This window comes from Thamnophis sirtalis, unplaced genomic scaffold, assembly GCF_051295495.1.
Source record: "Thamnophis sirtalis isolate CommonGarterSnake01/CBP01778 unplaced genomic scaffold, rThaSir2_p1.2 scaffold_7, whole genome shotgun sequence".
Taxonomy (NCBI): domain Eukaryota; kingdom Metazoa; phylum Chordata; class Lepidosauria; order Squamata; family Natricidae; genus Thamnophis; species Thamnophis sirtalis.
The window spans coordinates 45,175,055-45,277,492 of NW_028261387.1; the positions used below are offsets into that span (position 1 = coordinate 45,175,055).

The following is a 102,438-nucleotide window of genomic DNA, read 5'->3' on the forward strand; positions in this document are numbered from 1 at the left end:
ACTAATTCTATAAGTTGCATCTGTACAAGCTTCAAGTTTGTGTTGCCCAGTTTATGATTCGGGATGCTGGGTGAACAGGGTCCCTAGACAGAAAAGGATTTGGAATAGGGCTCCCTGAGTTCAGCATTATTGTAATAAAAGAGGCACACATCACAATAGCAGGGAGGTGAACAGAGTGTTAAATTATGGAAATAATAGGCTGCCTCATCCCAGTTCCGTCAGAAATACATTTATGTTTTCCAGTTTAAGTTTTGGCAACCCTGCCAAAGTCTACATGCCATTTATCTCCTTCAATTCATTATGGGGGAGAAAGGGTATGGGGAAAAAGGGTGTGATTAAATGTTAAAGACTGGATGATGGATTTCTATTTTAGAAGGTGCTATAAATAATTTGTTCTAAGTAGCTGTATTGATTGAATTAAAACAAATCTGGTTGTGTTTCTCTAAGCAACAGCTTAATCAGTGAATTACATTTCTTTTCTACCAATACTTAACAGTAAATCTTTTTTATATTAACATATCAAACCTTGCTCCTCCTATTTAATAGTAAACTCAATAGAAAAAAATCAACCAGAACACTGTCCTTGGGCATTTTCTGATACGTCCATGGATGTCTGCAAAGCGTGATGAAAAATAAGTAAAGAGCTCAGCTCATTTTTTAAGGGAGGCACATAAAATTTGGCAGAGCTTTAATCATTTCATTGTAGCTTCCACCTTGACTTTTCTTGACCACACCCTGCATATACTCCTGGTATCACCAACTAATGTCTAACCTTCTGTCAAACATTTTTCTAGGAATTTATTTGAGTTAATGATCTTGCATATACTTGGTTTAATATGTAATCAGAGTGTTTAGGGTGAGGGTGAATTATATGCAAAATAATAACATTTGCAATGGGCTGTTAGATAGCCAATTTGAGGTAGTGATTAAGGTATCCGTTTAGAAAGTGGGAGACTGTGAGTTCTAGTTCTGCCTTAGGCATAAAACCAATTGGGTGACCTTGGACAACTCTCTCTCAGTTCTAGAAAGAAGGCAATGGCAAATTTATTTCTAAAATGACCTGTCCAGGCAATTGCCAGGAATCAACACTGACTCGAAGGCATTAAACACACAGACAAATACACACACACACACACACGCACGGACACATGCACTGTTCACTGTTATTAGTGAACAACATAGATTGTAACATCAATACTGGATATGTTGCTTATGGATTTTATGCTGAACATTATGCAAATGAATTTTTTCTTACATTTTTAAAAACTTGTATGTAGTTTGTATTGCTGCAAATTACTTATGTTATCTTCTAGGACCAGTGTTCAATTTAATAGAGGGAGATCATGCAGAAAAAGAAAATGTTCATATCCAAGTTAATTGCCAATAACTGCCCATTCATATTTGGTTCAATAAATTATAAGATTCTTTAGAAACATTTTATTAGTATAAGACTATACTTATATAATGGGTTTGCCAGTGTACTGTCAAGCACAGATAGTAAAAACTGTGCAGCTTGGTAGATTTTTATTTTTTGCATAGATTGATACAAGCCAATTGGTTGGTTCTTTTTGAGGATGCTAGTTTTGAATGCAGAATTACTTACCATTATGGAGCAATAGGACACTGTTCTTTTTTGTTGTCTTCATATTACATACACAAGAAACCTCAGTGAGTTCATACAAATAATCCAAAGTTGTCCTCATGGGACAATTTTTTGAATGAGAGTTCAGGCTTAACATGTTTGCACTCAAACGTACTGCCATATTAAACCAATAGTCTAACTTTTAGTTAAAAAGACCCAACACAGAGGTTAACTGAAATTCAAACAACATATTAAATAAGTTTAATAATTGCACATAGGAAGCTAAAAGAGGTGCCAATTCATGCTTACTGAGGCTTCTGCTTCATGCACACACATCTGAGATTATACCAAAGGTGCTTTTTCAAGAGGTAACTGGACTTTGTTTTTCTTCCAAGATGTTTTGCTTCTCATCCAAGAGGCTTTTTCAGTTGAAGAAACTTCTTGGGTACGAAGCAAAATATCTTCAAAATAAAACCAGAAAGTCCAGTTGCCTCTTGAAAAAGCACTTTTGGGACAACCATAACTTGGAGGACCGAGACACACCTGAGATTATTCATAGCATGTCAGCTTCTCAATAAAGATATTAATTACAATATAAAGCGTGGCTTGATATTAATCCTGCTGAAGTGTTCTCCATTGTGTCATTAAAAAATTGGAAGCAACTAAATGGCTAAACGATCACCATTAATCAAGGGTAAATTATCCAAGGCACATCAGATGACATAGCAATTAATAATTAGCTATTGTTTCTGTTTATTCCCCTTTTTGACTGGTATCTGAATTGTCTTTGTGATAGCCATCTGGCACTTCCTTTTTTTAAAAAAGGAGGGCATATAGTAATTGGGGATAAAGACTGAATCTTGCCTTGCAGGCTTTTATGTCTACTGCTCATGTATGCACACCATGCTGAGGGCTTGTGAGAAATAAAAACAAAGCCAGGTGAGAAGTGATTGGTATATATGAAAGCAAAAGGAGAACTCCTGTTCTGGGGTCTGAAAACATGCTAGACTTAATCTTAAAGTAAGTCAAATCTAGCTATGGCTACAGATTGATATTGGGATTACAATATCATGAATTTCCAACTCAGACTGGGCATATCTGCAGGACACCAGACTTGGAAAGACTCTTCTAAGTCAACTACACATTGATTTGTCTTCCAGTGTGTTACAATGATGTGTCTGTTCAAATACATCAAAAACCTGCTTATCTAAATTGCTGTCCATAAGAATTATCTCAAAGGAAAATGCCTAGTGGCCTGGGAGAAAGAATTATTTTAAGAAGTCATACGTGGAAATTTCATTGTCATTTACCTTGACATAAGAGTGTGACTGATTGTTTATTCAGTGAATTTACAAAGGAACCCATTTCCAATCTTTCCCTCAACTCAAAAGACATAGCTCTTTATTTGATAGTAATTATTAAAAGCTTCTTGTAGAAATTAGAGTTGAGAAATTGATTCTTACTCTGACATGCATATCCACCTCTGTATTGTATTGATTTTCTAAGTGTTTTTCTTAATGCATCCAAACTAGTACAACCAGTGACTAAGGCATCAATAGATTCAGGGGATCCTATAATGGAACAGGAGCATTTGAAAGAAAACCATACAGAAAAAGTCCTATAGCAGGAGTGTGCTAATTGTAATGGCCCCGCAGTCACAGTTGGTTTTGAGTGATTTGTCATAAAAGGATATTACTTTCCATGGAATGAAGTGGTTAGACAACCATAGTTTTTACCTTATACAGTAGTGTAGAAAATCAAAAACCAGACTGAAGAAAAGTAACATTGACTTTTAGAAATGTATCAAATATGAGGAGTCATGATGATACAGAGCAATTTGGGTTGAGCTTCACCAAAGACCACTTCCTTTAGAAGCAAAAAATTATGAATGTTTGCATATTGTACTTTAGTCATAGAAACCTATTAGTATCACTGTTAATTCACAATTGATATAAGAGAATGTAGCCCAGGGTTGAGCTGTAACAAACCATGATGAACTCAACACATACCATTTGCATTATGACACCATAATGCAAATGGCATGATTATGTATTGATGCCATGACTGACAGAAATCCATAAACCATGTCATTTGCATATTTGTAATTTGCCCCAACATAGAACCTCTGCGCTAAGAAACAGAACCTTGCCTCCCTATCAGACTGAAGTAACTTTTCCCATCTGTCTTGATGGATACTTAGTTCTGCTAGTATGTTAACCCAGATATTGTCATGGACTAAATTTAATTCTTTATTGACAAAGAAAAAGAGGGATAAATCAGTTGGGTAACACTGAATATGGTGATGAACATTTTTAAAATGTATTTTCAGGCCTTCTTGCTTATTCCCATCTGACCCCAGTCCATAATGAGCCTTAAAAAAAACACTTGAAACTGCTATTAGAAAAAATAAGCAGAAATACACTTGCCTGAAAACAAGCAGACTTATGAGCAAGTCCTGCAATTATTTGTAAGGAGCCTGGAGTCACTGAGAATGAGCTGGGCCCCCATGTAAATTGACTTAAATAAATATTTGGTTGTCTTTACATTATTTATTCTTAAATTATTCCTGTGTTCTTCTTTCGGCTTTTGCCTGGTGAAAAACAATAACGGTATATAAAAGAAGAACAGAGCTACAATAAGACAAAGGGCAATAATGGTGCAAGCCCAGAAGTGAAGCCTCTGCATGCATTTTAAAAACTGCCCCATGGCAATAAAACAGCAAAGCAACTCCTGCTACTGAGGTCCCTTCTAGCCAAGTTCCTCCCTTTGTAACTCTAATTTATAATTAAATGCTTTGACATGGAAATGATTCCTTGGACAGCTGGAGAGATGGTTGCTTATTGCTCCAGGGTTTCCAGTAGCTCAAGCAGACTGTAATCAGAGTTTGGCCTCCAGAGAGAAAAGGATTTGCTTTAACAATCCCAACCCCCTTTTTCATAAGCATCCCTTTATCCATTCTCCTTTTACGAGTTAACAAATAAAAACCCAGAGAGCAGCTAGGCTCTGTTGATTCAATACCTCTCCTGGGATGCATAATTTCTCATTTGAATATCTATTAACCTTGAGAGGAAACCTGTTCTGGAAGAAGCTGGCTGCAGGGATTGGATTCTTATTATATAAAGGAGGTGAAGATGACGTGGCAGGTGCACTGACAGAAAGCTACAGCTAAGCAATAGCTTTGGCTGCCTTGTAAAGGGATTTAGCTATTTTTGGCTGCTTTTACAGCAGAGGTGCTAACTGATGAGAAAAAAAATTGCCTTTCATAGCCATTTCATTTATGTAAAGCAATCAGAAGATTTAAAAAGTTATAAATTTATCATTGATATTCCATCTTTCATATACTAAAATTATAGCAGATTAAGCTGCTACTATTAAAGCAGAATGTGATTTTTAAAAAGTTTATAGAAACTGGATAAACCTAATATAACACAATCTGAACAACAAAATATAAACCAAGAATATGCAGTGATTTAAAGATCTGAATTCTATAATGTAAAGAGTTGGAATTTAAATTTACAGATTTCCTAACTCACTATAGTTGGAACAAAGTTGAACAACTTTCTAAATATAGATTTGGAAATTACATGTAATCTTTTAAAGTATGAATGTTTTAATTTAAAGGTCTTTAATTTCTAAAATTTCAATGGAGTCCCAAAATTGCAAACTATTATGAACCCTAGGAATAAAATGAGATAAAAGTCCAAATTCATACATAATGTAAAATGTATAAAGTGTAATTTAAATGTTGAGACACATGCTTCAAAATTGAAGTACCTTGTACTGGGTAAAATACCGTATATTTTGTCAATGGCTTTATACCAGCTTGGAGATTTAATATAAATAAGCAGTAAAATTCTTCTTCCCTATATTGGATTGTATGAATGAATGTCTATATACACCATTTTTCTAAAAAAACAAAAACCAACCAAGCAAACTGATCAGTCTCTCAATTTCACTGTTTGTAACAACCATTTAAACTACATTCAAATCTTTTGAAGTTTAAAATATATCAATGAAAATTCAAATGTATAAAAAAAACCATTTGGGTACTTTCTGTTTATTAAAAGTGTTATTTTTTAATCATTTTTGCTTTTTCTCCATTTTCTCCAATATAATTTAAAGGCATTTTTCAGAATCCTTGCAAACTGCCAAAGGGAAGAAATGTTACAATACTTTGGAAGTATGTGATACTCCATCTAAATTACAGGCTATAGATGTTATGAGACCTGGACGAGCAACAGATTCTCTTTTCACCTGTGCAAATCTCTCTAGGAATCCATTCTTAAAATCTCTCCTAAGGCAGCCAAAAAACCCTCTCCTTTTTCCATCTGCCATCTCTTCTGCTTGCCTATCAGGCTGGAAATCAATCAGGTCACCATGAGCAGATTGTGTAGCGTTTTCATGGTAATCACCCCAAAACAACAAAAGTGGCTACCACTATAGAGCAATACTGCCAAAAAAAAAAACCCAGTGGAAAGGCCATGTTATAGGCCCTTTATAGAGATGAAGCTGAGCTTTTCCGTCTCTCCAACAGCATGGCAGCTGTGTCTTCCACATCTGTCAGTTCTGCTTGGAAGGCTGCAACCATCTCATTTCTTGTCAGCTTCAGAAAAGAATCATCTTTAGCTAGGAAACAAAGTCCCTCAGAGGCCAGTGCCTGCATTGAAGAGGGGGGGAAAGGATTAGCGTTTGGGTAAAATAAAATTAAATCATAGTCAGCATATGGCCCCCCAACAATATGGGCCCTCATTTTACCCAAGTCAGAAGGATGGAAGGCTGAGTCAACCTTGAGCCTGGTGAGATCTGAATTGTCAAATTGCAGGCAGCCGGCAGGCAGCTGAAGTAGCTTGCACTACTGCACTCTAACCACTGCCACCATGGCGAATGAATGAGAATGGCCTATATCTTCTCAGGTATTTCAAAGTATCCTACTGCTGGAAGGTATCTTTGAGATCATCTGAACGTAGTCCTCAATTAACAAACGCAATTAGGATCAGTAACTTAATTGCTAAGCAATGCAGTTGTAAAGCATATCACATGACATGCCTACTTACAACAGCGGTGGTGGCAGTTCTGGTTGCCATTGTTAAGTGAATCCCATGCAATCATTAGGCCCGATCATTACTTCCTGCCCATTGATTTTGCTTTTTTGAAGCTAACACTGAAGATCGCCAAGATGCAGTCAAGTGACCATCACTTGACTGGAAAGCTGTGGCTGTCAAAATTGCAAGCCAATTAACTGAATCACCATCATGACTGCAGGGCTATTATGACAGCCACAATTACAAAGAAAAGGTGCAAATATATTCAACATTGTTGTAAGTTGCAATGTGTTGTAACCATCACTGAAAAAGTGGTTGTTAAATGAGGACTAGCTACAAATCAAATCTTCCCCCAAGCAAGGATTTGCAACTACAGCATTTACTAGTGCCTGGCTTACAATAAAATAAGATAATCTTTATTGTCATTTTTTTCCTCTGGGCACTCTGGCACACATTAAAAATGAAATTCTGTTGCCTACTCTCAAAAGTGTACACATACATAACACACATATGGATATCCTATATACATACATATGTATATATCTACAACCTAACATATAAATACATATAAAATTAATCACTGTTCATTTTGAATACATAGAGGAGAGAGGAAGTCTGAGAGTTGACAAGGTTGATACTGTAAATTATTAATACTGTAATATTATTCTAACTCTTAATTTGATTTCTTGAAAAAATTTTTTTTTTAATTTCATGCATATAACCACAAGTATAGCATTACATCTGAACAGAAATTATTTTGTATTGTCCATTATTATATCATTCTCTCGACCCAGAACACCTATCATTTGCTCTTCTGTTTTCAATACACCATATTGTACCCTATCTCCTCTCCCTCTCTCCTCCTCCCTACCTCCTTTGTTCCCTCTGCCGTCCTTCTCTTCTCTACTTCCCTTTCCTCTCTCCTCCTCTCTCCTCTTTCCACTCCTTTCTCTACTTCTCTTCTCCCTTCTAGTTCCCTCTCTCCTGTCTCCTCTCTTCCTCCTTGCCTCTACCTTTCCTTTCCGCTCTCTCCAATTAATTTACATGATGTATTCCAGCATCTGAGCACAACATTTAATATTTGCTGGTATTGATAATTACATTCCAATAAACATCTTTCATAATTATAATTTTACATACATCCTCTTTTTAATGGTATACGTATTTCAAAATTCCATTGTTTGACACCCACACACCCAAAAAAGCATATTTTTTTGACAAAGTGTGAGCTGGATTCAAGTTTCCCGCTTAACTAATACTAATTTTACATAGTTATATAACATTAAGCACCCCAAATGTTTAACTCTCTCATTAGTGCTTCAGTTAATTATTCTCCTTGGGCGTATTTTCCAATTTCCTCTCCATTTTTTCAATATGGTTTCTTTTTTAATATTTATACTTAGTAAAAAAAGAAAAAAATCTTCCTGTAAGCATCCTCATATGATAACATTGTATTTAATTATATACATATTATTTATTTACAACCAAATAATCATTTCTTATTCCTCTGTTACTGCATATCATGTTGTATAGCAAACGTATCAGATTAATTTTAATTTGATTTCTTGAGTTCACTACAATGCCTGTGTTAATACATGTTAAGCCCCTCCCCCAAAGGCTTACTATTATGTATTAATATGATGTATAAATCCAATTTGCATCTCTTTACTAGCAGAATTGAGTGTTTGGGAAGTGAAAGAAAAAGAGACAACCAATGTTGGCTTACAAAAAGGGCAATTTTTACTTTAAATCAGTGTTTTTCAAACCTGGCAACTTAAAAATGTGTGGACTTCAACCCCCACAAATTCCCCAGGCAGCATGCCCCTTCAACTCCCAGAATCCCACCTCCCCCAGTAGTACTTCACAATAACCATGGAAGGCTGAATGCTGTCCTGTGATCAGGAAGAATTCTCCTTTGTTTATGGATTAGAAAAAAATTAAGAGCAATGGCAGACTGCAACTGTCCTGTTATATCAATTTTAAAAATATAGACAAGCCTTTATGAGACAGAAATATTTCAAAATCAAACCTTTTTTTTTTTACAATCGGAGGTATCTATACTTCCATTCCATAAAATAGGATTTTTTTGTCATATATTTCAGAAAACAATTAAATGCCACCACAGTACTCATGAGATTTATAACTAAGGCAGCATATACCCTAGCAGCCATTATATGGATAAAACCACTCCGCAGGCCAGGCAGAAGGATAGATCAACTCCCAACCTGGTTCTGTTCATTTATTAAAGAATTCAGCAGCACCAAATCAGAACAAGTCAGTTTCAGTTCAAAATAAAACATAGATTTCATTTACTAAAATATATCAGGAATCTTATCCTTTATAGGATAGTTTTCGGGTGGTTCCCTGGGATTCATAAAAGTCAATCTTGACTTTTAGTCAGCCTTTTGAAGGGAAACCGAATTCATAAAACATAGAGTTTCCTTAGGTATTTGGAAAGCTTCCAGGAATTTTCAATCAATATCTTAGCTAGGTTGAGCTGGTGTCCTCCAGGTGATTCCTATAATACCTATTAAGGAGGCTGTGCAATATTTCAGATTCAGTTCAAGACAGGTGGTTCAGAATACATGATTGCAGCACACGGGTGAAATCCAGCAGGTTCTGGAGAACTGGTAGCGGAAATTTTGAGTAGTTCAGAGAACGGGCAAATGCCACCTCTGGTTGGCCCCAGAGTGGGGTGGGAATGGAGATTTTGCAGTATCCTTCCCTACCATGCCTACCAAGCCACACCCACCAAGCCACGCCCACAGGACCAGTAGTAAACAATTTGAATTTCACTACTGCTGCAGCACCACATCACATAAGTGCAGCAGAGTCTCTCTTAAAGTAGCCACACAATCTGGGGAAAAGTTGTCATGCTTTTAATGAATTGTAGAGAAGTGCTGTATTCATGCTCACATTCTCAAACACTGATTCCAATCCAAACCAGCTCTGAAAACCTCACAATCCTACAGTTTAGCATAAGAGTCATAGAAAAACCCAATTGGAATATGTTCACTTTGATACTGACATACCTATTCATGCCTGCTCATAGTTTTTGTCTAGACTAGTGTTTCTCAACCTCAGCAACTTTAAGATGTGTGCAATGCCTGGGGAATTCTGGGAGTTGAAGTCCACACAAATTGAGAAATATTGGTCTAAAGACTGGGGAAGCAAATGGGGAAGAATCTCTGTCTCTCAAGTTATGTTTTCTCAAGTTATGATCTTGGAAAAAGAAAAAAAACCCACCAGCTTCCCCTGCCATCAATTTATGCTTAATGAAGGAACTGTTGCATATTAAAATTCCATAATTTTAACAGATTATTTAATAAATCCTATGCAATTTCCCTCCTCAATGCCCCTGAATATAAGAATGAGCTGGGGCTTTTTAATCCAACTCTGTCTGCTCTTGAATAAAATGTATTTGAGGTTTTATATGGCATGACATACTGGTAGCTACTTTAAAAAAATTAATCAAGGTAGAGCTGCTTCAAAATTATTGACATTTTAAACCAATCCTACCTCATTTGTCATTTCTAAACTAGATCCCACCTACTGTGATTCATACACAATAGTTTATATCTCAATCTGTTATTCAGAGTCAGGCACTGCAGCTTGTCAGGGTTTAAAATCTGGGTGAACTTAACCAGTTATGGTTTATTTAATAAGCAACAGATGAGCAAATTATGGCTTAGTGTAATGCATGAACCCAATCATTATATTCCTATTCACTGTATATCCTTAATCTTATACAGACCCCAACTATTTGCACACTGATCTACCTCTTGAATGAATTGAAGAGTGGCTGGAGTTGGGGCTTCTGGGTTCCTTGAAGTGCTTTCTCCACTGTTGCGTGTAGATGATAAAACTTCACCATGATCTGCATCTTGAGTGACAATGTTCTTGAGAAATTGTAGATTAAAAAAATGAAACTATCTGCATGGAAATCCTTTGACTTCACTGCCATAGTTTAAGAAAAACCCTGAAAAATGCAAGGTGTAACTATTCCCCCCATCCCTTTAAATGTGGCATTGTGGTTCAAGTTGCTGAGTTATAAACAATGTATGAAAAATATATATGGAAAAAATACTTTGTTTATACTTCCCAGATATACACAAAAATGCTCGGAGCTTATGCTCCTTTTACAGCAACCTGTTCAATGCAATAGAAAAATATCTTGTTATAAGAGTCTAAATTCTTATTTTTAGTTACTCCTCTAATATTTTCTCCCATTATGTTTCATAGTTTCATTTTTATATGGTGAAACATTGCTTTTTTGCTACTCAGAAAGAATATTTCTTTAAGTCAGATGAAAAACTGAAAATTATGGGCAATTCAGAATGTCTGTTTAAGTGGTAATATTATGTTACTCTTCACTTAACAGTAAGCAATAACGTGGACTAAAACTGCAAATAGTAATCTTTAACAGGTATTATAAGGAACACTTTGCTAAAAGCAGCTTTATAGAACCTTCATTATAGAGAAAGTAATGGTGGGTAATACGATACTATATAAATTCTATTACTTTCTCTTTATTGTGAAAAACCTACATCTGAGCAAAGTAAAAATATTCTAGCGAAGTAACTACTCACATATCCATTATGGCCAATTGCTGATAAAATTGAAAGTCTCTTTTCTAGTCAAATGTGGATAAGTTAATCAAGTGTGAAAAAACTTAAACAATCTGAGTTTACATTTACCTGTTGAGTAGAAAATTGTCGCTTTGAAGAGCACCTGACATTGTTTGTTGATAATTTGCTCATTTTGTCTTGTTGCTTTTCATTTTGAATAGAACATTGTTTGACTTGGGGAAAGTAGAAAAAAACAAAAGATGTAATGATAATAGGGATACATAGCTGAATTACAAGTAAATGACATAATGTTTTTATTAGGCTAATAACTCTTGTTCTAGAAATATGTAAATATATGCATTATCATTTTGCAGATCATTTTGTTACAGCAACAATTATCTTCCAGCCACAAAAACAAGAGAATTTGAGACTAATCCTGTAGTGGAAATCTCCTGGTTTGGGCAGTCTTTCATCATTTGGACAAGAAAGAGTGTATTATACAGAAGGAGGGTTGGCAGAACTCACTGAGGTGAGATGAATGAGGAGATGGCGGTAACATCTTCTGGTCGTTCAATTCATTCTCATATGTCATCCTGTGAAACAAAACACTGGTGATTAAATCCTAGTACGCTATTCAAATCAACTAATTAGTGATCATTTGATAATGCTTTTAAGTGAAATGTAAAAACTATCCTGGGATACTGGAAAACTCTTCTGGGACCCTGATCAGATACTGATGGTCGTTTCCATTTTATCATTTGTTTTCTTGTATATCTATGATAATTGATGCAAAGTTGCCCATTTGTGATTTACTAGTTTACAAAACATGATGGTGCCTTAAAATCTGATTACCAGAAACTGACTATGAATGGCTGAATTCAGGTGAAACCATGGTAAGAACTGCACAATCATATGACATCAGTTTACATCTATTTATACTGAACTAAAATAGTTGTTATAATTCTACAATAATTTCCACAGTCTGAAAAAATATTTTTGGAATGCTTTTGTTGTTTCTTTTGGCTTTAATAATATAATAATAATTTGAAATCATTAGCAGTTTTGGCCACTTCATTGCTAATCCCAATTTAAAAAAATAAATGAAGCAATAGTGTCAGAAGAGATCCTTCTGTTCCACTGTTTATATCCTTTTGTTCCCAGAACTATTTTTCCTACTTTGTGTTCTTTAATTAATTACTAGTCCCTAATAGGAACTGCCCTAATTGAGTTTGGCCATAAATCTTTGGTGAAGAACTTTAGTCTTTGTAACCAGCCATAGAACATATGCAGACTCCAAAGACAGACAGAGAGAGCATTAAGCTAACCTATAATGTCTGGAAATGATTCCTGGAAATATTGGTTAAGGCAACCTGATTTATATCTTTTGTAGTAAATGCGGAGTCCTTTTCATAAAACATTATTTTTCTTTTACACAATGTGTTAGGCTGTTGTTCTGTTTCATCCTGTATGGCTTGGAAAAGGACACCTTTAAAACATTCTAGGTCCCACCTAATTATTTATTCCAGACCTGGCATGTATAACCGAAACCTGGCTGGGCCAAGAGGGGGGTGTTCCCCTCTCAGAAATGTGCCCAGATGGGTTTTAGGTGCTCCACCAACCACGACACCAGGAAGGGGTGGAGGAGTAGCAGTTATCATCCGAATGTCGTTAGTTCCTTGTAATGTTTGTAATGTTTGTTTGTAATGTTTATTAACATTTGTAGGCCGCCCTTTTCCCTGAGGGGACTCAGGGCGGCTCACATAAAATCAGGGAGGGGAAATACAACAATGACATAGACACATATAATAAAAGTAATAAGCAACATACATTCATCATTCGGGAGGGGCAACTATCCTTGTCCCCAGGCCTGACGGGCTAGCCAGTTCTTCAGGGCTATGCGGAAGGCCTGGACGGTGGTGAGGGTACGAATCTCCACGGGGAGTTCGTTCCAAACGGTCGGGGCTACTACTGAGAAGGCCCTCCTCCTTGTAGTTGCCAGCCGGCACTGGCTGGCCGATGGAATACGGAGGAGGCCCAATCGGTGAGATCTAATTGGTCGCAGGGAGGTAATTGGCAGGAGGCGGTCTCTCAAGTATCCAGATCCACTACCATGCAGGGCTTTATGGGTGACTAATAGCACCTTGAAGCGCATCCGGAGATCGACAGGTAGCCAGCGCAGCTCGCGGAGGATAGGTGTTATGTGGGTGAACCGAGGTGCACCCACAATCGCTCGCGCGGCCGCGTTCTGTACTAGCTGAAGTCGCCAGATGCTCTTCAAGGGCAGCCCCATGTAGAGCACATTGCAGTATTCCAGCCTAGAGGTCACAAGGGCCCGAGTGACTGTTGTGAGTGCCTCCCGGTTCAGGTAGGGTCGCAACTGGCGCACCAGGCGAACCTGGGCGAATGCCCCCCTAGTCACACCGCCGTCAGGTGGTGGTCAAACGATAGCTGTGGATCCAGGAGGACTCCCAAGTTGCGAACCCTCTCTGAGGGGTATAAAATTTGACCCCCCAGCCTGAGTGATGGAATATTGGTCGAATCTTTGGGAGGGAAACACAACAGCCACTCGGTCTTTTCTGGGTTGAGCACAAGCTTGTTAACCCTCATCCAGTCCATAACGGCCTCAAGGCCTCGGCTCATCACGTCTGCCGCTTCATTGAGATGGCACGGGGCGGACAGATACAACTGGGTATCGTCCGCATATTGATGGTATCTGATCCCGTGCCTACGGATGATCTCTCCCAGCGGATTCCTTGCAGGATCCCTGCCCCAGAGATTGTGGGGTGTGAGTCTCTCCTCTTGAAGTTGGACCTAAGGGTTCAATTGGGCTTGCTGTTGACGTACCTGCCTCCCAGCTCCTAGCGTCACGACAGCCCTGCCTGTGCTACTAGAGGCAGTAGCCGGGTTGGCGGTAGAGTTCCCCAGACTTATGGTATTGGGGGACTTTAATCTGCCGTCTCTCGGTGAACGCTCAGATGGGGCACAGGAGTTCATGGCTTCCATGACAACCATGGACCTGACCCAGGTAGTTCAGGGTCCGACTCATAGGGCAGGACACATGCTTGACCTTGTATTTCTCTCGGGGCAGTGGAGACGTGATCTTGATTTAAGGGGAATAGAGACCTTGCCCTTGTCATGGTCAGATCATTCCTTGCTGAGGCTTGACTTCAGGACATTACCCCCCATTGCAGGGAAATGGAGCCGATTAAGTGGTTCCTCCCCAGGCGCCTGATGGACCCGGAGGGATTTTAGAGGGAGCTTGGAGAGATACCTGACTCCCTTGTCCGCAATCCGGCTGAGTCTTTGGTCGCTGCCTGGAATAGTGAGGCGGCTGGAGCATTGGATCGGATTGCGCCTTTGAGGCCTCTCCATGGCAGCAGATCCAGGAGGGCACCTTGGTTTGCCGAGGAACTCTGGGAGATGAAGCGCCAAAAGAGACGCCTAGAGCGACGTTGGAGGGCTAGTAACTCTGAGTCTGATCGATCACCATTAAGAGCCTTTATTAGGACTTATCTAGTGGCGATACGGGTGGCAAAATGTACGCATTTTTCCACTCTTATTGCGTCCGTGGAATCTCGCCCAGCCGCCCTGTTTAGGGTGACCTGCTCCCTCCTGAAAGGTGAGGATGTGGGGGAAACCCTTGCAGGGAAGAGCTGAGGAGTTTGTTCAGTTTCTGTCGGATAAAATCACTCAGATTCGGACAGACCTGGACTCCGTTTGGGCAATGCCAGCCGAGATGCCGAGGGCTAGTCTTAATCAGATTTTTTGGGATGAGTTTGAATTTGTCACCCCTGAGGAAGTGGACAAGGCCATGGGAGCGATGAGTGCCTCCACCTGTTTATTGGACCCGTGCCCCTTCTGGCTGGTTTCGGCCAGCAGAGAGGTGACACAAGGCTGGCTCCAGACGACTATCAACGCATCTTTGCAGGAGGGGTTTTCCCGCAACCATTAAAGGAAGCAGTGGTGAGACCCCTCCTCAAGAAGCCTTCCCTGGACCCAGCTGTTTTGAAAAACTATCATCCCTTCTCCAACCTTCCTTTTTTAGGGAAGGTTGTTGAGAAGGTGGTGGCGCTTCAACTCCGACGGACTTTGAATGAAACGGATTATCTAGACTCCTTTCAGTCTGGTTTCAGGCCCGGGTACAGCACGGAAACTGCTTTGGTTGCCCTGACCGATGATCTCTGGCGGGCCAGGGATAGAGGATATTCCTTTATCCTCGTGCTTCTTGATCTCTCAGCGGCTTTCGATACCATCGACTATGGTATCCTTCTGCGACGCCTGGGGGAGGTGGGAGTGAGAGGCACCGTATTACGGTGGTTCTCCTGTTACCTCTCTGATAGGTCGCAGTCGGTGTTGGTTGGGGGCAGAGGTTGACCCCTAAGCCCCTCGAGTGGTGTGCCGCAGGATTCGGTCCTGTCCCCCCTCCTATTTAACATCTACATGAAGCCTCTGGATGAGATCATGTGACAGCATGGGGTAAAGTATCATCAATATGCTGATGATACTCAATTATATCTTTCTGCCCCTTGCCAGCTCAGTGAAGCGGTGGACGTGATGTGCTGATGTCTGGAGGCTGTTAGGGTCTGGATGGGGGCGAACAAACTTGTGCTCAATCCCGATAAGACTGAGTGGCTTTGGATGTTGCCCCCGAAGGACTGTTTGGACAGTCCATCCTTAACCCTGGGGGGAGAAAATTTATGCCCCTCAGAGAGGGCTCGCAATTTGGGAGTCCTCCTGGATTCGCAGCTGAAATTGGAACATCATCTGTCCGCTGTGACCAGGGGGGCTTTTGCCCAAGTTCGTCTGGTGCACCAATTGCAGCCCTATTTGGATCGGGATGCGCTTCTAACGGTCACTCATGCCCTTGTCACCTCGAGGCTGGATTATTGTAATGAGCTCTACATGGGGCTACCCTTGAAAAGCATTCAGAGACTGCAGTTAGTTCAGAATGCGGCCACGCAGGTGAGAGTAGGTGTGCCGAGGTACACCCATGTTACACCTATCCTCCGTGAGCTGCACTGGCTACCTATTGGTCTCTGGACTCAATTCAAGGTGTTGGTTATCACCTTTAAAGCCCTACATGGCTTAGGGCCAGGATACCTTCAAGACCGCCTGTTGACACATACCTCCCAGCGGCCAGTAAGATCCCATAGATTGGGCCTCCTTCAGATGCCATCAGCCAAACAATATCAGCTGGCGGGCCCTCGGAGGAGAGCCTTCTTGGTGGCTGCTCCGACTCTTTGGAACCAGCTCCCCCTGGAAATCCGGACCATACCCACTTTGATGGCCTTCAGGAAAGTCGTAAAAACTTGGCTGTTCCGGCAGGCCTGGGGCTGTTGACCTCACTGTTGAGGTCCGGCCCCGACTAGAATGAATTTATGAGGGATGACTGTTGTTTTAAATTATATTGTTGTTATGTTTTTTATATTTTCTTGTAAGCCGCCTGGAGTCCTTTGGGATTGGGCGGCATATAAAAGCTTTAAATAAATAGATAAATAGATAAATAGATAGATAGATAGATAGATAGATAGATAGATAGATAGATAGATAGATAGATAGATAAATAGATAAATAGATAAATAGATAAATAGATAAATAGATAAATAGATAAATAGATAAATAGATAAATAGATAAATAGATAAATAGATAAATAGATAAATAAATAAATATTCTGAAATGAGCATTACTATCCAATTTTGGATCCTGATCCTAACTACTGTTCCCATTTTTTTAATCCCAACTTTAATTCTTACCGTATTGTTGCATTGTTGTTAGCATTACTGTTGCTGTTGTTCACATTGGTGCCTTTTGCAGGTGGAAAGTCCTCAATGAATACTGGGGAATCTAATTCTTCACTACCCATCTCGGTGAACTGCAGAGGTCTTTGGTTTGCCATGTGTGGTGGAAGGGGGCTGCTGGGCTCGATGAAGTTCTCAACTTGGCCAAACAAGCCCCCTGTTCTCTGAATTTAAGAGAGAAAGGGTGAAGATAGTCACCTTGTTTTTCCTAAAGCCATTTTGTGTTTCAGCAACAGAGAACTGAAGAAGCTGAAACTGAAGAAACTTAAGAAATTACACTTCTGGTAAGCTAAGGCTCAAGCTACATGTTATATTAAAGGTGTTTAATGTTTACATATATAATATGTAAATAACATATATAATATATATGTTTTCGTAGATTTTCACGGGTGTAGGTATGCTGGTCTTGTTGGGGATGAGGATGGTGAGTGAACCCTCACCGAAACGTTGCCAAGACAATCTCAATCTTACACTGGAAAAGACCCAAATACAACAAGACCAGTGTGTGTGTGTGTGTGTGTGTGTGTGTGTGTGTGTGTTTCTTTTCCTTCATATCATTTCACTGCCTGAAAGGTCAATTTATCAATTTCACATTTGTGGTGAATAATTTTTGTGAGTAACAACAGAGAACAATTTTGAGCAAAATTGTAGAATAAAGCCAAGGAAACTGTATATGTTCTGGACAATGAATGATTTTAATGTGGGGATGAAGGCAAAAGTGAAAGAGGGAATGATCTGTAAGAAAGCAAAGGTCACAGCAGCAAAAATACAGTTTGCTGCAATTTGTAGATAGAAGGGACCGCTTTAATTAAAGAATAGATCTGTTCTTAAATCTGCCATACACTTAAACCCTTCTGTTCTTATACTCACCCTGTAGATGCCTTCCTCCATCGCTGCCTCTATCATGGCTCTTTCAAGTTCCTCCTCTGCAGTCAGATCCCCAGAGATTGCTCTTTTGATCTCAGGAGCAGCTTCCTCTTCAATGGTCCTTAAGCCAGCCTTATGAGAAGTGAAGTGGAATCTTTTAGCATTGGAAGGACCCATTCATACCAAAATGGGAAAGGGATGGAGCGGATACTATATAGCCTCCAAGAATTATTAACTTTCTCCTCCCAATCTTATTCTCCTGATCCCCTCTCAATTGGACAAATGTAATGCAATCAGTCAGTGGCGGATTAAGGCTCACTGGTGCCCTAGCACTGACAAATCTTGGTGCCCCCCTCCTTTGTATATACTGTATAAATCTTCATTGAGGTTTTTTTTCTTTCTCAACTTTGTAGTGCCCCCTTGGGCCTGGTGCCCTAAGCACGGGCTTAGTCTGCTTAATGGTTAATACACCACTGCAACTAATGTGTTGTTGCTAGTTCTGAGCATGGCTCAACAAGATAGAAAGCAATTGGGGTAGAAACCAGTAATTCAACTGCTGACGGGACAAATCACACGACTGCAGAATAACACCAGCTCTTGGCTCTAAACCCAGTTATGTTGATTATTGTTTTTAAGGCTCTTTACAATGTAGCAAGATCAGTCTGAAATACTATTTCTTTGGTTTTCTGGATTCCCAATAGCTCTACACAGTCTCATTGCATTATTTATATCAGTTAAGGGATAATATGAGTAGATATCTGAGCATCTAGTTTGCTTAATACTGCTCTAAATCAATTGCTAAGCATGCAAAACACAAATTCTAGAACTTCTTTAAAGACAGATTGGCTATATATATAAAACCATAAATCAGAACTTTGGAATAAAGCAAAATTGTTTTATAACTTATTCCTTTTCCACGTAGATAGGGAATTAAGAATATTATGATACGTAACACTTTGCTCAGGTTTGTATAGACTCACATATACTGTATAGTACATGTTGCCTAAAGGAGGGTCAATTTCAGACCAGAGCAAACATATAGTGTTGAAGAAAGACTTGATTATAAGCAGTTAGAGGAAATAAGATAGATTGATAAGAAATCATAATACATTTCTCAAAGATATTAGTACATACAGTAGCTCTTAAAAGAGCCTCAAAACATATATGTACATATAATTCATGCACATATCCTAGGATACAAATTTAAGCCCAATGCCAGAACAGATAAATTTTCACTAGCCCTCACTCCACTGTAGGTTGAAATATTTCTGCTTGTTAAGAAGTTATGAAAATATGCAGTATTTCTCATACCAGTTTCCCATTTACCTGGATTTCAACAGCATTTTTCTTAGGTCGATATCCATAATATTCTTCCTGGTGCTTAATAAATTTTCTGAAGTGCTCCTGGATGAGGAAAGTGGCATAAAACTTTCCCACAGTAACTTCATCATCTAGAAGAATATATACAAATTAAGGCATTGTAATCATGTAAGAGATGCACAGTACGTATTAATTCATGTACCAAGCTACTTTCTAGACATGAAATTTTATGAGAATTTATAAGTAGATCAGTCAAAAGCTTCTTCACAAGCACCAGAAATGTAAATGAAGATCAAAAGTCTTTTGATAGTCTGATGACTCACCTCCAATTGGTGGAATGACTTGATCTAAAAGCTTCATGCTGGTTCTCTTCCAGATTTTTTTAATAATCATCCTCAGTTCTTCATTGGCTTTCTCAAAGTTGCCTACAAAGCACCCATCATACAAAATGATTTATACCAGTACATAGCTTAATATTCAGAGTTCAACTGTAGCTTAACTAAATCAAACCAGAATAACAGAATAACAGAGTTGGAAGGGACTTGCAAGTCAGCTCGTCCAATCCTGCTCCCAAGCAGGAAACCCTACACTATGATAAATAGAGCTTGAAAAACCTTGAACAAAAAGTTATGTATATGTGCTCTTTCATACAGAATTACATGACTCAAAATGCAGATAAAGTCTCAAAGTCCTTTATGATGGCTAACTCTGGTTTTCTTTACCAATAATGAATATCCAAACTTTGGAAGCATTGGAAACAAAGTGTCCCTATATCTTCTCTGCCACTAGCATGTGGCTGTTTCATGATTTAGCATTTTATATCAAATTTCTTTCTTTATTTAAATTTAGAGGCCAACCAACTTTCAATGGCAATGGGTGGCTTATTTTACTTAAATAAGGCTGCAACTAAAGATCAATTTAAATATTAGGGTGGTTCAAATCTTCTATAATCCTAGTCATGGATGAACTTGCTAGTATTTGTTTTTTGAAAACTCAGGCTCTTTAAAGCCCTAGAGCTCTAGCAGCCGTGTGTTGGCACACATCCCTACTGAAACTACTTATTGTAATTTACGACAGATGAAGTCTTGACTCGTTGAGGTCTTGTGATTAAATGCACTAGAAAGGTATTAATTATTATTGATTTATAGCATCTACTGTTGGCCTTATGTAATTGTGCAGTAATGGATTTTAGTGTCAGCTATTTTTCTATTGGTATATAAGGTGATTAATGTTCTTTTCCATTCATGAAATAATAACGAGAAAATGCAGTGAAATTATTCATGACATAACATTGGCAGTTTCCACTTTTACCTTCTGTCTTGATCTTGAGAGCAGTTCTCACCAGAGCAAAGAGTGTGGCATTGAAAGTAACTGTGCCATCACTGTTCAGCGGCATATTCATGCCCACTAGGCGCTGCAAAACACACAAAAATATATGCCAGAAAGACAAAACATTATGGTTGGATTTACACATACTGTAGTATTATTTCACAATCTGATATATTTTTTATTCACTCAATAAACCATGGTTAAAAAAAAACCCTACTTTTGTATGATATGTGATTGCAGCTTTTACATATACAAACAAAATTTTAATAATCTGGGTCAGTCATCGGGACCAAAGCTTCTGTCTTCCAAGCTTTGGGACTGGTGCTCATATTCATTTTAATATTCATTACTTATTGGACACTAAGAAACAGGATGGAGCACCAGTCTTTCCTATGGGGACTACAGTGCCATTTGGGGTAACAACAGAAATGAAATGGGGTCTACATAGCATCTATAAGAAAACATTGTCTGTTAGCCAATTACCTTGCAAGCCACACGGTGCGGACAAAATTTCCCAAATCCCAGGGGAGGCTGGATTCGTCTCAACAGGGTCACCACATCTAGATGCTTAATTCGGCCCCTGAGGCAAAACCAAACATAGTCATATTTTATACATCTGATGCAAAAATAGAACTTTGATCCCTAATTCAGAAGGCAGAGGCCACAATTTAATGTCCCTTTGGTATTTTTTAAAAAATCAAGGTGAATCAGCACACATTTTGGTTTTATGTGTTTGATCAGCTAGCATCGTCCATGACCTGCAGCATGTGTGATAAAACATTCCTGGAAGAAGCTGCTAATTTTCCCTGTGGAGCAAATCAAAACTGGGAAATTAGCTATGCAAACTCCAGGAATCTCTCAATTCCTTTCAAGCCTTGTAGGTTGACACTCTTTACAAGTCTCATTGCGATATGCAAATAAAACAATATAAGCAGGTTGAGAAAGGTCATTATTTGCTTCAAACAACCCACAAAGCCACAGCATGGTTTGTTTGGATCAGCATTTGATGCAGACCCTGTTGTTACAGTTTGCAGACCAGAGTTTATGGCTTGCATAAGGTACAAATCAAGCCAATAGTGATTTGGTCAGTAAATCATGGCTAAACAAGGCATACTTTAGCATAATAAAGTATGCTTTAACATTTAGCAAATATTTAGCAAATATTTAGCAAATAATATTTAGAAAATAATATTTAGAAAATAATATTTAGAAAATAATATTTAGAAAATATTTAGAAAATATTTAGCAAATATGTTGTCCCAGACAGTATCTTCATATCACTGACAAAACATGAGTTTGAAATCTTAACTTTCAGTGGAAGATCGTGACTAAACTCAGTTTCTTTGCAAGATTGCCTAACAGAAGGAAAAATCAGACAATCCCATTAAGGCATGAATGTTGGGAGTAATAGTGACAGCCTCTTGTTTGCTCCTCTATGGTGGACAGATTTATACAGTCAGGCTTTTACACTAGCTTGTGTTAGATATTATAGAAGACACTATCTCATGTTGAAATAGTTAACCTATTTAAGATACAGATTTGGGGGAGAACAATCTCTTGGGTGCCTCAAGCAATAAAATCTTTTCAGCACTTGTTGCCGTATGATAAACACATGCTTTTTATATAAAATATAACTTGTGAAAGATAACTCTTAAGAAAAAATATTTATCAAAGGATATTGAACACCTATAATTCCATGAATGGTCCTTGATGATACCTATTCTTGGAAAATCCATTTTTACATCTAATGCAGCAAAGTAATAATCAGGACTTTCTCTGTCTCCAGAACAGCTAGTCATTTTAAATTTATTGTTCAATATCTTTAAAACATTGATTAGCAAAGTTGTTGATGGATGCTGTTAGATCCGGTAAAGGATAGGCACACAAAGGCTTCAGTAACAAGAGCTCTTTATTGCAAGTCAGGTACACATCCAATGAGGAAGGGTCGGACAGCAGCCTCTTTTAAAGGGATCTGTCAGACCCTTTGACCAATGGGATTAAACCTCTATTCCCACCAAAACAGAGGAACTTGGTGGAAACCACTGTCGGGGGGGGGGAATATCTAACACCCCTCCCCTCTAGGATAGAACAACCCAACTGGTGACATAGTCACGCAGGTAGGTGGGCTTTTGTGTAGCTCTGCCTGACCTACGCAGTTCAGTAGGAGTGGTTCCCTTGAACAAGTCAGACGGACTTGTTCACTCTGCAAGTCTGGCTGGTGGAAACTCCTGGAATTTTTCACAGGCCGCGGCTGGAGCTTCTGGAGTTAACTTCCTTGAGCTCGCTGCGGGCTTGCATCAAAATCAGATAAGTCTTCCGATACTCTTGGGCTTGAGTTGGACGTAGAAGGATTGTTATTTTGTTCTGTTTGCATAGGGCTTTGGCTAGCTCGTGCAGGAGTTACCATTGTTTGTCTAAGCGTGGAGTTGGAAATGCGGCTACGGAGTTGGTCAATAGGCCTTCTCCAATTTCTACTGTCCTCGAGTTCTACCAGATATGATCGAGGGCCGGTAATGCCTATTACTGTGGCAGGAATCCACAATCTTCCCCCGGTGTAGTTGTGGGTGTAGACTGAATCTCCTATGGTAAAAGATTGAATCTTGCTTATGGAGTCTGGGGGTGATAAGGTAGAATAATTTGGATGTAACTGGTCTAAGTGTGACCTTAGACGCTGCCCCATGAGAAGTTCGGAGGGGCTTCTCCCAATGGGGGCACTGGGTGTGATGTGTTGGATCAGTAAATAGTGGTCATTCCATGTTTGCCAATCACCTGGGCCCATCCTAGCGAGGGCCTCTTTTGCAGAGCTCACCATTCTCTCCACCTGGCCATTGGAGGCCTGATGGAATGGCGCGACCAGGGCATGCCTGATTCCCTGAGATGCTAGGAAAGTCTTGAATGGCATGATGCCCTATGTGTAAAGCTTCTAATACTGCAATGCACAGTTTGGTGGGAATAACTACCCGGTCCCCCCACAGCAAACACCCGTTAACAATCGACAACTCATCACGTTTGGCAAAATACATTTTGAAATCAGCTCCACAGGCCCCTTGGGCCACCCCCTCCATACCCAGTTCAAAATTTGTTTTATTGTGGAGCCTTTTGCAGAGTGGCGTGCAACGTCACTGGATGGGACAGGTCCAGTTTCCAGGCAGTCAATGAGAAGGACCGGCATCTCGGGGGTGGGGTCAGTGAGAACTTCAGGCAATGGGCAGTGGCTCAAGGCATCCGCATGCCCTAAAGTGCTGAATGAGATGGTAGGAGTAGGCAGCCAGGAAAATAGTCCACCTGGTCATGTGGGGGGATAATGATACTGGGGTGGGGCGATCCCCAGCCAGTAACCCCAACAATGGTTTGTGGTCTGTAATCAGTTCAAAATCCCGGTCATAAAGATATTCGTGGAACCTTTTTACTCCGGCCACTGCAGCCAAAGCCTCGCAGTCCAATTGGCTGTAGTTCCGCTCTGTGGTGGGCAAGGTTCTGGAGTAAAATGCAATAGGGGCTTCAGTTCCGTTAGGCATGCAGTGGTTAAGGACAGCGCCGACACCAAAAGGGGAAGCGTCACAGGTTAACACCAACGGTAAGGTCTGGCTGTATTGGACTAGGAAGGAATCGGCTGACAGGAGTTATTTTACTGCGGCAAATGCAGCAGTCTCGGCTTTGCCCCAGGACCACTTCGCGTTCTTGGTGAGGAGGTGATGTAATGGTTCAGCAACGGTGGCTTTCTATTTGAGAAAGACGCTGTAGAAATTAAGGAGTCCAAGGAACGCCTGCAGTTTGGTCTGATTGCGAGGTGTGGGGGCATCCTGAATAGCTTTAATTTTTTGTGAGGTTGGATGGATTCCAGACCCATCGATCAGGTACCCGAGGAATTCAACCTTTGGTACATTAATCTGACATTTTTTCTTTTTTAAGGCAGAGACCCTTGTCTCTAATTCTGGCCAAAACTGTTTGAACGCGTTTTAAAAGTTGCGCCTCATTTGCAGCCGATACCAAGATGTCGTAGAAATAGGGGACGACTCCTGGAATCCCTTGCAAAAGCCGTTCCATGATGCTTTGGAACAGTCCCAGGGTGATACTAATTCCAAATTGCAGGTGGTGGCATTTGAATGCACCCTTGTGCATCACAATGGTTTGGGCCTCCACGGTAGCGCCATCTACTGGCAATTGTTGGTATGCTTGCACCATGTACAATTTTGCAAAGACTTTTCCTGGGCTAAGCGAATGTAATAGATGCTGTACAATGAGTACAGGGTAGGCGCTTTGTTGTAACACCTTATTTATTGTGCACTTATAGTCCGCGCAGATGTGGACAGACCCGTCAGATTTGACGGGTGTTACAATAGGAGTCTCCCAGCGTGTGTGATCGATTGGCTCTAGGATGCCCTGGCTCAGGAACCTGTCAATTTCTTTGTCAATTTTAGGACGGAGAGCAAAAGGTACTCTCCTGAGGCTATAGTGGGGTCCCAGGTAAAAGAAATTTGGGGTTCCCTTGTACTTACCCAGACCGGTGCCAAAGACTTCCATGAACTCCTTAAAGATGACTTCAGCGCCATCGTCCGTCACGGAGTTGATTCCGGTCACCTCCATCCCCAAAGCTTGGAACCAATCAAGCCCCAGGAGGCTCTGAAGGTTGCCGCTGACCACCGTCACAGGGAGGTTTTCGCAGAAGTGTTTGTAGTTCACCCGGAAGGTGCCTTGGCCCACGATGGGGACCCGGTTTCCCTGGTAATCACACAGGCAGATGTCAGGGTTTCGGAGGTGCCACTTCTGTAGCTTCAGAATCTTGCTTGAGGACTGACCACGGCATTATGGTCAGTGACGACCTGGTGTCGATCTCCATCTCGCATGGAGAGTCCTCGATGAGGACAGTGACTTTCAGCTTTCTGGGGTGCCTAAAGCGAACTTGTCTTACTGATGTATGATAGGCAACTCTATTGTCACCTTCAGACTGCCGTGGGTACTTCTGCCAGGCCCCTGGTTTTGGCCTCTGTTGATGGCTTTGTGTATTTTTGGGCTGCCTGGTGGTGGTAGGGAAATCACTGCAGCACACCTTGGTGATGTGCCCCTTCCGCTCATACCGCTGGCAAGTTGCTTTGCGGAATCGGCAGGATGGTTGGGCATGGTCTCCTCCACAGCTGGCACAGGGCGGAACTTGCAAAATTGAATTTTCACACTGGCTTGGTGCGGCTACTGCGCATGCGGTAGCTGTCGTCCTTCTCGATTGAGTCTCAGTCAATTTGGCGGCTGATTCAGTGCCCTAGCCTCGTCCAGTGCGATCTGCAGAGTGAGGTTAGATTTAACGAGTAGCCTCCTCTGGGGGGTAATGTCTTGTATGTGGTCCAGAATCAGCTCATCCAGGTCTTGGAATTCGCAGTACACTGTGGCTTTCTGGAGTGCTACCACATACTCATTGATTGATTCGCCTTCCATCTGGTTTCGGATGTTACATTTGTGCCAGCGAACATACGTGGACGGCTTGGGCGTGTAGTGAGTCTTCAGCGTCTGTTGTAGTGCAGACCAGGACACTGCTTGGAGCGGTATCAGTTCTGAGAGGTTTTTCGCCATTTTGAACACTTCCCGGCCACAGTAACTGAGGAACATGTTCTTCTTACGGCCTTCGGGAACACCCGAGGGGTCGTTTGCCTCAAGGAAACAATTGAATCGTAGCATGTACGATTCCCAGTGCTCAGTGACTGGATCATACGGAGTTGGTGGGGCTTGCATAGCCATCCTGATTCAATTTCACTGCTCAGCAATGGCTTGCTCGATGTCGCACAGGAAACTCCGGGCTGGATGTACTTGCAGGATCTCTTTTGCTCTTTTTGTTTGCCTAGTTGCCTTCCAGTCCCACCTTCGTCGCCAGTGTTAGATCGGGTAAGTTTAAGTTTAGTTTAAGTTTAAGTTTTATTTTATTTATATGCCGCCCTATTCCCTAAAAGGGACTCAGGGTGGCGAACAACTTAAACGGGAAGGGGAAACATACAAGTACAAAATAGACATTTAAAATGACCAACAACCACACCTGTCGAGAGGGGAAGGGAGCTCATCAACCCCAGGCCTGCCGACACAGCCAGGTTTTAACAGCTTTTCGGAAAGCAGGGAGAGAGGTGAGGGTCCGAATCTCCGCAGGGAGTTCGTTCCAAAGGGCCGGAGCTGCAACAGAGAAGGCCCTCCCCCGGGTCGTAGCCAGATGGCATTGGCTGGTGGATGGAACCCGGAGGAGGCTGACCCTGTGCGATCTAATGGTTCTTTGGGAGGTAATTGGCAGCAGGCAGGTCCAATACCATGAAGGGCTTTATAAGTAATAACTAGCACCTTGAAGCGTATCCGGAGACCGATTGGAAGCCAGTGCAGCTCGCGGAGGATAGGTGTAATGTGGGTGTATTGAGGTACACCCACAATCGCTCGCACGGCCGCGTTCTGGACCAGTTGAAGTCTCCGAATGCTCTTCAAGGGCTAAAGGATAGGCACACAAAGGCTTCAGTAACAACAGCTTTTATTGCAAGTCAGGTACACATCTAGTGAGGAAGGGTTGGACAGCAGCCCCTTTTAAAGGGATCTGTCAGACTCGTTGACCAATGGGATTAAACCTCTGTTCCCGCCGGAACAGAGGACCTTGGTGGAAACCACTGTCAGTGGTGGTGGGGATATCTAACAGATGCTCCATTCATTTTTAACAGGAAACCAACAGAATAGAATATATGTAGCTCATGATTGAACTGTAGAATCCTTGATGTGCTCTAAGCTTTTTTTATTAAAAACATCAAGAAAGAAACAAAAAAGCCAGAGCACATTCTTCCTGGTAGCCTATACCCAGAGAAGCAGGGATTAACTGCAGAGAAACAATCAAGCAGAAAACAATAACCTAATCAAGGGGGCCATGAGTTTGACACTCCTGCTTTAGAAATATAGGCTGCAGTCAATGCTCAAAACAAAAATAGGAAATTTAGCCCACTAATATCTATATTAGAGTATAAGGCTACATCATAATTAGATTATGTTACCGTATTTTATTATATCCCTCTAATATTCCTGTTATAAACACACTTGCAAATAAATGAACATGTATTTCAAGAAAGTGTCTTGTGATTAGTGTTCTCCATTTAGGTTGAAAAAGACTGAAAGCAAAGCAAAAGTATCACCTTTCTCCTTTTCTAGATGCATAAGTGAACATGCTTGTTTTAGTTAACATTTTTTAAAAACCCAAATCACTGAGCTTGCTTTATAATTTTCAGTGGAGCTATTCACGGCAATCTACCAATAGAGAGTTTCTCACGTGGCTTCAGGATCATATTCTGCCCAGATTTTTTTGAATTCATCCAGGTGGTGGGGACCTAAGATGGACCAATCCCTTGTGAGGTAGTCAAAATTATCCATGATGACAGCAACAAAGAGATTGATAATCTAAGGAGAAATGCATTGGCACATTTTAGGTGAAAGTTGATAGAAGACAATGGAGCCTAATCACCATCCAGAGATTTTATTTGACATCAGAGGGATTCATAGTATTAAACTCTTGACTGTGCTATAAAAACTAACTGTCTGGTTTTCTCAGGCAATAAAACAATATTTCCATAAATTCTGGCTTTCATGTATCTGGATGGTTTCACAAGATAGACACCAACTAAGGTAGTAATTAGGACATAAGCAAAAAAAAGATCATTATAAAAGGGTGTTCTTATGAACACAAATCAAAATTTAATACAACAATCCTCAACTTTTCATTTCTTAAATGCCTCTAATTACTCTATCAAAGAATGTAAGTGACATCAAGAGAGAATTTAAAAAGCCCACTTTTCCCAAGACAGACATGCATTCTGTTTTTGGATTTATCAGTTGAAATGAGCTTTAAGAACATAGATCGCAAGTTTCTTTCTCTTTCTAATAGTAGCTTTCCTCTAATTGTTGCAAAGGGAGAAAAGCATCTTTCTAAACCACAAATGTATAGTATCAAGGAAGTGGTGCCCCCGTTGCACAAGTCTGATTCTGCGACCAGAATCAACAGACCAAACTGCATCACTTCATCCACTTGGCTTCATCCACTTGGCCTTTTCTAAAAGTGAGTTTGATCCTGACGGGCTCAAGATTGACTCCGCCTTCCATCCTTCTGAGGTCAGTAAAATGAAGATCCAGATTACTGGGGGGCAATATGTTGACTCTGTAAACCGCTTAGAGAAGGCTGTAAAGCACTATGGAGTGGTATATAAGTCTAATTGCTATTGCTATTGTGAACATTATTTGAACTAATAAAATAGACAGAAGCAAGACTTTGCTAATCTCCTTAAGCTTTATAAAAGGAATGAAGGTAAGCAAACTTCCCTCCTTTTTTTACTCCAGAGTTGGCCTCCAATCGTCCTTCACAACCAAAGGAAGTCAATTAATCTTGATATTTGTGACCTAATATTCCTTGGTTCTATGGTCAGTTTAATCAAGTTCACATTTCAGTGAAGTTGAGGATCAAAGACCATGAAGAGCTCTAGAGACTGGTGGTCAGCAGTTCCTAACATTAATTTATAAAAGCATCTTAACAGCTTGCCATCATTTTTAATGAAATGAGCTATGTGCAGTGGCTGGGGTAGTCTGGGGGAAAAATAGCCTGTTTTTCATGTCTCAGAAATAGTTGAGAAAGACATTATGGTAGCAATAGCTGCCATGATCTACAAATATATTATTCTACCTCTGATCAAATAGTTTTTGCAGATTTTGAAACAGAATGAAACAAAGAAAAAAAATCTCTCCTGAAATGATGAACAATGCCTATATCACATACATCACTTCCATAAAACTTCCCTTGTTTGGAGGGGGAGGGGGAGGAGTGCCACGTAGTCGGTTTCTGGTCTTGGTTTCACCCTTAATACTTGATTTGGCACAAACCTTATAATTGCTGCATTCTAGCATTGGAAAGTATAGCCAATTCACCTACCCTCACATGACAGACACAAAAAGACCCTTGAAGTTAAAGTAATGTACATTTCTAATAAAGGAGAATATTTGTAGCTCAGGATTGACATGAGGGGTCCTTGGTGCTCTCTGAACTTGCTTGCTTTCTTGCCAAACTAGGTAACATGTCGATGCTAGTCTAGAATACATCCCATAGACATGCTGGGAAAAGAAAAAACAAACTGCACCCAGCACTGATGATGTTATCTAGTTTGGATAATGAAACGTCTGCAAGAAAGGAAGAAAGTTCAGAGAGCACTGAGGACCCTAATGTACATTTCATTAATATGTTACAGTGTAATCCCCAGAAATGTGAATTGTAGGCCAAAAGGTCAAATCTCATTAGTGTACTGGAATCTAGTCAGCCTGATCTCCTCAAATGCATCATGGCGCAGGGAAGTGGGTAGAAACTTATACACTAAATGTGAACTTAAGAATTAAGTTCTGGTGGCTAAGTAACTAACATGGTTAAAGGGAGGTATTTGTGTTCTGGAAGAAACCCTGAGCTTTGCAAAAGTAGTGGGAAAACTGTAGAAAAAGAAGCAAACTTAAACAGCTCAATAAGAATGAGAATGCTCAGAAACAAGCGGGTGTGGAATGTCTGTTTGGGAGAAGATGTGGCATGGAAACCTGGAAAGCAAAAGGGAGAATGGGATGAATACTGAACTGAATGGATTGATCAGGGGCATTAAATGCTGTACCATTTCATTGCATATCACACTTAAATTATTAATCTTTCTGTACAATATTATTATAAAGATTATAGATGTACTGTCTTCCTTTCAATCTATTTTTCATATCCAAATATTTTTCTTCCTCAATTGTGAATAACTCAATAACTGAACGAACTCCACCTGTTACATTTAGTTCCTGTCCTGATGACATCCCATTTATCTATATATTGCAAATATATGTTGGATGCACACAATATAAGACCCTGATATAAGAAAGAAGGGAGGGGAAAAAAAACATACCAGGAATGCACAGATCATGTAAAAGCTCACAAAGTAGAAATAAGCAAAGCCTGAGCCACAGGTGTATTCTTCTCCAGGAGCATAATCAGACTCAGGGTCACATAACTTGCCATAGCTGGCACCTAATAGGACCTCCTGCCAGGCCTCACCTGTGGCACACCTAGAGAAAAAGGGAAATTAAGGCAAGGCAAAATATTATACCTGAACCTAATCCAGAAGGATTATAAAAATAATTCATAGATGTAATTAACATTTTTAAAAAGTACATACCGGTAGTATCAATCAGAGTTTTTTCTAGATTGAGCTGCAGGAATTATAATCACATCCACACATACTACCCTTTCCAATAGCAGTTCTCATTTACTTATTCATTGGTCAAATGTTTTAGAAGAAATTGAAAAAATAATAACTCAAGGGTATTTGGGATAATTGTATCTATCATCTATCTATACCTATACCTATATCTACATCTGTCTGTCTCCTTCCTTTATTACTTTTATAGATAACTCAAAGTGGCAAACAAACACAATATGCCTTCCTCCTTCTATTTTCTCCACAATCACAACTCTGTGGAGTTGGACTAAGAGATGGTGATTGGCACAAAGTCACACAGTTGGCTTTCAAACCTAAGGCAGAACTAGTACTCCTAGTCTCCTAGTTCTGGCCTCCTGCTTCAACTACTGTTGAGTTTACTGCCGATTCCTCCCAATATATTGGGAACAGTTGTTATTTAAATCATTATTTTTTCCCACCAATTGGCAGGTTCACTATCACAGAACACCGGGAAACCAAAGTATTCATTTAGCTGGGTTAGTGGCATTGAAAAGTGTAAGAAATAGTACTGTTGAAAATTAATTCCTTAAACAGGAATTGTTTTATTCAAACATCATATTTAAACCACACATTTGTGCTAACTTTAACATCAACCTTGATAGCTATAGAAAATGTACACAGGACTATGTTTTTGAAGATGATATGTGTATTTTTTGGATCTTAAAGGATCTTCTGTCAAGAGAGGAGATGCCACCAATAAGAAGGGAGGAAAGGCTATGCAAGATAATGTGGCGCCCCAGCTATAAACCAAATAAGCTTAAATAATACAGACCTGAACAGCATCAACACTGCTTGTGGGAAAGTCTGAAAGTGGTTGTTCCGGTTTATTTGTGTTCCATCTACCAGTGCAATTTTCCCAAACATCTATAAATGAACATGCTGTTGTCAGAGGCTTATCTGCAAAACCTTGAAGCGTGTAACCACTCCTATTTGCTTTGCTCATTCTGGATTCTACTTAAGCTATTTAATTTAGGTGGAGGGCTTCTTTTGCCATCTTCCTGATTTAAACACCTGGTCCATCTTTTCCAACTTGAACAATATTTTTTGTAGTAAGGGGAAAAGAGAAAGCAAAAGCAGTAAAAACAAGGGAGTGCTGTAGGTAGAATATAATAAACCTGTGCCGCTTGAGAGGTTCCATTTATGGTAAAAGCCATGCATAGAAGCATCCCTTTTCTTTGAATTTTTTCAGGGAAGTAAATTTGTTGTTTGCAATCCTCCATTAAGAAACAGCAAGCGCTTCCAGAAGATGTTTCTATCACATATCATATAGATGTTTCTGAAACAAAGGGATTCTCTTCCCTTTGTAACTCTCCTATATCGTTCTGTTCTTTTTCCTTTCACCAAAATACCATTGGGGGGGGGGGGGGCGGAAGGGTAGAAATAAATATCCAAGAATTATGCTAGGAGTCCCCATTTGAAAATATCCTAAGTCCTATTGAAGAATATTCTAAGCAAGAGTAACCTCACTAGTGCTAAGTGAGGCAACTATTAACTGAGTCATACCCAATTGTATGACCTTTTATTGCCATGGCCCACATTAATCACTTCAATCATTAAATTATGTGATCATTAAATAGAAATCAAATAAATAAATAAATAAAATAAGACAATTCCAGCTTCCTCCATTCATTTGCTTATTGGAAGCTCCCTGGGAAGACCGTACATTTTGATTCCATGACCATGGGGATGCTATGATGGTCATAAGCACGATGACTGGTTGTAAGTCATTTTTTTCTAGCACCAGGAATGGCATGCAGTCTTCACAATACTTTTCAACTTATGTTTTGGGGGAAATAGAGTTTGAGAGTAAGAAAGGCATCCAAGTAAGGTAATTACATTAAGGTATGTCTCTTTCCATTTAGATCAGGGCGGTCAAACTCCCGGCCCATGGGCCGGATGAGTCATGTGCTGGCCACACCCACGGCTGGTTTACCGAAGGTGGTGGTGGTGAGTTCCAATACGTCATGTGATGCCGCCGTGATGACATGAGTTTGACACTCTGATTTAGATGTATTTTCTTGCATTGCTTACCTGCATCCCAATCACAGCATAGATGAAGAACAACATTACAATCAGCAAGGCCACATGAGGTAGTGCCTGGGAATAAAGTAGAGAAGAATCTGAGGGTCATCCACAACTGCAGATGAGCTATGGGTTGGAAGGTATTGAAGTGCTATATATATTTCCACTTCACCCAGTCCATTCCCATTTTCCAGGATTTTTCCTTCGCTTAGATATAAGCTAGCACATCCAGTAAGACGTACTTACCTGGAAGGATTTGAGAAATGTCCAGAGTAAATTTCTAATGCCTTCTGCTCGGCTCAGTAATTTTACCAGCCTTAGGATCCTGAAAAGCCGGAAAAAAGTGATGGAGATACGACCGCTGTCATCAGGATCTATGGCAGGAACCTGTGGAAAGAATGCATCTCTTGCAGTGAAAGAAGCAGACAGAAGGAAGTAAACTTTATTCACTGAAGGACTCTCTTGTATTCACTAGGGTTTCCTAAAATAAGAGAGCTACAATCTACTGTTTAATTGCAGAAAAGAGGTTGACATGATATTTCTAAGAGAGGAGAGATGTTAATTTTCTCAGTTTTACTCTTCTAGACCTACCTACCACCTATTTTGGCCCTATGTACATCTTGACTCCAGGCACAAGGAATGTTTCCCAATTCTACTTTAAAGCTTTATATGCTGTAGATGAGGATGTAGAATGACTTTCAGCCCTTGACTTAACAAACAAAAAAAATCATAGGGGGAATCCATGGGAATATCAGTAAGTTCATCTTCAAAGACTTTTGACTCTTTGAAGGACACAGATGTGTATTCATCTTTTAGATTATTTGTTTTTGGCAGAATTTCCAACTCCCTATCCTTGCAGAAGTTCAAGACTACAAAATTAAATTAGAGGCTCTAGAAAAATTCAGACACTTCCCTCAAAAAAGGATTTACAGTGACGTGTGTGTGTATGTGTTGTGTGAACCCAGCCACTGTGGTTTGTAAACCAAGGCTTATAACTTAGCACTATGTACTGGGTTTATGTATTCAGTAAAATGCATAAAACACTGTGACTGGGCCAACATTTGTTTATTATATATTTCAATATAGGAAAGCCTCAATCAACCAGACTCACTGGAGCTATCAAAGATCCATTGCCTACTGATACTTTCATTGAGAATATCTCACCTTGTTTCATCTAGCTTGATCATTTCCATTATGCTTGAATTTTTGCATGCATTCAACAAACTACAAAATAGAATAGGACCCAAGTATCTGAAGGAATATCTCCTATATACTAATTTATCAAGGGACTGAAGTCATATTTGGAAGCTATTCTCCAAATGTCCTTAGCCTCAGAGTGACAACAAGCAGAACTAAGGCAGTAATTCTGTTTTTTGTATTTTAAGCCCCACAAGTTTTTACTTGAGAGAATCTAGATCTCACCAACAAGGATATAAAATGTCATTTTTTGCCTAAGGGACATTATAATGTTTACAGAAATCCTACTATTGTATTTATCATTTAAGGAAAGTTTTCAAAGTCTGAATGACTCATGTGTGTTCTACCTATACAATTTTGTATCTCAGCTATGGTATACCACTTGTTTGGAACAACTGCACTAAAAAAAGTCTCTTTCCAGAAAAGATATGAGAGCAGGATCTTATATGATCACAGATTAAGAGCTGTTGGATCATTTCAGTACCAAAAGCCAGTTGGAAATCATCCCTTCTGTCCAAAGAAAGTGGCTTCCAGACCATTGCATCACAATGTCACAAGAGGCAGAGCAATTTGAACCTTAGTTTCATGATAAATGGGATGTGTACTTGATACACAGGAATCACTGGAATTCTTTCATAATGGCTTTGTTTGCTTTTCTAATATAAGCCACTTATCAGAGCTCCAGTATTCTAATATATTAATTTATTTAATACTATTGTGAAACTATTATTATTATCTATTCAGTGCCAAGCTATCACCATTTTATTTTTCCTCATTATTTTTATTTACCTCATGCAGCTTTTCATAAAATCACATTAACTCTTCCATATTATTCTTTAACTTGCTCTTCATCTGTATTTCATTTTTGTAAAGGACATTGGACACATACGGACAGTATGTAAGTATTTAAAATAACCAATAAAACAGCATTTACCTGTGATGTGTCTCCATTGTTGTAGGCTCCTTGGACTGCCAGTGGCTTGGTCTGTGAATATATTTCGTGGTAATGAACACAGCAATGGTTGCAACACAAGTAGAGGTAAAGGTTCAGGACCAACAACATGCTAAACTAAGGGACTGGATAAAACTAGATGGTTGATTTCATGCTGACACATAGGGGCTGGAATACAGGATGGAGATTCATGCCACTATTATTATATTTAGTGCTAAACCCAGCAATTCCACCATGGATTAATACTGATGGACTACTGGCTTGTACTGAAACAAAGAAAGTCATTGAAGTCTAGAGGAATAGATTCAATTTGTCAGAAAGGAAACATACACATGACAGGAAACACCAAATGATTTGATTATTGGAAAACCTGATATTATCATAAACTTAACCAGTGCATACATAGTTGTAAATGTAATATTTTTTTCCCAAGAAACATTAGGATCCATATATTGAACTGTTATGGTTTCCCTACCAAAAACAACTTTCCAACTACTGAACTATCTACAGAGATAATTCAATAGTTGGAAAGTTCTTTTTGGTGGGGAAGTCATAACAGTTCAAGTGGTTTTTTTCCTGACCTTTGTTACATTAAAAATACAGTAGCGGTTTTTATGAATTTTAGCAGCTCTGTTTAAATGTCCATTTTAGCAGTATTAAGTGCTGGGATTCCCCCCTCCCCCCCCCCAGTAAAATTACATTGATCCTGACCAATAAGCACAGATATTACATTATTTAATATCATTGCTTTGGTAGCAGTCCATGTCCAAAGGAAATAGGTTTATATGAGCTAGATAATGAAATATATGTTCTTATTTTTTCTATTTTTCTATTTTTATCTTTTATCTTTTTATCTTTCTATTCATCTTTTCTTTCTATACCAACACTAAACTTTTATTTGTATTACTTTGTGCCTTGTTTATTTGTAACCTAGGGACCGAAGACTATAGGTGATGGTGATAGCACTGGATATTGCTGCAATACCATCACTGCTCCATGGCAACAGAACTGCCAATGCTGACCAGTTTTTTTTTTGCATGTTGTCATCTTCAAGTACACCAATGTACCTCTGTACCTTCACTTTTTGCACAATAGTGAAAAGTGAACAAAAAAAAGGAAAGCTTCTATGGATTGATTGAATGAATTATGGACTGTCATCATGTGAGCTTGATTAAATAAGATAATCAAAGTCACATTATGATAGGAAGAATGTAGCAGGCTGCATGCAGATGTTGCTAGTATTATCTATTGTTCTAAAGGGCTATCCAAGCCTAATGCTGAACTGGCATTGCTATGGACTAAATTGCCTCCAGAAAGGACTTTCCTATTAAATGATTTTTTTTTTGCATTATCCTCCAAAGTTTGAACATCACAGACTCAAAACCAAAAGTGTCACAAGAAGGAACTATGATCAGGGAAGGATGTGATGAACAGCCAGTTCTCAGATTTATATCTTTGTTGTTTTGCCCTGAAGCAAGGTATATACCCTTAACTGAAGAAACCACACAGAAGCTGAAAAAAAAGTAGGCAGGGATAAATTTGATTCAGTATATTTCATAGGAGTGTCACCCCTTCAAGGTGATCCAGGTCAGGAAACCATGAATACCAAGACTACCTTTATTATAAGGTTACAGTGACAGAATCTTGCAAGTCTGAAAGCTTTTCCTCAGTCCCTGGATTTTGCAGTTCTCCCCTTGCTGAGAACAAGGGAGAACTAGGGTGAGTCAATAACTGAGGTGTTTTCTCCACCCACATTTCTGCTTTGGACCCAAGATTTTTTTAGCAGACCTTTGCCTAGGCTGTGGCTCTTACTCCTGTCTCTCAAAATTATTCTCACAGCCTTTTACAGGGAGAGAATTAAAGAGATTGCACCATTGCAGCAATCCATTAATATGGAAAGATGTCAGTCACCAAGAAGTAGGATATCCCTTTGGAATAGCATCTCTTGCGAAATTAGACTGCCCCCCACTTCGACACTCTTTCTGAAGACTTTTGCTAGTGGGCCTTGGGAACCCAGAGTGGGTTGGAGCCAGTGGTGGGTTTCAAAATTTTTTAGAACCTCTTCTGTAGGTGTGGCCTGCTTTATGGGAGTGGGTTGCCAGCTATGTGACTGGGTGGGAGTGGCCTTCCAGCTGTGTGACTTGGTGGGCGTGGCCAACTTGTAAAATGTGGTGAAACTCACTTAACAACACTCTTGCTTACCAACCAAAGTGTTGGCTCAGGAACTCTGGTATTGAAGTGTGCAAGTCTTAAAGCTGTCAAGCTACAAGACCCTTACACCCATAATCCTTTAGAAAAAAAACCCCAGGGGTGTTCAAACTTGACAGCTTTAAGACTTGTGGACTTCAACTCCCAGAATTCCTCCTCTTGCTCTTCATCTTGATGATGTGTGGACGGGCGGGGGGGAGGGAGCTGGAACCGGTTCTAAACGGCACTGTAGATTTGTGGAACCTCTTCTATAGAAGAGGTTAGAACTGGCAGGAACCCACCCCTGGTTGGAGCCCATCAAATGGCTTATTTGACTGTGTGTTGTCCCTGGGTGGTGGTGGAGGGTGGGCGTATGGTGGTGGTATTGTTTTTTATTTTTTATTTTTGTTCTATACTATGTTTTCATCGTTTGTAAGCTCCCTAGAGTAGCTGTGAACAAGGAGATCGCTATATAAATTTTATAAATAAATAAATAAGTAAATACTTACACCACAGAAAGTAAAGTAGGAAAAAGAGCCTCACCCAAGGAAACCGCAATGTGCTTAAGCGATTCCACAATAACTGTTGCTCCACAAACAACTTCCCTTTTATCGGCATTATCGGCATTATTTCCAAAGGATCACAGTTTGTTTTCCTACAGACCTGCTTTGAGCATTAGTTGCATGCAACTCACACTTTTACACAGCAGCACACAGCAAGAAGAAATAATCTAGAAAAGGAGGAAAGGGAAATGTGGAACAAAATGGTGTCCACAACAATGTCATGCAGCTGATATTTACAACGCCATCACAGCCACCGCTTAGGCAGTACAATCCACCACTGGAAACAAGAATTGTCTGTCAAGAAAATAACAAAGTCAGCCAAGTGCAGTATAAATATATATATAGAGAGAAGTTGGAAACAATGATTTGGAGAGAGTAAGGGATGGGAAATGAAGGGGTGGGTGGACTGGTGTTTCACAGAGAAATCATGAAAGAATCATATTAGAATTACAATGAGATGTAGAGGTAGAAAGGAGGAAGGAGGAAAGGATTGGACAATAATGAATAAAAAACAATGACATGAAGTGTATTAAGCTAGTCATGTTTTTAACAGAATGTAGAAATCTAAGATAATTGGATAAAACTAAGAGAAATCAAGCAACTTCTTTGAATATTTATATAAGATATATTTCTTCCAAGATTATATGCCTATAACTGTCTATGACACATTATTATCTATGGCCAAACTGCCAAGAGACAACAAGTGAATTAAATTTCAAATATAGTCATGTGTTGGATACTTCCAGAAGAAATTGGGCTCTATGTTCTGTCCTATTATGGCTTATCATGGTCAGGTTTTCAGAAAGATTTGATTCTCAGAATGTCTCTCTTCTTACTGAGTTCTGAAAATAATAGTTCTAATCCATAAAAATAATACAACAATGGAACAGATAAAGGACAGAACTGTCTTTGTATAAAAATTAGCAAGATGCTCTGTGACAAGTTTCTTTTCATGACTGTATGTTCATTCCAGCACTGATCAGTATCTGCATGCAGATATTTTAATATTTCCTTGTCAGGCTGGCTTCCTGCTAGAAGCCATTATGCATCTCCTTATATGGCTGGCACTTTACAAGGTCAAACCCCTACAGTTCTCAGACTAAAAAAAAAGTTATGTCAGCATAGATCAGGTGCCTTACAAGACCACCAACAGAACTATCAGGATCCATTAACATAGAATTGTGGAAGATAAAAATCTTAGACTATAAAACTTGGAATATAAATTTATATAGACCTTGATTATTATGTATTGATTAGATAGATATTCTCTGTGTATAAAGATTTGTCTTTGTCTGCAATAAAGAAACTAATTTGGCTGAATAGCACCTGTAAATTTTAGCCAAATTTTGAAAAGTATTTAAGCTGTGGTTTATAACTGTGCTTGGTGTAGCATCTGAAAATTCTGGTATTAGTCTAATATTTGTGCTTTAAGCCTGCTACATATGATCACATTTGATGGAGCAATATTCTGACATGTTCTTTCTCTTTTACTGGGAATAAACCTTCTTTGAACAATGAATATATGATTCCTAGGTCCATAGATATGAACCTTAATGTAGTCATCATTTGTTTCTGAACATAATACTATCAAATATGAATGATATTAGACAATCTAAAAAAATTATGAAACACAGAATATACTCAACATCAACATATAACTAAATGAGACAAAGGGACTTACTATATGAAGAAGAATAAAAGAAAAGCATATTAATTTGGTTTGAAAAAAGAAGATACAATGTTTTGGGAAGCTAAACAGAAGTTCTAAATATATTTTTGCTTTTTTATCAACCAAGAATATGCAAAGCAATCAGCATGGAAGTATATTAAGTTGATGTTTTATGAGAACGATAGTCCTTTTACAATGTACAATTTACAACTCATCACAGTTCAGTAAAAAGTATTCCGGTGTAACATAAGACGGATGAAATAAGGACAAGAAGAATTTCCATCCCTGATGATGAAGAAAACTACAGATTCCCAAAGCAAAAGAATACTCACCAGGCAATTGCCAGATTCCCCCTCTAAATTTCACTGATTTTGATTCTTTTTTAATGTTAACTTTCTATGTCTATTTCCCAAATGTTTTAATGAGTCATGTCATGTGTAGTGGAAGCATATTGAAAGAGTTAAAGTCTGTACATTTGGTAGATAAAAACTCAGGAGTCTCCAGATTAAGAAATGTACCCATGATAAGGGGAAAAAGAGAAAATTTCAATGGTGACTTCTGATGTATAATCTTTCCCTTAGCTCTTCATGTTTAGATTTGAGAAGAAAAATTCTAAGACAGGTTGATCTTTGTGTTGGTGATTTATAAAACTTTGGAACTGGTGATAATGCAAATTTGGACTATAAAGAAATATAATAATTTTTTATAGGGACTGGTGTATATGAAAGAAAACAAATTACAGTGTAAGTTTGTAATGATTTGAGTAATTCTGAATAAAACACAAATACTACTGATGAGTAATATTGTAGATTTTCATACTTCTAATCTTGTTTCTAAAGTGATAGCTAACCATAGCTGTAAACAATAGCAATGAAGCCAAAGGCACATGAAGACATTTTTCATCCAAAGCTATGCGCTTTCTCTCCTTTATACGCATATTCAGTGTTGGAAAATGCATATACAAATTCCACTTATAGAATAATTTTTAATATGCTTGTTTATATATCATAGCGTCCATGCACATGTATGCAAAAAGCCCAAATTATGCGTGTATATCTTGCCATAAAGACAGATGCAGTAGAAGCACATATCATAAGCAGATGACATATGGTTGCCATGGCCACAGGGTAGAAATTCTCTGCCAGTACCATGAGGCAAACCATCTCAAGAGGAATTTCATATCACAATTACGATGTATGTATGGTTTATTGAAGCTCAAGGTTTAGAGACCACACAGATGCTATAGAAGTGGTGTTTCCGGGCTATGATATATCAGTCATTGATCAGTAAAAAAATCAAGAACAAGTTGCCTTGAGATGAATCTTGAAAGTTATCTAAGGTTTGCAGAACATGACCTACTCAAACTCTAACTAAGGGATCTGCAACCCATCAACTAGCAAATGGCAACGATTACTATCTCCCACCAGAAGAAACTGAAAATGATTGACAATTGCTGTGAATTAGAAGCAGTATTTGAACATGCAGCACTCATGACATCTGTGGGAAGCTGGGAAGCTGTGGCTGCCTTGTAGTGACAGTCATTATTCCCCTTCCCTTCAGTCTAACAAGTCGTTCCGACTCCTTGTTTCTTTCCATACAATTATCCTCAGAGCACTTACATCAATCTGACTCAGGATGACATCAATGATGCTGCCGACAACTATGAGAAAATCAAAGACATTCCAGGGGTCCCCAAAGTATCCCTGGAAAAGAAAGAAGAATGTAAACTCCAAATACAGTAAATAGATTAAGCTGGAAAAGGTAGAAACCTTTTCTGAAAGATTTTCAGTTCAAGAATCAGTGTTGAGCCTTTTGGCTTATTGTTGAAACTTGTGACCTTATTAAAACAAGTAACAGATATATAGCCCACATAAGTTGTTCCTTTAGGACCATCTTCACTGAAGATGGCCTGTATTATCCAAATCAAGGTCAGGCTGGCTTTCTGATAGAAGTTGTGATGCATTGATTCGCACTCACCTTTGCTTTGAAAGCTATCAGTTTAAGAATCATCTCAATAGTAAAGAGGAGGGTGAAAACCACGTTGAGGACATCTGAGAGCTGGTTCATCATCTCTGATTGCTTATAATGCTGTAGAGATAGTTGAAAAGCAGACTATTTAGAAAACATGGGCTTTTTTTTGAAGAATAAAGCTTTTCATTAAAGACAGAATCATTTGCCTTGCTTTTTCTTTGTTTTCTTGCTTACTCTGTCTGAAAATAGTTAGATAGTACTAGATGGATTCTCCTCTTTTCTTCTAACATCTCTTTGCCCTATATCTTATTTATTGTCTGCTATTCCTATTGCTAGAATGGCAATGAAAAACTACTGCTCTGGTCACTTTGTAGAAAGCAACAAATAGATGAAGAGTTTGTGTGTGTGATATAATGATGTGTGATACATAATAATGCTTTTGATGGACACATTTAACAAATGCAAACAGTGAAATTTTGTCCACAGACTTTCTCTTCAGAAAATTATTCCTCACAGACTGCAGGATTAGGAATGAAGAATATGGAAAGTGACCAAGAGGACACTGGGCAAATAACAGTCTTTGACCCCATCATCAGTGCCACAGTTTCAGCTGAAGTGCCTTGCAATTAACAAGGTTTGTGTAAGGGAAAGATGGAAAATACATCATTTTAACTTCAAAGCAGATAAATAACTTAGGTGCTCTCAGCTATTGGCTGGGATGAGATAAATGTTGCATCATGTGGACATGTCTTTAAAGCATGGCCAGAAAGGCATATTCAAGGTAAAACGAGTGGGCATGTAGATGAATCCTGTGTTTCAGCTTTCCTTCAGCAGGCAGGTTTGTTCCAAAATTTCATAGTTCCCACAACTGCCACCACCACTCCCCAGCTGAAGAGGAGTTCTTGGCTTCCATACCTGCATGCCCAAGCAGATGGTGTTCAGTGTGATCAGGAAAAACATGAGGTACTCAAAGTAGGAGGAGGTCACCAAATACCAGATCTGGTATTGATAAGGGTTCTTGGGAATGTAGCATCGCAGAGGCCGTGCTTTGAGGGCATACTGGACACACTGGCGCTGAAATGAGAAGCAAGGCAAGAAAGGAACAGGCTGTATTTACTTACTATACTTGCTTCAATTTTCTGAGATTGATCAGCAATGCCAAGTGTTTATTGTGGCTTGTTCTCTTCATAAATACAATGCTTAAACAGATTGATTTCCAACAAATAGCTGTCAGAATGTTATTTATTTATTTATCTATTTATTTACTAGGTGTACATATGTATTTGTTAAGAGTTATATCCCATCTTTTACACAAGAGCCTGAGAATCACCCTTTACAGGTAGTCCTCGACTTCTGGCTACAATTCAGCCCAAAATTTATGTTGTTAAGTGAGACATTTGTTAAGTGAGTTTTGCCCCAATTTATGACCTTTCTTACATCGGTTGTAAAGTGAATCACTGCAGTTGCAAGTTAGTAACCCAGTTGTTAAGTGAATCTGGCTTCCCCATTGACTTTGCTCATCAAGTGTCCTTAGAAGTGATCACATGACCCTGGGACACTGCAACTGTCATAAATATGAGTCAATTACCAATCATCTAAATTTTGATCATATGATTATGGAGATACTACAAAGGTTGTAAGTGTGAAAAATGATCATACGTCCCTTTTTTCAGTGCCATTGCAACTTTGAACGGTCATTAAATGAACTTTTACAAGTCGAGGACTACCTGCATTTTATCCTCATGATATCAGACCTGTGAGGTGAGTTGGACTGAGAGAAAGAATGACTAGCCCAAAGTCACCCAATGAGTTTCCATGGCTGAGGGGGTATTTGAACTTGCATCTCTCTGTTCCTAGTGCAAGTTCTTGATCACCACATCACAGTGGTATTCTCTCATATGGAGACCCTCACACTAACTTCCTTGAGCTTCCAAAACATGGGCAATATGATGCCCATGTTTATTCTTCTTTTCGTCTTCTTTTCTGGAAAGAGAGCATGTGTGGGCATTTCTAAAATTGTATGAATTTGGATTGCATTGGAATGGAACATCTTGTGTATAGTATGCAAATGGACATTAGTTCCTAATGAACTAATAATGTTATCTAGTTTGGTAATGAAACATCTATAAGAAAATAACCAAGCTCAGAAAGCACCAAGAAACCCACAGTTCAATCCTGAGCCACAAATTCTCTCTTCTATCTCTTTTAGTTCACTTATAAATGAAATGCCTTATTTTAATGTAATCAACAAATATACATTCAATTAATATGAATGTATTTTTGTTCCCACTACCCCATTGTAGCATGCACATCTTCAAATGTGTCACACGTACGAGGGGGTGGGGCGGGTTAGGATTCATTTCAGCTAGAGTTAGCATTATAAGGACATTGACAAAATAAGGAAACTAAACAATACACAGGCTTAACATGTATGTGGTGTATGCCTGTGCATTGACCTCACGTGGACAGTACTTATTTTAAAATTAGGATTGCCTTCTTTTCACATATGTTCAGTAAACTGAATAAATAAATGAATGAACCAGAAACCATGAAAATATCTTATGCAGCCCCGTTAGTAGTCTAATAGAAGAACAAAAGCAAATATTCAGGGCAAGAAGATGAACTGGCCACACATTTTAGAGTTTATTTCATCATATCCAACCCAATTTTCCTTCCTGCTTGAATAAGAAAAGTTACAGACTGCACAGAGCTGCTGTGCTCAGATCCTTCTTTAATCCTATTCACATCAAATACAGCAGAAATTTTCTTTGTGCAATTTCAAAGTTTGCAATATACAAGATTTCTGACTGAATGGTGTAACACTACTATATTCAGAATGCAAACTCCAGCACCTAATTTTGAACTATGCCCAACTAATACCTTTCCAACTGTTGATGTCACATGACACCACAACATTGTCCCCTAAGTACCTGTATGTGATGTTACACACACATACAAAAGAGAAGGCTTGTGCATTATTGTCACGATGAATGTTCTGCCATTTTAACATTATTGTGATTAGAAATGGATATTTATATTTCTCGCTTCAATCTCAGCATTAGCCTTGCACTTTTGGGATGGTCACACAAATCTGCCCCCTACCTTTGATATGCGCAACCTAAAATCTAGGACTTGTCACATCAGTTCTGCCCAATAGATAAACTTGCCATACCTGGTTTTTGTTCAGCTCACAGTCTTTGTACTCAGTTTCACCCTGCTCTTGGAAAGTTACAATGATGAAACCTACGAAGATGTTCATCATAAAAAAGGCAATGAGAATGAGATAGATTATGAAGAAGATAGCAATGCCCATACGATAGTTGTATATAGGGCCCATGTCTTCAGTGTGTGTATCAATTGCTTTATACAATAATCTGGAAAAGAAAGGATAGAGATTCCAAATTAATCGATGTAAATAATTGAGCTTTCAAAAAATTCAATCTTACAGGGTTTCTAAACAATTAATTTAATGGTGAATATATGTACACCTGTAACACATAATTTTCCAAAACAGTACTGTGGAGGAAAATAGCACATACTGTTCAACGATCAAACCATAATATGATAGCCTTTATTCCAATTATCTTATTGGTTATGATAATAACAAATAATATAATTTCTATGCTTAAGTAAATGCCCCAAACAGCAATTTGTACACACTGCTGATAAGATAGTTAATGATGTGCCTGTTCTGACCCAGCCTTCCCGAGAAAGCATTAATCACAATCTTAGTCCCCCAAACCCTCTTTTATTTATAAACTATCATTTGAGAAGTAAACATCTTATAAGGCATTCAGTTCTCCCATTTCAGTACTTTTAATGGTTACAGCTATAGCTTTGAATTATGATCACTCACAGCCCACAAGGCTTCACAAATAGTCTGTGAAGATTCCAACAGATGTCTGTTCGAGTTGCCACAGTCGTTCAGGAGAATGTTGATATGTACCCACCTTATCTCCCTTGAAATGCTGCCAGAAACCTAATTGCCAATTAGTTTTGCAAGGCGAAACTTAGCACAGAGTCAAATAGAACTTCTCAAATGTTGAACCAACCAGATGAACTAATTGCTTCCTGCAAAGTCTCACATCCCATTAGCTCCTTTTTTATGTCTTATGGGAGGGGCCAATCATCTCCAAGCCTTTCTCCCAAGACAACCCTGTTTTCTTAATTGTTCTTGCCTTCTGGCAGCGCTGCACATGCGCACACTGGGAACAGGCTCCCATTGTTCTTCTGCCTTGCTGATGTCAGACTCCGGAGGCTCTGGAGCCCTCGTCTGAGCTTTCCCCAAGCTCCAGGACTGATCCATGTTCCTCCCCAACCTCCTCACTGTCCTACTCTGCTGCCAGGTCCCAGGCCCCCAGGGGACCACAACAGTGCCCAAAGCTTCCCCTTTCTGTTCCATTTCTGTGCCATTTTGCTTATACAATAATAGCTAGGACAAAAAGAAACAGTGGCCTTTCATAGGATTCCATTAAATTAGTTTTCCACAGCTGATGGGACTATATCATGGGCACTGGGAATTCACAGAGCTGAAGTCTAGTACATTTTGAGGGTACCATGATGGAGATGACTAGTCTAAATATTCCTAGGAAATCCACCACCACCACCCCCAATATGCACACATATTATACACACTCTTTCTCAATAGTGAATTCTGTACTCACTTAGGCCATCCTTCAAAGGTGGATACAGTGAAGAGAGACATCATAGCTGACAAGACATTGTCAAAATGGAAATCATTGTGCAGCCACCACCTTGCTTTTTCCACAACCTGTGTTGGATCAGCATCAACATACTCAATGAAGTGTCCCCTGGGATGAGAATCCACATATTAGCTACAAACAGCCTGCATCATTAAGTGATGCCTACTTAGAAATACTGTAAGCAATTTTGTTCAAGGGCTATACATTTCCAATTAAATAGGTGCAATATTGCAACCTTAATTTCAATTCTGTTGAACAAGCTGCTTATTTTTGGCCTTCAATATTGTAAGGAATTTTTTTTCTTTCAGTCGATCACTTATGACTAATTGATTCATGGTTCAATTAATATTTTATATTTTCTTAATATCACAATGCAAGAAACAGCATAAAGATGGCTTCTGCCATCTACAAGTGCACTGGACAATAAAAACTAGCTACTGAACATCCATTATGAAAGATTAAGAAAATATATGTTATTAGTTTAGAGAAAATTCATATGGTTATTAGCGTACATTGTATTTGTTTTGTTGTATAAGAACAATTATTATTTATAATAATTTTTGAATGTTCAGTTGGTTGAGTTTCATGTTTAATGAATAAAGTATATAATAATAATAATTTGGGTTGCTCTTTATTTTTATATTTTTTATAAATTTTATTAATTTTCTATTGTTTAGATTTGTTCATGCTTAATACACATCGTGTTGTCTGGGTATTTAATTTGCTTACCAATACAAATTACATTCTTACTCTCCACCCCTTTTTTCCCAACCACTGGTAAAATAAATTGCCTGTTTGATAATAGTCTTTATCTTCTTTCAGTTTAATTTTCACTGTAAATCTATCCATTTCTGCACAATCTAGTATCTTCCTAATTATCTCTTCGTCTCATAGTGTTTTTTATTTTTCCAATATTGTGCGAATATAATCCTCACTGCTGTTAATGTATGCAATATTAAATATATACTGTGCTTATCAGGTTTTTCTGGTAATATGCCTAATAAAAACAGTTCAGGTTTAAAAAATAACATGTTTCCCTATCATCTTTTCTAACCATTTGTGTATTTTTATTGGACTTCTCTTTAGATGTTTTCTAAGAGCTTAAGGAATAGGAGGAATGTTTATCAGACTTTAAAATCCAAATCTCATTTGTTCCCACAAATGACCCAAATCCAACCCCTCCTGAATTCTGTTGACCCTTATTTGGCACCAGTTTAGTGTTGAACTTTAGTTGGCTAGATACTTGTATATAGACTTGAACGAATCTTCTGTGCTGCAACTTAATGGCTAGTCCAGATCCTTTGCACTGACAATCTCCTTGAATCTGACCTCCAGGAAAGACTCGTGCTGTATCGATATGTTTCTAAAGTGAAGAAAAGAATAATACACAACCAAAGGGAGGCAGACCTGCATTCTGCTTCAGTTATCTTAGTTGGATCTGTACAGCTGTAGAACTTCCCCTATATTTAAAACAGAAACAAAAATAATTATTAATTGTGTTGGTCTTACATTATAGAGTTATAGTGTTTCCCAGATTATACTAGATTTGACTTGCCTTAAAAATGAGCACCTCCCACTACAAATGGATCAAAGATGGGTTTCTGTTCTTGAAGAGGAGGTGAAAACAATTCCTGTTTCCTAAAAGAGTTTACGGTTTTTTGACCTTGCTGCCATACCAAATAGTAATAGCACTGAAAGAGGCTAATATCCTCCCAGTCTTATCTACAACTGGATGGGTGGTGGGGATGGGGAATACCTAATGTGCTAATATTATTTTAGTAGATCTCTAAGCATTAGCATTTGCAGGCTAACTATTAGCATGTGGATTGTTATGTATGCTCCTAGAACAGCACATATTATACCTTTGCTCTTTGAGCTGCATTGGCTGCCAGTTTGTTTCACGTCCAATTCAGGGTGCTGGTTTTAACCTATAAAGTCTTCATGACACGGGACCAGGTATCTGAAGGACTGCCTCTCCCCAATTATATCATTCCAGCCCAGCAGAAAGAGCATACTATGGATACCATCTGCCAGAGACCTACATTTGGTGAGTCCCAGGTGGCAGGTTATCTCTGCCATGATCCCTGCCTTCTAGAACATTCTATTCCATACCAGTAATAGATCAGCTCCATGTTTGATATTCCAGAAGTCCCTCAAGGCCTATTTTTGCCATTAGTCTGGTCTCGGGGTCCCAGCAACTGGAGACCTGTTTAGATAGCTCCAGTATTGAGGCTGAATGTATTCATTCTTTTCCTCCTTGGGATTTGTATATATTTTTAATTTTGATTTTTATATTTTTAGATGCACGTTTTTAAAAATGTATTGTTATTTATTATTGTACACTGAGCAGAACCAGATTTTGTGAGTTGGGCAGCTGTATACATATGATTAATAAACATCAGCTGCTCTTTCATGTCTTCAGCTATCCTGTCTAGTTACGTATGCTTCAGATCAAAGTTATCCCTTGTATTCTGTTCCAAGGTGAGTATGGATAGGAAAATTGTAATCCCAGTACTTCTGGAAGGCATCACACTTAGACAATGCAATACAATAGCAGAGTTGGAAGGGACCTTGGAGATCTTCTAATCCAACTCCCTGCCTAGGCAGGAAACCCTATACCATTTCAGACAAATGGTTATCCAATATCTTCTTAAAGACTTCCAGTGTTGGGGCATTCACAACTTCTGGAGGCAAGCTGTTCCACTGATTAATTGTTCTAACTGTCAGGAAATTTCTTGATTAGTTTCCACCCATTGCTTCTTGTTCTACCCTCAGGTGCCTTGGAGAATAGTTTGACTCCTTCTTCTTTGTGGCAACCCCTGAGATATTGGAACACTGCTATCATGTCTCCCCTAGTCCTTCTTTTCATTAAACTAGACACACCCAGTTCCGACAACCATTCTTCATATATTTTAGTCTCCAGTCCTCTAATCATCTTTGTTGCTCTTCTCTGTGCTCTTTCTAGAGTCTCCACATCTTTTCTACATTGTGGCGACCAAAACTGAATGCAGTATTCCAAGTCTGGCCTTACCAAGGCATTATAAAGTGGTATTAACACTTCGCATGATCTTGATTCTATCCCTCTGTTTATGGAGCCTAGAACTGTGTTGGCTTTTTGGCAGCTGCTGCACACTGTTGGCTCATATTTAAATGGTTGCCCACTAGGACTCCCAAGATCCCTTTCACAGTTACTACTATTGAGCAAGGTACCACCTATACTGTACCTGTGCATTTTGTTTTTCTTGCCTAAATGTAGAACCTTATTCTTTTCACCATTGGATTTCATTTTATTAGCTAGTGCCCAATGTTCAAGTTTGTCAAGTTTCTGTATCTTAAGCCTATCTTCTGGAATGTTGGCTACTCCTGCCAGCTTGGTGTCATCTGCAAATTTGATGAGTTCCCCATTTATTCCCTCATCCAAATCATTGATGAAGATGTTGAAGAGTACTGGACCTAAAACAGAGTCTTGGGGTACTCCACTGCATACTTCCCTCCATGTAGATGCAGTTCCATTGTGGACTACATGTTGAGTGCGATTGGTCAACCAGTTGGTTGGTCAACAAGCGGCAGAAACTCAGGAAAACAGGATTATTGAGTCAGCAACCTGAATCAGTGATGTCCCAAAAAGTTTTTTAAAAACCATACACCCCCCCCCAAATAAAACCCACCCAGCTACCCAGTTATTGCCAACAGGTCCACATTGCATGCCTATGGGACAGGACAAAATGGGAATGAATTCTTAGAAACACTTTCACCTTGAAAAGCTGCACTGCAATGCAAGCAAACATGAACTGTAGCAAGAAGGTGACAAGAACAATGTTGCCGATGGTCTTAATAGCCACAAAAACACACTGGACCACATGCTAGAGAGAGAGGGGGAAATTGGGGGGGGGGGAGTGAGAGAGAGAAAGAGAGAGATTGTTTTAGTTTATCTGTCCAATCATCCAATATCCCAGCAGCCACTAAGAGACTTATAAATCTGATATTCACAGTTCCAGATATCTGGAGTTTGTCAGTTTACGTAAGGTGTAAATCAGGGGTGGTATTCAGCAGGTTCTGACCACTTCTGGAGAACTGGTAGTGGAAATTTTGAGTAGTTCTGAGAACTGGTAAATACCATCTCTGACTGGCCCCACCCCCATATATTCTCTGCCTACCGAGTCTCAACTGATCGGGAGGGAATGGAGATTTTGCAGTATACTTCCCCTGCCATGCCCACCAAGCCATGCCCACAGAACCGGTAGCAAAAAAAATTGAATCCCACCACAGGTGTAAATGTATGCCACGCATTCTACTAGCTTATAAATGGCATTCAAGACTTAGAAATATGGACATACAACACTTTCTCCCTGTTTATGTCAGGGTGATGCTTACCTTCAGTCCCTTTGCTCTGTTAATAGCTCTCAATGGTCTCAGCACTCTGAGCACCCTCAAGATTTTCACCACTGAGATGGTACTGGACCTGTTTGCAGGAAATGGGGAAGATACTTTACTATGCTTTTGCAAGCTTTGTGGTTACATTCACAGTCCTGCTGTCAAAGATACTGTGTGCTTAAGAAGATATGACCTTGACGTTATTTTTAGGAAGCATTTGGGTCACTCCCAGAATTGGAAGGGAGGTCAGACAATTCTATGTGGCTGCCTAATTCCCAGCATGCCTTGTGAATACTCATCAGAAGAGAATTCCATAAAAACATGCTTCAGGCCAAGCTTAGTTATACATCCATAATATTTCCCACCCACCCCACCTCAAAACTCAGCTCTGCTTTCACGAATTAGATAATAGTGAAAACCTTCAGGGAATGATGTGGCAAATAGTAAGTAGCTTTGTTGTAGAAAAGAAAGAAGTACATGCACAAGATCTACCTACTTTAGAACACAGAAATAAATTTCCATATAGACGAATCCAATCTGGGTTGGTTACTAGGACTGACCCTCTGATTTCGGTGACCAACCCAGATTGGAACCTGCAACATTATCCTGGGACCCCATATATTTGCCTTCATTTGTCTCATGTAGAATTTGGAGACCAAGTTGTTCTTAATACTTTTTCTCCCACACTTTTGCATCAACTTCTGGCCATTTATTTCTCAGCCTTGATATTGGAGTGCACCTGCTCTGTGTTTACACAACAGAGCTGCTGGTCTGAACAGGACTGGTTCCTGTCTTGCCAATTTTATACCTGATTTCAGATGAAAACAGACTAACTATCAGCTTTAAGTAGCAAGACAGGGACAATATAGGAACGATAACCTGTAATATTCAAATGCCATCTCCAGAGGTCTCAGCCTAGACTAGCTAAAGATAAAGGTGAAGGTTCCCCTCGCATATATGTGCTAGTCGTTCCCGACTCTAGGAATAAAAGAATCCAAAAACATTGTTCAAACTGTAATACCTCTTCTATTCACCAGCTACTACAATCAGCCACTGTAACTAAGAGAAACCTTTGGAGGAAATTTGTGTAAGCAGGAAACAAAAGACAAAAAGTACATCTGTGAAGTTTTCAAGTCTTTGCCCAATCAGCAGTCAATTGGATTAAACTGTCAGAGCTAAATATACCCCTAGTTTTCATTTTGATTTCTTTTTTTCTGGCTGAAAGGAAGGATAAAGATAACTTTCTGACTGTCAATATTTTGACCGACATTGGCTGTGAATATTGCTATTAAGGAACATCAGCCTCCAAGTCATGAACATCTCAGTTAATGAGCTGTGATTAACATGTTTGCATAAAATAATAAATACATTTTGCATTTTCAGAAATATATTTTAATATTCTACATTTTATATTCAAAGTAATCCTTATAGTGCAGCAGTAAGTGGCTTGGTGCCTTCAGGTGTGCTCAACTAAATCTCTCACAATCTCTTGCCATTTGCCATGCTATCTACTAGTGGTAGAAGTTGCTCCAAAATATCGAGAAGATACTATCTTGTCAAACCCTCTGGTAACCAAACAAATGTACTTTACAAATATTCATATAACCAATCCCATATTACTTTCCTGAGTTATTGGATTACTATAAATGGTGCATGGTCTACAAGAAATCTCTGAGTGATCTATTGAAAGCCTTGCCTGTCTATGATCCACTTACTCAAGTCTCATAGAGATGAGTGACACAACAACTACAAGCAAATCTAGAATGTTGAAAGAATTACGACAGAAGGATCCTTTGTGAAGAAATGCACCATAAGTAGTCATCTGTAGGAAACAAGAAGATTCAATTAGCTTTGATAAATCTAGCATTGTGTTTCTTTTTCTATCTGAAATTAAGATGATATTTTGGAAGACTATCTACTGTTACACAAAATGAAGCAGAAATCAGAGATTGAAATAAACTCAAGAGATTAATTAAGACTAGAAGGTAACTGTGTTTGTAATTAATAACAAACAAAGTGTTGATGGCAGTGAAAAATCCAGCCCTCCATTTGTGAGGGGCCACAGTGCTTGGTCTTCTCTTCCATTTAATATCTACACGAGGCCATTTAATATCTACATAAGGCTACTGAGCAAGGAGTTCCAATGGTCTGAAGTGAGGTAGCATCAATATGCTGATGATACCCAGCTGTATGTCATCACCCCATCAGGGATGCTGTTGATGTCCTGTCCCAGTGCCTGAAGGCTGTAATGGCCTGGTTGGGGCACAATGGATATCCCAATGCTTAACCCAAGCAAGGCTTTGGATACTTGGGTGTTCTGGTGCAAGGGTTTTCCACATTTGGTCCTAGATGGGGTGGCATTTCTTGAGATGGATCCATTGCACAATGGATCCATCTTTTGGACTGACAGCTCCTGCTAGAAAAGCAGGTGGCAGCTATGGCTAGGATGGCCTTGCACACCTTTAGATTGTGTGATAGTCATGCACATTCCTGGACCGAGAGACTCTGCTCACATTCATTCATGTTCATGACCTCCCATCTGAATTATTGCAATGTGCTCTACATGGAAGAGCATTCAGAAGCTTCCAGTCATGGGGAATGCAGTTGCATTGGTAAAAAATTGTATCAGATATTCAACACATGTAACACATTACATTGTGAACTTCATTGATTTTCAATGTATTTTGGGTGCTATTCAGGGTGCTGGTTGTCATCTTAAATTCCTTCATGGCTTGGGATTAGGTTACCTAAGGTATGTAAGGTATTATCTTCTTCTAGTTGTTTCTACCCATCCAATTCAATCCAATCCAGCAGGATGGCATGCTCTGGGTTCTTTCAGCCAAAGCATGTCCACTGGCAGTGACTAGGAGGTATGCCTTCTCTACCCCCTAACCGCAACCCAGCTTTGAAACAATTTCGACCTTACTGGTCTTTTGTAAGTCCTTGTAGACTGGCTACTCGCCCAGAGTGTTAAGGACTCTGTTTCATGTTTATATTAATATCTACAGTCATGATTTTTCTTGGATGCTACAGATATTTATTTTTTGGTATTGTGTTTGTATTATGGTTCATTGTTCACTGCCCAGGGGGACTTATTTGAGATGGGCAGCCATAGAAACTGAATCAAGAAATATCCAATCCTTCCAATATTATTTTGAAAGAGAACAAGTCAACTCACCTTTAGAATAATTTCCACCGTAAATACAGAGGTGAAGCCAATATCAAAATATGATAGAATCTGGACAGGACCCCCCACAAAGAAACAAAAAGTTATTTTTGTCAATAAATGCAGTTGGAATTCTCCCAATACTCACACTAAACTCTAGAAAAATATGTGAAATGAATTGGCAACAGATAAAAATATCAACATTTCTACTTACGTAAAACAAATTTGTTAGATCTTGAATGAGGTATAAAACAAAGCTTAATTATGATGCAGTTTCTATAAAGCCTGCAATGTAGAAACAAGGACCAGAGAGGGCTATCATATTAACTATATAATGACTATTAGTGGACACTTTTCCATCAGTAATGTCAAGCTTTGCTGCCTGAATGTTTTTTTAAATGTTCAGACATCTTAAACTAGTTTATTATGAAGGTGAATATTTTTTTTTATTTTACATGTGTTATTTTCTTTTTTCTTTTTTGCAATGATAGGTGCTTATTGGTTTGTTAAGTACCTCCCTAATTTTTTTCTTTTTAAGCAATTAGATAATTCATATATTTTATAACTCAGTTTATCTTGGAAACAAAATGATTTTAAACATGCTTTACGTTAGTGAGAATATGATACACAGAATTAAAAGTGTCTATGTTTGATAGCAGAAATTGCTATCATTACCTATATATCTAATGGCAGTTCATACATGCAAACCTGTCTCTTATTTTGATCTATTTTGTCTTCTTATTCGCTTTGACAAGTGGCTTTCATTGCTACCAATCTACATAGTGCAATTCACTGCTTGCACGTAATCCCACCATAAATGTACAACTTTTTAGTGCTATGTTCCCATATTCTTGCCTTTGTCTCATCCCTAGGCCATACATATCTTTAGCTGCACAATTGTTAAAGTAGTGTTTTCTCCCTTATTCCAATATTATCCAAGGGTGCCTTAAGGTATATACAATTTGCTATGCTTTGTTACCCAGTCATTTGGAGGCAAATCAAGCGATACAGTGACCTGAAGCAGTGGCAGGATAGCTGTTGGCAATGGGGACAATAATTTTCACAACAGCATTGTTCTTCAACTGAAGCATCCTTCAGTAGAATACCAGTTCAGTTCAGCATCATGGAGGGGACTCAAGAGGAAGCTACAATGCATGCACGTATTTCATGGCTCTGTCTGGGTCAATCTTACCCAACCTGATGTTCTCCAAGTTGTAGTGTGATGAGATTATAACTTCTCTAATTCCAAGACAGCATTCTTGGGATTGCTATCACAAACCATTGGAGAGTACCAGGCTGAAGAAAGATAGTCTGTAATCAGCCACATTTACCATGCTACCGGTTATAGTAAAAAAAGTGTTATAGCTTTTTACCTGATTCCTGAATGAGTCTGCTCGAATTGGATCTTCTGCTGCCAATGAGATGCTGCTGAGCAGGATGAAGAGGAGGATAAAGTTGGTGAACCAGGTGGCATTGACAATTCTATGACACAACACCCGGATCCTAGAAAGAGTAAGACATGGGGAGAAAGAGAAGTAAATATATATTGCTTAAGCTGGTATTCTGATCATATATGAACAGAGGAAGAGGAACATGCTAAGAGCAGACAATTTACTTACAAGGAAATGGTGGGGTCTGTGTCACTAACAGGTAGGGCCACAACATGCATATAGATAGGCCTTGGATTTTATGTTTCTTTCTGGCTTACTGTCCTTTGAATTCCCTTAAAGCTTGCACTATCATTTTGGTGTTTCCTGGGAGTTCAGTCAGAGGCAGCTCTGGAGCCTTCAAAAGAGGATCTTAGAAGCTGGAAGTTGCCTCCCTGCCTCCCTTATATTACCGTGTTTCCCCGAAAATAAGACAGGGTCTTATTTTCTTTTGACCCCCAAAATAAGCGCTTGGTCTTATTTTGGGGGTGGTCTTATTATTTTTGAAGTGCAGGAGCTGGTGAGCGTGGTCACCTCATGGCTGCTGCGGTGTTGCAATATTTTCGGGGAGGGCTTATTTTAACACATGCACTGAAAAGCCCGATTGAGCTTATTATCTGGGGAGGTCTTATTTTCAGGGAAACAGAGTACTAGATAAGATTTAATTTGTGACTATTAAACAGGGAGGAATGTTTACCAGATTGCAATTTATTTCATTTGTATTTGTTATTTGGCCAAAAATTAAATGATGGCCTTGGGGCAGCCACCTGATATTTTATCTATATTTTGATTCAGTTCAGAAATGGAATTACAATGGGAGCTGTTCTGACTTACAATTTTCTTAAACAGGAACCAGAGTTGTACAGTATTACAATTCCGTGTTCGATTAACAACATTAACTACCAATAAGTGGCTGCTCTCTTCCTATGATTCACATAAGATTATGACTGTTAGATCGGGTGAATGGATGAGGCAGACTCAGGCTTCAGCAACAACAGCTCTCTATTAAATGATAACTATGTACAATCCAGCAAAGACTCTGTCTGGCAGCAACCCTTTTATAGGGAGCTGTCAGACCCTTCGACCAATCAGATTTAAATACTGTTCTCACCAGAACAGAGGACCTTGGTGGAAACTACTATACTGATTGTCAGTATGTAACAATGACCCTTGTAGAAGTGACTAAACCTCTCTCTGAAATCCAGTTGATCCCTGCCCTGCAGGTATTTCAGAGAACCTTGAAGACCAGGCTCTTCACCCAGGCCTTTGTGGGAAGGATGATTGAAGCCTCCTTCCTCGGGTAATATGGATTTGCTTGTTTGTTGCCTGATTTGTGCAATCTTTTATTGTTTTTTTTATTGCTATATTTTTTATTATTCTGTGTGTGGGTTTTTTTCTGTGAAGCGCTCAAGATTTTTAAGAGTCAGTAAATAAGTAACTACATACATAAAAGAATAAATACAAAGCAGAAGCCATGCTTTGATTGTTGTATTAAAAACCATAACATACTTCAATCCATTTTACATTATTGTGACTGAGAATTTATTAACCTGATCCACTAAAAGTTCAAGGTTCACAGTTACATATGTTAAACCGTATTCTTCTGCTCTGAGCCAATGATATGATGGATATTAGATAGGAATTCACTCAGAGGCCAGCCTTTGATGCTAGAGATTGGAAAGGCTGAAAGGAGATTGGTCATACCAGCAAAGAAGTATCTTCATACAAATAGGCCAAAATTAATCAGATGATCATCCAGAAATTCCTGAGCTGTTTCAGACATTAGATCTGACTGGCTAAGTTGCCATGTTGTATAAGAGGCAGAGAAACTGTCATGCTAAGACCTCCAAGCTGTTCAGTAATAGATAGCATATTTTTAACATAATTCTTACCATCTGTGTAATACTGAGATGAAAGATATTGCACCATTGTTATTTCTGTCTCCAAAACTTACACTCTATCCATTTTTGACAGAAAAACATCAAAAATGTGAAAATTAAACTATCATCTGAGAAGTAAACATCTTACAAGGCATTCAGTTCTCCCATTTCAGTACTTTTAATGGTTACAGCTATAGCTTTGATTATTATTCATAGAGTTGGAAGACCAATAAGCTTGTTAAGAAGAAGGAAGAAAAGAAGGAATGTGGGAGGGAGGGAGGAAGGAAATAGGGAGGGGGGAGGGAGGGAGGGAAGAAGGAAGGAAGGAAGGAAGGATGGAAGGAAGGAAGGAGGCATACTTGTTCGTTGGGCTAAAGATGAAGAATGAACTTGCTTCAGGCATGGGTACTGCTTTTTCCTTTAACTGCAGCTCAGCTAGGGGACGTGGCCTAGGACTCAGGGGGATTTCAGGTTCATCTTCCTCATCATCACCTGTAAGAAAATAGTTACAGAAAAACTTAATGTTCACCTTTTTTCTGCTAGTAACTAATTGTAGATTTTTAAAAAGCTCCTTATTTTTGTACTGTTCCAACAACCATGTTCTTTCCAGTCTTAGGTCCTGCTAAGGCTCAAGAACACTAATTGCCATGTTAGATAATATACTTAATACAAATACTTTCCTTCTCTTTAATTCAACATGTGATGGAATTGGCAAAAAATAAATGGCCCTGAAATCTTCCTACCTGGGAAGTCTGCAGAAGGGTATGGGTCCTTGATTTCATTGACATTTGATTCAAACTCATCCACTTTTAACTAAGCAGGAAAAAAAATGAAAAAGAAAATTAAGTGCGGCAACTCTGTTACAATATTGCTGAACAGTGCTACTTGGCTGAGACTAAAAGCAGAGCAAAAAAAGAGGATTGATTGACAAGCAACCGTATATCTAAATGAATGCAATTGAAATGGCATCCAGGTCTGCTTTATACACATATAAACTCATTTGTGAAATTACCATATGGCTTGGTTTATATATGTCTTTGTTATATAACTTTGGATAGTTGTTTTATTGAATAACATTTTATTACATAAACCAGGGGCTCCTAATATATATTTTTTTGCATCACATGCTCCTTTACTGAAATCTTAATGATACACCTCTCTTAAAAATCCAGTAAACACTAAAATAAACACAAATGAATAATGAAAACAATGCAAGTAAAAGCTGGGAAAGGTGGATTTATAGTAATAATGGGAGGGAGGTACACTTCAAATTTTGGGAAATTCTGCAATAAAAGGTGCATGCTTTTTAATAAAAAGTAGAGGGACTTCTAGGTGTGAATGTGCCCTCCAGAATACTGTCACTGGAATGAAATAGCAAACGCATATCACACCTATTTTGGAACCAATATATCTTTTATTAATGATGTTTTGTCACCCTTGACGTAAAATAGTCAGCTTCTTTGGAGAAACACTGAATGAAGACTTCAGGCACCATATAAGATGGGCTCCAGTATGACTCTGAAAGCTCAGAAGACAAAACCACTGGGCCTGGTGACCGACCCAGATAGGATCCTTTTGTCCTTAAGACCAGCATACTCTCATTTACTGTTCTCAGTCATAGCATGATTCAAATGATTAGTATCAAAAACAAGAGGGTAATTCAATCCCCAAGGAATTTATTTCCCAGGAAAATTCTTCTGATGGGAGTGGTAACTTGTAAATAAGTCTTGCAAGCTTTCTCAGTGTTACACTTTGTTAAGATACAGGAATGGCTTTCACAAACTGCCCTTAACATTCTCAACATCAGATGAGTCTTGTTTTTATTCCCTGCCCTGTGGATAATGTCTCCTAAAGTCTGGAACAGACTGGAAAAAAAAATACGTAGAGCTGAATTGGCTCTGAAAAAAAATCTAGGAGGTAAATTATATATATATATGTGTGTGTGTGTGTGTGTGTGTGTGTATGTGTATATGTGTATATGTGTATATATGTATGTATGTATGTATGTATGTATGTATGTATGTATGTGTGTGTGACAAACAGACAGACAGAGGCAGCCTCAGTATTATTAAACAAACTATAATCAAATGACAATGGATTTAACTGAAAAGGAATGAAAACTAGGTACCATATTTTTCAGAGTATAAAACGCACCTTTCTCTCCTCCCTGAAAGAGGGTGGAAATGTTGGTGCGTCTTATACAATGAATTCAGCCATTTTTGGGCTCCTGAAACACCACCCCATGGATCTTGTTTTTCAAAAAAATGGATCCACGGTGGGTGTGGGAGGCCTGTAGAGTGCTCCTGGGGGCTGGGGAGGGCAAAAACAAGCAAAAAATGGCCCATTTTTCACAAAATGGGGGTGTTTTTGCCCTCCCAAACCCCCAGGAGCACACTGCAGGCCTCCCAAATTCTCTGCACGCCCTGCTTTTTGCTAATTTTTGCCCTCTCCAGCCCCAGGAGCATTCTACAGGCCTCCCAAACCCTCTGCATGAATCATGTTTGTGAAAAACGGGCCCGTTTTCTAAAAAAAATGGGCCCAGTTTTTGCCTCCCAAACCCCCGATGGCTTTTTTGCTCTCTCCGGGCTCCAGGGATCTCAAACTTTCTGTATGCCCTGTTTTTCACAAAAAACAGGGTCTGCAGAGGGTTTGGGAGGCCTGCCGAGTGCTCCTGGGGGCCGGGGAGGGCAAAAACTTTTTTTTAAAAAAATTACCTCTTCATTATAGTCTAGTGCATCTTATAGTCCGAAAAATATGGTAAATGTGTGTGATCTTAGAAAATTTCATCATTAGAAGAAATGAGTTGCATTTAACAATAATGTCTGTTCTTTTTTTTTTTTAAAGAACATTTCTCTTCAAAAGCGGGATGCAAATACCTAAAAAAAACAAAGCAATGGTTAAACAACTGAAATGCCACACTGTAGCTGCCATCCTGGTCTGACCTTAGCTGTGGTGGGAATTCCTTCTCCCTTTGCTTTCTGTTCCAGCTTCTTGGCCAACAATAGCTTTTCTTCTTCAGATTTTTCAGGATAACCTCTACAGAAAAGAACCAAAACAGCAAGGAGAAAGGGAAGAGAAGCCAGGTAGAATGGAGTAGGGGAGGCATATTAAAGAAGCTTAAAGTTACAACAGTTGACAGAGGGCAGTCTAGAACCCCAAAGGTATGAATGTCAGGAATAGCATCAGAAGGAAGAACTGACCTGTTCATTTTCTTCCACATCTTCTCTTCAGCTTTGGCTTTCTGAGCAGATGTTAATGTTTCTGCCTCAGCCAGGTTGTCCACAGCAATAGCCAGAAAGACATTGAGCAAGATATCTAACATAGGGAGGGGAGAAAAGCTAAGGAATTTTACAGTGTGGATTTACCTCATACAGAAATGATGGATCAAGACTTCTATCATTCTCTGAAAGTGTCACTTGAAAACAGGTTATACCTAACCAATTTTCTGATATCATCGAATCTGAAAGATTGGAAGAAAATCAGGGCTTAGGAAATGGACATATGGCCATTATTGCAAAATGTGGGATATTGTTCCTTTTGTCAAAACTGTGAATAGACAAGGCCATCCCTTGGGTGAGGCGTTCTCAGGTGAGGAAAAGCATTGGCTACTCATCTGAATTCAACTCAGACTTACTGGGCAGAAAGAGACACTAAGAGTTCATTAATGGCCAAATAAATTCTTGTCTATTTATTGATTTTAAACAGTTTAAATTTCTCCTATATCCATAGAAGACAAGGTGACCTAACCTTTTTTTTATCTAACACTAACACTTATTTTACCGTAACAGAGACAATTGGAAGTCAGTGCTTCTTTTTCTTTTCCTTATTTTTCCTCAGTTCTCTTTCCCCCTTTCTCCCCCACTGCTTTTCTATTTACTACTTTATAACTCAATAAAAATATAAAACTCAATAAGACTAAGGTGGGATATGGTCCCACCTTAGCTATGGTGTATTTAGCAACATTTAAAGATGTAGATCAGGGGTGTCAAACTCAATTTCATTGAGGATAGCATCAGGGTTGTGTTTGACCTAGCGGGGGGGCTGGGTGTGTGTGGCCAGGAGGACGTGGCCAGCTTGCGCAGCCTCCCCGAGCTCCATTTTTGCTGGTACATGATTTCAGGGGGCCATCATGGCTGAAAACAGAGCCCGGGAGCTCCATTTTCACTGGCAGAGACACTGTGGACCAGTCATTCACTGTTTCCAGGGTGGCCCTGTGGGCCAGATGTAAGCACCCTGCAGGTCGGATCCAGCCTGCGGTCTTGAGTTTGACACCCTTGATGTAGATGAATAGTAGGGCCAGCATTATATAATGATTAAGTGCTGCACTGGGACCAGACTTCAAGTAGACAACCTGATCAGGGAGTTTCCTAGCTGACTTTGGGGCAATCACGCTATCCCAGTCCAACATGTTTCACAGATAACATAAAGCGAGATTCCATTATACGCCACTTTGAACTCCCCAAGGAAAGAAGGGAAGGGATAAAATGAAGTACATAAATAAATAAAAATATTGGGACTAAGTCCTTTATCTGTCTCTATAGTAGGGATATTATTTCACGTAACTATAAAGATAATATACTTCTTAGAATATTTTTTTAATGTTTTCTTTTTATATCAGCATAGTAGAACAGACTTGATAATGAAAGGAAATTAATAAATCCAAAAATATTATTTGTATGCACTCCTGAAGTGATGCCTGGCATGGTTGTGGACAAAACAATAAACAAAGCAAAAAAAAAAATTCCAGTGTTTGATCGTGTAAAGGAGGCACAAAAGTAAACAACAGCTCTTTATTGCAAATCAAGTAAACATCCGGCTGGAGAATGGTCGGGCACATCCCCTTTTAAAGGGATCTGTCAGACCTCTTGACCAATGAGATTCAATCTCTGTTCCTAACGGAACAGAGGACTTTGGTGGAAACCTCTTGCAGTCTGTCAGTGGGGGGGAATATCTAACACCCCTCCCCTCTAGGATGGAACAATCTAACTAGTGACATAGTCACATAAGTAGGGGGCTTTTGCGTAGCTCTGCCTGACCTGCGCAAATCAATTCTGGTGTTTCCTTCGCACAAGTCGGATGGACCTGTTGCTCCTGCAGACCCGCCTGGTAGAACTACCTGGAACTTCTCACAGGCCGCGGCTGGAGCTTCTGGTGTTGATTCGCTCACAGCTCACCATGGCCCTGCATCAAAGTCAGATAAGTCTTCCGATATTCTCAGGCTTTCCTCAGGACTGCTATTTTGTGTATAGCTTCTTTCGGTTTGTGCAGGAGTTATGTTGGGTTGTCTAAGCACTGAGTTAGACAAGCAGCTACGGAATTGGTCAATATGCCTTCTCCAATTTCTACCATTTTCAAGTTTTACTGTGTACGATCGAGGACTGGTAATTCCAATTATAGTTATGGGAATCCATAATGTTCCCCCAGTTTAATTGTGTACATATACCAAATACCCTATGGAGAAAGACCTGACTTTGCTGGTGGAGCAGTGGGTGTTGAGGTGGAATAATTTGGATGTAGCCGGTCTAGGTGAGACCTAAGGCAGCGGCCCATGAGGAGTCCAGCGGGGCTTCTTCTTGCACTGGGTGTGATGTGTTGAATGAGTAAGTAGTGATCAATTAGTGTCTGCCAATCGCCAGGGGCCATCCTATTGAGGGCTTCCTTTGCAGATCTTACCATTCGTTCTGCCTGGCCATTGGAGGCCGGATGGAATGGTGCAACCAGGGCATGTCTGATTCCCTGAGCTGCTAAGAATGTTTCGAATGTCATGGCCATGAATTGGGGCCCATAGTTGGAGACTAATACATCGGGGAGGCCATGCATGGAGAATAGTTTCCGTAGTACCTTGATGACCGATTCCGCTGTAGTGGAATTCATCAAGACTACTTCTAACCATTTAGAATATGCGTCCACGACTATGAAGAAGGTTTGGCCATGGACTGGTCCAGCGAAGTCAATGTGTATTCTGGACCATGATGCTTGCGGGTGCTCCCATTTCTTGGCAGGTGCTTCTGTGGGAGCTGGTCTGGACTCCTGACAGGGCATGCATGTAGCTACCCATTCTTGTATGTTCCTGCCAATGTTAGGCCACCAAACATAACTCCTTGTTAGAGACTTCATTTTAACAATCCCTGGATGCCCTACGTGCAGTGCTTCAAGGACTGCTATGCGCAATTGTTTGGGAATGACTAGCCTGTCCCCCCCCCCCAACAAACAACTGTTAATAACCGACAATTCATCCCGCTTGGAAAAATACATTTTGAATTCAGTCCCAACAGGCCCCTTGGGCCACCTTCTGCACACCCAGTTCAAAATTTGTTTTATTATGGGGTCCTTTGCTGAGTGGTGTGCAACATCACTGGATGAGACGGGTCCGGTTTCCAGGCAGTCAATGAGGAGGACCAATGTCTTGGGGGTGAGGTCAGTGAGAACTTCGGGCAATGGACAACGGCTCAAGGCATCCACGTGCCCCAACGTGGTGCCCGGTCAGTGGATGAGGTGGTAGGAATAGGCTACCAGAAATATTGTCCATCTGGTTATCTGGGGAGATTGTGATACCAGGGTGGGGCGGTCCTCAGCCAGCAAACCTAGCAACAGCTTGTGGTCTGTGATCAGTTCGAAATCCCGGCCATAGAGGTACTCGAGGAATCTTTTAACTCCGGCTACTGCAGCCAAAGCCTCGTGGTCCAGTTGGCTGTAGTTCTGCTCAGCGGCGGATAATGTCCTGGAGTAAAATGCAATGGGGGCTTGGGCACCATTTGGCACACAGTGGCTAAGGACTGCACCGACACCGAAAGGGGAAGCGTCACAGGTCAACACCAAAGGCAGGGTCTGGCTGTATTGTACTAGGAACAAGTCTGCTGCTAAGAGTCTTTTTACGGCGGCGAATGCGGTGGCCTCAGTTTTGCCCCAGGACCACTTCATGTTCTTGGCTAGGAAGCGATGTAGTGGTTCAGCAACTGTCGCTTTCTGTTTGAGAAAGACGCTGTAGAAGTTAAGGAGCCCGAGGAACGCCTGTAGTTCGGTCTGACTGCGAGGTGTGGGGGCTTCCTTAATGGCTTTAATTTTTTGTGAGGTTGGGTGAATCCCAGACCCATTGATCAATGTACTTTTGGTACATTGATTTTACATTTTTCTTTATTAAGGCGGAGGCCCTTGTCTCTGATTCTAGCCAAAACTGTTCGTATGCATTTTAAAAGTTTCGCGTCATTTGCGGTCGATACCAAAATGTCATTGAAATAGGGGACGACTCCTGGAATCCCCTGCAAAAGTCATTCCATTACGCTTTGGAACAGTCCGGGGGCGATACTAATACCGAATTGCAGGCGGTTGCATTTGAATGCACCCCTGTGTGTCCCAATGGTTTGGGCCTCCATGGTAGCGCCATCTACTGGCAATTGTTGGTATGCCTGTGCCATATCTAATTTTGCAAAGGTTTTTCCGGGCCGAGGGAATGTAGTAGGTGTTGTACAACAGGTACAGGGTTGTTGTAGCACGTTATTAATTGTGCATGTATAGTCTGCACAGATACGTACAGACCCGTCAGGTTTGACAGGTGTCACAATAAGTGTCTCCCAGCGTGCATGATTGACTGGTTCTAAAATCCCCTGGTTCACGAGCTTATCAATTTGTCAATTTTTGGCCGGAGAGCGAAAAGTACTCTCCTGGGCTTAAGCCTAATTGGGGCTATTGCGGGGTCTAAACTAAAGGAAATGAGGGTTCCTTTGTACTCACCCAGACCGGTGCCGAAGACATCCTCGAACTCCTTAAAAATGGCTTCAGCAGCGGCTTCAGCAGCAGCTTCAGTGTTGTCCTCCTCCACAGAGTTGACTCCGGTCACTTCCATTCGCAGAGCTTGGAACCAATCAAGCCCCAGCAGGCTCTGAAGGTTGTCTCTGACCACCATCATGGGGAGTTTTTTGCAGAATTTATTGTGGCTTACCTGGAAGGTGCCTTGGCCCACAATGGGAACCTGGTTCCCCTGATAGTTGTGTAGGCAGACGTCGGGGTTTCTGAGGTGTCTCTTTTGTATCTTGGGGATCGTTTGCTTCAGGACTGACCATGGAATTATGGTCAGTGATGACCCAGTGTCGATCTCCATTTCACATGGAGAGTCCTTGATGCGGACAGTGACTTTCAGCTTTTTGGGGTGAATGGTACAGATATGTCTAACTGGAACAGTGACATTCAGCTTTTTAGTGCGCCCAGGGTGGCTTTATATGGCAGAAGTGAAGTTGGCGATTCTATCATCTCCCTCTGAACCCCGTGAGTACTTCTGCCAAGCCCCTGATTTGGGTCACTGTTTGCGGTTTTGGCCCCCCTTGGGGTGTCCTGCAATCGCAGGAAAATCGCTGCGGCACACCTTGACGATGTGTCCTTTCCGCTTGCATCGCTGGCAAATGGCTTTGTGGAAACCGCAGGATGATTGGACATGGTCTCCTCCACAGTTAGCACAGGGCAGAATTTGTGAGTTGAATTTTCGTGCCGGCTTTGTTCGGCTACTGCACATGCATTCTCCTTACTCTCAGGCTCTGTGGTCTCGTGGTGGACGCGGGTACTTTTCCATGCGTCTGGAGGTGCGATGCAGCGCTGGATGGTCTCCACTGATTGGGCTGCTGATTCAGATGCTCTAGCTTCATCTAGTGATATCTGCAGGGAGAGGTTGGATCTAGCTAGAAGCCTTCTCTGCAGATTGAGATCTCACACCCCCAAAATTATGCGATCTAGAATCAGGTCGTCCAGTTCACAGAACTCACAGTGGGCTGTGGCTTTTCAGAGTGCCGCCACGTATTCGTTGATTGATTCGCCCTCCTTTTGGTTCTGGATGTTGAACTGGTACCGACGAACAGTTTTGGATGGTTTCGGCATGTAGTGGGTCTTCAGCGTTAGTTGTAGTGCAGACCAGGAAACTGCTTGTAGTGGGGTCAGTTCTGAGAGGTTTTTTGCCATCTCGAATACTTTCTGACCACAGTATCCTAGGAACAAATTCTTTTTCCAGGCTTCTGGAATGCCCATGAGATTGTTCACTTCCAAGAGACACTTGAATCGGAGCATGTATGATTCCCAGTGTTCTGTAGCTGGGTTGTACAGAGTTGGTGAGGCATGCATGGCCATTCTGGTTCTCTCTGGGTGGTCAGTGATGGCTAGCTCGATGCCTCACGGGATGCTCCGAGCTGGATGTACTTGCAAGGCTTTGCTCTCTTTGTTTGCCTAGTTGCCTTCCAATCCCATCCTCGTTGCCAGTGTTAGATTGGGTAAAGGAGGCACAAAAGGCTTCAGTAAACAACAGCTCTTTATTTCAAGTCAAGTAAACATCCGGCTGGAGAATGGTCGGGCAGCATCCCCTTTTAAAGGGATCTGTCAGACCTCTTGACCAATGAGATTCAATCTCTGTTCCCGCCAGAACAGATGACCTTGGTGGAAACCTCTTGCAGTCTGTCAGCGGGGATGGGGGGGGGGATATGTAACATCCACATTTTAGCAACTGTGTATATAAGGGCAAAAGAAAGAGACAGCTGATATTCAACCAGCCAGTGTGCAGAACCAAATCAGATAATGAAAATGAAATCATGATCATATGTAATAGAGACCTGTCTTCCTCCTCAAACTCCCATCAGTATTTGAAACTATTGAACATGCTAAAACATTATTTTTCAACTTTGGCAATTTTAAGATGGGTGGACTTCAGAATTCCCCAGCCAGCTTCTACCCATGATACAATTATACATTCTTTGCAACTTTTCCATGCACCTCCTGCTTCCATATGGAATCACTAACTTGCATAAAATAGAAGATGGTAACCTATCTTTCCGAGTAACTGAGGATCTCCTATTTATGTTAGGGGTCACTATATTTTGAGGAGGGCATTACTGCGTTGCATTTTATGGCAATGTTTTGTAAGAATACAAAATGAACCAAAGCGTGCCATCTGCAAACTGGTTGTTAGACTAATTGAATCACACCACTGCCTTACAGTCCATCACTAGTCAAGTATTTAAATCTATGAACACTGTTTAAAGAAAGGATACAATTCCCACATACAAAGAGAACAATAAAATAAATGCAGACCAGCACACCAGGATAGACAGGCCCTCCATAAGACATAATCCCATTGTACATGATAGAGGTCCAGTCTTCTGCAGTCAGGACCTAGGAAGAGACAAAATATTTTGAAAGCATCAGAAATCATGTAGAAATATTTGGCTTTCAAACAAGAGTGAATGTCTAAATCTCCTTCAGCGTGTTGGAACCTGGGTAATTGAACCAATTAATTATGAGTTCAGCCACATTTCCTCTGGGATTTAGGAGAAATGATTTCTCATTGTTGGGAAACTCCCACCTTGTCCCACCTCCCAGCTGCTGAATTTCTTCACTCTTTCCTATCGTCAAGCACTATTTGTTACTAGTCCTTTGCTCCCTCCTGCATAGCGGCCAATTGAATTCCCACTTTTTCTTTCTTCACCAAGAAAAACAAAGGAAGGCAGAGAGGAATGAGGGGACTAATATCAATCAAGGCTTATGATTGTCCAGAAACACCATATGTATTGTAGCCTCATTTTGCTTTCTGTCTCTCTCCCTCCCTTCTTCCCTTCCTCCCACCTTCATTCTCACTCACTCTCTTCCACCTTCTCTCTCGCCTTCTCTTTCTCTCTCTCCCACTCTCACCTCTCTCTCTCTCTCTCACTCACTCACTCACACACACTCTGACAAATGTCCTACTCATTTCAGAAATTATCCCACAACCTACTTTCCTGATAATTTACCCACTTAGACATCACATTTATTTCAGAAATTGATTCTTTGTCTAAACAACCTTGACTTCAGCTGTACCTGGAAGACACTGATGAGAGCCTGGGGGAAGTTATCAAAGGTGCTGCGTCGTATTTCCGTATCATCAAAATCAAATCGCCCTCCAAAAAGCTGCATCCCTAAGAGGGCAAAGATGACCATGAAAAGGAAGAGGAGGGTGAGGAGAGAGGCAATGGAGCGCACAGAATTCAACAGAGAAGCCACTAGGTTGTTCAGCGAGGTCCAATACCTAGAGAAAAAGAGAAAGATTATAAAATTCATTATCACATCAGAGAAAGTGTGGAGTGTATGCAAATCAGTCAAGTTATCTAGCAAAGATAGGAATCTAGAAGAGTAAGGTCTAAATTACTGTTCTGATCAACTACAGATAGTCCTCGACTTACGACAACTGACCCCAAAATTTCTATTACTAAGAAAGACAAGTGAGTTTTGCCCCATTTTACAAACTCTCCTGCCACAGTTGTTAAGTGAATCACTGCAGTCATTAAATTAGTTAACACAGTTGTTAAGTGAATCTGGCTTTCCCTCTTGACTTTTCATGTCAGAAGATCGCAAAAGGTGATCACATGACCACAGGACACTGCAACCATCACAAATACATGCCAGTTATCAAGCATCTGGATTTTGAGCCCATGATCACAAGAATGCTGCAACATCGTACGTGTGAAAAACAGACAAGAATCACTTTTTTCAATGTCATAACTTCAAACAGTCACTAAATGAATGGTTGTAAGTTGAGGACGATCTGTAGTATTACACTTACCACTAACAGCATATTTGTTCATAGAAAAACGAATCGCAAGTTCTCTCAATTGGTGCCTTCACAGTTGAGGATGGCCATCCAAGATTGTAGCAATTTTAACAGATGGAACGGAATATATTCAGTGTAACCCCTTAGCATAGCACAGTAAGTACAGGCTATTTTTGTCTGAGTCCTCCTATCACCTCCCTTCCTTGGAACCTAGTAGAGATGGATGGGAATCTAAGGCTACCTGTCATGAGGGAAGGGGCAAATACCATAATCCAATATCAGCCATAACAATAAGCCCCACATTTTGATAGGTTGGAATGGACTGGATGGCAGAATTAATCACTGTTTAATCACTAGGGATCTTTTCAATTATGTGTCTGACCCAGATAATAAAGATACTTTATCATAAAACAAGAAGCATAAGAATAAAATTAACAAATTAATTAAAATTAATTAATGATAAATTAAATTCTAACAACATGTTTAAATAACAACAGTAATAATAAAGCAGCAAGTGAATCAAAATTAAGACACTTCTCTCAATATTTATTTTATTAGTTTCATCTCAACTGAGATGAAAGATGCTGTAATCATCTTCCCTGGTCAGGATGCCTGAAGAATAAATGCAGCAACTGAGATATCGCTGTTCTGACTCTCGGCTGTAAAGAAAATCATTTTTTCTTTTTTTAAAACAAGTCATAATAATCTTTCTTTAAAAAAAAACAATCAAATTTAGCAGCCACCACAGTTGCATCTTATGGCAATGAATTCTCCGAAATCATTTTTATTGTGTGAAGAACTGTTTTCCTTTCACTCTATTAGGTGGATCAATATGAATCAATTTTTTGGAGTGCACAAGTTCTAAAATATAGGTATACATGGGCAAGGACTTAGGGATCAGAAGGAAATCTCTCTCCCTCCCCCTCTCTCTCTTCCTCCCCCCCCCCCTCTCTCTGAAGCATCCAGGCATGCTGAACACTTTTGACTACAAAGATGCACATCTAACACCTTAGTTGTCATATATCTTTTCATCACTGCCATGTTGGATCTGACTATACTCTTGAATTTTATACGGCCAGACAAATCAAAGCTCAGCATATATTTAAGGTGACTTGAGAAGAGAGGAGTAACATGGACAATTTTCAATGTTAAGGATATTGAAGCACAAAATTTCTTAGAAATATGTTATTTCTTAGAAAGTTTATGCTGCTGTTCCTAATTAAAAGTCTAGGGCAGTGATCCCCAACCCCCGGTCCGCGGACCGGTGCCAGGCCGTGGAGTACCTGGCACCGGGCCGCGCAGCGGCCGGGAGCCATGATCGCTGCAGCGGCCAGGGGCCATAGTTTCTTTCTGTATGCAAATTAGGGCTAACTGGCACAAGGGGTGTTAGTGGACCGCTGGTGGCACTCTGACATCACCAGCAGCCCACCGCCCCCCTGTGTCCAGCGCCGCCCTTCTCATTCCTTTTCAGCGCTTCAGCGCTGGCCGATTCCTGAAAAAAACCTAAGAGCGCCTGCGCAGCTACGTAGGGCTAGCGTAGACAGTGCTAGTAGTGTAGCCTTGCGTAGGCCTCCCACCCCTGTGCGCGCTCAGCGGGCCACGGTAAAATTATCAAAGGCTGACTGGTCCGCGGCGATAAAAAGGTTGGGGACCACTGGTCTAGGGTATGTATATATGTATGTATGTATGTATACACCTGCACATTTCTGGAATAAATAGATCTATATATTATAACAAGGAAACTCTATCTATCTATCATCTATCTATCTATCTATCTATCTATCTATCTATCTATCTATCTATCTATCATCTGTCTGTCTATCTGTCTGTCTCTCTATCTTCTATCTATCTAGTTTTCCTTGCTATAATATATTGATCTATTTACTCCAGAAATGTAGCTTCTAGCATTGAGGGCTAAGGGATCGCAATATGACGTACACACACTGAAAGTGCCCTCTAAATGGAAAACCCTTGTGCATTCTGACTTCATGTTTTTTTTTTAAAAAAAGACTTATGGGACTAGCCCAAGGAAATACTTTTATAAATAACTATAATATATGAATGGGATGTTTTTCAACAGTGCTCTGCTTCTCCCAGAGAGGAAACTCACTTAGTTATCTTCAAGAGTCTCAGCAGTCGAATGCATCGCAAGACAGAGATGCCCAGGGGGCTCATGGAAGTGATCTCTATCAGGATGAGCTCCAAGATCCCAGTGCACACCACAAGGCAATCAAAGCGGTTGAAGATAGACATGAAGTACTGACGGAGGCCCAGGGCATACATCTTCAGAATCATCTCCACCGCAAAGAGGGCCAGAAGTACTCGGTTAGCCACATCTGTAAGCAGAAAAGCTTTACTAGTGATGAATGGAAAGGATATGTTCTGGCCATCAGGTGTTCCTCAAATGCTCAAGTCCACAGAGCCAAAACAAAGTCACAATGACACTCATGATGATATGATTGATGCTCTGCTCACTGTTATTTTGACAGCTCTGTGCAGACTCCCCCTCCCACCGGTTATTCTTTGGAGATTGAGGAGAAGAGCTAGAGTTCATTGAAGAGTAATCCCATGCTTCTCATCATGGAAAGAGACACATGAAACTTCATGTATCATTTCTTTTGGCCAAAAGCACAAGAGGATGGAGAAGTAGAGACAAGAAGATTTATTTTAAGATAAGAAGACATTGCAACTGGTGATGGAACAGCAAACAAATCAAAAGTGTTATGAGAATATGGTTGCTAATAGATATGAGGCCAGTTCATTGGGGAAAAATAGAATTTCATGAGAAGTTAAAGTTTGAACAGACAATGTCACACTTACCTGCTTTTAATCACAACATGAAAAGTACTGAGAAACTAAATGCTCAGCTCACCTTGAGCATGAGTCAGCCAATCAGGTTGATGATGATGCTCGGTAGCTATGGAGATAGTATTCAAACCGACAATCAAGATCACTGCCCAATAGAAAAAATTTGACTTAACAATTTCACGGCATTTTCTGCGAAAAAGACGGTTCCATCGTCGCCAGTGCCGACTAGAAGAGATTTAAAAGATAAGGGCAGTTAGATCTATTTCCTCAAACCAGTCTCTACAATGGAACCCTGTAAAGCAAAGACATCTGAATTCCAGATCTTTGCAGTGTTTCTTAACCTTGGCAACTTTAAGACGTGTGGACTTCAATTTCCAGAATTCCTCAATCAGCATATGCTGGCTAGGGAATTCTGGGAGTTGAAGTCCACATGATGTAAACTTGCTAAGATTGAGAAACATTGTTAGGAGAATCAATTTTTTTAGCCGGTGTGCTATGGCGTCAAGTTTCAAATATGTATTGTAGTACTTGCCCCTGTTATTAATAGAAAACTTTTAAATCATACTTCTCTACACTACTATCATTCAAGTATGTTGGATTGCAAACTGTACCATTTACTTCTTCACCAAATGATATGCAAATTTCCACAGGTAATGGTTTTCCAGAGATTAAGTTAGAGAGTCCTTCAAAATGATTGATTTATGTAACACTGAACTACAGAACATGAATTTGCTTAAATTTTAATGGCTCTACTTACAAGAAGAGGATCCATTTATTCATGCCTTCAATCTCATATAGGCTGTCTGTCTCTGACCCACCTTCATCTGATGACCTCATTCCTATGAAATTTAAACACAGGTATGATGTTTGCAAATTAATTAATGGAGCTATAGATAATGTTACCACAAAGTTTATTTACAGATGTAGAAATTGATGTTAACAAATATTGCAGAGTTCAGTAACTCTGTTGAATATACATACTGATGATTTTTATAATCTATGTCTGTCTGTCTGTCTGTCTGTCTGTCTATCTATCATCTATCTATCTATCTATCTATCTATCTATCTATCTATCTATCTATCTATCTATCTATCTATCATAATCAGAGGTGGTTGCTCCCAGTTCAGCCCAGTTTGGTTGAACTGGTAGCGGTGATTTGGCTTGGGTCACAGAACCGGCAGCAACCCAGGCTGGCTACGCCCCCGAATCAGTTCCCCGGTATCTTCTGCCATTGCCAGAATGTTTCTGGGCATGCACAGAGCAATTTACATTCAACTGATATTTGTGAGCAATGCACAGCGTGCATATGCTGCGAACTGGTACAAACTGGTACAGGAACCCACCCCTGATCATAATAATGATCAGCTTCATGATGACAGCAATAGTTCACTTAAAAAGCAAGCATGGATATTTGAAAATGCCATAATTTAAGCTGTGTTTTGGAATTCATTTTTGTATCCTTTTCCAATATCCCATTTTTTCTGCGTTTCAGAATGGTTATGCTGCCTAGTTAGCCTCTTTAACCAAGCCGCTTGTTCTAGAAGCTCCTATAATTAGAAGCTTCACTGCAGAATGCTCTGGTTCATAAAATATATAGTACAAAACTAGTTGGGCAATCCTGCTGAAAGAACAGAGCACCTTCACCGTGTGTCCGGTCACTGTCCATGACTTCTGCATGAACGATCCAGTCCATGTAGCCTTTCATATCCTCTTCCAATTGCTGCTTCTCCCTCAGTTTCTGGAAGGTACCTCTTGATTTAGCTTTCTCACGCTCTTTGGTGAACTCCCTGGAATAAACTCAGATGAGCACTAGCGATACTTAGCATAGCAGTTAAGCCCGTGAGCAAGGGACACCCTTAGGCAAGTCATTGCATTTTAGATTCAACACATAATGAAAATTCCCCACTTTTACTTGTGTGGAGAATATTCCATGATCAAACCAGAACTTTTAGATTTCCCATCCTTATAATAATTAGATAACCTGTGGGCCTACATTTTCATTTCAAGAGCTTTCCTTTCATTTGAAATTTTCAATCTGATTTTCATGTCAGTACTGGTAAGTTATAAATACAGAAGTAAGCGGAGACAAGTCTCTTCAGAAACTTTAGAGAGATCTTGACCATTTACATTCTTTGAGATAATAACATTTTAAAAAAAGAATCACAAAAAACGACGACTTAATAAAGCATCCTTCCCTGTTGTGAGGCCAACTTTGAACATTAAAAAAGGACTGCTTTTTTGAGCCATTCATTTAAGCACAATGCCCCCTGCCCCATCAACTGACTCAGATTGAAAGGACATTGGGGTAATTTTACCAACTTACAAGTAGAATTTAAATTTTTTTTTTTCTGGGAATGGATTCGCTATGTCCATCTATTTCTGGTCAAAAAGCATTAAGAAAAAAAAAGCAGCTGGTGAGAAATGTGTCAGAAAAGATTGCTTCTAAAAATTGGTCTCATTTCTGAAAATTGCTTACCCACTGAGCACGCCCAGAATGAGGTTAAGTATGAAAAAGGACCCAAGTAAGATGAGGCTGACAAAGTAGATCCAAGGCCATGCATTCCCAATGGCATCATTCACCTAAAACAAAACAGAATTAGTAGATGCTGTTTTACTAAAATCATCATTATTCTCACCTTTGAAAAATCTCTACTACCTTTCCAGGAAACGTATGAGGAGACAAATCAAGCAAAAGAGAGATTTTTTTTAAAAAAATCCTGCCTTTATTATTATTATTATTATTATTATTATTATTATTATTATTATTATTATTATTTATAAATAACTCCTTCTTCTTCCTACTTTTACCACAAAATTAGAAGACATGAGTTAGAGGAAGGCAACTACAGAACCTCAGTAAACTGAATTGTGGCTCATTTTTCATTATTGGTTTTTTTTTACAGCCAGGAATTATTGTAGCTAGTGTATGAAAGTAGCTCAAGTCATATGCAACTTTGGGTGAGGGACAGAGGTCAGTTTGGCTGAGTAGGTAGTAACTCAGCTGGCCAAGCCCCTAAACCGGTTCTATCTTCTTTTTACTATTGTGCATGCGCGCATAGCACACATCAAGCATGCACATGCAGCGCATCCCTAAGCAAACTGGCAGTAACAGAAGCCGGAACCCACCCCTGGGGAGGGGAGGGGGTCATTTACTTCTCAAACTGAAGATGCAAAGTACAGGGTTATCCAATAACCTTATCCCACAGCTTGATATTCTATGATTAGAATAGAATAGAATAGAATAGAATAACAGAGTTGGAAAATATCTTGGAGGTCTTCTAGTCCAACCCACTGCTTAGGCAGGAAACCCTACACCACTTCAGACTGTAATGTGCTCTACATGGGGCTGCCCTTGAAGAGCATCCGAAGACTTCAACTAGTCCAGAATGCGGCCGCGCGAGTGATCGTGGGCGCACCACGGTTCGCCCACATAACACCGATCCTCCGTGAGCTGCACTGGCTACCTGTTGATCTCCGGGTGCACTTCAAGGTCCTACTCACCACCTATAAAGCGCTCCATGGTAGTGGATCTGGCTATTTGAGAGACCGCCTTCTGCCAATTACCTCCCTGCGTCCCATCAGATCGCATAGAGTTGGCCTCCTCCGTATTCCATCCGCCAGTCAGTGCCGACTGGCGACTACTCGGAGGAGAGCCTTCTCTGTTGCGGCTCCAACACTATGGAACAATCTCCCCGTGGAGATTCGTACCCTCACCACCGTCCAGGCCTTCCGCACAGCCCTCAAGAACTGGCTAGCCCGTCAGGCCTGGGGACAATCTTATTTTCGCCCCTCCCGAATGCTGAGTGAATGTTGAGTTTTACTGTCTAATTTACTTTGTGCACATTTCTTTTTGGTATTGTCCTACACTCCCCTTCCTTTTTTGATTGTAAGCCGCCCTGAGTCCCCTCAGGGAAAAGGGCAGCCTATAAATAAATAAAAAACAAACAAACAAACAAATGGTTATCCAATCTCTTCTTTAAAACTTCCAGTGTTGGAACATTTACAACTTCTGGAGGCAACCTGCAACACGACCAATCTGGCCTAGACAAATATTATTCATGCTCAGCCTACCCAGTAAAGAACTTCAGTCCACCCTTCCATGGAGATACATTGGAAGACAGTCAGCATAGAAAACCCAAAATTATCAAAGTGAGTGATGCCATGGTTGGGACCTGCCCATGGTCCCCTGCACACAGATCCAGGAATAATGCAGGGGCGTCCATGGCCTGAGGTAGAACATGGAGCTGGCTTTACATATTCCACGGTGGCCAAGATATCTGAGGAAGGAAACAGAAAATCAAATATAAGACTCTATGAAGAATGGCTCATTCCTCTTTGTATCCATGCATCTCAATATGTGTTTAGTCTCTAGTTCTAACTGAAACTGAGTTTCAGAGGTAGTAATTTCACACTTATCTTCATGCAGAGACACCAAAATCAGAGGGGTCGATCCACATATTACTTTTATTTAATTTATTATGATTACATTAAGCAGCACATTCCATACCTGTCCCATTGTAATAGCAGGTCTTGTGCATTTTGCCCTTGAAGAGATCCTGGCCCATTATGGCATAGATAATCAGCATGAAAACGACAAGCACAGTAATATGGAATAGTGGCAACATGGCCTTGATAATGGAGTTCAGTACTACTTGCAGACCTAAAGGAAGGAAGAGAACAGGTTGTTACAGTTACTATCGTATTTTGTTATATGACCCCAATTGATAACTTTAAATGTTATGCCCTGCAACATGCTCTGTGGTAACTAATACAAGATGATATGCTAAATCTCATAGCAACAGATACAACAGATCTATTGCTATGAGACCTGAACCTGTTCTCTTCTGAAAACATCTTAAACCAGTTTTCATTCACTATATGTTTCTGGAGCAGAGCTCCCATCTTTCACACTCATTGAAACACATTGAAATAGAACATCTTTAAGTCAGTATGTTCTCCAAAATTTAACATATTTCAATTCTAGTGTAAGGTAATATTGTCCAATCCTGGCCCCCATTATGCAATCTTACGTTATGAATAAGATGCCACTTGATTATTGGTTTCTTCCTCTGCTTGCTAACTCTTAAAACTACTGAACACAGCCGCCCAGAGATGGGTGCAAATAAATTCAATCAATCGATCAGAGTCTCGCAACAACTTTTCAACAGCTAATTCTCATTTTAGCCTGCAAGACTAGACTTTTATTGAATATAGCAGTACATGAATGCAATAAGAAAATGGCACAGTTTTAACACTATCTCCCTTGGGCTACATCTATTGCCTCCTAATTTCCAGGAATAAGTTCAAGTGGCAATGTATTTATATTAATATATTATTTCTCAGTTGACCTATGGGTCAAATGACTCACAGGAATTGTATCCTTTCATTGCTTTAGCTTCCTACTCATTTATCAAATACCAAGGACATTTTACTCACTTGGTATCCCTGACACCAGACGTAATGGCCGCAGGACTCGAAATGCCCTTAGAGCTTTGACATCAAAGCCACCTTGCCCGCTAAGGAGCGCATTCTCCATCAAACTGATTTTCTCCAAGATCACTGTGAAGACCCTTCAGAAGAAATGGAGAGTGAAAAGGTACAAGATGCGAATAACGTAGAAGTCACCAGACGAAGCTAAAAAATTAAAAGTTGGGCTATATGGATGAAAACATTTTCCTCCAGTGGAAGCAATAGAATTTTGCTTTTATCTTTTCCTTTGAAAAACTGTAGCTGCTTAATGAGGTTTTTCTACATCGTGTCACATGGGTTAGCAGATCTTGTCCAACCGAAGGTCATTTTGATGAAGTGGCAGAAATGGCTTTCATTGACCCAGTAGAAAACTGCACAGCAAAAATATATAGTTTGCTCTCTGTTCCTGTGTGAGTACTTTAATATGTTTTCCTTTTGATAGTGGCTTTATTGGAAAAAAGGTAGCTTTTTATTGTTTGTGTCCTGCGGTAAGCTAAATGACTCGTGCAGGAAATGACCTCCTGTATCCATCTTTGTAGTGTACTGATAACAGACTGAATACAGAATGTATATACTGGATATAAGGGTGTTTTTTTTTTGCTTTGAGTCAGAGAAAAATGATGGTTTGGGATAATTTTGTACTGCAGCAGCTCCCAGCGTCAATGGATGGGGAGGGTTGCTGTTCTCCAATGATGGCAAGAATCTCCAGATTGGAAATCATTAAGTAGGGGGAAAAATAAGTTCCCATAGGATTCAGCTGACCCACAATTGCTACACATTTGTGCTATATGATTCACTAGATTGCTCCCTTGCTCAAATTCAAAGTTATCTACTAAAGCAACATGCTATTCCTGGATTTATTTATAGGGGGAAAATGTCCAGACCAAACATAATTTCTAATGTAGCATTTTCCCCCTTACAGGGGGAGCCCCCTTATGCAGTACTGTGAAGCTGTTACCATGGCAGCATCACTGCGCTGTACAGTAGAAGCCATTTTACGGCAGTACAGTAGAAGCCATTTTAAGGCACAAAAGGCTGTATCTTAACAGAACACACACCCCGAGGGGTGTTGGAGGTGTCTTACCCCTACAGTATTTTTTTCCACAGAGTTATTCATCTGTGTACCTAGTTTGGTTGAACTTGCTGAAGGTGTTCCAGAGTTATGCTGGAATGAACACACACATACATACAGACACAGACACAGACACAGACACAGACACACACAAATGTACATTAAATAATGAATGTGGGTGTGCCTTCAAGTCAATGTTGACCCCTGGCAACTGCCTAGACAAATCCCTGCAATTTTCTTGGCAAGATATCAGAAGGAGGCTCTCCTAGAGCTGAAAGAAGGGGACTGACCCAATGTCATCTCTGTGTCTAAGGTGGGATTAGAATTCTCAGTCTCCCAGTTTCTGACACTCACCAAACTGGCCCTGGTTGACAATAATAAGCTATAAAGAAGCAATTACTAAAAAATCAAACCACAGACAACAACAAAAAATACTGGAATACAGTTCAGTACAGGTATATAACAATTAAATTGTTTGTTAGTAACTTACAGTGCACTATGCAAATTTTCAAAAATAAATTTCATTCAAATAATTTTACTTTACTAGGTTTTCCCTCCACCACAGAGAGACTTGAATAAAATGACTTTGTTTACCCCAAAAAGACTATCGTAAAATCCAGCACATTCCAGCCAGTTCGGAGGTAAGCATCTGCATGGAATAGAAACCCATAGGCAATTATCTTTAGCATTGCCTCTATGGCAAATACTATCAGGAAGAAGTATTCTAGCTTCTCCTGCAAGATATAGAAAAAAAGAGGGGAAAGATATACAATATTAGTGGTATACATTATAGTTTCATTTAGATTGCTTGTATACTATGCTGCTTGAAAAAATCACCTTATTTCTCTATAAGTGGCATCAGTCATTGTTTTGACCTTAAAAGACATAAGCTTGTGTCTTTTAAATAGAAACACAGAAAACTGACACTAGAAAAAGACCTAGTGGTCCATGGCAGTGGTGGGTTCCTTCCCTGTTACTACTGGTATGCTGCTCACGTGGCCGTGCATCCTCTTCGTGCACGAACTGCGCATGCAGGTGCACTCCACTGCCCCTGCAACACCCAGCTGCTTATCGGAGCTCAGCAGTAACTGCATACTATGTGTGCATGCGCAATTGGCCGGTTGCTTTAAAAACAAGTATGGAACGCGGGCGGGTAGGTGAGCCAAACAAGCCACTGTACTGGTACGCTGTCAGCTGCTCCCAGCTACTACCGGTACGGCCATACCGGGCCATACTGGGTGGAACCCACCACTAATCCATGAGACTTTTTTGTGGGTTTTTAATTAATTAATTTATTTTTATTTATTAGGGTTCATCACAGTCAGCCAGATGTTCAAACTGGATTTGGCATTTTGTTTGCTTATCAAGTCCTTCCCAAGGACTTAGGATAGGCAGATGGGGATGCTAGATGGTGTTACAAATATTGTTGCAATTATTATTTATCTTTTTTATTTTTCATTTTAAAGTTTTATTTCCCAATCTTTGTCAGTTGACGGGTATGTGTTTGTCCCAACCATGTTTAAACCCAGTTATTGATGAATGACCCACTACCTCCGTTGAAAGTTGATTCCAAGATTCCACTATTATTTCTGTGAAGTCATATGTTCTAACATTACTTTTGAACTCCTCTCCTGTTGGTTTGAGGTTATGCCCACATGCTCTTGATTTTTGCTTAATATTGAAAATACTGCCTTCTAGAACTTTATTCATACCCTTACAGTTAAAGGATTCAATCAGGTCATTCGTTCCCTTCTGTTCTCCAGACTGTACATATTCAATTCCTCCAATCTCTCCAGATATGTTTTGTCCCTCAGACCTTGCACCATTTTTGTTGCCCATTTCTGGATTCGCTCAATCTTATCAGTACCTTTTTTTTAAGGTCTCCAGAAACTTACAATATTCCAGCTATCCAAGTTCTTTGCCTGGGCCAGTTTATTTTCATAAGAATCTAAACCAACCCGTAATGTTAGCCAGAGCACCTGTGCTGTATTTATATAATGTATTAAAGTTATGTTGCTGAAATCCTAATTCCTTGTATATTTTTTTTAATTATAGCACATGAGAACTGTTAAGATTGAATGCAGTACATTGAATATAGCTCCAGGCCCGTCTTTGGTTTCATCTGTGGATCTGTCCTTTTATAAATGCCATAGTACGTATTGTTCTATTGCTATTACATAATGGCAAATATTTCTTTTTTTAATACATTGCCGATTTAGCTTTCTCCCATGGAAAACAATTGCAGATGCTCTTGTTTATTATTAGCAGTTATTTGCAAATCAACAAAGACCCTGTTTGGAAGTCACATTTGAATAAGCTGAATGTCAAGGCTTTGCATTTCTCCAATGTAGTTGCAAACAGAAGTCTTTGCTTCCATTTCTGTCATCCACACTGACAAATTTTGTTTAGTATAGTTAAGATAATACAATGTAAGGATAAAATAGTAAAGAGCAATTAACAGAAAAATGTTTTAATTACCATACTAGAGAATGTTGGTTTTATATGATATGAGAACATAGCCAGGGCATCTTGTATTACCTCATAGATAGATAGATAGATAGATAGATAGATAGATAGATAGATAGATAGATAGATAGATAGATAGATAGATAGATGATAGATAGATAGATAGATAGATAGATAGATAGATAGATAGATAGATAGATAGAGGTAGGTAGGTAGGTAGGTAGGTAGGTAGGAAGGTAGGTAGGTAGGTAGGTAGGTAGGTAGGTAGGTAGGTAGCAGGGACGTGCAGGCAGGGGAGGCAGGGGAGGCGGGGCCTCACCAGTGTCATGAGGAAAAGAAAAGAAATTGTAAAATAATTAAAAAGGCTAAGGTAGTTGCTGCCAGACTCCAGAGTCACAGTGACTCTGAGTCTGCTTAGTGCTAACTGTAGGGGGAGGCGAGAGAACTATGGCCCTCCTTTGCATAAGGAAGTTTTTGCCTTTTAATCCTTGCTCAGAGTTAAACAAGGGTTAAAAGGAGAAAAATTCCTTATGCAAAGGAGGCATGTGATTCTCCCACCTCCTCCTGCAGAGGGCACTTTGTTTAGAGGCTTTTTATAAACAGTTAAGCAGAGTCATTCACGTGGTGACTCTAGCAGCAACTATCCTAGCCTGCCTGGCCCTGGCTAGACCAAATCTTGCATTTTTCTTTTTGCATTTTCATCCTGGCAGACAAGAGGAGAGTTGAAATTCTCTGACATAGCTGGAAGGTATGTGGGTCAGAGGGAGGGGGCAGGAGGGAGGAATTCAAAATTATTTGTAATGTAAGTAATTGTAATTTGTTTTTAGTGTGTGTGTGTGTGTTTTACCTGCCTCTGCTAGTGCGCGGGCTGGTACATTTATTTATTTATTTTTTTTAAGCCATGCCGCCTCGGCCTGCCATAAAGTGAAACATGTCTTGGTTTGTGGCTGGGAGGCACGCTGGCACTTTAAAGTGCATGCCGCCGCCCCGCTATATGGCCGGGGCGGCGGCATGCACTTTAAAGTACCAATGTGCCTCCTGGCCACAAGCCAGGACATGTTTTGCCTGCCATACAGCAAAACATGTCCTGGTTTGTGGCCAGGAGGCATGCTGGCACTTTAAAGAGCATGCCGCTGCCCTGGCCATACAGCGGGGTGGCAGCATGCACTTTAAAGTGCCAGTGCGCCTGTCCGTCATAGAGCGGGCTTGTTCTCTGCTTTAAGAGGGCTTTGCGTGGGAAGGGGGGCTCTATTTGGCTTTCCCCCCTCTCCTCAGGTGCAGCTGGGGTGAGGGGGTGGATGGCGCGTGCACGCGCACTATTCCAGCTGGTGGCGGGGAGGCGAAATGCCACAAGGAAAATCCTGGTGCGCGAGGGTGGGTGGAGGCAGGGGGCTCTGCCAATGCCAGCTGCTGCTGCCCCTCCTCGGTGCTTCTGGTGTGCGAGGCTGCTCGAGGAGATTATTCATTTCTTGCATTCAGACGCTTGGCTTAAAGCCCCCCACTGCCCCCCTCCCCCAGCTATAGCGAGCGAGCGAGTGCGTGCTCAGAGAGGCAGACTCCAAGGCGAGCCCTCCGATCCTTATGCGGTGGGGAGATGAACCCCGCAGCTTGTCCTACCCCCCTCCCGAAGTGGGTGCCCTCCTCCTCCTCCTCTCCTTCAAAGGCAAGAGGCAGGCAAGTTTTCTTTTTACGGAGCCGCTTGGACCCTGCCTAGATTGGAGGGGTGGGGGGAGGAGAATATAAAGGTCCTGCCCGCTTGCCTCACCGGCCGTGAACGTCACAGCACATCACAGGTAGGTAGGTAGGTAGGTAGGTAGGTAGGTAGGTAGGTAGGTAGGTAGGTAGGTAGGTAGGTAGATAGATAGATAGATAGATAGATAGATAGATAGATAGATAGATAGATAGATAGATAGATAGATAGATAGATAGATAGATAGATAGATAGATAGATTGTTTAATGATCTAGCAGCTCATATAGTGTGATAATAATTTACATTTACTCATACCGATATGCTATGGTTGCATATATGTATGACAGTAATAAATATACAGCAGCAATAGCCCTTAGATATAGATACCACTTCATAGTGCTTTACAGCCCTCTCTAAGTAGTAAATAATCAGCATATTGTCTCCAACAAACTGGCTCCTCATTTTACCAACCTCGGAAGGATGGAAGGTTGAGTCAACCTTGAGCCGGGCAGGATCAAAATGTCAGCAGTTAGCAGAATTAGTCTGCAATACTGCATTTTAATCACTGCACCGCTACAGTGTATAGTACGTTCTTACAGTTTAAATCATGACATTATGATTTTATACCAACCTTAAAGTACAGCTAAATAAAAGAACTATCCTACTGTAAACTATTTTCTGATACAAATTAATAGTGAATAGTTATGAAAAATAGGAATAGAAAATAGTAAGTACAAAATTCAGCTGACACACTGTACTAAAATTGAGTTTTTAATCAAACTCTGAGATGTAAATACTATATAACTCATACAATTTATTTCTGTGACAGAAAAAAAAGGAGTTGCAAAATGGCAATTTTGGTGGCACAAACATTGTTCTGTTTTCCTAAATGATTAAGTTCTAAAAAGGTGTATTTATCTGAGCTGTTTAAGGCTAGGAGACCTGGGCTGCAGGAGTCAACTCTAGACAACCATTAGATAAAACATAGAGACGAAAAACTCTACTCCCCCAAAGCAGTAATCTAATTTCACATACCTATTATGAGAAACCTCCCCTAAAACATTTCTGAAAATTGATTCTGCCCAATCTGCTCACTATACTACTATCCCTTGCATATCTGGCGCTGAGAATATTAATTTAAAAAAAGATCTCCTAGATTCCTCCAAATTTCACTACCTCTACATGAAATATTCCAAAACGGTGTCCCCACACACACATACACCAAGAAGTTGTAGAAAATCAGAAAAAGTAGACACAACATGCTTGGTAGGAAATCAAATTTGTTTTTGCATATTTTGTAGGGAAACCAATGGACTCCAGTGCCTATTCAATCATAGGGTAAGAAGGGAGGTCTTTTAGTCCAATCCATGGAGGTCTTTTAGTCCAACCCATGACCAAGGGAGGCGTCCTCAGAATGTCTTGGATAAATGATCACCTAATCTTTTCTAGAAAACCTCCAGCAATGGTTCCCTGCTTAATCTTTGTCACTGTCAGGAAATTCCTCCTTACTTCCAAGTTGGCTCTCCCTCTGACGAACTTCCATCCATTGCTTCTTCTCCTGACCTCAGGTGATAGGGAAAATAAATGGTTGCCTTCTTCCCTGTGGCAACCCTTCAAGTATTGGAAGACTGCTATCATGTTGCCTCTCAATATTCTATTCCTTAACATAAGCATACCTAGTTCCTTTAGCTGTTCTTCATAGAGTTTAGAGTCCAGATTTCTTGTCATTTTTGTTGCTCTTCTCTGCACTTTTCTTAAAGTCTCAACATGTTTTTTTTTTTTAAGTATTGAGTCAATGTGGATTTCTGGCAGAAATGGAGGAAGTTGTGATATGGAAGATGTCACCCAGTGGTGGGTTCCAGATCCTGTTGCAACCGGTACAGTGCAAGGGGCCGGACGTCCACCACATGCATGCGCACAGCATATGCACAGTGCGCACATGCATACTTACCGTCCACAACACTCCGCGATGTTCCAGCTGCTCGGCGGAGCGTCACACAGGCGCTGTATGCTCCATGGGCATGCACGTAAGCCCCGATTGGCTCTAATACAGATAAGGAGGGCGGGCAGGTGGGTGGGCCGTCCTGAGCACCATACCAGAATGGTACCTGGTGCTCCCAGCAGGCACCGGTATGCCCCGGTACGAGGCATACCGGTCATATCCCCCCACTGATGTCACCCAGGGAAAGAGTAGCTGGCTAACTTCAAAACAAGTCCATTTTCAACCCCTCAGTGCTGCAGAGGACTCTTTCAGCTTCTTACAGCTGCAATTCCCAATCAATACACACACACACACACCACACCACACCACACCACACACCCCCACACACACTTAGAATATCCAGGGCCTTTTTCAGGGTTAGGCAAATTTTAGCTTGAAATTGAAGCTGACACTGATGAGTAACATGAAGGTGACAGAGTTATCTTCCCCATTACAGCTACCTGTCTCCTTAGATCCAGAAGAGAGGGCATGGATTCGATCAACTAGTGAGCTACATTTGGTGGGCCCTAGGCAGCCGGCTTTTTCTGCTGTTGCACCTGTTATGGAATATCTTTCCCCCTTGAAGTCAGGTTGGTTTCATCACCTTTGATATTCTGAAGACGTCTCAAGGCCTGATTGTGCCATCAGTCCTGGAGATTCCAGGTGAATTATTGAGGTGTCTCTGTTATTATTAACAATCATTTGCCCAACAGTTCCTCTTTTTAGTTTCCTTTTTATAGCTAGCAATGTTTTTAATGATAATAATAAAAATAGTGGTTGCTGTTTAGCATTCACTAATTAACTAGCTTTGTTGTATTCTGTCTGAAGTCACTTGTTTTGGATGGCTGCATACATTTGACAATAAATATAAACAAATAAAAAAGGTTAGTGAACTAATTCCTGGTGGTGGGGGAATATCTACTAAAACAGTCAATCAATTATACAGGAGTTTTGACTATCCCACAGTTTGAATTAACAGAAGGGCCGAGAAGATGCTTGTCATATCTAATCATCTCCTGAGTGACTGTTACCAGAATTTTAACAAAGAAGAAAGTAGACACAATCTGGCAATAATGAGGGAGAGTTAAGGATGAGACTGTGGTCCCCTCCCCCCACCTCTCTGCTATTTCCTCTTCCAAGTAAAGAGGCATTTTTTTTCTAGTTTGTGATGGCTTCTTAGCTGCTAGACCCTCTGAATCAGCATTTCCAGGAACTCCATGAAACCTAGTTTGGCTTTCTCAGCTGAATCGGTGGACAGGTTTTAAATAGCCCCCCTGTGCCTTTAAATAGCTTACATAGCATTGCTGGTCACTCTACTCATCCCTTTCCTATTCCAATGCTTCTAAAAAATTGAGAGGCTGCCACCAGATGCAAATATCTTTTCTTCCTAAAAAGTGCCAAGTCCTCATAGCGGTAAGTTATAAGCAATGGATTAACAGACCATAAACCAGGCAATTACGGTACCGAGTTGCAGTTCTGGTTGAATATGGTTTATGTCACTATGTTTACTTTCTTTTCTTTTTTTTCTTTGAGATAAAGGTGATGATGGAACATCATCAATTGTTCCCATCTAATGTTTTATTGTGATAAATCTTCCATTATCTTTCCATTTCAATGTGTCAATATAACAGCCTGAATTTGGATCCTTACATACTTTCTATTCTACTGTTTTTCATTGCATCCTTATATCCATTCCAAATATTTTGGCTGCTCTATTATAATATTGTAATACAAGTCTTCCAGAGTTCTGTCGCAATATATATATGCTGATATCTGAAGCAAAACCTATAATAGCTGGCCCTGTGAATACACCTTGTATAGATTAGTGTACAGATTAGATTAGAGGGTTGTGCAAATATCTACAGACCCCTCACATCCTGGACATAACTTGTTTCAATTTCTACCCTCAAAACGACACTATAGGGCACTGCACACCAGAACAACTAGACACAAGGACAGTTTTTCCCCGAATGCCATCACTCTGCTAAACAACTAATTCCCACACCACTGTAAAACTATTTACTAAGACTGTATTACTATTATTCTTCTCATCCTTCCTATTACCTATCGCCTCCCACTTATGACTATAACCATGTTGCTTGTATTTTTTACAATTTATATTGTTCTGTTTGTTTACTAGTATGATTTGATTTCTATTAGTAACCTATGACTATCACTAAATGTTGTATCTTATGATTCTTGATGAATGTATTTTTTCTTTTTTCCCTTTTACTGAGAGCATATGCACCAAAGACAAATTCCTTGTGTGTCCAATCACACTTGGCCAATAAAGAATTCTATTCTATTGGGGGGGGGTGATCCAAGGGAGAAGCATTTGGAGATAATTCTAGACATGCTCTGTGCATCTTTTTCCTGCCTCAAAATCATGATTGCCATATGAGCAAGAGTCGACCTCAAATATATGAAAGCATCATCCTTTCATGCAAAGACAGTATTCGTTACTGCACAGAAGATTATACCCAACTACTCTATTTTAACAAAAAAGATAATGGTAAAGGTTCCCCTCACACATATGTGCTAGTTGTTTCTGACTCTAGGGGGCGATGCTCATCTCCGTTTCAAAGCCAAAGAGCCAGTGCTGGCCGAAGACATCTGCGTGGTCATGTGGCTGGCATGACTAAATGCCGAAAGCTCACAGGCTGTTACCTTCCCACCAAAGGTGGTTTCCATTTTTTTACTTGCATTTTTACATGCTTTCAAACTGCTAGGTTGGCAGAAGCTGGGACAAGTAACATTATGCGGCGCTAGGGATTTGAACCGCTGAACTGCCGACCTTTCTGATCAACAAGCTCAGTGTCTTAGCCACTGAGCCACCGCATCCCTCTAATAAAATAAATAAAATAAAGGCTTATTTTAATGCTAAGGACAGTGAGAGATATGTAGTTTTCAGCACGAGAAGCCAAATGCAAGACTCCCTTTCATTAAATTCCCCAAATTAAATCTCTCCATCTGGTAGAATTCAACCAGGTTTCTCTTTTTCAATCTACATTTACAGATAACTGCCCCGTCTGTATATACCTAGGAAAAATGTTCTATACGGAGTAGGAAAGATTAGAAGATAAGCAGGAGGAGCGGGGAAACTACACAACACATTTCCAAATGAAAAACAATAGCTATTTTGCAATTCAAAAAAAAGTATGCAAGCAGCTATATAAAGCATCTGCACACCTCCTCCCAAATGCTAGTGAACAAAGGAAGGATGGAACACTACTGCAGATAGTAAAACCACCTCCATCTATAAAAGAAAAAAGTCCCATGGATCTTTGGCAAGTCATTTTGTACCTAGATAGTTTACTCCTACGTAATAAAAAAGGAGGGGGATGTCCCTCTCTTTTAAAAATTTGCACACAACTACACAAACTCTTACATTTTATGAAACCAGAGGTGGTAATCAGCCAATTTGGACTGGTACACCCGAACTGGTAGAGGAAATCACCCACCCGCCCCGGCTCTATGCCATCCTATTTAGGCACGTTTTTGATGCTGGGTGCATGTGCAGAAGGCACACACATGAGCAAGGCACATGCACGGAAAAGCCAGGCACATGTATGGAAGGGGTACATGCGCCTGTAAAGCTGGCACGGGTGTGCGAAGTGGGTGGGTGCGCCCTGGGCAAACTGGTGGTAACAAAATGTGAAACCCACCGCTGTCTGAAACCAATATCCCTAGTTATTATGAGACATGAGAGAATTAACACAACAATTCTTTAGAAAGCCCCCAAGCTTTCCTTCATTTTTACAGATATACAGTTCAAACATCAGGATTTAAACCTGTTTCCTTCTCTGCTAGTGAAAAGAAAATACCAGTCTATTTTGCCCTGCTCCAAAGAAATACAGTAGTCTATTCTTCAGCACACTTTAAGCAGAATTTTTCAACCTTAGCAAATTTAAGATGTGTGGACTTCAACTCCCAGAATTCCTCAGCTAGCATGCTCTGTATAGGTTAGACCAGTGGTAGTCAACCTGGTCCCTACCGCCCACTAGTGGGCGTTTCAGCTTTCATGGTGGACAGTAGGGTTTTGCTGTAACTCTGCTTTATAAATTTTATAAAGTTACTTCCCTACTTTATAAATCACCGTTACTGTGGAACCGGTGGGCGGTTAGAATATTTTACTACTAACAATGATACAAAAGTGGGCGGTAGGTATAAAAAGGTTGACTACCCCTGGGTTAGACTGTATAGGTTAACAATGGTTAAAAAAGGTGAATAAAAGAAATTGGAGTGACTTACGAGTCTGGAATTCATTTTGTTGGTATCATCTTCAGGCATGGGCAGATAGATAGCCAGTGCAATACAGTTGGCAAAGATAGTTAATAGGATGATGATTTCAAAGGGCCTAAAGATGCTTGTTAAGGAACATTGGGTTAGATTGTGTAGTTTGTGGCAAAGACTGTAATAATAGGAATAACAGTAAATAATAGAAACAGTAATGATACGTTAGTCTGTCTGTCTACATCCTAGTGCTTACCACTTAAGTCAGCCATTCTTGCTGAGGATTCTGGGAACTGTACTTCAAATATTTGGATGAAAGAATGGGTTCAAAAGTCTACTCTGGCATGCATGTTAGACTATAACTATGTTGGTTGATAACAAACACTAATTATTGTGGATTTGTAGACTGCAAAAAGACACAGGTAGAAAAAAGTAACTCCAGGTAGTCCTCGACTTACAACAGTTCATTTAGTGACTATTCAAAGTCCCTGAAAAAAGTGACTTATGACCATTTTTCACACTTATGACCTTTCCAGCATCCACATGGTCATGTGATTTACATTCAGAGGCTTGGCAACTGTCTCACATTTATGAGAGACAATTCCAATGTCCCAGAGTCACGTGATCTCCTTTTGTGACCTTCTGACAAGCAAAGTCAATCGGGAAGCCAGATTCACTTAACAACAGTTAAGAACTGCAGGGATTCACTTAACAAATGAGGCAAGAAAAGTTGTAAAATGGAGCAAACTCACTTAGCAAATTTCTCACTTAGCAACATAAATTTTGGGCTCAATTATGGTCGTAAGCTGTATAACAGTATACTCTGTTGAATTCTATTGCTTAAAACTCTTCCCTTTTTCCATATTTAGGTAAAAAATAAAGACTAACTTGAATTGAATGCAATTGCTGGTGACTTCATGGACACAACCATATCGTTTCCTTGGCAACCATACATAAGTCAGTTGCCACTGATTTCTCCCAGGATGTTTTGGGAACTTCCCATTCTGGTCTACAGCTGGGAGGTTTTTAGTGGTTCTCCCATCCAAATTATAATCCTGTTTTACCCTGCTTAGGTTTGCAAGGGATTATCCAATTAAGAGCTATGGCACTTAATTGCCTTTGTTTTAAACTACCTTTAAATTAAATTATACGTAATTTATTGTGAAAATGATACTGTGGAAAGAGTGCCCTAGTTAGCACTCAGAGGTGTGGTGATTCTTGGCTACACTAGAACCCAAACACACTTTATTCTGGCAACACTCGGAAAGGTTACTTTCCTGGCTGGAGCAGAAGCATCTCTAATCTATGATAAAACATTTTCTGACTGTGACATAGTTTATTAGCTGCAGGCATGTGAGGGTCTTTGAGATACATATAATGTAATTTGATGCAAAAGGCTTTCTCTAATTCTCTCTTACTCTCACACACATTTCACTCTCCCCTTTTCTGCTTGTCATGAGAGAACTTTTGGCTTTAGGAGTGATAAATGTGATTTCTCTCCACAACAAAGAGGTTAAAAACCAGGGGTGAAATTCAGCATGTTCTGACAGCTTCTGGAGAACTGGTAGCGGAAATTTTGAGTAGTTTGGAGAACTGGCAAATACCACCTCTGGCTGGCCCCAGAGTGGGGTGGGAATGGAGATTTTGCAATATCCTTCCCCTATCATGCCCACCAAGCCACGCTCACAGAACTGGTAGTAAAAAAAAAATGAATTTTACCACTGTTAAAAACTCATTCCTACCCCAGAGACTCAACATGATGCACAGACTGGGTATATAATAACGTAAGTACGCATGGTAAATAGTGAGACGAATCCAACCATAAATGAAATGGTGACTGATAGGGTTTCAGTGCGTTCTCAAATGTGAGTCTAAATTTTCTTAATACAGTAGCTGTTGTCACATTTATAATATGTGGTGGTTGCTTTCCACCAATGTTTTGACTATGACCCCAAACAATCTCAGCCAGAAGGTTATGACTGATAGATTAATAGTTAAGCATCAGATTGCGACTAGATAAAAATGATGTTAAAAACATGAAATGACATAGTAAATAAGCATTTTTCCCCTCACAACCCTTCCATTTAAAATGACTCTACATAGCTGCTTTTCGATACAGAAGAAAAGATTTCACTATTTAATTCTAGGTAGCTCTCAGAGTCATTTAGCTTTTTGTACCTATGAAGAATGAAAAGAGAAATTCTGAGAAACTAAGATATAGCAGCTTGTGGTGTTGCCATGCAGGCAACTAATATCCAAGATAAATGTCAAAAATCACTCAGAAACAGAAACTATGACCAACTAATTTGGCTTCAGAATGCCAGGTGGCTATTGTTTAAAAGTTAAACTCTCCTTTTTTCTACAATTGAGAAATAATAAAGCAAAAGAACTTCAATGTATATGTTTATAGAGATAGAGATATATAGTAGTCCTCGACTTACAACCACAATGGAGCCCAAAATTTCTCTTGTTAAGTGAGACATTTGTTAAGTGAGTTTTGCCCCATTTTACAACTTTGTTGCCATAGTTGTTAAGTGAATCACTGCAGTTGATAAATTAGTAATCCATTGTTAAGTCAATCTGATTTTCCCATTAACTTTGCTTGTTAGAAGGTAACAAATGATGATTATATGACCTTGGGAGACAGCAATGGTCCTAAATATGAACCAGGTGCCAAACATATGAATCTTGATCAAATGATTATGGGGATCTGCGAAGGTCGTAACTGAAAAACTTTTTACTTTAAGTAATATGAAATATTATATTTTCCTCAATATGAAATATTATGCTTCAATAACAAAAGATCCTGAGAAAGAATAAGCAACTAACCTTTCAAGGATAAGAAAATAATTTATGTCCTAGGAAATCCTGAAAATGCTGATTAAATAAAACACAAATAATGGCAAGGAAAGGAATTGATTGACAAAAAAATAAGAAAGAAAGAAGAATGGAATAAGCATTAGAAGGACATTGCCACAAATGGATGAATAGTTCAACATACAGAACATAAATTATTGTTCTGGTCTCAGATTTTCTGATTTATTCTTACCAAGTTCAACACCATAAACTGGACTTTAGAGAAACATGGAAAGTCAAACAGAAATTGAAAATACTAAGGTGAGAAATAGCATTTCCATTATCCCAGGGAAGAAGCAATTGTTCAATTACACAAGAAATAAATAGTTCATAAGAAGAAACCTTATGAAATGTGAACACTAAAATTATTGCCATACTGTATGTAATATATATTTTCAAATTAAAAGTACTCAGTTTATAAATTGGTGTCCCACTCCAAATTTCATACCATCAGTGACCAAAAGCAAAGGAATTGGGGTGTAACGCCCTTTAAAAGAGGGAATATTGTACCCACTGAATGAGCTCTAAGATTAGATTCTACATTCACTGCAAACTGATTGCTTGCATGAAGAATGAAGACTAGGCACTATATCCATATGGCTAAATTAGGAGAAGAGATGTGTTAAGAGTAATTAGTAAAATGATGGACAGTGAAAGCACCAAGCAGCTGTGATAAAGAGAGAAACGGGGGCATATAAAGCTGGTGTGTGTATGTGAGATGCACAAATACTTTGAGACAGGGCTCCAGACAAGACATTTATCAGGCCATTGTCTTGCCTTTTCAAGGTTGATAATATTTGCATCTGCTCTTCTGGTTGATCCTAAAGACAAACATCACTGCCTTCCATTTAGAATTCCCTGTTGTTAAGTCCTGAAATTTCTGCCCACAGTCTTTACATCAAGATATGCAGCAGGATCAGTTCATCGATATTACACATAGTCCTCAACTTACAACAGTGAGCATTCAAAGTTAAAACAGTATTGAAAAAAAATGACTTATGAATGACCATTTTTCACTCTTATGACCCTTGCAGCATCCTCATGGTCACATCAGGGTGGCAACTGTCTCATATTTATGGTGGTTGCAGTGTCCCAGGGTCATGTAATCATCTTTTGAGACCTTCTGAAAAGTGAACTCAATGGGGAAGCCAGATTAATTTAACAACCATGTTAGTAACTGCAGGGATTCACTTAACAAATGAGGTGAGAAAAGTCGTAAAATGGAGCAAAACCCACTTAACAAGTGTCTCACTTAGCAACAGAAATTTTGGGCTCAATTGTGGTCATAAGTTGAAGACTACCCATACTTTAAAAATACTTACATAGCCCCCTTGAACGACTTGAAGCATTTCAAATTAGTCTAGCAGAGATAGGAAACTTCATGCCCCCAGTGTATCCTGGCTATGTATTCCTCGTTTAGGCCTAGCTACCTTCTCTCCCTCACTTTTCAGTAAATTGTAGAACAAAGCATCACTTTACTTCCGGCATCGTCTTTATTTCCCAGGTTGCTTTAGAGCTCCATATTGGCTCTTACAGGCATTATTAGAAAAAACAGAAGTAAAGTGAAAAATAGCATTTCCTGGAAGCCTAGAATTATGAACACAGACAAATCTCATCAAAATGTCTTCCAATATAGATGTCATTTTATAACTGATAGTTGCTACCATGACAGCCATTTCATGAAGGCCTAAGAGTTTCCCCTCTAAAATCACAGATGCTCTCAAAATTCCAGATGTATCCAGCAAGTCCCAAATCTATCCCTGTGAAAATGACAATTATAAACCTTGAACTTATTATTTTACCAATGCCAGGCAAGAAGTAAACTTTAGATAGTCATATGCATGACTCTAGCTGTGAAAGATCTCATTTAATTTTTTCCTTATGTATGCCTATCTGCAAACATTATTTTACAAAGAAGAAAGAATACCATAGTGACCAGCATTAGTGCCGATGAGTCTTGGCATATTCAAACTGGCCTAGATGCTATTATCAAACCAGTTTATCATGGCATCAATCTGTTGTCCCTTTCTAGCCGCTAGCAGAGTCACTATTTGAAATATGGTGGGTTCGCACATTACACTAAGTCAAGGGTGGGCAACATTTGAGGGGCAGGACCATAGAAGGCCATTATGGTACTACTAGAAGGATAGGGCTGAGATTTGGAGGGGGGTATTTCTACTTGGTTCAAGGGATTAAGGAACTAGGGTGGAAAGAAGGAACGTGTAATATGAACAAGAAATAACCTAGTTTACTTATATATTTCCTGCTTTTATTATTTTGATAAATAACTCAAAGGAGTTATTAACACACCTAATACTCCTTTCTCCTTCTATTTTCCCCATGACAGCAACCCTATGAAGTGATTGGGTTGAAACAGAGTGACTGACCCAAATCACTCAGCTGAAGGGTTACTACTATCACAATCTCCTGCTTTTTAGACTGGTGCCTTAACCACTTCACCAAACTGGATCTATATATTCACATTCCCAGTTGCAGTCTAAGACCTGCAGCTAATTTGTCAATAATTTGCTAATATCTCTTTCCTACAGAATCATTTGCGGCAGTTTTCCAGGTGATGAAATTTTTGTTGTTGGCTATCCATAGCTGGCCCAAGATTTATATATTTCTTTCAGGGAAGAACTGAACAATTCTCCACTTTTCCACCATACCACATGCCTGAAACATGGCATCACGTAGAATTAGTTGCTTCAGTGTTCAGATTATGAGACAATTTAAAGTCTGCTTGTTTTGCCACATGTTTTTATCCAAGTATACGCAGGGAAAGGATAAAAATTCATTTTCTTTCGTCTATCCATTAAGTAATACAGGTAGATCTCAACCTATGACCAAAATTAAGCCCAAAATATCTATGTACTAAGTGAGACATTTGAGTTTTGTCCCATTTTATGACCTTTTTGCCACAGTTGTTAAGTCAATCATTGCACTTATTAAAAGTAACATGGTTTTAAAGTGAATCTGCCTTCCCCATTTACTTTGGTTGTCAGGTTACAGAAGGGGATCACACATCCCGGAACCTTGCAACAATCATAAATATGAATCAGCTGCCAAGTATCTGAATTTTGATCACCTAAGCATGGGGATCCTGCAATGGTCATAAGTGTGAAAAATGGTCATAAGTCACTTTTTTCAGTGCTGTTGTAACTTTGGTCACTAAATGAACTGTGATAAATTGAGAATTATCTGTATTAATATTTGCCCTATTTCATTTGTTTCATTGAAATAGCTTACTGGGTGTACACTATATTCTATGATTCATACCAGTATGATTATTTTTCTGATTGATAATCTGTTTTTACATTCAGATTACAACTAGGATGTTCAACAGGAGTCTAGAAAGATCACCTCATCCAAACCTCTGCCCATATACCTTATTCTTCTAACTTTAGTCTAGATAAATTTCTTACAATATGTCTGAACAAATCAATTTTATCCAGATTATAGTCCAACACAAAGAATAAGAGAGAATAAGAAACCATATCACAGAATGCTTTGTCCATTCAACAAACACTAGGATAAAATAAATCATGTGACGCAAGCAAATGAGTCAAATTGAACAGAATTTTTTTAAAAAGACATTGTACGATGATCAATTAGTTTTTGAATCAGAACAAAACTACCCTGCAGCCTTAGAGGAGGGAAAATGTTGGTGCTTTTGTAAAGAACCTTCCTGCTTAAGATTCTCTGACCCTGGCTATTATATCCTCTCAGTTATAAAATCCGTTGAGGAGGGACAGGAAGCTATTTCTGAACTCAACGTAATTCAGTGGAGGAGACAGACAAATTAACCATCTCGACTGCATTCAGGTCTTCTATTTCAAAATCAGCATTTATGACCGCTTTAGAGAAATGAGAAATTACAACATCAGTAAACTCATGCTATTATAGTCATTCCCGAGTTACGGATCAATTGAAGGCAGGGTCAACATAAATGCTTGAGTTCTTCCCTGTTTGTTGGTGCCTGTCTTAAAAGAGACAAAGACCAACACCTAATCTGACTCCATCCCTGCATTTCTAGAGAACATAAACAGAATTTGCTCTATAGATCGTGGTCACCAAAGAGCTGCGTTGTTAGGCAATATTTCTCAGCCTTTCCCCTTTGCCTTTGTTTCCTCCAAGTTTCAGATGTTTACACCTGGTTGTTGGGCCCCAGGCCAAGCACAAATCATTCCAGAAGCTACCCCAACATTTCCCCACAAAGGATACTTCCATTCCACAATGGCAATGCAAGCCTTCCGCACTGGGTTCTTGAGGGTGAGGCACAGCAAAGAGCGGGGTGGCCTAGGAGGAAGTTCCAGAGCAGTTTTCTTAGCCTTTTCCTTCTGCTGTTTCTTCTTCAGGTTATCCTCTTGGACAGATGTGGGCTCCATAATAACTCTCCTTCTTGCCTCCTTGAACCAGACTTCTCTTGTCTCTTCTGCCTCTTCTTTGCCCCACAGCTAGGCCCCCTTCCCCAGCCCCAGGGAAGCTCAAGCCCCCTCTGAATCCCTTGCTTCGGTTGGCCCAATCTTCTCAGAGTAGTGTAGGGCTGCGGGGCTGGCAGTTGCCCTCCCCCAGACACAAGTACACCAAGCATGTGTTTATAATTAGCCATCAGCCTGGCTCCCAGGGCTGTCAGATTTCCTGAGACAGCAAAAGGGCCTCAGCAGCTGTTCCTTCTTCATACTCGGTACATTGGCATTTTTGAGCTACCAATCCAGGTCAGAGGAAAGGAGGTGGGTTTCTCCCATCAGTCTTAAAGTTAAATGTTTTTAATTCATATTAATTCATAAATGTGGCTCTTACAACCATCTTTTATTTTTAAAGACACACTAAACAAATACCCTGTAATGGCCTCTGCCTAAAAAGCCATACCCATAGTTGAATACAACTTTCCCCAGAAACATCATAACTCCTGGTTATTATAATAGATTTTGAGAGTGAGGACATCAAATCCAAACCCCTTGTTCCAGGCAGGAACCTCTTCATTCTGGAAACAAGGTTATCCAGTCTCTGAACTGGGAATCCACTACTAAGAAGCTGAAGAAACTTCTTGGATGAGAAGAGAAATGTGTTCAAAGAAAAACCAGAAAGTCCACTTGCCTCTTGGAAAAGCACCTTTGGGACAACCATGACCTGGATGTCTGAGAATCTCCATCGACATCTACCACTTTGGATAATTAATTCCACTGTTGAATTGCTCTTACTTTTAGACAGTTTTCCTAGCACTCGGTTCCAATTTAGGTTTTTGTGAATTAAATCCATTGTTCTGTGTCCTGTACTCTGGGACAATGCAGAACAGATTATTATTTTTCTCTGTGTACTATTCATTCTGTTAAAAGAATTTTCTGGGTTTCTTTTCCAATCCATAGTATCGCAAATAAGACACACGGCATGGTGCTAGGAGGTGATCTGTTTATTCTAGGGAGCAAAGAGGTTCACTTCTTGGGGTAGCTACGAGAAATGGGGTACTTTGAACATGCTTTGAACATGGTTCTTTGTGTTTGAGTTGGGAATGTGCTCATATTTGTGTGTGAGCTAGCTATGAATATGATCATTCTGTTGTTCCATTTGACCAGGGGGCAATCCTAATTGTTCTTTCCCCTCACTGTAAGTTTTGTCCTATAATGCCTTGCTAAGACTGCACTTGGAATATGGCATTCAGTTTTGGTTGCCACAATATAATAAATAATGTTGAGACTCTAGAAAGTGTGCAGAGAAGAGCAACAAAGATGATTAGAGGACAGAAGGTAAAAACATATGAAGAACGGTTGCAGGAATTGGGTGTGTGGGTTAAAGATAAAAACAACAGGGATGACATGATAGCAGTGTTCCAATATCTCAGGGGCAGCCACAAAGAAGAGGGTCAGCCTATTATCCAAAGCACCTGAAAGCAGGACAAGAAGCAATGGATGGAAATTAATCAAGGAGAGAAGTAACCTGGAACTAAAGAGAAATTTCCTGACAGTTAGAACAATTAGTCAGTGGAACGACTTGTTTCCAGAGGTTTTGAGTGCTCCAACACTGGTGGTTATTAAGAAGAGATTGGATAACCATTTGTCTGAAATTATATAAGATTTCCTGCTTGACCTCCAAGGTCCCTTCTTATTCTGTTATTCTGTTATGTTTTATCATATGTATGCTTTCTAATTATCTCTTTGTGGTGAAGGGAAGTATGGGCATAGGTTTTTTAATTTCTTTTGCCAAGTTGATTACCTTTTGTATGTTTTTGTTTTTGGCCAAAATGCACTTTTGTCGATCTTCTCTTACATTACAATTTCTTTGCTGGGAGTTCCATGTACAGTGCACTGCAGTAGTCTCAAAGGGAGGTGACTAACATGTGAGTGACTGCAAGGAGAGTCTTCCAATCCACAGATGAGCATAATTAATACCCAAAGATGGATTTATGCAAAGGACCTCCTAGTCATGACTGTCACTTATTTCTTAAACAGGAGCTGTGTGCCTAAGAGGACTGCCAAATTGAACACCAATTCTGTCTGGGGACTCTTCAGAGTTAAAGATGGAAAATCTCCAGATCTGGGAGACTTGAAAATCCACATCTATTTGGACCTGCCAAGATTGAGCTGAAGCCCGCTTTCCCTAACTAGATTTTCCCAGCCACACTTGTCACGTTCTGAGCATGCGCTAAAATAAAGAGTTTAAGCGGGAAGCGCTCGACACCCGATTGGCTGATCGTTTGACAGCTCCTGTATAAAAAGGGAGCTGTCCAAACGAGCCGCGCGCATTCCTGTCTGAAGCCGGTTCTGAGTTGTTAGCCTGTATTTGTCAGGGAACAAAATTTGTTAGCCTTTATTCCCGTCTCCGCCTCAGTTCTTCTGGCTACCCACGGGTCCTGGTATACACCACTGGCGACGAGGGTGGGATCGCCAAACTGAGGTGCGAGTAGCTGAAGTCACTCGCTGAGTCACTAGAACCGCGTTTCACTCTGCTTCTGCCGCGACGAGACGTCGCTGTTTCCCTGACAGGAATGGCCACGTTAAACTTCGCGCCATTCAACTATGGCTCCAAGACATGGGAGTCATACACCGCCCGTTTTGAATGTTTCTTGGTCGCCCACGACCTTACCGAGCTGACGGATGAAAGAAAATGCGCATTTTTCTTGTCCGTTTGCGGAACGGACTTATTCCACACTGCCAGGGCTCTCACAGCCCCTGAACCTATCAAGGCCGTACCATGGCCCGTCCTGATGGCAAAGCTGACGAGCCATTACCCCCCGTCCCCATCCAAAATAGCCCGCCGGCACGCCTTCCATCAACGCAGCCAAGCCGAGGGAGAGTCAGTCAGCGCCTACGTCGCTGCCCTGCGATCGGCCGCCCTCCACTGTGAATTCCGAGACCTTGACGAGGCCCTCCTCGACCGCCTTGTGTGTGGCCTCAAAGACCTCAAACTGCAAAAGTGGTTGCTAACCAAGGCAGACCTCTCCTTCCAAGCCGCTTTCGACGAGGTTCGGGCTTCCGAAATGGCTGCGGCATCCCTAGCTACCATCGTGAAGAGCCGGTCTACCACAACAGCGCAGCCCGCCAATACTTTCAACACAGCTGCCGGTCTACCTGATACAGAAAGCGATGATTCCGATCTCGAAAACCCAGAGGAGGACATTAACCGCCTTTATGAAGCGAACAGAAAGAGCTTACCTCGGCGGAAGGGTGACCCTAAATCTGCATGTAGTGGGTGCGGAGGCAACCACGAGAGAGATGAGTGCAGATTTAGGCAAGCCCTCTGCCAGCGGTGTGGCAGGAAGGGCCACATCGCTCGGGTGTGCTGAGCCGCGCAGCCCATGTCCTCCTCAGAGTTCCAGAGCGACCGGTCCCGACAATCTCGGAACCGGATGGAGGGGCCAAAGAAAGCCAGGATGGACTGCCATGCCATCCTGCGGAACGCCAAACAGGGCCTTCCATGCCATAACCTGCAGAAAAAGATTCAGCTGACTGTCAACCTTGAAGGAAAGCCCTGTGAAATGGAACTAGACACCGGCTCCGCAACGTCAATAGTGTCATGGAGCACAATCAAACGTATCCTGCCCCAGCTGTCAAAGCGCCAACTACGAAGCAGCAATATAATATTACGGGACTATCAGGGCAACCTGATTCCAGTGATTGGCACCCGCAAGGTCAGGGTGCAGTTTAAGGGGTTTGACGGATGGCTACCCCTCATCATAGTGGAAGGGAGGTTACCCAGCCTTCTCGGCCTTGACTGGTTCCAGTCCCTCGGCCTGCAGATCAGCGGCATCCACCACCTCGGCACATCGGCTCTAGACTGCCTGGTCAATGAGTTTCCTGCTGTCTTCGATGGCACCCTTGGCCAATACACCGGCACACCCGTGTCTTTCAACCTCGACCCCTCCGTGCAACCAGTGCGGATGAAGCCTCGCCGGGTGCCCATCGCGCTCAAGCCGAAAGTGGACGCCGAGCTAGATAAGCTCGTGGCTCAAGGCATCCTGGAGCCAGTGGACCATGCACGATGGGAGACCCCCATCGTGCTGCCTATCAAGCCGGATGGCAGCGTGAGGATTTGCGCAGACTACCGCTGCTCCATTAACCGCGCTCTTCCCTCCAACGCGTACCCGGTGCCGGTGGTCCAGCACCTTCTCCACACCTTGGGCGAGGGGTCCATCTTTGCAAAGCTCGACCTCGCCCAGGCCTACCAACAACTAGTCATGGACAATGAGGCAGCCGAGGCACAGACCATCGTCACGCACCGAGGTGCGTTCCAATGCCGCAGGCTACAATTTGGGGTCAGCATTGCCCCAGGACTCTTTCAAAGCTTGATGGAGAGGCTGCTCCAAGGACTCCGAGGCGTCGTCCCCTATTTTGACGACGTCCTCGTCTCTGCAACCTCTCTTGAGGAACTCATGGCCCGCCTGCGGGAGGTTCTCCGCAAATTCCAACAAGTCGGCCTCAAAGTAAAAAGGGACAAGTGCCAAATCGCAGTGCCCCAGATAGAATTCCTTGGGTTTCTCATCGATGGCTGCGGCATCCACCCTACGGCTGCCAAAACCAAGGCCTTTGTGGAAGCCCCGACACCGACCAACAGAGCTGAACTCCAGGCCTTTTTAGGCCTACTGAACTTCTATGCTGTATTCCTGCCGCATAAGGCGTCTGTCGCTGAGCCACTACACCGCCTCCTTGACTCCGGCGTGGCCTGGGTTTGGGGCCGCCTGGAAGCCTCCGCCTTCCTAGCTGTCAAACACCTCCTCGTTTCCAACGACGTCCTCGTCCAATATAGCGAGCACTTGCCTCTAGTGCTCGCTTGTGACGCTTCACCCTATGGGGTGGGCACCGTACTCTGCCACCAGCTACCCAGTGGGGCGGAGGTACCTGTAGCATTTTTCTCCCGTACCCTGTCTGCCTCCGAACGCAACTATGCACAAATCGATAAAGAGGCTCTCGCTATTGTGGCCGGGGTACGGCGCTTCCATCACTATTTATACAGCCGCAGCTTCCTGATTGTCACCGACCACAAGCCGCTTCTCGGGTTGCTGGCCGGTGACCGCCCTGCCCCGCAGGTTCTGTCCCCACGAATGACACGCTGGTTTGTCTTCCTCGCATCCTACGAATACCAGCTGCAGCACCGCCCGGGGAAGCAGATTGCCCATGCCGACGCACTCAGCCGTTGCCCCCTGCCGGAGGCCCCTGAAGACCCTGCTCCTGTCACCCCAGTATTCCTAATTGACGACCTCAACCTGCTAACTTCTGCCACCGATATCGCCCGGTTGTCCGCAAGGGATCAGGTAATCTCCCGGGTGCTAGACTGGGTTAGGCGAGGGTGGCCAAAAGACCCCGTGGATCCTGCTTTCCTTCCCTTCAAATCCCGCCTGGCGGAGCTGTCCGTACAGCGCGGCTGCCTGCTCTGGGGCCACCGAGTAGTGGTGCCGGCCTCACTGAGGACTACCGTCCTGCAGCAGCTACATCACGCCCACCCCGGCATCGTCCAGATGAAAGCCCTGGGCCGTAGCTACGTGTGGTGGCCTAAGCTTGACCAAGACATAGCAGCCCATGTCGCGGGGTGCCCACAGTGCCAGGGCGCCCAGGCGTTGCCTCCCAAAGCCGAGCCCCATACATGGGAACCGCCATCCACACCCTGGTCCCGCGTGCACATCGACTTCGCGGGCCCCATTCAGGGCCACATGCTATTCATCGCCGTGGACGCCTTCTCAAAATGGGTTGAGGTCGTCCACATGCCCACCACCACCGCAGACGCACTCATTACGACCCTTCGCCACCTATTTGCCACTCATGGCCTTCCCGACGTGCTGGTGTCCGATAACGGACCACAGTTGACGTCTACCAAACTTGAGGCGTTCCTGGCTTCCCAGGGTATCCGACACGCCCTCACCTCCCCCTTCCACCCGGCTAGTAATGGCTTGGCGGAGCGCGCTGTGCGCTCCGTCAAAGAAGCCTTCGCCAAAATGGATCACCTTCCATGGCGAGAGCGCACAGACGCCTTCTTGCTCGCCCACCATTCCACCTCATCACCAGACTCCAATACTAGCCCAGCTGAGCTGCTCATGGGTCGGTGGTTACGAACAACCCTCGACCGCATGCACCCTGCTTACTCCACCCCAACTCCTTAGATTCCCATGGGGGTGCCCGATCCTTCGCCCAGGGGGAGGCAGTGTATGCCCGGAATTACGGAGGGCATCCCTTGTGGCTACCGGGCATTGTGACTGACCAGACCAGGCCCTGCTCCTACAGGGTCAGGCTCCATGACGGCAGAACTTGGAGACGCCACTGCGACCAGCTGCGGAGCAGACACCAACCACCAACCGACCAGCAGCCACCGACCGACCCACCGACTCCGGCGAGCAACACGGGGCCCAGAAACAAGGAGGCCGCAAGAGAACAAGCAGCCAGTGCCCCAAACCGAAGCGGCGACTTACTTGGTGGGCCAGCACCATCCTTAGTTCTTTGACGGCCCGGGCGATCACCATCCTCCAAAGCAGAGTCCTCAGCCGAGCATCCAGAGTCACCAGGCAGCGCGGGAGGGCCTCGAGCGTCTGGCCGAATCAGGCGGCGTCCAGCATATTTACAAGACTACGCTTGCGCGAGCTTAGGGGGGGAGGAGTGTCACGTTCTGAGCATGCGCTAAAATAAAGAGTTTAAGCGGGAAGCGCTCGACACCCGATTGGCTGATCATTTGACAGCTCCTGTATAAAAAGGGAGCTGTCCAAACGAGCTGCGCGCATTCCTGTCTGAAGCCGGTTCTGAGTTGTTAGCCTGTATTTGTCAGGGAATAAAATTTGTTAGCCTTTATTCCCGTCTCTGCCTCAGTTCTTCTGGCTACCCACGGGTCCTGGTATACACCAACACTGATAAAGAAATGTTGTAGCATCATTTAGGTGAAAGGGGCTAAGTTGTACAATTGAGTATCTTCAATATAGTCATGGTGCCTCCTCCCAGGTTGGCAAATGATGTCATCCAC

The 102,438-nt window shown here is 40.8% G+C and overlaps 1 protein-coding gene across 2 annotated transcripts; it reads right to left on the reverse strand.

Annotated features, from left to right (window-relative positions):
- Positions 1-5,640: 5,640 nt before the first annotated feature.
- On the reverse strand, positions 5,641-95,546 carry CACNA1S (calcium voltage-gated channel subunit alpha1 S). Of its 2 annotated transcripts, XM_087719891.1 has the most exons (45): positions 95,224-95,546; positions 88,162-88,267; positions 78,367-78,506; positions 76,668-76,801; positions 75,739-75,891; positions 75,303-75,508; positions 73,708-73,811; positions 72,870-73,018; positions 71,988-72,069; positions 71,295-71,455; positions 70,533-70,758; positions 67,693-67,900; positions 66,891-67,011; positions 60,066-60,180; positions 59,808-59,901; positions 57,609-57,678; positions 57,225-57,357; positions 54,932-55,061; positions 53,571-53,630; positions 52,108-52,214; positions 50,393-50,480; positions 49,774-49,881; positions 47,426-47,478; positions 45,980-46,126; positions 44,488-44,689; positions 42,231-42,389; positions 41,322-41,432; positions 40,964-41,047; positions 37,913-37,969; positions 34,908-34,958; positions 33,023-33,163; positions 32,786-32,851; positions 31,527-31,618; positions 30,422-30,581; positions 27,784-27,911; positions 20,991-21,087; positions 20,490-20,592; positions 19,502-19,603; positions 19,185-19,309; positions 17,862-17,990; positions 16,947-17,155; positions 11,718-11,785; positions 11,322-11,425; positions 10,404-10,523; positions 5,641-6,239 (listed from the first exon to the last, which is right to left on the reverse strand). In XM_087719891.1, the coding sequence occupies exons 1-45, from the start codon at positions 95,385-95,387 to the stop codon at positions 6,078-6,080; spliced, it is 5,529 nt and encodes a 1,842-aa protein (XP_087576017.1). In that variant the 5' UTR covers positions 95,388-95,546; the 3' UTR covers positions 5,641-6,077. The 2 variants fall into 2 exon arrangements, with proteins under 2 accessions (XP_087576017.1, XP_087576018.1); XM_087719892.1 differs by lacking the exon at positions 37,913-37,969.
- Positions 95,547-102,438: the final 6,892 nt, after the last annotated feature.

Coding starts and splice junctions, on each gene's coding strand:
- CACNA1S (XM_087719891.1), bottom strand. CDS start 95,387: ATGGAGCCCACATCTGTCCAAGAGGATAACCTGAAGAAGAAACAGCAG. Junction 57,679..59,807: donor GAATTCCCACCACAGCTAAG/GTCAGACCAGGA, acceptor TTTCCTGCTTAG/TTAAAAGTGGATGAGTTTGA. Junction 41,048..41,321: donor TGATAGCTTTCAAAGCAAAG/GTGAGTGCGAAT, acceptor TTTCTTTTCCAG/GGATACTTTGGGGACCCCTG.